This window comes from Neoarius graeffei, chromosome 7 (assembly GCF_027579695.1).
Source record: "Neoarius graeffei isolate fNeoGra1 chromosome 7, fNeoGra1.pri, whole genome shotgun sequence".
NCBI classification, from domain to species: domain Eukaryota; kingdom Metazoa; phylum Chordata; class Actinopteri; order Siluriformes; family Ariidae; genus Neoarius; species Neoarius graeffei.
Genome location: NC_083575.1, coordinates 43,468,243 through 43,584,792, shown reverse-complemented (window position 1 = coordinate 43,584,792; position 116,550 = coordinate 43,468,243). Strand labels below are relative to the sequence as shown.

At 41.0% G+C, this 116,550-nt stretch overlaps 1 protein-coding gene across 6 annotated transcripts; it reads right to left on the bottom strand.

The window, feature by feature from the left end:
- Positions 1-11,329: 11,329 nt before the first annotated feature.
- On the bottom strand, positions 11,330-108,579 carry slc4a11 (solute carrier family 4 member 11). Of its 6 annotated transcripts, XM_060925719.1 has the most exons (21): positions 71,492-71,772; positions 70,036-70,209; positions 59,259-59,309; positions 53,150-53,266; positions 51,580-51,623; positions 51,191-51,419; positions 36,694-36,775; positions 34,889-35,012; positions 34,021-34,230; positions 32,303-32,387; positions 32,080-32,205; positions 29,726-29,839; positions 26,789-26,921; positions 26,618-26,691; positions 26,265-26,475; positions 26,089-26,195; positions 25,795-25,960; positions 25,160-25,333; positions 24,870-25,065; positions 12,762-12,931; positions 11,330-12,483 (listed from the first exon to the last, which is right to left on the bottom strand). In XM_060925719.1, exons 3-21 carry the CDS (start codon positions 59,290-59,292, stop codon positions 12,417-12,419), a joined length of 2,463 nt encoding a protein of 820 aa, XP_060781702.1. In that variant the 5' UTR covers positions 59,293-59,309; positions 70,036-70,209; positions 71,492-71,772; the 3' UTR covers positions 11,330-12,416. The 6 variants fall into 6 exon arrangements, with proteins under 6 accessions (XP_060781702.1, XP_060781698.1, XP_060781699.1 ...); XM_060925715.1 differs by lacking the exons at positions 70,036-70,209; positions 71,492-71,772 and adding an exon at positions 108,372-108,579; XM_060925716.1 differs by lacking the exons at positions 70,036-70,209; positions 71,492-71,772 and adding an exon at positions 108,372-108,579 and having other exon boundaries at positions 53,171-53,266.
- Positions 108,580-116,550: the final 7,971 nt, after the last annotated feature.

Sequence of the window (116,550 nt, the reverse complement as noted above, 5' to 3'; positions counted from 1 at the left end):
TAGGAAGCTACACAGACTGGACATGTTATTCATCTAATTGTTACATCCATTATCTGTAGCCGCTTATCCTGTTCTACAGGGTCGCAGGCAAGCTGGAGCCTATCCCAGCGGACTATGGGTGAGAGGCGGGGTACACCCTGGACAAGTCACCAGATCATTGCAGGGCTGACACAGGGACAACCAACCATTCACACTCACATTCACACCTACGGTCAATTTAGAGCCAACAGTTAACCTAACCTGCATGCCTTTGGGCTGTGGGGGAAACCCACACAGACAACATGCAAACTCCACCCAGAAAGGCCCCCATTGGCCACTGGGCTTGAACCCAGAACCTTCTTGCTGCCCCTCATCTAATTATTGAGGAAAAAATTATTTAAAAAACAAACAAACCCTATTTATAGACACGTGTATTTATAGACACGTGTGTGCATGTGTGCGTGCGAATGGTTGATTTTTCTGAGGGTGTTTGTGTTTTAATCATAATGTACAGTATTCAGTACATTTTATCATGGATCCATTCAGGAAGATTACTGCAGGTATTATTATTATTTTGACCAAATAGAAAATACAGAGACAATTCATGCATAACAGGGAAGAAAAGTGTGCAACCCGACATGACAGAACAGTTCTGGTTTACACAGAGATAGAGACAGCACATGGGTCAGGGGCCATAAAAGTAACGTCATTTCCTGTTGCCCACTGATGGTATGTGAACCCTCATATATTGTTCCCAATCAGCAGTAAAATAATAATAATGTCTATTGCACAGAATGAAAAGTGAAATGAAACTAATCATACAAATAATGGATGGAACAGAGTTACATGTAGATATTACAAATTAACTATTTAGAAACAGATTGATACCAATCCGTAGCTATACTTACAAATGACTAGGTATAATCAAATAATCTAATTATAATAAAATTAAACAAGTCCTAGATGGGGCAGCACGGTGGTGCCGTGATTAGCACTGTCGCCTCACAGCAAGAAGGTTCTGGGTTCGAGCCCAGCAGATGGAGACGGCAAAAACCCTGTTTTTGTCCGTGACGTTTATTGTTTTGTGTATGTCCTGTCGGGCAAATAACATCTACAGCCGGCATGATCTTCTCAAGATCGGACTTTGTTATGAACGATGCATAACAAGAGAGTTCCTCCACACACAAGATTCCAGTGGAGTTAGCGAGGAGCCCCGGCTCTCCATGGATTACCATCCCAGTAGGGAGGATGCGCAAGCAGCGTGGAGAGAAGAGGCAAAAGCGAGGCTGCAGGGCTGGCGGGCTAGTCAGACTACAGAGGCAGCCATTCAAACCACCGCTTCCCAGCCTATTTCTCACAAATGCCAGATCCCTCGCCAACAAAATGGATGAATTGAGGCTACAGACTGCAGCGAACAACACCGTGAAGGATTCGTGCATTCTGCTCATCACAGAGACCTGGCTTCACCAATCTATTCCAGATTCTGCCATTGAGCTAGCAGGCTACATCACACAGCACCATGACAGAACAGCAGACTCCGGTAAGAGCAGAGGAGGGGGGCTCAGTGTGTACCTGAACAACAGCTGGTGTACCAACACAGTGATTGTAGACAGTCACTGCTCTTCAGGAGTTAGAATATCTGACTGTTAAATGCAGGCCCTTTTATCTCCCAAGGGAGTTCACTGTGGTCTTGATAACGGCTGTTTACATACCACCGGATGCTAATGCTAGCTCAGCTATCAGACTTTTGCATGGAAACATCAACAAGCAGAACACGTATCCTGACGCCGTGAATATAATAGCAGGGGATTTTAATCATGCGGACTTAAAGGCAGCACTCCCGAAATTCCACCAGCATGTTAGGTGTGCTACAAGGGGAGATAACACCCTGTACAAGGTTTATTCTAACATCAAACTGGGCTACAGGGCCAGACCACTACCACACCTGGGCCAGTCCGACCACCTGTCATTGCTTTTAATCCCCGCATATGTCCCCCTCAGGAAAACTGCTCCTGCTATCACTAAGACTGCTGCCACATGGATTGCTTCGAGAGGACCAACTGGGGGGAGGGGGGGGGGGGTCTTTGAACATCAGGACCTGGAGGTGTTCACAGACAGTGTCCTATGCTACATTAAGAATTGTCTGTATAGACACTGTCACGGTGGACGAATGCATCCAGGTCTACCCCAAATCAGAAGCCCTGGATGACACAGGAGGTCCAGCAGCTGCTAAAAGAGAGGAACACTGCCTGGTGGTCTGGCAACAAAGACCTCTACAGCACAGCTCGAACCAACTTAAAAGAGGGGCATCAGAGAGGCCAAGGCAGACTACAGGAAGAGAATAGAGGACCATCTGAGCAGTAACAACAGCAGGCAGGTGTGGCAGGGAGTCCAGCATCTGACCAACTTTGGAGCTGCTGAAGGTGACCCTGCGCTGGCAGAGGAGCTGAATACCTTCTTTGCCCACTTCGAGGTCACAGCACCAGAGTCGGCACCGCTACGCCATACAGCAGCGTAAACCTCACAATTGAAGAGCATGAGGTGAGGCGCACGCGGCGGGCCGTCAACCCGAGGAAGGCGGCTGGTCCTGATGGCATCCTGGGACGCGTGCTGAAGGACTGTGCAGATCAGCTGGCTGGAATCTTCACAAAGATCTTCAGCCAGTCTCTAGCACAGTCCACTGTCCCACCCTGCCCAAGAAACCCCACATTTCTAGCCTCAACAACTATCGACCAGTGGCACTCACCCCAGTCGTGATGAAGTGCTTTGAAAAACTGGTCCGTAGTCACATCACAGCAGCCCTGCCCCGCTGCCTTGACCCCCACCAGTTTGCCTACAGAGCGAATGGATCCACGGAGGACGCCATAGCAGTCCATACTGCACTATTACACCTGGAGCAGCAGGGGAGCTATGTGTGGATGCTCTTTGTGGATTATAGCCCTGCATTCAACACCATCCTCCCTCACAAGCTAATGGTCAAACTGGGGGACCTGGGGCTTCCACACACTATCTGCATGTGGATCAATAGCTTCCTCTCTGATTGCAGACAGAGGGTTAGAGTGGGCCACTACACATCCACGGCCCTAAGCCTCAGTACCAGCTCCCCCCAGGGCTGTGTGCTGAGTCCCTTGCTCTACTCCCTCTACACACACGACTGCTCCCCTGTCCATCACAGCAACACCGTGGTGAAGTTTGCGGATGATACCACAGTGGTGGGGCTTATCCCCGGGGGGGGGGATGAGTGTGCCTACAGAGATGAGGTGGAGCGGCTGTCAATGTGGTGTAGAGCCAACAACCTGCTCCTCAACACCTCAAAGACCAAAGAACTCATCATAGACTTCAGGAGAAAGAAAACAGAGGTACCACCACTAATCATCAACGGGGACTGTGTGGAGAGGGTGGCAAACTTCCGATTCCCGGGAGTCCACATCGAGGAGAGCCTATCCTGGAGCGTGAACACCTCTGAGCTGCTGAAAAAGGCCCTGCAGAGACTCTATTTCCTGAGAATACTCAGGAGGAACATCACCACACACAGACTGCTGGTATCCTTCTACCGTGCCTCCATTGCGAGCATACTAACATACTGCATGTGTGTATGGTACACCAGCTGCACAGCGGCTCAGAGGAAAGCACTCCAGAGGGTCATCAGCACCACCCAAAAGATTGTTGGCTGCCTCTTCCCACACTGGAGGAACTACACAGTTCTCGTTGTCTCAAAAAAGCCCAGAACATTATAAAAGACACCTATCATCCCGGTCACTCCCTGTTTGAATTGCTGCCTTCAGGCAGACGGTACAGATCAACACATGCAAGGACAAATAGACTCGGACACAGTTTTTATCCAACTGCAATAACCCTCAATGCTGCTAAATAATGTGCAATACAAAACCTGACTGTGAAACAAACAGATATAATGACAAAGTATGCATGTCTGCAGATGTATGTTCATATGGTTACTGTCTGTCCGTACTGTCTTTTTTTGATGACTGGGTGTGTTCGTAATGACAGGAAGTATGCATGTCTGTAGATGTATGTTCATATGACAACTGTGTGTCTGTACTGTCTTTTTTTTTTTTGCAATGACTGGGTGTGTTGTGTTCATGTATGCTGCTAATACTGTTATATGTTTTCTATGTATTCTTTTTAACTTAAATTATATTTTAGAGACTCAATGAATGAGGCACTGACTGGAGAGCACTTTAAATTTCGTTGTACTTGTGACAATGACAAAGACCTATTCCTATAGCCCTGGATGTTAAATTGGGACACACTCACTTGTCAACCAGGTTTCTGTTAAGGCAATTATCTTGAACTGAACAGAAAATAAAGAAAAATAATCAGTAAGCTCATTAAAATGTTTAGGTAGACTCCTAATATTTAAATTGAAGAATGACAAAGAATCCTCAACACTGATGTCCTTTCCGGTAACAAGAGTATTGAGAGATTCCTTAGTGAAATATCTACAGGCAGTTTTACTGGAACCATTACTGAGGTTAATATCAGGGTCAGCATTATCAAATGATGAAAGATGTTGATTAGAAAAGGTAATAAAATCAGGTTCATCAGATAAATATGAAGCATTCAGCATTTCATCCATAGAAGTCATAAATGTAAAGAGTAAAAAATAAAGTTTAAACAAAATTAAGAACAGTTAAAAGAAGTGAATAGGCAGCAGTCATTCAGGGGGAAGTTCATTGGGAAGTTTACAGGGAGGGTGCACTATAAGCTGGTCATACTTAAAGGCAAAATTCCCTTGCTTACGTGCTTCTCTGAGCTGTGGCAACAGTTCTTTCCTTCTCTGGCAGACTCTCTCTGAGAAGTCTTCATTTATAAAGAAATTAGTTCCCTTCAATTTCTTTGGTTGTTTGAGGATTTCTTCCTTGTAGTGCAATAGCTTGACAATCACAGGTCTTGGCTGCCCATTAGCTGTGTACTTCCCCGTTTGATGAGCTCGCTCAATTTCCACCAATTTAGGATCCATCTTCAGGTGGTCTGCAAGTAGTTTCTTTGCCTTGCGTTGTGATTCATCCCATGATTCTGTAGGCACGTCAGGGATGCCATCAATCACAATATTGTTCCTCCTAGACTGATTCTCTATATAATCTGCTCTCGAAGCAAGGTTAGCAAAGGCTTCTTTGTATTCATCATGCTTGGGAGACATGAAAGTAACTGCACTGGTATTAGTAAAATTGGCCACCTTGAGGTCATCAATTTCCTTCTGGGAGTATTGAACACTACTCTTTAATTCCTGTACTTCTTTAACAAGTTCATCAACCCGTTTATTTGTTGAGTCAAGAATTAGTTGCATAAAGGTTTTGTAAGACTTTTCTTGTTGTTCTATCAGCTCTTTGAAGGAGGTTTTCTGTTGATCCATTAATTCATGGAAGACAGCAATAGATATATACTCATCTTCAGGAACAGAAGCAGCAGGACTGCCTTTTTCTTTCTTCCTATCAGGCATTATGTTCACTGGTAGGTTTACAGGAGCTGGACTGGGCCTGGAAAATGGAGCCTGGGCTGATTGATAATAGCCAAAGCTGGGCCTAGTAGCTGGAGCCTGGACAGGGCCTGAGCTTGATTGTAGTAGCCTGGGCTAGGTGGTAGCCTTGGCTCAGGCTAGTAGCCTGGGTTCAATCTGATTTCCAGTCCGAAAAACAATTTATTTTAACCAATTTAAGGTTAGGCTAATTGGTGGCTCTAAATTGACCGTAGGTGTGAATGTGAGCATGAATGGTTGTCTGTGTGTCAGCCCTGTGATGACCTGGCGACTTGTCCAGGGTGTACCCCGCCTTTCGCCCGTAGTCAGCTGGGATAGACTCCAGCTTGCCTGCGACCCTGTAGAACAGGATAAGCGGCGACAGATAATGGATGGAAGTCCTAAATTAATTACAATTTACTGCATAATAAGAAATTATTCTAATACTCCATTTATTAGAAAATATTTCCATACAAATTAATATTTCCAAAACATTAAAACTTGACAAACTTCAAGAAAACCTAAATAACATTAGGCAATATCCATTTATAACTATATCAAACAAAAGTAAGATCAATATAATTCAGGAGCATAAAAAGCCAACGTGTGTTAAAGAAAATGTGGAAAGATGTGGGATATTAGTGTGAGCACTGAGGAATAACCTATAAGTTATTGAACTCTATCAGGATCGATTCATGTGTGATGTGAATTGTGACCACCAGTAAATACTGTTAAGACATGACTGTGAGAATGAAGTGAAAATGGTAAATAACATGAGAAAATGATCCTGTTTCAACAACTGTCGTAAAGAGAAAGGAAGAACTATACGAAACAGAAAGATAGTGTGTAAGAGAAAAACTGAAATAATCTTTGTAAAAATAATTTAGTCGTAAAAGATTAGTTTAAAAAAAAAAAATCAAAGCCTGAACTTGAAAAGGGGAGAAAAAACAAACAAACAAAATAACAGTGAAGGGGAACGCTACAAAGATATGTAAGGAATGTGGGTAAAGTTGAGAAAATAAGAGGAGGTAATGAAAGGGGGGGGGAAAGTCAGGAAATACCTTTCTTGGGGCAAATTTGATCGGATACGACAGTTTACATCAGGATGCTGTTTGTTGACTACAGCTCTGCCTTCAACACAGTCATCACCCACAAATTCATCCATAAACTGTCCACACTTGGTTTGCACCCCACCCTCTGTGACTGGCTCATCGACATCCTGACTGGCAGGCCCCAGACTGTCAGGATTGGTAATAGGACTTTATCCAGCATCATCACAAACATTGGCACCCCACAGGGATGTGTCCTCAGCCCCATCCTCTACACTCCGTTCACCCATGATTGTGTTGCCTCCCACAAGGACATCATCCTCCTGAAGTTCATGGACAACACCGCAGCGATAGGATGAATCACTGGCGGTGACGAAACGGCCTACAGGAGGGAGGTGGCCAGTCTGGTGTCATGGTGTGAGGACAACAACCTCACCCTCAACACGGACAAGATGAAGATGATAGTGGACATGAGGAAGGAGAGGAGACCTCATCAGCCACTGTTCATCCGGGAGCTTGAGGTGGAGAGGGTGAGCAGCTTCAAATACCTGGGTGTTCACATCACTGAGGACCTCACATGGACAACACCACACAGCTGGTTAGGAAGGCTCAACAGCAGCTGTACTTTCTGAGGAGGCTGAGGAAGTTTGGTACGTCACCCAAGATCCTCAGCAACTTCTACAGCTGCGTGATTGAGAGCATCCTGACCAACTGCATCACTGTGTGGTATGGCAGCACTACAGCAATGGACTGCAAATGCCTGCAGAGGGTGGTGAAGACTGCTGAGAGGATCACCAAAACTCCACTGCCCTCTCTGCAGAGCACCTACCACTGCAGAGTCCACAGGAGGGCTGCCTCCATCCTCAAAGACCCCACTCACCCCCAGCACAGACTATTCACACTGCTACTCTCAGGCCGGAGATATAGAAGTCTGAAATGTAAGACTGTCAGACTCAAGAACTCTCTTTCCCACCACCATCAGACTCCTGAACAGCTGACAGGAGCCTATAACCATGGATTACCTCCCTGTAAACTGTCCTTGACAGCACATTACTGCCATTTTGCTGCTGTTCCTTGACCGTTTACGTCTGGTTACATTGTTTGCACATTCGCCCATTACTGCCCTTCTGCTGCTACATCTGATCATTACCTCATTTTTGTATTACACTACCTACAGTTAGGTCCATATATATTTGGACACTGACACAAATTTTGTTTTTTTACCTGTTTACTGAAACATATTCAAGTGATAGTTATATAATGGACATGGACATAAAGTCCAGACTTTCAGCTTTCATTTGAGGGTATCCACATTAAAATTGGATGAAGGGTTTAAGAGTTTCAGCTCCTTAACATGTGCCACCCTGTTTTTAAAGGGACCAAAAGTAATTGGACAATTGACTCAAAGGCTATTTCATGGGCAGGTGTGGGCAATTCCTTCGTTATGTCATTCTCAATTAAGCAGATAAAAGGCCTGGAGTTGATTTGAGGTGTGGTGCTCGCATTTGGAAGATTTTGCTGTGAAGAAAACATGCGGTCAAAGGAGCTCTCCATGCAGGTGAAACAAGCCATCCTTAAGCTGTGAAAACAGAAAAAACCCATCCGAGAAATTGCTACAATATTAGGAGTGGCAAAATCTACAGTTTGGTACATCCTAAGAAAGCAAGCAAGCAAGCACTGGTGAACTCATCAATGCAAAAAGACCTGGACACTCACAGAAGACAACAGTAGTGGATGATCGCAGAATAATTTCCATGGTGAAGAGAAACCCCTTCACAACAGCCAACCAAGTGAACAACACTCTCCAGGAGGTCAGTGTATCAATATCCAAATCTACCATAAAGAGAAGACTGCATGAAAGTAAATACAGAGGGTTCACTGCACGGTGCAAGCCACTCATAAGCCTCAAGAATAAAAAGGTTAGATTGGACTTTGCTAAAAAAAAAAAAAAAACTTAAAAAAAAAAAAGCCAGTACAGTTCTGGAAGAACATTCTTTGGACAGATGAAACCAAGATCAACCTCGACCAGAATGATGGAAAGAAAAAAGTATGGCGAAGGCGTGGTACAGCTCATGATCCAAAGCATACCACATCTGTAAAACACGGTGGAGGCAGTGTGATGGCTTGGGCATGCATGGCTGCCAGTGGCACTGGGTCACTAGTGTTTATTGATGTGACACAGGACAGAAGCAGCCGGATGAATTCTGAGGTATTCAGAGACATACTGTGTGCTCAAATCCAGCCAAACTGATTGGTCGGCGTTTCATAATACAGATGGACAATGACCCAAAACATAAAGCCAAAGCAACCCAGGAGTTTATTAAAGCAAAGAAGTGGAATATTCTTGAATGGCCAAGTCAGTCACCTGATCTCAACCCAATTGAGCATGCATTTCACTTGTTAAAGACTAAACTTCAGACAGAAAGGCCCACAAACAAACAGCAACTGAAAACCGCTGCAGTAAAGGCCTGGCAGAGCATTAAAAAGGAGGAAACACAGCGTCTGGTGATGTCTATGAGTTCAAGACTTCAGGCAGTCATTGCCAACAAAGGGTTTTCAACCAAGTATTAGAAATGAACATTTTATTTACAATTATTTAATTTGTCCAATTACTTTTGAGCCCCTGAAATGAAGGGATTGTGTTTAAAAAATGCTTTAGTTCCTCACATTTTTATGCAATCATTTTCTTCAACCCACTGAATTAAAGCTGAAAGTCTGAACTTCAACTGCATCTGAATTGTTTTGTTCAAAATTCATTGTGGTAATGTACAGAACCAAAATTAGAAAAATGTTGCCTCTGTCCAAATATTTATGGACCTAACTGTATTTTGCACTACATTTAACCTTTATTTTGTACTACACTGGGTATTTTTGTTGCTTTTCTTTTTGCACTATATTGCCTTACTTCTTCCGCCTATTTATTTGTTTGTAATTGGCATTCATGGTGGACAGCAAATTAAGAATTTCATTGTGCAAATGGACGTGTCCTTACTGTGCATATGACAAACACTTTGAACTTTACGCAAACCAAACACACGCAATGTGTGGGGGAATATGGCATCCAGATGGCTTCACTCGCCTGTACAGCGGGGATTGGCAAATGAGCTATCCAGATATTTCACATAGAGATCAGTGGTTGAATGCAAAAGTTTATATCCCCCTGTGCTTTCTGGGTTAAAAGTACTACTGTTTGGTTTTTTTTTTGTTCAGGTAAATAATATTCAAAGTAGTTAAACATTTAAATGTAGATGTATCCAGCAACAAAAGAAAACAATTCACTCTTATTTAACTATAACCCAACTCTTCCAATATATAAACAGTAGGGCAGCAGGACAACACGCACATTCACATGTTCATTTACACCTCGGGGCAAATGAGAGTCTCCAGTCCGTTCATTACTTTGTGTTTGACAGCTGGGAGGAAACTGAAGAACCCAGACGAAACCCATTTACACACAGAACATGCAAAATCCTATCGAAGTTGTAAGATCGAACCCAGAGCTGTGAGGATACAATGCTACCATGTTGTCCAATAATAACAATAATAATAATAATGTTTTAAAATAAGCACAACAGAAAACTAGTCTATCAATAGAACTCTTTATTTGGCAACCAGCTTGAAATGATCTAGTTCAGTGTATAGCATTAACTTTCTTAAAATCACACAGTCCTTCTGATAAACTTTTTTTTTTTAACATTTGCAGTTTACAAATTTAGCTTATCTGTTTGACAAAAGTATTCTGACAATGGATTTTGTATGCGTTATATAAAAATCTACACATTATACATTCATTACTGGTAGAAGAAAAAAAAGCTTATTTTCTGAAACCATATTAAGCCAGCACAGAACATAAACTGTCAACATATGCCATCCAATTAAGAAGATAACAAAATAAGGATGAATACTTCAATATTACAGTCAAATACTGAGAGAGCAGTCCAATGGTGTGGGGTTTTTTTAGGACTACGATGATACCGTCACAGTCTCAGAGGAGATAGAGAGAGATTTGGGAATCGTATTCAGTGAGGACTGGTATGGGATTTTACAAAACAAACTGACTAGGCTAAAACAAAACATTTGGATATTACTCTTTCATGCAGTGTTAAAGCATACAATTCTAACTCTAGTCCTCCTTCCTGCTTTGCTTTTTCTCATGTGTATGAAACACCACATCCCTGATCTCTCTTTGGTCATATGCCATTCCTAGTCATTTGTCTCTACAGATTCAAGTGTTATAATTAATAGACGACACACGTCCACTATTCACAACATTCTTTTTCTTTCATTTTTATTTTCAGCACTGTGGGGTGGAGTGCTGTCCCTGCCCTGATCCAATTCAAAAACATATCCTCTCCATAGTATATCCAAGTGCTTTGATCCTTCTCTCTCTCTCTCTCCCCCCCTCAGTATTAGAAACATTGAGAGCTTTATTTAGAAATTTCGAATAAATGTGTTTGAATTGAAAAGGAGTGCATTGCTAGAAAATCCTAAGGTGTATACAAGTCAGATTCTTCTCGAGAAAAAACAGCAAGGTGATCGAATATTTGTAAGCTATTGAACATGGATTGAAAATGGTTATATTGCTCTAACAAATCAAAAGATATAATTTCAGTCTTCTATGAAAAGCTTCATAGCTGTTCTGGTGTCCAGCACAGACAATTACATTTTGAAAAGTCTGAGTGTATGGGTGTAATATACAAAACTAGCGTTCCACTGAGAATTTCATTCTCTCTTACATGAAATACCATCTATAATTGTAAAAAAAGATTTTGGCATTTTATAAAAGCCATGCTTTATTTATTTTCATTTTATATATATATATATATATATATATATATATATATATATATATATATATATATATATATATATATATATAGTGTAAATTAGGGCCAGGATGGACTGTGCGTGAGCAAGCATGCTAGTTTGTGTTTATAAGTACATGCCTATTCGTATTTATCTTGTGTGTGCGTTCGCACACATTTCTGTGCGTTTTGACAACAAACAGTGGTGATGTTCTGTAATATGTAAAGCTTACGGTAAGAGTTTGTTATGCAGTGTGTACAGTTTGTGGGAAATAGCTCTCATTGTCTGGACCCGTTCCCCTATCCCTGAAGCATCAATACTAATGTTACATTCTGAACACATGTCACCATGCATCCTGGAAATATATCAACTCCAATAATAATCTCTCTTAGAAATATCTAAAATATTCATACATCACTGTATTGCTATGAAAACACAGTATCAAGCAGGGTGCATGTATTCTTTTGGTCTGTTTTAACTTGTTTTTAATATATGCACCACACATCAATGATATGTACCACAACACATTGGAGTGTGTATGATCAACAGTATAATTTCACGTCATGTAGGAGCTGACAGAGACCTTTCACCTAAAGGAAAGTGAAGTAATGAAGGGTCATCCGGTTTGTTTTGTATGTCTAAATTGTCAACATCAAAGAGGTATTGCTACAGATAGATCCACTTCACTCCACTCCAATTGTTCAGTGACCTTTTGTATGGTATCAGAAACACTATGAAAAGAGCTTATCAGTCACCAGTCTCTTCCTGTCAGGATAATATTCAAATGCCACTGTATGTCAGTACATTTATTTCATGGATTAGTAACTCAAGTGAGTGGTCCACATAATGAGACAGAGGTACATAAGAATTAACCAAAGAGAGAAGCTTTGGCATGAGAAAACAGTGAGAGAAGCATTGACTGACTAAAATCAAAACACAAACAGGAATATAGTCAGCCTTTCAAACTACATTCTCTCTCTTTTTTTCCTGTTACAGTGCTTCACAAGAATGTCTGCTGTACAACACTAGAATCAGTCTGTCTTTCCTCCCAGAGTTTCATATTTCAGAAATACAATTCCCAGAGTCCGTTTTCTGAAGGTGCATGTTTACATGTGCTGTGCGTCCATGATATCCAAGTATTTGGCCTCAATGATTCTGGGCAGCAGACAATTCCTAAGACGTTTACAGCACAGTTAGTAACAGCAACAGAAAAATTATTAACAGACAACAGGCACAAAAGGATTCATCAAAGGTTCTACAGATGGGTAATAGTTCTTCAAAAGGGTTCTACTACTAGCCAGTTTTCAGAGAAATAATGGTTCTACTGTTAAGGATTTCCCCACAAAATCTACTCTTATATGGTAGCTAAAACCGAGTCACTCTTTTCTGTGTGTAGCAGTTTGTTGTTTTTGTCTGTGTGTATTTGCAGTGAAACATTGAACGAGACAAACCTGATGGGTATAAGGATAAACATTAGCAGAGGGAAGATCATTTTCATGTACGGGAGTGGGTACATTCCAAACGCACAGAGGACCAGCAGCTGCAGCATCTGAAGGAAAGTGAAATAATGGATCTTCCTCTGTGGCACCTTCCGGATGTAGTGCGTTGGGGGGTAGGACGTCTGAACAGAGAAATGCACATGTGGGTGGGTGAGAGAGAGAAAGAAAAATCTGGTGTGCAGAAATGTATTTGCATTCTGAATAGGCAAACGTATAAATAAAGTGGCTTTTAATAATTTCAAAATAAACCGTCAAAGCAATGGTGAGCTGTGCTGAGTTAGAAAGCAGTAGCGGCCATGATAGAGCCCATCTCTTACTGGATTGTTTTGGGACTGTAATCAGTCCCATCAGGTAGCAGGTAGAGGGCGTTCTTACGCCTCGCTTTTATTTGCAGGCTGTACCCCATGTTTTTAAGCACGTTCATAAAATGCCTTCCTTGACTTTTATTTGCCCTCTAGTTAGTTGAAAGAGAGGCTGTTGTTCTGAATACTCCAACACAAACATGCTCATGCCATAGTTCAAATTTAATTGCCCTGTCTGTTAGTCACAAATGCTGTGCCTCATATTGCCAAACACTGGATAGGTGATAGAACAATGAAATCAATAACCCAGTAACATTTACCATAGTGCTCTTTCTTGTGTATTGGGTATTGTCAGTTCTTCTATAACGCTGGACAACTCATTTAGCCTGATAAAAACAAGCTATAGGGTTGCACCAGTGATGTCACAGGGTTCAGTGGTTCTAAAATCTTTTTTGCATCGGGGGATTCTTTCAAGGGCTTACAGAAGCATTAACAGGGCAGAAGGGAGGATGTGTGTGTGGGGGAAATAACACGATTTTCACCCACTTTTCACAGAAAATCTTATCAGATGCAGTGAGAGCAACGCGGTCTGACATGCATCAACACTTGAGTCTACCATTGCCTATTTTACATAAAAACGGTTTGCAGTAGCAGCACAAGTTAAAGCCAATCAGAGACATTTATTAGCAGCATGTTGTTGCTCAGTAACTATAGTCACATACTGTAGGCTGTATGAAGGTCACATGAACATTAAGAATGAACCCAAAGGAAACTATGCCGTCACTGAGAAAAAATGTCCAGCTATTTCTGAAAAATACACAAAGCCTTTGACCACGATACCTGGAGCACTTCCCTGTCCATTGTTTTGCTGTCTCCTTTTCTTTGAAATTTTTTAACATAAAATTGTGCACGAGTCGAGCTGAGCACTACTTGGTTATCATCGACATTTTTTTTCAGCTTGAGGGAACTACAGAGTCATAACTGACAAGTAGCTTTGTACAGTTGGCCAGTATGAGCACTTTCGTCAGACACTTGTACACAGTTTGTCTTTTGCCATCACGTTCAGAGCATACACCATACATGCTATATAAATATTCTGACTATATAATACAGTGCTATGCAGTGGGAGTGACCGTAAGATCGTAGTATTTTAAGCCTGGCTTAAGCAATGTGATGTTTACCTGGGGAATTTAAAAAAAAAAAATCCAAAAAACAAATTTGTTCAAATCCATTTCTGTTTCCATTCAAGTTAGACTAATAATTTCATTGACATTCCATGGAACAAAACGCCATTCCCTTTGGCAAGAAATACTGAAAAGCTATTGATAAACATATCCATATTATTCCTGAACATGTTTTTTTGTTGTGGTTGTCATTAATAATAATAATACAGTCATACAACAATTTGGTAACTGCAGGTGTACTTTATCCACATAGTTTATATCCTTCTGACATTTGTCCAACACTTCAGGCTAAATTTGTTTCCCTGTGTGGCAGGCTCGTATAAATTTCAGAAAACGCAAGAGTGTAAGTAATAAACAGTAAATATAAGTCGATGCAACTTTTGCAGAGCAATATCAAGTTCAACGAAGCCATATGATATAAAGCAGATTTCAAATAAATAAATCTGAAATCCAGGATTCTCTAAAAGCTATTTCCTATACAGCTTTACCTGTCAATTATTTCTTTTAAGAGTATGCTTACACTTTCCCCATTAAACCAGACCAAATACTTAAATGTAATTAGTAAACAATTCCATTTCTGATTTATTATTACAAACATAAAAGCATTAATTGAGACGCAAAGCTGCATCATCACTGCTGATATGAATTAATACAGACTGCATTTGAGTTCTCTTACAACAATTTAAAAACCTAATTAGCATTTGAGTTTGTTCATCACCTGCACCTCGTCTCTCCATATGGCATATTCTCAGAATTCACTCCAGCCTCACTCATGAAAATTGTGCACCATTCATAAAAAAAAAATGTAATCATCTGCATAAATGACCAACAGCTTCTGCATTCTGAATGGCTTACAACATTTATTCCTTTACTCTTTCAGTGACTGAGGTTTTTTTTTTTCTTCCTGTTGTGACTTCACTGTGCTGTTCTAAATATTTAGGTTTGGGTGATTTGCCTGCTCATCAAGATAAATTATTGCTCCAGACAATATTATACATACAATCAAACAATACATTGGGCCTCTCTCATGTGCTGTTCGCGTGAGCCTGAGGACCTTAGGGGTGAGACACATTTGATAAGTCTCTGTCGTTTGACTCTCATGTCAAACAGCTGGCTAAATTGTGTTTTGTTTCCATCTGCGTAATTAGTAAACTTAGATCTATGGTATCATTCAGAACTGGAGATGCTGGCACATGCTTTTATCTCTTCACGCATTGATTATTGTAATGCACTTTTTTCCTCCCTTAATAAATCTGTCCTATCATGCTTACTGTCAATTCAGAATGCTGCTGCTAGGTTGCTTACAAGACACTGTCACATCACCCCTCTGCTCAACTCCCTTCACTGGCTCCCCGTTTACTACAGGATACAGTTTAAGATTCTTACTATTACACAGGGCTTTGAACCGGTTCAAGGAACGAAAACGAAAACCGGGAACTTTTTCTGTTTCACATGGAACAGAAATGAAACCAGAAACTTTATTATTTTTTATGTTCCGGAACAGAAACGCTTATTAAAAATAATGGTAACCGGTTAATACCGGTTTTTATTTCGTTCCTCAAAGTTTCCGTAGCCTACAAATAAAAAAGCCATTCTCCTCCTGCGCAAGTTTCTATGACCCGCTGGGGTTCACTTCCTGTGTGACGTTCGCTGACTGAATGGAGAGAGCGGGAAGGTGGACTACTATCACGTCTCCACGTGATAATAAGTGAGTAAGTGCATTACTGAGTGTCTGAGCAAAGAAGAGCCTGAACGTTGCAACCTCCCTATTGGCTGTTTGTAAAAATGTATCAGTTGTTGCCCTTCCCACGGGAATCATCGCGGGCTCGAGAGACGAGACCTGACGAGTTAGTTCGTTGGTAGCAGAACAAAATGTCTGGACACAAATCGGGTTTTCAGAAAAGGAAAGAAAATAAACGGAGGGTCGAAAATACAAAAAAGGAGGCAGAAGATGCAAAACGAGTTTTAAGGTAGGACAAATGGTTACTTTTTAAGGCAGCCCGCCGTGGCTACAGGCTTTCAGTTGTGTCATTGAATGGTTACTTTTCTGAGGCAGCCCGCTGTGGCTGCCTGCAGGCTTATTTATTATAGCCCATTTAGTTAAAATAGTTTATATAAAATGTTTATAGTTATAGTTATGTGATTGGGGGGGGGGTGGGGGGGGGGGGGGGTGGGGGTTTGCGCGATGTTGCACCCGGGTCCAGATTAGGGCAGAACCGGCCCTGGCTACATTTCAGGTGTAGTTTGTTTTATGTATGTATGTACTTGCATAGATGTGTACTTGGTCTTCCAATATGGCGCCTAACAAAATCTCGCGGCGCGGTGACGTCATGCGGTAGCCCTCTATAGGGCCTGACTAGCCTTTGGTAACACACTAAATGAATTATCTTTCATTTTTGGCACTTTTTCTGTTTGTGTAGATGGGAAGACATACTGAGAATCCAAATCGCCAACATTTGAAATAATAATTGTTTTGAATTATTTCTTGTCTTATTTAATGAAGGTTGTAATAGAATTAGCCTACATTTGGCTTAAGCTGGATGAGACAGAGACATAACTTTATAGCCATTTGTTAAACAGCTGACAGGGAATGTAATTAACCGTTCCGGGAACGAAATTTTTTTGTTCTAACCGGTTCGGGAATGTCTATTTAAATGGTGGAACCCAAAACCGGAAACGTTAAAATTCCGTTTCTGTTCGGAACGAACCAATAGGAAAAAAATTCTGGTTCAAAGCCCTGCTATTACATACTGTATAGGGCACTTCATGGCCAAGCCCCTGCTTATTTGGCAGACTTAAATAATTTCCATACACCTGCACGTTCCCTTAGATCTAACAACAAAAACCTCTTGTCTGTTCCACGCACTCGTTTAAAGACCTGTGGTGACCGAGCTTTTGAGGTTGTCGCTCCTAAATTGTGGAATGCCCTGCCCACCCATCTGAGATTCGCTGACTCTGTGGACTGTTTTAAAAGGCAGCTGAAGACTCACTTGTTTAAACCAGCATTTGGGTAAACTCCCGGCTGATTCCTTATTGTTCCTTACGCACTTGTTGTAGTTGTGTTTATTTTACTGTGAATGTGTGTGTTATTTCTATTTTATTTGCTTTTGTAAAAGCACTTTGTGACTTTTGTCTGTGAAAGTGCTATATAAATTTTACTCAAGATAAATGTTGTCGTCTTTTCTGGCTCGTGGGATTTTATAGTTAAAAAAAAAAAAAAAAGCTATACATTATTGGCTTTAAAAATCAACCCAAAAATGGGTTACTTAATTTTTTTTAATTGTTTAATCAGACAAAATTACAGCTTGCTACCGAAAAACTGCTCAGTGAGGAGTCCTCCACCACCTCAAAGGAGATCACATCTTCACTTATAACCTAATTGCTTCTGATCAAATGTGGAACCCTCCCAGAAGTTCCCTGAATGAATCAACCAGTTTTCACACCTGGCTTTCATAAATTTCATATCTTTGTTTAATTGCCAAAGTGAGTGTGTGAAAGGTGCTTTTAATGAAAGTGGTGTGTTTGGCGAGTTTGTATGGTTTATACAAGATGGTAAGATTATGAAATTAGCATAATGGATATGTTTTAGACCAAACAGTATTAAGAGTATTGTTCATTATTAAGGCAAATATATAGTCTTAGTGAGAATACTGATTGTGCAAGGTCAAATGGTGAAATAAATGGTCAAATAAATAAATTTCTGCATATTATCATGGAATGGTACTGGTTGGCACTGGACTGTCTACTTGTGCTAGCAGTCGTTTTTGCACGGTCTTTGTTTGCATTTTATGCAGGTTATTGTCTGCAATGTTTGCACTCGCTGCACTCCTGCACCTTAGGTTGTTGTATGTAGATTTGTTACCCTGTGATGTTTAATGTAGCCAGAGGTGGACAGTAACAAAGTACATTTACTTCAGTACACTGAGTATCTATACTTGAATTTTTTTTTTTTGGAAACTTATTACTTTAACTTCACTACATTTGAAAGACAAATATCGTACTTTTTACTCCACTACATTTCTATCAAAGTCCTCGTGACTCATTACTATGATGTGGCTTTGGAAGTGGATGTTTTTTAAAAATGTGATTGGTTTTTTCACAGGCGACACTGAGACAACCCATCAGTAAATCACTAGGGTCACGTCATGTCCATAGACTAAAATCAAGTTCAATGATTTCGCTGCAGTATTATTTAAACACAATCAGTTGATGGCAGAATGAAGGAGGCGGTTCTTCTGGGGAATGCATGCACCCATGGTTATACCTAGAACATATGTTCCAGTTTTCTGAAAGGAATAAAGGAGTCATTTCATTTTAAATGTTTGCTTTGTTTGCCTAAAACTTAGCACATCACAGCCTACAAAAACTTACCGTCCAACCTGCGGGAGCAGATTGAGGTTTGTAAACATTTTATTCCAAGAGCAAGCTTGCAATGAAGTTGTCTGTGCTTTTAGAGCTAGCGATAACATTGCAATAGCTATGCAGTCTAGTTAGTCAAATTACTTTCTATGGATTTTCCCGCCAAGTTGCTACAGCCTTGTCCACGGCTAATAACACACAGCTTGTTAACTTGGACACGGTTAGTTAACATGTAAAAATAGAGTTATGCTAATATAAGGTTAACTTATCTGAAGCCCTTTCAGAAATGTTTTAGGATAATCTTGCCAAATAGAACAATGTAGAAATCTCTCTTTTCTAGTAATGTTAGCTACCTGTAGCAGTGGGGGCGTGGCCGAGCGTCGGCTTATGAATGGAGGGCAGAGTCAGGGAAGGTGAGTGGCCAAATCGCTACACCTGTCGTTAATGTGTGCGTGTCTCTTGCAGGAGAGGAGTCAGAACGACGCTTTGAGGCCTTGATGCTGGCCCAACAAGACAACCGCCAGGCGTTCCAGCACCTGCTCGCATCGGCGGGGTCCTCAACTGCCACTGCAGCGGACCCTCCCCACCTCACCCTAACAAAGATGGGTCTGCACGACGATCTGGAAGCATTCCTCACGCTCTTTGAGCAAGCGGCCGAAGCGTGGGGTTGACCGGTCAAGCAGCACGCAGCATGCCTACTTCCCCTGCCGACCGGCGAGGCGCAGCTTGCCGTGCTGCAGCTCCCCGCCAACAGCCGGCTCATGTATGCGGACTTGGAGAGCCATTCTCCAGCGAGTCGACCACTCCCTGGAACAACAGCGTCAGCACTTCTACGCGCCATGCTTGGAGGAGGTCAGCCGGCCGTTCGCATTCGGCCAACAACTCCGGGACGCCTGCCGGGCCGGAGCGTGTCGTATTGTATTCTGGTAAGTATACAAGGGGATACGCATCAGGCCTTGGTGGATTCTGGCTGTAACCAGACCTCAATCCAAGCCTGGTGCAAGGTGAGGCATTGGGGAGAGCACAAGTAGTGAAGGTATTGTGTGCGCACAGGGATGCTCACAACTACCCTTTAGTGTCCATCCACATTCCATTTCAGGGAGAAAAGTATAGTGTAAAGGTGGTGGTTAATCCTTATCTCACCCACTCACTGATATTGGGGACTGATTGGCCAGGATTTAAAAAATTAATGGAACACATAGTAAGAAGTGGGTCCTGCAGTAATGCATCTTGGGAAGATCCTGGTCTAACGTTGGTGGGAGAAGCTGTCACAGAACCGTCTATGTCAGCAGCTCACCCCTCCTCCTTCTCTCGGGGATTCCCTTGAGGATTCCCGTTAGAGCAGTCGCGAGACGAGACTCTGTGGCATGCATTTGACCAAGTGAGAGTAATCGATGGTCAAATTCCCCAGCCAAATGCAATACTGGCCTTCCCCTACTTTGCCATTATTAAGGATAGGTTATACTGAGTGACGCAGGACACTCAGACTGGCGAACAAATAACGCAGTTATTAATCCCAAAGAGCTATAGGGAACTCCTATTCCATGCAGCTCACTTTAATCCCATGGCTGGACACTTAGGGCAGGATAAAACACAAGGCAGAATAATGGCCCAGCTCTATTGGCCAGGGATTCGCGGGGATGTCCATTGGTGGTGTGCGGCGTGCCGTGAATGCCAATTAGTAAATCCCACGGCCACTCCAAAAGCGCCTTTGCGCCCTCTCCCTCTAATCAAGAGCCCTTTTGAAAGGATTGGGATGTACCTCATCGGGCCATTAGATCAGTCAGCACAGGGATATCACTTTTAGTTCTGGGTGGACTATGCAACGCGATATCCAGAAGCGGTGCCTCTCCGCAATATCTCAGCACACAGTATTGTGGAAGCGCACTTCCATATTATCTCCCGGGTCAGGATTCCAAAAGAAATCCTGACAAACCAAGGCACTACATTTATGTCACGCACACTGCGCAAAGTGTATGGGTTATTGGGAATTCAGCCTATCCGCACCAGCATCTATTACCCACAAATGGATGGCTTAGTGGAACGATTTAATCAAACACTAAAAAACTTAATTCGGAAATTTGCAAATGAGGATGCGCATAATTGGGATAAATGGCTTGAGCCCGTTATTTGCAGTTCGAGAGGTCCCACAAGCCTTTACAGGTTTCTCACCATTCGAGTTATTATATGGGCGTAAGCCGCATGGCATTTTGGATGTGCAATGTGAAAATTGGGAGGAGGGACCTTCACCTAGTAAGAATGAAATTAAATACGTTCTCGATCTGCGCGCAAAACTCCACACCCTCACTCACTTAACCCAGGAGAATTTGCGACAGGCACAAGAACGTCAAGGCCGACTGTATGACATGGGCATGCGCCTCAGAGAGAGTTCACACTGGGGAGATAAAGTGCTCATATTATTGCCCACGTCACGCTCCAGATTAAATCGCCAAGTGGCAAGGGCCCTTTGAGGTCACATGGTGAGTTGGGGACGCCGACTATGAGGTGAGGCATTGCAAATTTACCACCTCAAATCTGTTAAAAACACTGGAATGAGGAGGTCTCCGTGACGTTGGTGTCGGTAGTCCCAGAGAAGGCAGAGCTGGGGCTGGAGGTACAAAAATAAATAAATAAATAAAATTAATTAATTAAAATAAAATAATTTAAAAAAAAACCCATCTCCAGCCACTCCGGTCCCTTGTGGAGACCACCTCTCACTGGCCCAACTCACGGAGGTGGCCCAGTTGCGGAGGGAATTTTCCGACATGTTCTCACTCCTGCCTGGCCACACCCACCTCATAGAACACCACATTGAGATGCCCCCGGGGGTGGTGGTGTAAAGCCACCCTTACCACCTGCCCGAACCCCCCCCCCAAGAAAAAAGGCTCAGGATGAACCTGCTCGAAATGGGCATAAATCAAGGAGTCCCACAGTGACTGGAGCAGCCCAGTGGTCCTGGGTCCCAAGACCGATGGGTCGGTCCGGTTCTGTGTGGACTATAGAAAGGTCAATGGGGTGCCTAAATTCGACACATACCCAATGCCTTGCATTGACGAGCTGCTCAATCGATTAGGCACTGCCCATTTTTACTCGACACTGGATTTAACAAAGGGATATTGGCAGATCCCCTTAACTCTATCCTGAGAGAAAATGGCCTTTTCCACACCGTTTGGGTTACACCAATTCATCACACTTCCTTTTGGGTTATTTGGGGCTCCCGCAACATTCCAGCAGCTCATGGACAGGGTTCTCCACCCTCACACCGACTACACGGTTGCGTACCTCGACAATATCATCTGTAGCAATGATTGGCCATGGCACCTAGAACACCTTAGGGCCATCCTAAAGCCACCAAGTCATGCGGGTCTCACAGCTAACCCAAAAAAGTGTGCAATTGGATGGGTGGAAGTATGGTATCTGGGTTTCCACTTGTGTCATGGGCAGGTGTGATCCCCAAATTAACACTGCAGCGATTGCGCCCGGCCCGAGGCCCAAGACCAAAAAGGGGGCGTGAGAGTTCCTGGGGCTGGCTGGCTACTATCATAGGTTCATACCTAATTATTCCAATGTCACCAGCCCGCAGACTGATCTCACTAAAAAGGGAGCACCAGATCCGGTCCAGTGGATGGAGCAATGCCAACAGGCTTTCTCTAAGGTAAAGGCTGCACTGTGTGGGGGCCACTTTTACACTCCCCTGACTTTTCTCTCCCCTTTATTTTATAGACAAATGCATCAGACAGGGGGCTGGGGGCCGTTCTGTCCGAGGGTGAGGAATGTCCTGTGCTGTAACATTAGCCGGAAGTTGTCGATGCATGAAAGCAAGTACAGCACAATAGAGGAGTGCCTGGCTATCAAGTGGGCAGTCCTCACCCTCCGGTACTACTTACTAGGACGCCCTTTCACCCTCTGTTCAGACCACGTGCCCTTCCAGTGGCTCCACCATATGAAGGATGCCAACGTGCAGCTCACCCATTGGTATCTCACTTTCCAGCCATTCAAATTCGAGGTGGTCCACAGGCCGGGGGCGCAGACTAGTGGCGGACTTCCTGTCCCATGGGGGGGGGGGCCGCTGCAAGCCAGACAGCTCCCCTGCCTGAGTCAGGCAGTGGGTGTATGTGGCAGCAGGGGTGTGTCTGAGCGTCGGCTTGTGAATGGAGGGTGGAGTCAGGGAAGGTGAGCGGCTAAATCGCTACACCCGTCATCAATTAATGTGTGTGTCTGTGCGTCTTTTGCAGTGACTGTGCTGTATAAAAGGGAGTAGGAGAGCAGAGGAGGAGTGGGTTGGGACCAGAACACGACTGAGTTGTGTTTGTGCGCGTGTGACTGTCCCGGTCATAAAAGCGTCTTGCTGAAAAGCAAAATAAATGTGTGTGTTTAAACACTAACAACCGCCTGCCGTACTTCTGTACTCCATCCACATCAGGGCAACTTCCACATTACCCAATATGATTTTGAAGAGTTTGCTAGCATGTCAGGTGGAGCTTCACTGACTAGCTAGGTTAACATTAAACCACCATGATTCCACAGGCAGATTCATGTGCGTGAATACATACACATGCGCATACACACACACACAAGACCTGTGAGATGGACAGTATTGTACTAGGCAGTCACAACAAAAAAAATTCCAACAATTTGTTGTCAGATGATGGTCTTGTATATTTTGTTTTGCTTAAAGTAGTGTTGCTGTTGGGCAGTTATTAAGCTAGAGGTGTGGACCTGGGTTTTAAGCAGGTTGGATTGACATTTTTATTTTCTGAGCAAGCTGCATTTACAGCTATTCCACCGTCTTCCTGATTAACAAACATGTGCATTTGTGCACACACTGCCAGAGCTGGGTCAGAACACTACCAAGCTGCTTTGTGTGGATGGGGAGGAGTGTTACAATTAAAGAAAAATTAATTTAAAAAAAAAATGAAAAGCTGTGTTTCATTTTGTAACATTCTACCAGGTGTTTATTCTACAGGTTCTACAAGTTAGTCAGTAAATCCAGTTGGTTGCTTCAGAGGCATTAGGTTTTGCAAGCGTTGTGGCAATAATACAACAATGCGTTGACAGAAAATGTACTTTTAAGACTTAAGTATTTTTAAAAGCAAATACTTCAGTACTTCCATGGATGCAAACGGCACACCTTTTTCACAGCTGTCTGGGGGACTTGTGTGAATCGTGCGGATCCGATGAGGTTTTTTTTTTTTTTTTTTGGCGTTGGAGTGTCTGATTATAATTTCATCAAAGTAAATTCTGTATTAAAATTACTAAATAAGCAAATGCCATTACAGTCCATGAAACATAGGAAGTATAAGTATGAGAAGAAAACAGTAAATCAGAAAGTTGCGCACGTAAAGCCAATTACGTAACTTGCGTTGGACTGATGGAAATCCTTGCGCGTGCAGTGAAGTGCAGCCAGCAGCAGATAATGGCACGCAGCCAATTGGCTTTACATGTGCAGCTTTCTGATTTACTGTTTTCTTCTCATACTTATACTTCCTATGTTTCATGGACTGTAATGGCATTTGCTTTAGTAATTTTAATACAGAATTTAGTTGATGAAATTATATTCAGACACTCCAACGCCCCTCCCCCCAAAAAAAAACAACTCATTGGATCTGCACGATTCACACAAGTCCCCCAGACAGCCGTGAAAAAGGCGGCATCCGCCAAAAGGCGCGCCATTTGCATCCATGTACTTTAACTTAAGTAAAAATTTGACTCTGCAACTTTCACTTGTATTGGGCTAACATTTGACCAGTGGGATCTGTACTTTGACTTAAGTAATGAAGTTGCGTACTTTGTCCACCTCTGAATGTAGCACCATGGTCCTGGAGAATGTTTTGTTTTAACGGTGTACTGTACCACCTGTATATGGTTGAAAGGACAATAAATAAATAAATAAATAAATAAAGGGCCTTGACCTTGAAATACAGCTCAAATATACTACCCCCCCCAGGTGAATTAAAATTAACTGAAATTAATTAGGGAACTTCTGATGCATCAGTTACTGTTTTTATTGGGTCAGTATTGATTTAAGCGGGTGTGCCGAGTTTAATTTCAACCAAACTAAATACTGTGATCGAAATATGCTGACATGTATCATTCTAGTATATCTAAAATGCATCTTAATCTTATGATAGAAAAAGTATTATTGGATGTTATTTTTGCCATGTTGTCCATCCTTAACACACACACACACACACACACACACACACACTGCATACCTGTTCTTTGAGTAGCAGCGCCATGCGGTCACACATCTGGTTGCCGTCGATGGACGTGAGGGCAATGTAGAGGAACAGGCCATAGAGTACAGGTTTGGGGATCCACTGCAGTGGATCAGGCAGCAGGAATATACTCACACCAATCAGGATATTCGCCAACAGTGATGTTACCCTGGTCTCCTTCACACTTACAATTCTACACACACAAAAACACACACACACCAAACTTGTGATCTGGATTAGGTGTAAAGCTGAAAGGGAAGGCTATGTGCGAGAGAACCACTGCTCACGTCTCATAAAGGTGTCCTCCTTCCACACGCTCCTCCACAATGGCCAACTGCCGCACATGCAATGTGGAGTGAGGAAAAGCAGCGTGCATCCAAGGCAGACCCAGCAGCGACATCAAAATATTAATCAGGCCAGACAATGTCAGGTCCCAGTGATAGGCTGTACCTTTCAGTAACCTATAATAAACACAAACACAGACAGCACACAGAAAACCCACAAAGATTTGCACAAACACCAAAACACAGATATAACCACGGTCGGTTACCAGTGATACGACATACCCTTTAGCAACCAACAGAATACAAACATGCAAATACAAACAGACAGGCAAACAGGATATACAGTTATAAATACAAAAACAGGTACCATTAAATTAAATCCAATATAAATTGTGTTTCAATGTCAGTGCATTGTTATTTATTAAGGAATTACTTGGCATGTTATGCCCTTCAGTGACCTCCACACACTCGTGAATACAAGCAGGCATACATACAAACACACCATCTTACTGCAACCTTTCAGAGCAAAAGCCAAAACTGAATCACCACAACACAATGTGAAAGTACATTTCCTATTAGACTAACAAAATTGCTTTTGTAGAGTTGCTTGTGTTGAGCTGTTTTTATGGGTGGTGTACCTGTTCTCTGGGGCATTGGTCAGAGACACTACAATATTCTGGTCAATAAAGATGAGGAGAGCAAGAAGGAAGCCTAGCCCCATGGCAGATACCACAGTGGTTCCTGATAGCTTTTCCAAGGAGGCAAGTCGGAACAATGAACCTTCATGATAGTTAAACACAGGCACTAAACACACACACACACACACACACACACACACGGAATACATTTACAAAATTGGTCTATAAATTAAGTGATTGTAGCGTTCAATTATAAAGATAATACTTGTGTTTCTACAGAGCAACCTCACTCACAGCCAATGTCGCTGAAGATGTAGGAGCCAACGAAGGAGAATATGAGCACAGAGATGGGCAGAGCGCAGTCTGACAGAATCTCCCTAATTTTTGCATGCAGGAAGGGACTGCACACACAGATTGTGTCAAAACATCGCAGTTTTAGGTCTCACAGCATGTGCATGTTTGAGCCTTACCTTCTCTTAAACTGGTAGAGTGTGTACCCAACCCACAAGGTGCCAAGCATCAGAAGGAGGCAAAGCAGTGGCCGTTCTCGTGTGGATAAAATGGCTTCCGAGAGCGACAGTAACCCTGCCCCTGTGAAGTTCATCTCCCCTGAAGTTATTCCATGCAGGTCCTCTACGCTACGATTGGCCAATGTAGGAGGATGGTAATACCTATGGAAGACTAAGACATTTTCAAAGATAAATTAAATAAGGAATCTCATTGTTTTAATAGTCAATGACAGTCAAGTACAAGGAAATGCAAGTGCATAAAAACACATTCAAAATACATTTTGTATCTCAGACTGCAAAAGACAGAGACCTACCCTTGACAGTGCCTTTGACAGCATCTGCTACAAAAGCAAGTGAAATGAACAGAGCTATCACCTCCTCTATCGACCTGTAGACATAAATAAGAAAACATGCATCAGTCATCTAGCAGTGTGAGAGTGAGTAAGCGAGCATGTGGGTGAGTGTGTACAATATATGAGCCTGACCTCTTGAAGAGCTTAACAAGTAAACTGACGTTGAAGACTCCTCCAATGAGGAGGAACAGGCTGCTCCACAGGCCGATGCAGGCATAGAACGCACTGAAGTCCAGCTCATAATCATCACAGATCCCTCTGATTACTGTATACACAAAACATGCATTAAACATCTTATTAAATGTATGATTAAGGAGAAACAAGCAAGCATTACAGCTAAACTTTTAAAAGTCCTTCAGTATGTGTACGGTTTGTGTGCACGTGTGTTTATCTAGGAGGATATACTGTGGATTCATATGATTACATATAAAACCCTTGACTGCGTCGAGTATCGATTTAATATTTGTACCTTGCATATGTATTTCTGCACATGAACCCAAAAACAATTGTGAATAAGTCGACTGGAAATATAGCAATCAACTGTTCCAAATAAACAACCTGCAAAACCACACCAGACTAGTGTTTAAAAACTCTTAAAATCCATTTTTTAACCAATGAACACATCACAGCTCCAGAATGTAGACAAAAACTACCATAAAGAGATGTACCAGCATGACCATTACCCACAAGACGCAAACCACTGCTAACCCAAACAGGAAGGTTAATGTTGACTAAGCTTGTATGGAAAGGGGGAAATGTGATAAATAAAAAGAAAGAAAAAAAAAAACATGAACTGCCAAAGCTGGTGGCAAGGAGTCATAGATTGCAAGCAATTGAGGACCAAAAATAAATCTGTTAGGAATCAAGTCAGGATTTAGGATTTGGTTCATTTAGAAGTGAATATATAAAAAGTGCAGCGGTTCTGTTCAGCTTATCCCATTAGAGTCACATGAATTAAAGCGAGAGTGAGTGATTTTTTTTTTTTAAATGCCATGTCAGCACCTAAGGCTATTTCATGGCAAGAGCATCGCTAAAAGGTATAATTTCTTCATGACTAAATTGTTAAAACAAATTAAAAAAAAGTTACAATAATAACTGAATGAGATGCTTCAGATACATATGATAAAAATTCTAAAATATTCTATGGTGGCACCTTGTTAAAAACATCATCCAAACTACTTTGAGAATAAAATTGCTCCCTTGTGGCTTTTAGACCAGGACAACTAGGTAAAATATACTTGTCAGAGATCTCCTACAGAAATGGCATAATGGTGGTTCTTCACCCTTTAATTAAAAAAATAAAATAAAATAAAATGGGTGAGACATGAATGCCCAACACTTAGTCATGTGTGGTTCAAAATGAGAATAAAAGTGTCTTATTGATGGCAGGGTGGTCGTCGTTGTCATCAACATCATCGGATTGTGGGGGAAACCCACACAGACATGGGGAGAACATGCAAACTCCACACAGAAAGGCCCCTGTTGGCCTCTGGGCTCGAACCTAGAACCTTCTTGCTGTGAGGCAACAGTGCTAACCACTACACCACCATTCTGAATTAAAGCTAAAATGTGTTTTTGGCTTATACTCATTGTTTCATGTTTAAATCCAGTATACTGGACTAAAAGTAAAGAAATGCATATGCCTGTCCACAAAGTTATGATGTGCGCTGTATTTAAAAAGTCATAAAAATAAGCTTAAATGTTTAAAACTTTATTCCATTTTATTTATTTTTGTTCTGTTTCAAAAGTATGTGTTTTTTCATCTTTTTGGAACATTTAAAATGGAGTAACAATCTCCCCTTTCATTTCCATGAACAGAAAACAGCTTCAAGAATTATTCCACAAACAGTCAGATAATTCTCCATTAAGTTCATCAACATCAAGATCTTGAATCAACATAAACCCACAAGCAAGATTCCCTGATTGGGAGAAACAAACCACAAATTCTGCCCAAACAAACTTGATAGTTAGCCACCTGGTTTAAGAGTGAGAAATCCTTTCTATAGCATGCTGCGGTTAACAGAGCTCTAATTCTACACACAGACTCATTACTCACTCAGAGAATGAAGTAAACAACTCTCACCAAAATGAGATGAGTGCGAGTGTGAGAGTAGGAGAAGGGCAATGTGCATATGGGTTTGTGTGGATGTGTACATTATTTAGCAATATCCATACCACTGATGAAGATAGCAGTGTGTGTGTTCTCTCGCTCTGTGTCCGTGTGTATGTGGGGTGTGTGAGGAATACCCATACCACTGATGAAGATGGCGATGTGTGTGTTCTCTCTCTCTGTGTGTGTGAGAGAGAGAGAGAGAGAGAGAGAGAGAGAGAGAGAGAGAGAGAGAAGGGGGGAGCGAGCAAGCAGGCGAGCGTGTGTGGTGAGGAATATCCATACCACTGATGAAGATAGCGATGTGTGTTCTCTCTCTCCCTCCGTCCATGCGTATGGGGGTGAGGAATACCCATACCATTGGTGAAGATGGCAGTGTGTGTGTTCTCTCTCTCGGTGTGTGAGTGAGTGAGAGAGCAAGCAAGAGAGCGAGTGTGATGAGGAATACCCATACCATTGATGAAGATAGCAATGCACGTGTTCTCTCTCTGTCCATGGGGGTGTGTGTGTAGGGTGGGGAATACCCATACCACTGATGAAGATGGTGATGTATGCATTCTCCCTTTCTTGGTGTGTGTGTGTGTGTTTGAGTGAGTGAGTGAGTGAGTGAGTGAGTGAGTGAGTGAGTGAAGGGAGGGGGAAGCAAGAGTGTGTGGTGAGGAATATCACTATCATCAGTGGTATGGATATTCCTCACCACACTCTCTTGCTCCACCCCTCCCTTCGCTCACACACACATAGAAAACACACACATCACTATCTTCATCAGTGGTATGGATGTGTGTTTTCTCTCTGTGTGTGTGTCCATGCGTGTGGGGGTGGGGTGAGGAATACCCATACCACTGATGAAGATAGCGATGTGTGTGTTCTCTCTCTCTCGGTTGGTCTGTCTGTGTGTGTGTGTGTGTGTGTGTGTGTGTGTGTGTGTGTGTGTGAGAGAGAGAGAGAGAGATCCATACCACTGATGAAGATGGCGATAGGTGCAGTCGTTAGGGGAATGACCAGAGGTGAACCAGCAAACAGTGAATAGATGATTCCACCTATACTCTGCCCAATGATCGTCCTTTGAACATCTAATACACACAGATAAAAAAATAAAAACACTTGTCGTAAATGAAAAAAAAAAAACCTAAAAATGACAAAAATAGCAAAAATCAAAATAAAAACTCAAATTAAAAAATGCAAAAAAAGAAAAAAGGGTCAAGACGCGTGACAGTGAAAACTGAAAAATACTCTGATAGAAAAAAACTTACATATATGACAATGTTTCCCATCACTGATCATTTAAAAAAAAATTGAGCTACAAAATTTTACCACAATATTTTATACAAAGTCCCCCCCCCCGAGTTTGACTGGTCAGAAAGTGTTGATTAAATTTTCCATAACAGCATGGCTCTGACAGTAGTGATGACTAATTTAAATCACAGGTTTATACTACTGCACTCGGTCTAACACATGACTTTCTGTATTAACAGATTCACAGGGATGTAACATGTAGGGATGTCCCGATCAGGTTTTTTTGCCCTCCGATCCGATACCGATCATTTGATTTTGAGTATCTGCCGATACCGAGTCCCGATCCGATACTTCTTATAATCCATAAAAAATAATAAAGACGAGGAAAGAAACGGATCCAGGATGTTCCTCATTTTTTTAATTTAACACCTTATTTTAACATCCAACAACTCCGTTAGCAAACAGAGCACTTACGTGAGGTAGTTTGAACAATAAATAACATAAATTAAAAACATAACCTTAAAATACCTGGCAGGAATGTAAACAAATAAAAAAAAAACTGCCACAGTGCCAGTAATTTGCTTTTAAGAACGCATCTCACAGTGGTATACAGTAATTTCAATTAAGGAAATGAACGTTTTTCTTGATGAAAACAAGCATTTCTACCCTTTCAGGTTTGAGCCTGTTTTTGTCATCCAACACGTTTGCAACAGCACTAAAAACTCGCTGTATTGTGTCGGGTGTTTGTTTTTCAGGTGCCGTATCAGGTTTGTTGTATTAAATGCGGCCCTTTCCTGTCCACCCCTTGAAATTCCAGCTTTACATATTTCACAGTTTGCTATGGCAATGTTGTCATCAACTTTGAAATACTGCCACACCACAGACATACTTTGCTTTCCGCTTCGAACTGCTTCCGTGTTCAACTTTGCCGGCAACGGGCAGCCAATAACCAATAGCGTCTCTGCTACAAAGTGATGTCATGCCGCACGTGTTTTTGTTGCTGTGTTGAGACAAGACGTCTGGTCTCACTCTGTGCCAACGCATAGCTATTGATGTGTTAAAAATGAGAATATATTATATAGATATATATCCGATCCCTGATCGGGAGGTAATGCCCGATTCCGATCGAGTCTGAAACCACGTGATCGGGCCCGATTTCCGATCACGTGATCGGATCGGGACATCCCTAGTAATATGTATGAGGAATGCTTCACATATGACTTATAATAAACAAATTATAACCATGTTATTTAACAAAGAAAATGTGCAATTGTTGAAGTTTCTTGTAAGATGTTTTTTTTTTCTTTTACATTAATGGAAGGAGTCTCCAGTGTCAACGCTTTGTAACAGTCAAGCAGTAAAGCTATTCCTACAAGTTTTCTGGGGTGGTAACATTTTTCCTGGAATTGCATGCCCCATTACACAATTATTGAGTACAAATACTGAGGTGATTTCCTATAATCACGGGCGCTGATTGGTCAAGAAATTCAGACTATTTCTCGAGATCACCTCAAGCGACTTGCCAAAATGGTGGTCGATCACTTCATCACCGTAAGTGAGAAAGAATTACAAATTATGAAAGAAAATGCTGTTCCTAAAAGCACTAAATATGCTATGACGTTTGGTCTAAAACTATTCAAAAAGGTAAGGTGGAATTGTGATATCTATTTCAAAACAAAGTATTTTATGTAACTCGACATAGATAAAAAGACACAAGCCTGGGCACACCTTTATTACATTTGCATGATGCTGCTGAAGTTTGAAATACGATGTTTTTTTTTAAAAATAAAATCACCTGCGCATTTATACAAAAACAATTATTCGCCTCAGGCTGAGCGAATATCGGTGAATAATAACTGAGAAAGTCGAGACTATTATTCACCAATATTCACTGAGCCTGAGGTGAATAATTGTTTAGTTTAAAATAAACTACGAAAATCTATTATCAGTATTAATCTGATCATAATTTTTTTATTACATACATTTATATGGTAAGATCTGAAGCTTTCGTTAGCTACAACGCCTCCATTTTTGTGCATGCGTGTGTGTGCAAGAGATTCTTCATTCTTGTCTTCACCTATTTGTCCTCTTGTGCTTTCATCATTGAGTGAGCCAAATGCAATGGCAGGAAGCAGAACAGCAATGTAGAGGAAAATGGATGTCGTGATATACTTCACTAGTGCTTTATTGTTGCCCACTATGCCTGAAACACACCCACACACAATTATAAATACATTTTCTTGTGCACAATACACATCATATGGACTGTGCGCGCGCGCGCGCCTGTTTGAGTATTTTACCATCAGTGAAGTCCGATATATAGAAGGGCAGGCGGCGACACAAATCCTCATAGATGCCTCTGCCCACTCGGAAGAAATCTCTACACTACAGACAGGGAGACAGCACAATTACACACACACACACACACACACACACACACGAGCAAAACATTAAAAAACACACACAAAAAAAATTCTAAAAGGGAGAAGCACAGAACTAAACCCCACACAAGCATATAAATTAACACACAAGACTCTTACAGAATCACAAGCAAAACCTAAAGAAAAGCTGCATCTGTGCTAACAGAACTGTTCACACTGCCGACAGGAGAAATACAGAGTTAAAGCAAGCAAATGAGAGAAAAACATACACGCATTCAAGAAAAAAAAAAAAATTGATTACACACACATGTACACAAATACGCGCGCGCACAGGTCACACCAATCACACACCCAAACAAGCGCGAACGCACACACGGGCATCTACACTTTTGCACACTTGCGTACAGAAGCACAGTTGAATCTCACTCACACAGAGCCCCCTGCACAGCAGAGAGAGAGACACAAGGTGAGCAGAGACTGCAGACTGGAGAGAGAGAGATAGCCCGGCATTAGAAATACCCCACTACAATGTCACTAGAAGGTTAAAGCAACAGAACAGCATTAGCAGAAAACACTACAATGCAATGATGGCCAACATTTATCGGAACACTTGCTGAGATATAGTAATAGATGTTGATCAATGATGCATCTCAAATGAAAAAAGTCTCAAGAGCATCAGAAGAAAGGGGGGAAAAAAAAATCCTGTCAGATTTACAAAACTCAAATTTGAGAGGTAGCTATCAAAAATTCAGTATTATTCTGAAGGGGATTTTATACACTATATTAGCAATAAACAGGGATTTTTTAAAAAAATAATTAACACAAGACACATAAAAATGCGAATAGGAGAAAAAGAAACTTCACAATCATTGCTTTAACAGGTCAAATATCTTATTTGTGACCTGCATCAAATCTTCTTTCTAGAGGAATGTGTCTCGGTGTGGAATTATATCTCTCTCTCACACACACACACACCCTACTTGAAGCAACTCTTACATAAACCCACACAGGTTTTATATTCATTACATTCTATATGCAATGAATTCATTTATTATACCACTGCATGTCTGGCATGTGTGTATATGTACTTGTGTGTGTTTGTCAGAGAGCAACAGAGAGGGGAGGGAAGAATGATCTTTTGTGTGGCTGTTTCTTTGTGATGAATAGCCTTTAGTGTACACACACAAAATAATGATCCTCCAACTGCTTGCCGTTCTTCAGATGTGTGATCCAGTGAAAAAATAAAAACAGAACTATTTGGCCCCCTTTTCGCTTCCTTATGGAGGGCTTTTACAAGCGCGAAACCTCAGCCATGGTGGTCTGGGTGGATGTGTATGCATGTGCGTGCGCACGCACAAAATGAGCAGCAAACAAGACTAATTCTCATAAGCTGATACATGCTCTGCGGTGGACAATAACTAGCCAGTCACTCAAAAACTCAAGCATCAGCACCAGTGAAAGTGAGAGAGGACGAGCACAAGCACAATGCAAGAAGGAAAATTGGGATGTAAACAAACGCAAATACAGATGCATGTACGCATGCTCTGTGAATGAAAAATATCTGACGCAGATGATTAAAACCAAACATGTCTCAACCACAGCCATGTACACACATACCCACCAGAATCTGAACATACCTTGAGTGGCTTCTGGCTGTGTGGGTCAGTCTCTTCCTCCTCAACAGCGGTAGTGTTGCACTTGGCAGCAGTCAGGTGGTGCCTCTGAATGACCAGTGCCTCTTTAAACTCCTCTGGAGTCTTACTCTCCAGCAGCTTCTGCCTGAATGAGATGTCTGAGAACATGCTTGCAAACGTCCGGCCGAGCTCCATTGCCGTCTTAGTGCTTTTCTGAAAGAGGAGAGGAGGTCAAAGGACAGTATGTAATAGACGGGACACTTACTTTATGGCATGACTGATGTTAAATTCCCATTGTACTCATTATCTTATGCTCAGTTACAATGATTGGTTGTATGTTATAACTTAATTAACTAAGCACTGCTCAAAATGATTCAAGGCAATTATTTGACATTGTTTTAATAATTCCTGTAATTTAAGCTTTCTGACCGAGTGACTAATCCTTTTGGTTTCTGTGAGCATACGAACAGGAGAAATGTGTGGTCTAATTCTTCTGGATTACATCGAAGCATAAGAACATTTATTTTTAAAGTTACATAATGTTTGTTTTGCTCCAGTTTAATATGCACAATGTGCAGAGAGATAAATCTGTAAAAGCAAGCAATCCTGCTTTTAGTGAAATGAGTAATTGAGCACACAAATGTGCCTCTGTATGTGTTTGACAGAGGAAGAGAGTGGCATCTGCTGTGAAGAGTAGCACATAATAGGAGGGAGAGGCTAAGGTGATTACAGTGCAGTCTAAACACAAACACCCAGATTTATGGTTCAAATATAGTCCCTGAGAATAGCAGTGCTCCTAAAATGCTTTAGGGAATACAACTGTAGAAGGTCAGGGTAGTCTACATATAAAGTGTGTGTGCACACGTATTACCATCTTAAGAGGTGCAAGTATAAGGATGACGTAGCGGACCTCAGCACAGTTCTCCCCCCAGTTCTGAGGACGGTCCAACCGAGAGATGCACACATGCCGCCTTTGTAAGTTCTTCACATTGCAGCTGTTAGATGTCATACATTGTAAGAGAGAATGCTAATTTTGTGTATCTACACATACACTAACATTTCATTATATATGGAAAAAACATCAAGGTCAAATGTTAAATCTACAGGTTGTCCCTAAAGTCTCCATACATAAGGGAAATTGACACTTTTTAGTAAAACGTGCATTTACAAAACATCCTCTACACAACTGCCATTTATTTGTAAAAACACACGGCGTCATCTCTCCGTCATGATGAACTCGTGTTAACACACTGCACTTTAAATGCATTCCTTTAAACGATCCTTGTGAAGAATTTCAATATGTTCTTTTGTCAAATGCATTCTTAAAGGGTTTCTGAAATACATTTCTCTCACACACACACACGTGTCTTAGGCATCCTTTTTTTAATACAAACTTTGTTATAGATTTCTATTTTCTGACCTATATTACTGAATCATTACAAAAACATTTTAGAGTCCAAATGTTCGTTTTCCAGCACAAAATTTAATTTTTGGGGGGTAAAATAGTTGTATCTGAGCAGCATATTACATAGCAGAGCACTTTTCAGATTAAAAAAGAAAACATAATGAAGGCTACTGGGTTTTGGTGCAAAATTAAGAAGCAAGTGTGACAGTGCACAAAAGAACTGTGGCTGCTTCTGCAAGATGCTCAGTAAAACCTCCAGCTCATTTCCTTACAACACTGCAGTCATTGTACCGGAGACTACTTTTTTTTTTTTTTAAAAGCAAAGGGTCGTCTCACACCAAATACTGACTTTGCTTCATTGATGATTGCTTACTGCTGTTTATAGTATTTTTTAAAATGCTGTAACATTTCACATTTTTTTTTTAGCCATTTTTGGTCTACATTTCTTTGCATGTGCCTAAGACTTTTGCACAGTACTGTGTGTGTGTGTGTGTGTGTGTGTGTGTGTGTTTTTAAATGAATGAATTTTTTTTTTTTTTTTGGGGGGGGGGGGGGGGGGGGGGGTCATGAATAATTTTGAAACAAGTGTTAATGTCTCCCATGTATGGGGATGTTGGTGATGGCCTTTAGTTATGGAGTGGCTTTAAAGTATTATACTGTTTGTGTGCAAGTGTTTGATTTCCACTTATTTTTCAGTATTACTGTCATTTTAGTAACATTTACTTAACATAAAAGCGATTGTTTATAAAGTACAAATATACACTGAAATTCTGTCACATCAGCATTTTTGTTCGTCCTTAAAGGATATTAACATATCGTTATTATAATACAATTTATGAACTACCAGTTTCTATGGAGAGAGAGAGAGAGAGAGAGAGAGAGAGAGAGAGAGAGAGAGAGAGAGAGAACACATTGGAAGCATGCTTTTTTTCTGTTTTTGAATGAAAGTTGGCAGCCAGATGACTACAGTATGTGCACAGAGCTAGATTTATGCAAGAGGATTAAAAGTAGTGTAGAATTAATTTTATAATATTTTGCTCTGTTGACATATTTTAATCATTAATTCTTGGCAACACCACTGCCAACACCCAATGTGTTTGATTTGTTTTTAGACGCAAAAGATAAGCATTGGTTTGAACCAGTATTTCATGACATAGTAATAGCTATGGTATAGTAATGTGCTTATTAATATAGTAATACTGTATTAATAAGCACATTATAAAATATGCTTATTCAGTATGAAAGTCTTAAGAAGCTTCTAGCCAACTCACAGGATGCAGAGCCAGGACTGCTGGTACTGGATGCCCGTAGCGGTAGCTGTCACACACTGTAGCGTCTCAGAGAGCAGGTGCACTGCATGGTGGGGAAAGGTTGGGGTTAAACAAGGAGAGGGGTCTGAACTGGGACAGGTGACTGGGGCAGAGGCTTCGGAACATATACAGTACCAGTCAAAAGTTTGGAAACGCCTTCAAATTTTGTTTTTTCTTTATTTTAATTAACTAAAAGACACTTCGTGTCTTAAAGTAATGACTGACTAATTTCTCTTGACAACCCCGATTCCAAAAAAGTTGGGACAAAGTACAAATTGTAAATAAAAACGGAATGCAATAATTTACAAATCTCAAAAACTGATATTGTATTCACAATAGAACAGACAACATATCAAATGTCGAAAGTGAGACATTTTGAAATTTCATGCCAAATATTGGCTCATTTGAAATTTCATGACAAGAGGCTGGAAAAGTTAAAGGTACAAAAAAGGAACAGCTGGAGGACCAAATTGCAACTCATTAGGTCAATTGGCAATAGGTCATTAACATGACTGGGTATAAAAAGAGCATCTTGGAGTGGCAGCAGCTCTCAGAAGTAAAGATGGGAAGAGGATCACCAATCCCCCCCAATTCTGCACCGACAAATAGTGGAGCAATATCAGAAAGGAGTTCGACAGTGTAAAATTGCAGAGAGTTTGAACATGTCATCATCTACAGTGTATAATATCATCAAAAGATTCAGAGAATCTGGAAGAATCTCTGTGCGTAAGGGTCAAGGCCGGAAAACCATACTGGGTGCCCGTGATCTTCGGGCCCTTAGACGGCACTGCATCACATACAGGCATGCTTCTGTATTGGAAATCACAAAATGGGCTCAGGAATATTTCCAGAGAACATTATCTGTGAACATAATTCACCGTGCCATCCGCCGTTGCCAGCTAAAACTCTATAGTTCAAAAAAGAAGCCGTATCTAAATGTGATCCAGAAGCGCAGACGTCTTCTCTGGGCCAAGGCTCATTTAAAATGGACTGTGGCAAAGTGGAAAACTGTTCTGAGGTCATACGAATCAAAATTTGAAGTTCTTTATGGAAATCAGGGACGCCGTGTCATTCGGACTAAAGAGGAGAAGGACGACCCGAGTTATCATCAGCGCTCAGTTCAGAAGCCTGCATCTCTGATGGTATGGGGTTGCATTAGTGCGTGTGGCATGGGCAGCTTACACATCTGGAAAGGCACCATCAATGCTGAAAGGTATATCAAGGTTCTAGAGCAACATATGCTCCCATCCAGACGACGTCTCTTTCAGGGAAGACCTTGCATTTTCCAGTATGCCAATGCCAAACCACATACTGCATCAATTACAGCATCATGGCTGCGTAGAAGAAGGGTCCGGGTACTGAACTGGCCAGCCTGCAGTCCAGATCTTTCACCCATAGAAAACATTTGGCGCATCATAAAACGGGAAGATACAACAAAAAAGACCTGAGACAGTTGAGCAACTAGAATCCTACATTAGACAAGAATGGGTTAACATTCCTATCCCTAAACTTGAGCAACTTGTCTCCTCAGTCCCCAGACATTTACAGCCTGTTGTAAAGAGAAAAGGGGATGTCTCACAGTGGGAAACATGGCCTTGTCCCAACTTTGAGATGTGTTGTTGTCATGAAATTTAAAAATCACCTAATTTTTCTCTTTAAATGATACATTTTCTCAGTTTAAACATTTGATATGTCATCTATGTTCTATTCTGAATAAAATATGGAATTTTGGAACTTCCACATCATTGCATTCCGTTTTTATTTACAATTTGTACTTGGTCCCAACTTTTTTGGAATCGGGGTTGTACTTAGTTGAGTGGTTCTTGACATAATATGGATTACTACAGTTGTTGAACAGGGCTATTTACTGTATTTTTATTATTTACTCTTTACTGGTTGAGGGTGTCAAATGCATTAAGGCGGCAAGAAATTCCATTTTTGACAAGACACACCTGTTAATTGAGAAGCATTCCAGGTGACTACCTCATGAAGCTGGTTCAGATAATGCCAATAGTGTGCAAAGCTGTTATCAAGGTAAATAGTGACGACTTTGAAGAATCTAAAAAGATGAAACATGTTTAACACTTTTTTGTTTAGCATATAATTCCATATGGTCCATATATTATTTCATAGTTTTGATGAGTTCAGTATTGTTCTACAATGTAGGGAAAAAAAATAAATAAAAACATCGAATTTGAAGGAGTTTCCAAACTTTTGACTGGTACTGTACATGCGCAGATAAGGCAAAAGTTTCCAGAAGTGTATGGAAACATGTTTAATTCACATGGAATTTGGTTTTAGACCTTCTGCCCCAACCTCCCCAGCATAACCAAGGATTTCAAAAACACACGTTGAAATAAAGATGACATGCAATAACAAAAAACTATTTTATCACTACTTAATCTTTTATCACATTAAACTGGATGAAAAGGTCAAACACAGACCACTGAATGAAAGAAGCAGACTGAGAGCAGCAAGGCATTACAGGCCAGTGCACAACACCGCAGCCAAAGTGAGTGACAATGAAGACCTTTCCAAAGACAGCAGCAAATGTTTAATTCAAATTAAATCAATCTGCATGTGTGTGTGTGTGTGTGTGTGTGTGTGTGTGTGGTCTATCCTTTCTTATGAAGGTATGCACTGTCTAGCATACTAAACAAGAGGGCTAAGGGAGCACGCGTGCAAGTGTGTGCGCGCGCTCATGTCCTCTGGCAAAGGTGACAGGTGTGAGCTGTTCAGGATGGCCAGCAGGAACTGTGTGCGTGCGTGCATGTGTGTGTGCATATGTGGGCGTGTGCAAGCGCGTCTGTGTGAGCTGTTTAGTGAGCGGGATGGATTTCTCTGGCACACAGTTACACTGTCATCAATAAGACATCACACACACTCGCATCCAAGATTGATGGGTATCACCATGACAACACACTCCGTACCATCAAGAAAGGGGAAAAAGGGCCAAAGAAAAAGTGCAGGAGAAAGTAAGAAAGGTAGAATGAATAGGAGGGGAAAAGAGAAAGGATGATCAAGAGTGAGAACAACATTGGTGAAAAGAATACAGCTCTTGATATTATTTACAAATTAGTCCATAGAGAGCTCTCTCTATGGTGATCACATGCGCAGGTTCATACTGCGAAGCAACACACATAGGTACAGGTATAGATATATGTAAAACAGACACACCGAGACCTTGTCACTGATATCCAGGCTAACCATCACACACTAATATAAATGTGCACGCTTCAGATCATTCCTCTTTCAAGATATTAACCAAAGCTCTCATCTCCATAAATGAATTACATGCATATAACTCTCTCTCTCTCTCTCTCTCACACACACACACACACACACACTTGTCTTATTATCCCTGTGAGAACCTTTCATTGACCATTATTAATGCTACAGTATTCTACACCTAAATCTAACCCAAGCCTTATCCAATCAACTCCAACAGAAAGAAGTACAAAGTGTAAGAAGCAGATGGAGTGAGGGACATGTCACAATGATGGAGGCAGGTCACATCTGTTCACATGCCCTTACCCTTATCATAGAAAAGGAAATTGGGAGACCTGTCTGCATGAGAGAATCGGAGACACAGACACACTCAGAGGTCAAAGTTCACAGAAGAAAAAAGGGTAAAGATTAGACACAGAAAAAGGTGATAACCTGCAACTCTCCTCTCGCACAAATTCAAATCGATACATGTTGACACTCATGTATACCCACTCTTTCTGTAATTGAGACTGGACTGTCAGGCAGACGCTGAGGTCTGCGTCACCCCAACCCTGATATGATTTTCCTTCGTAACTCGTCATTGCACTTGTGTCTTGGTTGAATGAGATGTGATGGAGCTCACAAATTTAACTTCATTCTCATTTCACTATAATTTCATCTACTGCTGCCTGATAAGACGTTGCTGTGCGGTCTGAGTGTGCACACGCATTTCTCACACAAACACATAACATGCGTTAAAAGCCTCACAATTAGCTTCCATTCAAGGCTTTACCACAGACTATCAAACAGTATCATATTTGTGATGTTCACGTTCCACAATCCAATCACACTTCAGCTCATTTGCATGCTCTCAGACTCATGTCATTAATAAGATTCTCTCTCACATATGAGCTTTGTATCCTAGCAACAAGGGAAAGGAGAAATGGATCATCCATGTGGTTTTGAAACAAGTTCAACAACCAATAATCTATGTTTTAACACCTTAATATATATGAGTGATTCCACGCTTATGGGTACTGAAATGGGGACATGAACTTATTTTTAAAAATTCACCTAAAACCATTTATTTTTTTACCATCAGGTCACAAAACATGTAATCTTTAATGAATGATATGTTAAAAGATAACTTTAATTTTCTGAGATGTAATAAAAACATATTTATATGCCAAAGTCAAGCCTATGAGTTCCAAAATGATGTCTGTTACATTACTTCTGTTACGATTGTCCATCTCGCGTCTGTTACAAATTAATTACAATCTAGCTATATACCATGTTAATCTTATTGAAAGAATGTGTATGTTTATTCTACTACACATGTTTATTAATTATATTTGCTAAAACATCACCTTCCTACGTTTCAAAAAGTAATTCTACATTGTTAAAATTGAGAATATATGTGTCCACAACACTTCTGTTACGTTCTGACTTTGGCAATAAATGTTTTTATTACGTCTCAGAAAATTAAAGTTATCTTTTAACATATCATTCATTAAAGATTACATGTTTTGTGACCTGATGGTAAAAAAAGAAATGGTTTTAGGTGAATTTTTAAAAATAAGTTCATGTCCCCATTTCAGTACCCATGAGCGTGGAATTACTCATATTATATATATATGAGTGATTCCACGCTCATGGGTACTGAAATGGGGACATGAACTTATTTTTAAAAATTCACCTAAAACCATTTCTTTTTTTACCATCAGGTCACAAAACATGTAATCTTTAATGAATGATATGTTAAAAGATAACTTTAATTTTCTGAGACGTAATAATTAATATATATATATATATATATATATATATATATATATATATATATATATATATATATATTAATTAGTGCTGTCAAGCGATTAAAATATTTAATTGCGATTAATGTCGCGACTGTCATAGTTAACTCGCGATTAATCGCAATTTAATTGCACATTTTTGTCACATGAAAAACCATTGTAATTCTCTTGGCATAAAAAAGTGAATGGGCTTGCTCACCGTTCGAACTACGGGGGTACTCGGGGTATCCGAGATCCCCTGAAACAGACATGAGATCCCTTGAAAACATGATTTGGGAAATGTTGGGGGGGTCTCTAAAATATTGGCAAAATGATGTTTATTGACAGCAATTGTGTGTAACGGGAAGCATTTGCATATCCGAAGTGAGCGCGCGATGGAGATCCGTGCTCTGAGACAAGCGCAAGCACCCCCCAAGGGAAAAAAAGGGACCCCCCGAAAATATCGGCATAGTTCGAACACTGGTTGTACCAGTGTTTTTTTTTTTTTTATTGCAGAGCATAACACGTCTTGTCACAGCCACTGCAAAGTGGGGCTGGAGCCGCCGATGGGAAAACGAAACCTAAGCCGAGCACCGTGGCTCTTCGGGGGAGGGCAGAGGACTCTGGCTGTGCGGGGCGTGGCATCATGTCACAGAGCGTTAATCTCGCGATAAAAAAATTATCGCCGTTAAAATTGAGTCAAGTTAATGCGTTAATAACGCGACATTTTTGACAGCACTAATATAAATATTTAAAAAAAAAATATATATATATATATATATATATATATATTTTTTTTTTTTTTTTTTTTTCTTTAATATAAAGGCCTTCTAAAATAAAGGAATCAGCCATTGAGAGTGAAGTGCGAGATAAAATCTTAGGACTTGACACACTACATGATGAATTTTGCTGTAGTTTTAGGGACATTTAGGAGTGAATAAGCAAATTAATGAACATTCCCCCAAAGGAATAAAGGAGGAATAAATGATAAATGGGCACAGTCTGGAACAAAGGGCGCACACACACACACACCCTATTAACTCACTGCAGCTTATTGATACTATGTCTCATCCTAACCCTAACCTTCACATGAGTAATAAAATAAATAAATAAAATAATAATAATAGCAGCTTAAGTTTGGGGGGGGGGGGGGAACCTTCGTATGTGTCACTACAAGGTCAAAACTGTTACGTATTCTTATTATTGAGACATTTGGTCCCCATTAAAAAGATGACCACACACACCAACCCCTCCCACGCACGCACAGCTGTCGGAACCGTCAGTTTTCTGGTGGTAAAAAATTCTACAAAAAACACTCAAATTGTCTCTTTCCTCACTGTTCCTTAAATAAGAAAATACAAAAGAACAAAATACAAACATAGCAAAATACATTGGCTAATACCTCTTGACCTGTGAAGAGAAAAATCTAAATACAGCTTACATATAATGGACTATAAAACGTCAACTGCTATTTCTTCGGTGTGGCAAAATCCCATCATGTAAGCGATTTAATAACTGGTAAACTATCAGCTTGTTCTACACTCACAAAAAAAAAAGGTCTTAGCATAATATTTGAGATAAGCTGGAATGACAAAATGGCACAGTGGTAGAGTCCTTAAGCACTAGGGCTTGGTACTGAAACCTGGTGCTAATATGGTACAGATTCCTACACAACTGGTATAAACTTAAAACTGTAAGGCAGATTTAAAGCAGATACGCATACATGTACATGCATGCATTTTCACTGATAAAACGTAAAAGGCTAGTTAAATAAATCAGATGAACTGAGACAATCACATTCTGAAGCAAATTAAATCTTATACCGGTAACCTAAACACACAATACAAGTTACATGTATTAATCTAAATACAGGTAAACAACGCTTTTTTTTTTTTATCCAAATGAGAGTCGGAGCTTACCTGTGTGTTCTCACTTCTTGAAGGCCAATCTTGTGGCCGACTGTTTTGAAACAATCTGACTTTCAGTTGTTCGTTCAGTTCTCTGTTCATTCACTTCTTCCACGCAAGGGCGAGATGGCAGCAATATCCAGTTTAGAAATAAGACTGCTGCTACATTCACTCTCTCCATACTGTGTACTCCGCCATTACTGCTCGGCTCAGGCAATTACTAAAACCCGGGACGTCACCAGTTTCAGCAACAACCACGGGGAGGTCACTGCCCGAGCGATATGTTCCGTCCCAGGTTTTACCAACAACCCTTGGCTCACACTCCAGGAGGACTGGTGCAACTAAAGTCACTTTCCTTTTCTTGTTTTATTTTTCTTTAATTGGTACTGTACCCTCTTTCAATACAGGCTTATAGCCAACACTCCTCAACAGATCAGAGGTTTCGTACAAGTCTTCAGTAAAATGTGCAGAGCAAGACAGGCCACTTCATAGCCGCCCAACGTGTCCATGAATTTCTCACAAAACGCGCCCAAATCTTTGCAGTTTGAACATTCTTGGACCATGAATGCAACGTAAATCCACCTTCTGTTGTGTTGCTGCACCAGCCAAAAAAATGTATCTACATGGCATGGCGATAAATTAGCTCAAAATGGAGGATCGGAGTTACAGTCAGCTCTGTGTTTTAGTATAGCAGAAATGGCGATGAGACTGATCGATTTCCTGTTGTGACGTTACAGATGTCAAGGTCATTCACTCAGCCCACTATCTATACAAATCACTTTAATCATAAAAATTACAATATTAGATTTATTGTTTACGCTTAAAACTATTCCTGTGCCATTCTTGAGGTCTGAAGGCATTTATAAACAAAAGTGAGACCATGGCTCTGCGTATATGCTTTAAGTTCTACTTAAATGCACCACGGTAAACCTGAGTTTATACAGGTCATTCCCTGCACAGTTGACATTCTCTTCTATTTCTCAAGAAATAAACGCACAAAAAGGACAAAATGTATATTTTCTTCCTCTGGAGTGGAAAAGCCCACTGAAACTAATCGTTCAGTACAAGTCACCAGCACTTTATAGCAATGGCGAAAGTAAGGAACCATCGAAAAGCGCATGACCGAGGCAACTATGTAAGCTTCTACAAAGATTATAGTTGTCTACTTCACAGGATATTGAACATATTGCAATGTTAGGATACAGTATGGACTCAGTACAGTGAGATGCAAGACTCCCTGCAAATACAGTATTACAGAAGCCTTACAGGAAATGTGCAGTAATAAGATTATATACATTTCTACACTCATGAAAAAGTTTGGTTGGTATGGAAAATTAAAAAGGAAAAAAAAAGTAATGACTAAATTTACTTTGACTTGTATTTCATTGCAGACAGCATGAACCCAAGATATTTCATGTTTTGTCTGGTCAACTTCATTTCCTTTATTAATATACATCCATTCCTGCTTTTCAGACCTGCAACACATTCCAAAAAAAAAGTTGGACGGGGGCAATTTAGGGCTAGTAACGAAGTAAAACAATTAAATAATGACGTGGTTTGAAACCGGTGATGATTGTAATCATGATTTGGTACCAAATCAATATCCAGAAAAGACCTAGTCTTTGAGGGGCAAAGGGCCGAGAATCCTCAGTTTGTCAACAAATGCATGAGGAAAATTATTGAAATGTTTAAAAACAATGTTCCTCAATGAAGGCTACGAAGGGATTTGGATATTTCACCTTCTATGGTGCATAACATCATTAAACGATTCAAGTAATCTGGAGGAATTTTGGTGCGTAAAGGGCAAGGAACACAAGCCTAATCTGAACACCAGTGATCTCCGATCCCTCAGATGGCACTACATCAAGAACCATCATTCATCTATAACCGATATAATTGGGATTACTTTGGCAAACCTGTCAAGTACTACAATACGGAGTTACATCCACAACTGCCAGTGAAAATTTTACTGTGCAAAAAGGAAGTGTTATATTAACTATACCCAGAAGCACCATTGACTTCTCTGGGCTCAGCGTCATCTGGGATGGACCATCACACACGTGTTAAATGAACCTGTATTCCAGCTATTTTTTTTTGGATGAAATATACACACTGTGTGCACCAGACCAAAAGGTGAAAAGGTACCATCTAGACTGTAACCAGCAACAAGTCCAAAAGCCAGGGTCTGTCCCAGTATGGGATTGTGTCAGTGTCCCTGGCAAAGGTAACTTACACCTCTGTGATGGCAGCATTAAAGTACATGGAGATTTTGAAGCAACATATTGTGCCTTCAAGACGACATCTTTCCCAGGGATATTTCAACAAAACAATGCAGAACCACATTCTGCACACATTACAAAGGCATGGCTGTGGAAAGAGAGGGTGCCTTAAGACATTTTTTAAGTCTTGTGAGAAGAAATGGCAACATTATAAAGTGGTAAATGCTTTACCATCCCAACTTTTTTTTTTTTTAAATGTGATGCAAGAATCAAAATTTAAATGTTGATTTTGAAAGAAAGAAAAAAACCATGAGGTAAAACAGCAAATAATGTGATGTTTTGAGTGCAATACAGGTCAAAGATTATTTACAAATCATTGTTTTCAGTTTTACTTTCAACACATCGTCCCAACTTTTTCTGATTTGAGGTTATAATAAAAAGACATCATTTTAATAAAAATCAACTGAAAGATTCTGATCAATTGAAAATATTGGCCGTATGGTGCTCCGAAATACACATTACAGACACCATAACCATCACTGCACCTCACATGCCATCACCAGTCAACATTACACTTGCCTTGATGGCAGAAGATGCCTACCATTTAGCTAGTAGCTACCTTAAACACGGTTAAAATGCTTAAATATATATTGTTCAATTTCAAGTTTAAATTTGCCTTATAAAAAAAAAAAAAAAAGCGCAGTTCTTTAAGGTCGTCAAACATATACAAGTATTCGTTCAGGCACTGGCACCATTTTAAAAGTATCAGAAAACACCCAAATGATACCTAACGCAGGGTTGGTTGATACAAATTGTTTTCATGCTTCAAAAGTCAATTAAGCTCTACAGCTGTACAGGTTAATTTGCCTTCTCCTTTAAGCATGTGCAGATTGGGTCTGAATTAAAGTTGTGCAATGATTAACAATTCTGGTCATTAGTACCAAGTAAAACAGCCAATTAATTGTATTTAAAATGTTCCCGTCTGGATGTTCTTTAACATATTTCCGTTTGGTTTTAGGTGACTTGCTTTGCTTAAGTGTCATCCTAAAAGTTAGTGGAGTGAATGCAGGACAAGGATAACTGGAGATCATGTCCTACCATGTAAGCTGGTGTCCTCTGGCAGGCTATGACAGTTACAGTGAGTGGTGATGTGTAAATGCATGGACACAAGTGAGCCACTATCACCTGACTTCTCGGTCACGGTTTGTTCAGAGTCAGGCCTGACCTCTGACCCCTGTGTAACACATTCTCGATTGAGATTTGTGGGAAGAGGATGGTTGACTTTATTGCTGTCAACATCATGCTGTACAGCCTCCAAGTCTATTTCCTCTTAATTAGGGCCCGAGCCCTATGGGCGAAGGCCCTATTGTTCTTGTAAGAGTTCACTATTATTATTCTTCCGTCTTCTTCTTCTTCTTCTTCTTCCGTCTTCTTCTTCTTCTTCTTTATTTTTCTCCGCTGTTGGGCCATTTTCGGGGCACTTGCCATGGGCGAAAACGCACGAAATTTGGCGCCAGTTCCGAGAATTGCCACCGCTACTCAGAACCAGAGGCCCAAACTTGGCCGGGGCTCAGGGCCTCTATAGCGCCCCCTAAGTCGTTGTGATTCTGGCCTCCCGCATTAAGGTGCCTGGTTGCCATGTAGTTTGTAGTAGTGGCATGCCATTTGGTACGCATATGTATCTCACTAAGCCGGACAAAAATGTAATGCCAATGCATTAGCCACGCCCGACAGGAAGTGAGGTAATTTCACTTTTGTGCGAAATGCGTGGCCACGAAGACGGCGCAACTCCTCCTAGACCGTTCATAGGAATGTCACCAAAATTGATACACATCATCTACAGACATGGCTGACAAAAGTTACTAAATACGCTTCATGTAGGATAAAGCGTTCAGAAGTTATACGTCAATCCATTTTCGATGCAAAATTTTACATGCTTAAAAATTCATAACAAATCTTCTGATTGCTCAAAACTGCTCATACTTCACACGCAAATCACTCATTGGGCTTCTGACATGTTACCCAATTTCTGTGATATTTCGCCACTGGGGGCGCTATTTTTGGGCAAAAATTCCAATCTTTCCTCAAATTTGGTCAAACTTCATGGCCACCCTCTTTCTACCTCCCATGTCATGTATACCACATTTTGGAAATTTTCGTCCATGGGGGGGCGCTGTTTTTGGCCGACGCAATTGCTCCAAAACGGGTTTTTGGTTAATAATTGCATAATGCTTTTCCTTCACACCACTACCTTGTGATAGTACGTTGCTGTTGTAGACACTTATTTTTCCAACTCATAATCGCTCATGTACAGCATAGCGCCACCTACTGACATGGGAAAAACCAAAAAATGTATTCTTCAAAAATCTATATCTCATCTTCTATTTACTCAATTGTCATCAAACTTCATACGCAAACTCTTCATAGCTCACCTGACATATACGCCAAATTTTGTGCACTTTCGCCACTGGGGGCGCTATTTTTGGGCAAAAAATCCAATCTTTCCTCAAATTTGGTCAAACTTCACGGCCACCCTCTTACTACCTCCCATGTCATGTATACCACATTTTGGGAATTTTCGTCCATGGGGGGCACTGTTTTTGGCCGACGCAATTGCTCCAGAACGGGTTTTTGGGAAATAATTCCATAATGCTTTTCCTTCACACCACTACCTTGTGATAGTACGTTGCTGTTGTAGACACTTATTTCTCCAACTCATAATCGCTCATGTACAGCATAGCGCCACCTTCTGACATGGGAAAAACCAAAAAATTTATTCTTCAAAAATCTATATCTCATCTTCTATTTACTCAATTGTCATCAGACTTCATACGCAAACTCTTCATAGCTCACCTGACATATACGCCAAATTTTGTGCACTTTCGCTATTATTATTAGGCCCCGAGCACCGTACAGTGCGAGACCCTATTGTTGCCATGTGTCCAATTCTGTGCTTTGTCGCCATTGTGGGAGTAATTTCTCTTGCCGAGGAAGCTGTGGAAGGTATTTCGCGGGGACGCATGCCCCCGCCCCCCTTGGCCGCTGGCGCGAGGGCCCGTCGAGGCCGCTTGCGGCTTTAATTATTCTTCTTCCGTCTTCTTCTTTATTTTTCTCCGCTGTTGGGCCATTTTCGGGGCGCTTGCCATGGGCGAAAACGCACGAAATTTGGCACCAGTTCCGAGAATTGCCACCGCTACTCAGACCCAAAAGCCCAAACTTGGCCAGGGCTCAGGGCCTCTATAGCGCCCCCTAAGTCGTTGTGATTTTGGTCTCCCGCATTAAGGTGCCTGGTTGCCATGTAGTTAGTAGTAGTGGCATGCCATTTGGTACGCATATGTATCTAACTAAGCCGGACAAAAATGTAATGCCAATGCATTAGCCACGCCCAACAGGAAGTGAGGTAATTTCACTTTTGTGCGAAATGCATGGCCACGAAGATGGCGCAACTCCTCCTAGACCGTTCATAGGAATGTCACCAAAATTGATACACATCATCTACAGACATGGCTGACAAAAGTTACTAAATACGTTTCACGTAGGATTAACCGTTCAGAAGTTATACGTCAATCAATTTTCGATGCAAATTTTTACATGCTTAAAAATTCATAAATCTTCTGATTGCTCAAAACTGCTCATACTTCACACGCAAATCACTCATTGGGCTTCTGACGTGTTACCCAATTTCTGTGACATTTCGCCACTGGGGGCGCTATTTTTGGGCAAAAAATACAATCTTCCCTCAAATTTGGTCAAACTTCACGGCCACCCTCTTACTACCTCCCATGTCATGTATACCACATTTTGGGAATTTTCGTCCATGGGGGGCGCTGTTTTTGGCCGACGCAATTGCTCCAAAACGGGTTTTTGGTAAATAATTCCATAATGCTTTTCCTTCACACCACTACCTTGTGATAGTGCGTTGCTGTTGTAGACACTTACTTTTCCAACTCATAATCGCTCATGTACAGCATAGCGCCACCTACTGATATGGGAAAAACCAAAAAATTTATTCTTCAAAAATCTATATCTCATCTTCTATTTACTCAATTGTCATCAAACTTCATACGCAAACTCTTCATAGCTCACCTGACATGTACGCCAAATTTTGTGCACTTTCGCCACTGGGGGTGCTGGTTACGGCAGATATGATATTGCAGCTTCTGATTTGTCAGACTTGGCAAGCAAACTCTTTACAAGACCCTTATTGGGGCGCTTGCCATGGTCGACAACGCACGAAATTTGGCTCCTTTTTCTTAGACTGCCACCGCTACTGAGAACCAGAAGCCCAGATCCAGGCGGCCCTCAGGGCCTCTATAGCGCCCCCTAACTCGTTGTTATTTTGGCCTCCCGCATTAAGGTGCCTGGTTGCCATGTAGTTTGTAGTAGTGGCATGCCATTTGGTACACATATGTATCTCACTAAGCCGGACAAAAATGAAAAGCCAATGCATTAGCCACGCCCAACAGGAAGTGAGGTAATTTCACTTTTGTGCGAAATGCATGGCCACGAAGACGGCGCAACTCCTCCTAGACCGTTCATAGGAATGTCACCAAAATTGATACACATCATCTACAGACATGGCTGACAAAAGTTTCTAAATGCGTTTCACGTAGCGTAAACCGTTCAGAAGTTATACGTCAATCAATTTTCAATGCAAAATTTTACATGCTTAAAAATTCATACCAAATCTTCTAATGGCTCAAAACTGGTCATACTTCACAAGTAAATCACTCATTGGGCTTCTGACATGGTACCCAATTTCTGTGATATTTCGCCACTGGGGGCGCTATTTTTGGGCAAAAAATCCAATCTTTCCTCAAATTTGGTCAAGCTTCACGGCCACCCTCTTCCTACCTCCCATGTCATGTATACCACATTTTGGGAATTTTCGTCCATGGGGGGCGCTGTTTCTAACCCTATTGTTGCCATGTGTCCAATTCTGTGCTTTGTCGCCATTGTGGGAGTAATGTCTCTTGCCGAAGAAGCTGTGGAAGGTATTTCGCGGGGACGCGTGCCCCCGCCCCCCTTGGCCGCTGGCGCGAGGGCCCGTCGAGGCCGCTTGCGGCTTTAATTTTTCTCCTTACATCTCTATTTCCAACTCTCTTTTTTGCCATTTTCTTTCAAAATGTTAATTTATGCTCACTGAAAAGCTACAAAACGAGGAAGCCGCTGGTCACAAAGAAGGAGGAGAGTGAATGATAGCTGTCAAGAGGGCTGTGGTTAGTGTCCCCAGTGTGTCACTCACCGTGTGCTCATGCCCTGGTGAGCTAATTTTTTTTTTTTTTAATGCTTTATTCCAAAGCTCATACATTCTTTTTCTCTTTCCCTCCCTTACCATTGACCTCCTGTGAGCCGGCATCGGTGAAGAGTGAGCTCATGATCGCCTCAAAGTTGCAGCCAGGCTCGGCCGTGTGTGGGTCCTGCGAGATGTGCCGGAGCATCGTCTTCAGCACGTCGTCTAGCGATGCCTCATCCTCATGCAGCAGAATACTTGCCCTCTCCAGAAAGCCATCCAGGTCCCTGTGAGCCCTCACTTCCTCCTCAAAATTCATCAGCTTTACATACTAGTAACACCCATGTAGACATATGCATAAACAGAACATACATGTACACAGATATGTGAAAAGATAACAGAGCCACTGATTACAGACACAGCATAAAATTGTGAGTATAACTTAACAGTTTATAAATACATGCAGATTGTGGATGAAAAAAAGGTCTTACTCTACGTGATGTATTGAGCAAGACACAGCCATGGACATCAGAATCTAGAAGTGCAGAGACCACAGAGAGTAAAATAGTGAGAATGACCATAAAACAATTTAAACTTGGCAGAAAATACATGTTCAGACATACAGAGTACATGCATGCAAGTGTATGTATATGGATGCTCATGTACACATTTGTCACTGATCACTTGTTTGTTCTGTATCGTATTCATGTTCATCCAGGAATGCAGTTTAAAACTATCAAAAGGATGGGAGCGTACTTATTATATGCCACAGACCGTTTATCACAAAGAAATCTTCCAGTGTTGCATGCTCTCTGAGCAGGAGACCTACTTACTGAGAGACATTTAGCCCGGATTACCATGGCTCACCACTTACTCTTTGCTGCCTCCACTTTCAGATTAGACAGCTGCTGCAATGGGTTTAGGATTAAAAGGGGAACTTTGAGAATAAAAGGCCTGGTTTAAAACCCGAACTTTGTTTCAGAAAGATTTTTAATGAGCATTAAATCTGTGTGTTAAATTAACAGGGTTATGTAACCTCCCTGTATAAGTAATATACACTTGAGTGATATAAACTTATACCCTGCCATCATACACACAAAAAATAAATAAATAAATCATGTACACACTTTGCCCAGTTTGGCTGCAGTATGTCAGATGAGTCAAGTGGGTTTTTAATCCAAATAAGTGCTGATGGGCATGCCCTGGGGGCGACCAAGCGTTGGCTTGGATGAGACAACCCGAGAACAATCCCTGCTTGCACTGATATAAGGATATCTAATGCTGTGCAGGACTTGCTGGAGCAGAAAAATGAATATATAATTGAAACGGAGTATATTTATTTGAACAGGGCGAGACAGAACGGTACACACCCTGTCCACTGATATTAATTAAAAAGAATCACTTTTGTTGAGTTTAAATTTTATAAAAGAAATATTAGTTTCACATGTTGACAAAGAATGCACCATGACTTAATGCCTGAGAAAATAGATGCGCAGCAAGATATCTGAAAATGCAAGACGATATTTGGCACTGCTGTAACTTCTGTCTGCTCATAGCACGCCACCAGCAGCATCACACCTGCCAGCAGCAGCGTTACTTATTTCTTAATTAGCTTGAAAAAGCATAGCTAATAATGATGTAATAACTGCAAAAACACTGCATTACAAATAATTAATTCACTATTGCTGACTAATAAATAAAACATTTATGGACATAAAAGGCCTCTCCTCTTTCCCCCCCATTTCTGGTATACTAGTCCCTGGTTGTTTTTTTTTCCTTTAATATAGGTGGGTTGAGTGATGGCAGCTGACCTGTCACCATGTGTGGGTCTAAGGGTGTCACCACCTCATCACAATGCACCTGAGAATGTTGCCTTGGCAACAACTGACCTGTTAACCTGAGCATCTCTGGAGCTAATCAACAGCTCTGGCTCGATTAGACTCACACACTTTCTCCCTCTCTCGCTCTCTCACATTTTTTATATATATATATTATATATATATATATATATATATACATATATACACACACATATACATACATACACACACACGCCTGTACCTCCTTGGTGTATCTTTTTACCGCAGATATGAAGGTCATCTCCTGATGAGATAGGAGAGTCCTGACTCTCTTCCCGATCTTCACTCCCTTCCTCCTGCTCATCTCGCTCCCTCTGCTCTGAAAACATGTACACACACAATTACACCAAGAACGCATATGTAAATACACTGCATACCCCCCCAAATTAAAGACAAGCACATTAACACTGGTCAGTTCACACAGAATGACGAGTCTCAATGAATAATATTCATATACAGCATCATGGTGACTGTCAGATTTGGTCTTCAAAATAAATTAGACTGGAAATGAAATATTGGTTATTTATCAGAAACAGTTGCCTGTAATTCCCTGTTATTTTGTTACAGACAATGCACATATCTTGTTATAGTTCTCTATATTTATACCAAGACAAAATATATGAACTGTATGTAGATGCCCTGGCAAATAAAATGGATTGTGGTTTCAAATAATAAACACTGCAGATACTGTGTTGCCTCCATCTCTGACCTGTACAGATTTATTTTTGCAGAAAAGAAAAACCTAAAATCTTTTGTTCACATTAGAAGAAATACTTATTACACAACGTTTTTGTGTGTTCACTGTTTTATATAAAAATGTATTGATTTTTCTTCTTTTTGGGTTGCTGCTTCTGCTCTGCATTTTTCTTCTGGATTTCTTACAATGAATCAGTCGTGGAAGCAATGCCAATGTCGGATTTAAGCTTTTTAAACAGATTCCAATTTCATTATTTAATTAGAAGTTGAAATGAAACTCCTTTGTTTCAAAAGTAACCCTTTGTTAATTTATATAGACTCAGCATAACCAAATGTCAGCTCCAAAACTAGGGTTGCAAAGGGGTGGAAAGTTTCTAGGAATTTTGAAGGGCCTGGGAATATTGGGAATTTTCGGGAATTTTCAATTTTGCCATTTAAGTTTTAAACGTTTTAAAACATATCACCCAGAAAAACAAATTAAAACCCATGTTAAGCCTCTCTTTCAATTATGTACCGTTTTGTGCTAATTAAGAATAGGACATATTGCTAAAGGCCAATTAATAAAAGGCTTTTAGTTTTTCAATATTAGTATTATATTCAGATTTTTCAGTGAAAAATTATTATTCTCAGTCAGGGATTCTTCATCAAATAAAGCATCTTGCCACTCTTACATTTTCTGGGAAATTCCAAGATGCTAAATATAATAACATTTAATATAATAACAGTACCCTCTTGTAAGAATTAACTGGAAATCTAACTCATTGCATAACAAGTAGTGATTTCTAAAAATCTTGCAAAAACTCAATTTGACCATTTTTATTACAAAATTTTACAAAACTTATCTACAGATTTAATCACAAAGGTATCACATCATAAAATAAGGAATATTAAAATCTAAAATTTAAAAATCTCATTACTAGTAGTCTTGAAATAAGTTTTGCTGCTTGTAAAATATATTAGTGCCACTTTTTTCTTTGAATCTGGAGCAAGGCTGTTTAATGTCATTGTTTTAATAGCACTGCATACCCTAATCATTACTTCTAATCCGATAATTTGCAAGCAAATTACTTGACAGGATATGGTTTACAAACCAGTTGCAAAATGATAAAGGAATTCAAGTTGTTGAAGTATAATTAGTCAGCAAAAAAAAAAAAAGTTACAGGAAGCGGTCTTCAAAATCACAAGTCGAGTTAAAGTTGCTTTTGAAGATAAGTTCTCACAAAGTCTAAGGTTGTTTAATTCATTATACATGTACCAGGGAAAACCCGTATTGTTTTTGTAAAACATTTGGTGGTTATTAATTTTCTCAGTTGTTTAATTAGTTACATGCTTGTTTTTGCTTGTATGTTCTTCTGAACAGAACAGAGACCTAGAGAAATATCCAAATCTGAATAAAAGGACCTTATTTTTTTGTATCAATTTTTAAGTAATGTTGGTTTTGAAAATTCCCAAAATTTTCCCCAAATTCCCGTTAATTCCCAAAATTTCCATGGAAATTTTCCACTCTGAAAATTCCCAGGAATTTTGCAACCCTACCCAAAACCAAGTTGCAAAGTTTCTTCAGAGGAGGAAAAAAAATTAGAAAAGAACAATAATTGCAAAAGATACTTTAGCAACAAATCAAATGAAAAGCTCAGTCACAACTTGATATTCCTATGAAGTGAAGTGAACACAGCATTACTAAAGTCTCCCTCTATTCTGGACATGGCTGAGCTCTGGCAGTGGATATCAGTCTCATATCTGTCCATTCATTTATTCATGTATTCATTAATCCATTTGCTCCATTATTCTCTTTGGAAAGCTGGAGAGGAGTAGAAGGCGTGCTAATCCTTTTCCATGGAAAGGGACTCTGCTTTGCACATGGAGTTTTTTTCACTGGCAATTGCTTTCTGTTACTCTTTCACTTTTTTTTTTTTTGGCCCCATCTCAGGGTTTCAAAATATCTCTGAATGATCACATTCAAAACTCTCTCATTCATGCACAAATTAACAACTTTAGAGAAATGTGTCATCAGAATGTTAATTAAAAGATGTGAGCAAATCAATCAGATGATACAAATACCGCTCTGAGATTTGATTTCAAATGTGTACAAATGGACTAGAGTAATTAACTTGTGTACAGTTGCAAAACAGACTTGCACAATATAAAATTAGTCTGCTGTTAAGGTTTATTTGTTGAAAGAAATGACCAAGTAATAATCTTCCCTTCCACAGAGCAAATAGACATGTATATACTGCACTGTCGGTGCAACAGTGACCTATGCTTGAGGATGAGTTATAGCAACACTACAAACAGCATTTAAAAAACCCTACGCATCATGAACGTGACCGTGTTTCATCACACCGTTCCTAAAAATTTAAATGAATTATTAAATTAAAATTGAGACATAAAACGGAAATTAAAATGCAGTTTTGAACAGGATTCACTACAAATATTTGATTTATAATTTTTTTTTTTTTACACCAGCACCATTGAATCCTTAAAGTTGATTGCTCAGAATGAGTTGATTAATTTTCTATAAAACAGCGCAGCTCTGACAATAGCGCCAACTGAAATTCTAATCACGGGTTTATATTAAGGCACTAATTCTAATACATTGTTTCTATACTAACACCACTGTTGACTTGTATAGTGGATGCGCCACAGAAACTTAAAACAAAAGACTATTTTGTGGACATTACAAAACACTAAATGATCTTAACACATGGACATTTAAATCAATCAATCTACAAGTCTGACTGCTTAAGAAGCTGACAAAGTGCAGCATGTGTCAGCTTATGCAAGTTCATGGTACAGCTACACTGTCAGAGGCGTTCTCATTTTCTGTGCATTTTGTGGCTATAATGAAGCACATGAATATGAGCAACTATCACTTAAACCCCACCCCACAGACCACTAGAAAATCATAATCTTGCATATAAAACAATAACAAGGGCTTAATGTGTTCAACAAAATACTTGGGGACTATTTTCTCTTGCAAGTGTTTTTTTTTTTTTGAGCGCAAGGTTTGTCCTGCTCCCTGTGAAACTACTGATTTACTTCTGTAGTCCCAGAACGGGTTTGGAAAATAAACATAGCTCAAATCAATATTTTATGTTGCCAATGATACGTGTCAACACTCTGAATGCTCTTTCAGCTGCCTTTGTTTATAACTAACCGGTACTCAAATAGCAAGGAGCCATGTGCAGCTTCCGCTCTTCTTTATCAGGAGCTGAAAACACTGATCTTTAAAAGTTACTGATAACTAGTGATTGAAACAAATTTTTCACCCTTACATGGGGGACATGGTTTTGTGCTGTAATAAGTTTATATTTACACATTTACCTCCACTGCATCATGGCTAGCTGACTTGTATGATTTCTATTTGAACTCATACACAAGAAAAGCAGCTCTGCATTCAGAATGTTCGATTAACCCTAATACACATGAAATTCTTTTATTCTGAAACAAACCCTTGCTTGAAGTGTTCTGGATCAGTTGTATATCCAGGAAATATCATTACTATAGGTTTGATGAATTTTAATGATAGACTCATCATGATGTCCTGATAAAGAAGTAAATGCATAAATGTGTTTTTAAAAAAGGAAATGACAAATGTATGCTAAATTGCAATTGCAGAGAACAATGCATATCAAGAAAGAAAAAATTATTCTATCCACATTCACTGGATATGAGCAATCGCGCGCTCTGATTGGCTACTCTACTACAAGGATATCAGCTCATATACTGTGAGTAGAGAAAAACAAAATGGCAGTGCTCGTTACTGAACCAACCAAGGACGAAATAAAAACTCAAAAACAAAACCCCCAAAATTAAGTATTTAAAAGAAACAGAAATCACTAAAAGAATAGTCATCCCCCCCCAGTATCTCCCGTTCCACACTCCAGCCAGTCGGTGGCACCAAAATATTTTAAAGAACACCCGCCCCCAAAATACAAAACCCACCCCAACAAAATATGGAATAAAAGTAGTTGATGGCAAGAATGCATTTTTTTTTCAAGAATTATTGCATTTTTCACAAACTGCTACTGTCATTTCACTAGTTCGTTTACATTCTAAGCAGGAATGATTTTGCCAGACGTTTTGTATAAAGTTTTTATTTATCAAATTTGCAAAAAATAAAATTGCTCTGTTTCTCAAAATCCAGTGAATGTGGATAGAATTTAAAAAAAAAAAAAAGTTATTCCACTCATTGTATACGGCTTATAGCCAACTTGGTGCTATGCACCTCGTCAGCTATCAGCTCACGTACAACTCGATTTCATGGAATAACTTAAATATATTTAACTGTCGGAGTTAAATAGAAAAGGAGGTGGGGGGGCACGACAGACCCCATTATGATGCAGGTTATGAGAGACCGAGTATAACTAATATTAGCCATATCCATCACACTAGAAAAATCTGTTCTACAGTACCAGTCAAAAGTTTGGACACCCCCACTCATTCATAGGCTTTTCTGTACTTGGGCTATTTTCAACACTGTAGAACAGTGAAGTCATTAAAACTATGAAAAACACATAGAACATATATGGAATTATGTAGTTTAAAAAAACCTTAATAACCAAAACGTGTTTCACATTTTAGATTCTTCAAAGTAGCCAGAATTTACCTTGACGCTTTGCACACTACTGGCATATTTAAAAAAAAAAAAAAGATACATTATCTACCATCAGATACTTTTATTCCATATTTTGTTGCTTTTTTTGTGGTTTTGTTTTTGAGTAGAGTTTTTATTTTGTCCACAGTTGGTTCAATAACACACACTGCCATTTTCTTCTTTAGGGTTTTTGGCAGTTTGGCACCAGTTTGGAACAGGAGATTTTTTATTTATTTATTTGGGGGGGGTGGGGGTGGGGGGGTGCACTATTCTTTTAGCTGTTTCTTTTAAATACTTGATAAAGTGATGTCTTACTTGATGCGCTCTGCCATTTTGTTTTTCTCTACTCACGGTATATGAACTGATTTCCTAGTAGTAGAGTAGCCAATCAGAGCACACGATTGCTCATATCCAGTGAATGTGGATAGAAGAAAAATCGATATTTTGGGCCAATATTCGTTTCCCATAAACCAGATGTTTCTAATTTGAAAATGTACAAGGATTCAATTCTTATTCACCACTTTACATTAAATGAACAATGTTTGTTAGAATATATAAATAAAGTACTTTTAAAAAACTGTGCAAAAATACTGACAACAGTAGTCATATCAAGGTGAGTGAGTGAAATTATATGACAGATTGCGCTGTGCTTTTTGCCAGCTGCGTTGTTCAATCTCGACATGTTCTTACCTTCCTTCTCACTGTGAAAGCAAATGCAGGTGCTGCTTCATTCCTGCGTTTCTCACAAGCACCAAAAAAAAGCATGTTTGATTGGATTTGTTTGACACATGGTCCACATTTCTACCAATCCAATAACACTGGGTGTGACACTGGGCCAGACTATAGAAGTGTGGGCTTTTTATTGTGGTTGCATCAGATATTTGCATACGCTTAAAAAAAAAAAAACCTCCGCCTTTGCTGGCAAGGAAACAAGTTCAAGCGGCGAGTCCAATAATCAGAAAAAATGATTATCAGCCTAGCTGATATTCGGATCAACCTCTAACACACACATACTCACCCATTTCCTGATAGAAATATCCGTTCTTGGCCATGACCGAGGAAGGAGCCTCTGTAATTCAAAAATAAAGACATAAATCACACATGCCTCTATAACAAAAATGAAACAAACATTAATATGTGATACCTAAGGAACCTTATGCAGCCCTTTTTTTTTCACATGAAATTTACAGTACTTAAAAACAAGACTTTATCCTATTATTGTTACACAAAAGTATAAATATGCATACCGTAGATGCAGTAACATCATTCTATTTCTAATTTTTTGGAAAATAACAGTTCTACAATTCTATTGTACACAAGAGTGCTGTTGCACTGAATATCAGCCTGGCTGTGATTCAACGAGTATCACGAGTAGTCACAGCTGTGCTGATATTCAGTACAGCTGCCTGATTGTGAGCGAGATATTGCTTTTATATAACAGTTTATAAACAAGAAATTCATATTGTGTATCCGTCAAGGAACACAGATGCTGGATAACACAGACTGACTTATGGCCCGCAGTATGTAGAGTTGCAGTTTCAGTGTAATGAACCATTACTAGAATGGAATTTTAAAGTCAAATAAGCAGTGTGATAACAGTAAAACCTTCCGGTCTTCATCTCATCTCATTATCTCTAGCTGCTTTATCCTTCTACAGGGTCGCAGGCAAGCTGGAGCCTATCCCAGCTGACTACGGGCGAAAGGCGGGGTCCACCCTGGACAAGTCGCCAGGTCATCACAGGGCTGACACATAGACACAGACAACCATTCACACTCACATTCACACCTACGGTCAATTTAGAGTCACCAGTTAACCTAACCTGCATGTCTTTGGACTGTGGGGGAAACCGGAGCACCCGGAGGAAACCCACACGGACACGGGGAGAACATGCAAACTCCACACAGAAAGGCCCTTGCCGGCCCCGGGGCTCGAACCCAGGACCTTCTTGCTGTGAGGCGACAGCGCTAACCACTACACCACCGTGCCGCCCCCTTCCGGTCTTATTTTACAAAATATCAGAAATCTTAGAATGCTGCTTTTCCGGTCAAATCAGTGGACGAAAACTAACCACTGTATAATTCAGAATAATGATCCACCTTACAATTATAAAGCATTCAATATTTAAAAAGCCTCAGAACTTCACAGTAAAACTATACATTTAAAAAAAAAAATTAAATTAAAAAAATTAAAAACCCACCCACCTCTGTAGCATTTAGTTAATTTTTTAAAATTGTTTTTCACAGCTTCAAAAGCCCTATTGTATTTGACCCTTATACAGCATAACTAGTATGATTTGTGGCTGGAGGCCAGACATCCTGCTGAATGCAGGGTTCCCGCTGGCACTCGTCACGCTCGTCATTGACGAACATAATCCATCAGTGACGAAGAGAAAATTACTAGCAGTCATCAGTGACAAATGTATTTTTCATCTTTATCATAAGTCATCTTTTCTAGAAATCCCTTTCTAGAAAAGCCAGAGTGTAAACAATGAGCACATGCTTGTGACCAATAAAAATCGACTATACATAACGAACAAATGAGTACCAAGCTTTTGACAAATCGCAGTGCGTTTTAAATTGGCCTGGCGTGGTGGTGTAATTATCTCTGCATGAACCAAACAATGGCACAGTCTAAGCTTATAAAGATTTTTTTGGGCGGTCTTCAAGCACTGAGGATGATTTAAGGACCAAAACAGCCACAGGGAAGGCACACTCAGAGCCCCGACCGTTCCCCGAACCCATGGGACAAGGCTGGTAATAAAGGGATCGGTTTTAAAATAAATAAATAAATAAATGCAAGCGACTGAAGGGAGCTATGTTTTGGGGGGCTGGCGTGTTGAGTTCCTGTGGCTAACATGATGAAAAACGCTGGGTCATTCTCTGTTCGGTTTGTAAGTCGACGGAAAAATCGGATTCCTTCACTGTTGGTTGTTCCAAGACTCTTCTTGACGCTGTTCAATTGTAAATCAAGTTTTCTGTTGAAGTGAAAGGGTAAGGGGAGTCCTAATATCTCTTTTGAATAATTCCATGCTAAAAATAACCTTAAGTAAGCGCAAACTAAAGAGGTTTATTTTAGCTTGATGGTGCACAGGGCACCCAAAATCAAGTCTCTCTTATTAGAGGCTGGAGTGGAGTCCAAATTTTATATGTAATGGAGAGGCCTATACAAACATTTGAATTGTGCCAGTTTGGTTGGTATAAACCTGTATTAAGTCCACTTTGATAAGTCGGTAACTAAGAAAAAAAAATAGACCAAGTGAAGAAAAGAAAAAGTGAAGAATACTTTGACTTGATTTTTCATATTTTTCAGAACCCAAGGAGAACACTGAATGACAAATTAGAAGTTTACATCACTGCATGTGAGCACCCAAACACTTCTATACACACCTTGTTATACACACCTGAAGCTGGAGGAATGCTCATGCTCACTCGTGCGCGCGCACACACACACACGTACATGCATAGAGAAACCCCACACATTTTTCCACACCTGTGCCCTACATTCATTTGGTGCTGCTTAAGGGGATGTTTAGGAGGTGAAGTCAGCCGTGACTGAGGTTTCTCTCCCTCCAGTTTCTAACTCCCTAATTGTCAGGCATGTCTTTTTCCAGCTCCTTCTGCCCCTCTCCATCTAAACAGAAACACACGTTTCCTGAAACATGCTTACCAAGCCTCAACACACACCCTGCTATAAAACTATGTATCAAAAACACTTATGGGCAAACACAAATTACCTTGTCATTTTCTAGTACAGCGGTTCTGCTGCCACTCAGTGTTAAGTGCCTCTCTCACAGGCGCAATGCCAGTGTCAGTTGGAAAGGCAAAGTCGATAAAACCATCATGTACATGGTCCAAATCCCCCAGAGGTCCAGCATGGACTTGAACCAGCAACTCCTGATGGTTAACAGCAAACCTCCATCAGGATCATGATGCCGGTGGAAGGCCACCTTTTGGCAGTGCAACCACAAATGCCTTTAAATGACAGTCTTGCAGCCACACACACGAAATTTAATAAATAAATAACTGATGTTATGGTCTCCATATGTAAATTTCGACCAAATATTGCGTTTCAACTGAGTGATATTCCAATTCAATTCAGAAGCGTTAACAGAAATCCTGCTCTTTCTCACAGAAACTGTTGTAAACATCACATCTTGTCTCGTTTCATCAGCTCTTGCCAAATATCATCCTTATTACCACTCCAAAAGACAAATACTCTTAACTGTTCCAAGTCATTAAAATACATATGCACACACACCTGACAGGACACTTGTCTATTCATCACTTCTAAAGTCACTAAAACTCCAGCACTAAAACCAAATAATCAAAAACAAACATCAGGTTCTGCCATGAAATAATTTCCCTCAGTGGCATCATCCACACACTGTTTGCCATGTCAGGGTAAAGGCATTATGACTCGTATTTGTGACACTGCAGACTGCGGCTGGGTACAGCTAATGAACAACGTCCATCAATCCATCAATGTTTTATTTCCTAAACCCATCATATATACACCATTAGGAGGAAGGATCAAAACAGAAAACAAATGATGCAAGTGCTCTTTAAAAAGACATTCAGACAGACATTCTTAAGTGAAGTCTGGAAAGGGTTTTAAGTCTGAATTAATTTGGTTGAAAGTACACCTTTAAAACAATAAAATTACAAGTCATATTATCCTAAGATCATCATGTAATCTTGAATTCAGTCTCGCATTTACAAGTGTTTGACCTGTTCAGTGAATATCCATTTCTTGCTAGATTTTGTAACCTTTATCACCCAAAAAGGCCAGAGAAAATGTAAACATAGTCCCATGAGCTGAGGATCACTTTGAGTGGCAGTTATGGTGGAGAGAAACCTGCTCATAGGTCAGACTAGAAGGTCACATCCTCACAGGAGAACGAGTGGACAACCCTGAGTCAAGGCACACATACAAATGACACATGCACATTAACTTTTTTGTACAGGTGCAAGTGCAACTTGGTTTAAAGGACACTGGTGTACTGATGATTTGGTTTGATTTTTTCATGTTCAGATCCAGCTGCTTTTTCTGGGGTCAGAAATGTGTTTAAAAACAGGTGTTAATGTGGTTGGAGTAGCGAAACGGGGGTGGGTGGGGGGGTGACAATCAAAATCTGCAGGTGCAGTGGGATTTTTCAATCGGATGCACTGAATAACTGTATCTGCAAAATATGTAGAGCTGCAATGTAGTCCAAATAATAAAAATACTGTTGATTACGTATGGCAAAACATGCTGAAAATAATGCAAATTGAGGGAGTGACGCAGCAGAACTCAACCATGCTGTGGTATGGAAAACAATCAACGGGTTTTTATGTTTGACTAGTCGACTTAACAAAACAGATGTGTCATTACATAATTCTTTAGTGAAGTTGCTGCACACAGTAGCATTGCTTTAACTCTTGCATCACGCAGTTTTGCTACACTGTGCAAAACTGATCAGGCCCAGCTCAGACTATTTAAAAAACAGGTTGACAGATTTCACTTGCAAAAGGCTTCTTGCTTAGATAACCAGAAGGCAAACTGAGCCGTCAGACTAAACACAGAAAAGAAAAAAAAGTTTGTCGTTTCACACAGAGCTCATGTAAGCACAAGTGATAGAAAAATACAGCTATGCTCTCTCCCTCACACACATACAGTTTTGAATAATTGAGAGAGGAGTGAAAAAGAGCAAAACCTAAAACTGATGGTTTCATGCTAAACAGTAAAACACATGCTACAATGCAGCATCTAGTATGCTCTCATACCTTTACAAGCAGCACACAAATGAGATTTGGTGAGCGAAACCATTATAGTATCATTACATCGAGGGGCTTGAAACGTATGTTTTAAATGTATGCTTTGAGGGCGTGGCAGAGCATCAGCTGTGAACGGTAAGGGAGTCAGGTTGAACTAGCAGGTAACGTGTGAGGAGTTACACCTGTGTCCAATTAGTGGCCGTCTATTAACGTGCGTCTCTGTGCGTCTTTCAGATAGCCAATAATGACGGCGAGCTGAGCCACGAGGCACTCTGTGCACAAGAGAGATTCATAGTCACTTAAAAGTGACAGTGTAGGAAAACATTAAAACGCACCATGAACTGTCAAGCCTGCATCTCAGTTTCTCATTACCCCAACTCAAACTTGTCACACTGGTGCCGAAACCCTAGTCTGGTTAACACCAGACCATATCACAAGTGAAATATGGTCTGGAATCCGCCTATTGAATTTCTCGTAGGGGAGGTGTGGTTTACGATTGTCAACGGCCGTTTATTGGACGTTGCGAATGTCTATCATTTGGCGTATACGTAGCCCATGGCCAATCATGGCAGTTGTACCCGGTGACGTAGTTAGAGCGACGAAGAGGCGAAGAAGAGAAGGAAAGAGAAAGAGAAGGCAAAACAAAAATAGGAAAACAATGGCACCGAACGATTACTGCCGTTTGTGCAAGACAAAGCTTGATCGAAAGTTTGGTTCGTATCGCTCGCCGCCATGTTAAATGTGATCCGTAAACAGTCCCAAATAAACTACAAGCTTCCGTTTGTCGAGTAGTACGCGTCACCGTCTTTCCACCCCTCCCCACTCTCTGATTGGCTCCCTAACTCAGGCGAGCCTTTAGACCATAGTTTCCATGCTGTCTTTTCAGATCGGAACGATTGTGCAAAGCAGCATAGGATTTCCCAGGCTACCGAAACCCGGGAGTGAGGAACAAATGCTATCATGGAGTCCTTGCCATTCAAGGAACAGAACTGCGCCCTCGCCACCGCCGGTACTACCTGTAAGACACCCCTTCACCCTCTGTTCTGATCATGCCCTGCTCCAGTGGCTCCACCACATGAAAGATGCCAACGTGCGACTCACTTGTTGGTATCTAGCTTTTCAGCCCTTCAAACTTGGTGGTCCACAGGCCAGGGGCACAGATGGTGGTAGCAGATTACCGGACAGCTCCCTGGCTTGAGTAAGGCGGTGTGTGCGCGCGCGCGCGCGTGGGGGAGGGGGGGGTCCCAATGAGGGTGTGGTCAAGCGTCAGCTGTAAACAGCAAGGAGTCAGGTCAAACCATTAGGTAAATGTGAGGAGTTACACCTGTGTCTAATTACTGGCTGTCTATTAATGATTAACGTGTCTCTGTGCATTTTTCAGATAGCCAGTAACGAGAGCGCACGCTGAGCCACCCAGAGCCATGTTTGTATGCAAGTGCATGAGATTTTTTTAGTCACTGAAAAGTTAAGGGGGTAGGAAACACCACACTGAACTGTCAAGCCTGTCTCACAGTTACTCATTGCCCCAACTCCAAGCTGTCAAAATGCTTTATTTTTTTTGTTTTGTTTCTTTTGACCATTTGTGAACTGAAAAACGTCATGTTTTGTGGGTGTGACCTTTTTTGCTGCATAATCACCATTCATACCTATACAACCAGTGTGTTTATGATTAAATTACTAAAGCACAAGATTGTTGACATGCCCCAGACACACTCAGGGTTTGAGCGGGGTCCACCCACCAGAGTCTCACAAAATCCTGCGGAAAACACGGAGGCATATTTTGTTCAAAGCTTCCATGTACGACACACAGATGAAGCTAATGTTCATGATGGATTTCGAAGGGATCATTAACAGTGAATTTGCAGAGGTTTTGCTGCACAAAGAGCTATCAGAGTAGCAGTCATATGCTTTCAAAATGCAGTGGCCTGTACGTAAACAAAGAATTTGATTCTGCTGGCCTCTTTAATTCGCTGGTTCGATTGCGTTATTTCTATAGTAACAGCTTATACACAGGGACATGCCACATAATCTAAGAAATAGATAAATGTATTTTAAATAATAGAGATTTAAAAACATGCTCTTGTTTAACAAGCTAAAATGTACAATCATTGATATGATTTTTTTAATTATAAATCAGGAGGTATTTATTTAATATTTATGGAAGGAGTCTCAGTTGTAAGTGCTTTATAAAAACAGTTAAAGTTTCCCATTTCAAAAGACAGCCAGCTTGTCTTTTGAAATGTTCCAAAACATTAAATCCAACTATGAACCTCTAAAATGCAGTTGGGGCAATGGTTTATGGCAGGGGTCACCAAACTTTTTTTCTCTGGGGGCCACATTGTCGTTCCTGATTGTGATGGGGGGCCGGGGTCGGGTCAGCTATACAACAATTGTATGACCCAGACAAATATGACCACCAGCAGGCCTCATTGTGTAGTAGAGATTACTAGCCTGGCACAGCCATCCACACTACTATATCCCCACTACTATATCAACACTTGATTCCTGGCACATATTTATCTTTACTAGTGGTTTGCAAAAGTAGTAATCAAGTCTTCACACTTTGTTTTAATTTGAAATACCACAGATATTCCATTTATTTATTTTCTAGTAAAAAACATCAAAGCTGTCAAGGTAAGAAACATCTGCCTAGTTGAGGTGATTGACACTGGCAAAGGTGAGTGGAAAATTATAAATTGTAGGTAGGCCTGTTGATATTATTAATGATATTAATAATTGTGTGCAGCACTTAATAAAAGGTCAAATAAATAGGCCTATAAAATAAATACATTTAAAAAAAAAAAAGTGAAATAATAATATGAGCAATAGATCACAGCAGTTGTGCTGTGTCCTGCACGTCATTGCTCTCATCCATGGCCAAAGCAAAAAACTTGAATTCTGACGCTTTCTCATTCAGCTGGGCATACACGTTGTCCCCCAAATCTTTGGTTCGCCTGGTCATAGTAGGTGCGGAGAGACTCACCGCGTTGAGCGCATCCTTCTTGTTGGGACACACCTCCTCGGCCACAGCAAGCATGCATACTTTAACAAAGTCCCCATCAGTAAACGGCTTTCCATGGGTAGCTAGTAGGTGAGCTACCTTATAGCTAGCTCGGACAGCAGCCTGGTTGATCTGGGTTTGGCGAAGGAATACATTCTGTTGTGCAGCCAGTCCGCATTTCATCCTCCGAATCCTGTCTTCTCTTGTTTGCCCTCGCAAACTAACATACTCTTTGTGGCGGGTTTTGTAGTGACGACGCAGATTATATTCTTTAAAAACCGACACACTTTCTTTACATACAAGACAAACTGCACGGTCCTTACACTGAACAAAAAAAATAAATCGGTGGTCCACTGTTCTTTAAAAACTCTGCACTCTGTCAACTTTTTGCTTACTGCTAGCCATTTTGCTGTCCTGAACACTGACAGTTCTCTGCGCATGCGCTGCCTGTCACTGCTTGATCGCAAGCATATGATGAAAATTCGGAAAATATGAATAGTTCATTTTATAACTAAATATCAATTTTAATTGATAAAATCAACAAAATACAAGATGCAGACATGTTATTATTCGCCAAAAAGCAATTTAAAAAAATAGGCCAGGACCACTTTTGGGGATTGCCTCATAGGGCCGGTTCAAGTGGTGGGGGGCAGAGGGGCTGGGGGGCCGGTCAAAGGGGGGTGGCGGGCCGGAGTCGGCCCGTGGGCCGGAGTTTGATGACCCCTGGTTTATGGTGTAGCGGCACTCTGGCACCCCCAGTGTGCATTAATTTCCTATGCATGGTCTGCAATGTGTTCCTTATTTTTCTAATTCCTTAGTTGTAAAATCTGTTCCTTAGTTATGTAAAATTGCTTACTGTTATTGCAACAGGGAATAACTATTAGATTAGACCTAGAGGAAAATTTAGTTACAAAAAGTTACTACGAGTTGTATGAGTAACAAAACATTACATGTTTAGACAGTCTGTGTACATTTCCTTTCAGAAACAGAAAGGAGAAAATGAAAATGGAATGGTGTTTTGATTTTCTATCATTCATTTTTAGACTTTGAAAAACAAGTCATATTTCATTTTCCTGCCCAGAAACAGCATATATAAAAATTTAAAAAGGACTTTTCTGTTTTCCAAAGGATAAAACAAAAATTAGCCTCCCCCCCCCCCCCATTTTCTGAAACCAGAAGCCTGTCCATATGCACATGTCCCATAATACAATGGCCCTTTTCCACTACCCTTTTTCAGCTCACTTCAGCCCGACACGGCTCGCGTTTCGACTACCAAAAACCAGCACGACTCAGCTCGCTTCAGCCCTGCTTAGCCCCTAAAACTCGCACCGTTTTGGAGTGGGGCTGAAGCGAGCCAAGCCGTGCCGAGTGAGTCTGGGGGCGTGAGCAGACACTCCCCTGTGCACTGATTGGTGAGGAGGAGTGTCCTCACATGCCCACACACGCCCCGCGAGCGCGCTGGGATCTGTAAACACCGCAAACCCGGAAGAAGAATAATTACAAATTACGAGAATTTCTGAAGCCTTATGCGCCTCGCCTCATCTATACGCTCTTGCCAGTATCTGTCCGCGTTGTCGGTGACAACAAGCCACAGCACCAAGACCAGCAACACTAACGACTCCATGTCCTCCATGTTTATTGTTTACTATCTGGGTCGTGAGACTACCGCTTAAAAGCTCACTGAATCAGTGACATATAGAGCATCGTGGACGAGTTCGCGGAGCGCAAGGCTCGTCGTATGCCCTTCAAATAATGCGTGCAGTAGGCTATTGATGTTTTATTATGAGCCATGTACAGTATGTCGCCTAATGTTTTTTTGTTTCTGAGTTACATGTTCGTTTGAAGGACTAATGTACAAAATAACATAGTTGCACCCCGTAGTGTTGAAATTGGTAAACACAGTGCATTCAGTGAGGTTTGCACCGCCCTCCTTTTATTTCTGACTCTTCCTGTCACCACTCTGAGCGCTCATTCGTATGCCCTTCAAATAATGCGCGCAGTAGGCTATTGATGTTTTATTATGAGCCATGTACAGTATCCTAATGTTTTTTGTTTCTGAGTTACATGTTCGTTTGAAGGACTTGATGTACTAAATAACATAGTTGCACCCGGTAGTGTTGAAATTGGTAAACACAGTGCATTCAGTGAGGTTTGCACTGCCCTCCTTTTATTTCTGACTCTTCCTGTCACCGTTGCAACCTCTGAGCGCTCATTCGTATGCCCTTCAAATAATGTGCGCAGTATAGGCTATTGATGTTTTATTATGAGCCATGTACAGTATCCTAATGTTTTTTTGTTTCTGAGTTACATGTTCGTTTGAAGGACTTGATGTACTAAATAACATAGTTGCACCCGGTAGTGTTGAAATTGGTAAACACAGTGCATTCAGTGAGGTTTGCACTGCCCTCCTTTTATTTCTGACTCTTCCTGTCACCGTTGCAACCTCTGAGCGCTCATTCGTATGCCCTTCAAATAATGTGCGCAGTATAGGCTATTGATGTTTTATTATGAGCCATGTACAGTATCCTAATGTTTTTTTGTTTCTGAGTTACATGTTCGTTTGAAGGACTTGATGTACTAAATAACATAGTTGCACCCGGTAGTGTTGAAATTGGTAAACACCGCAGTTGCGGACATTTTGTAGCCTAAAATGATGTTATGATAAGCTTTAATAAAGGGCCCGGTCATTTGCCCCGCCCCCGGCCCAGCTCTGACTTGTTCCGCCACTGTCACTGATGTCACTGTTTGCGCTGCTTAACGACATCACGTGACGTCCACCCACTTTCGCTAACTCCACCCAATGTGTCCACCCACTTCCAGCCAGCACGGTTCAGCGCGGTTGTAGTCGAAATGCAACTCCAACAGCCCCGCTCAGCTCGACTCAGCACGGCACGGCTCAGCCGCGTCTGTAGTGGAAAAGCGGCACAAGTAGCCCAGGGAGGAATTAACTGCCTGTTCACTAGTGATTACTTTGAATATACTATATAACAGGAGCTGTAACAGCTGCATTAATTAGAATAACTTTATAAGCAAGTTTCACCTGAAATATGCAACCAAGTCTTTCTGCACTCACGTCCTCCTCCCTGAGTGACACTCTTCTGTTGTTTCAGAAAATGATGTACTGCTCTATGCTTTTTCAGTTGCCAGTCCAGCCAGCCAGCCACGTGTTTGCATTATAAGAACACTGACACTTGTGCACATGGGCTGAAGACATCTTCCGGTTTCAGTAGAAGGGGGGGGGGGAACAAAAAAAAAAAAAAAAAAACACAAAACCTGTCAATTTTCTGTTTTCTTATGATTTTATTTTACATTTTACTAAGGAGAAAAATCTTTAAAAATCAGGTCCTTTTAAAAATTTGCATATACAATGGCTAAACGGGGAGAACGAAATAAAAAAAATTGCATTTTTAAAAAAAATTCATTTTTGGACTTTGAAATGAAAATCGAAGCAATTCATTTTTCATTTTCTAATTTGTGTTTCGGAAATAAAAATAGAATGACTAAAAATGTACAGGGACCTAAGACGAACCTCACTCATTTTATTATTATTATTTTTTTTTTGTAGCCATAAACATACGCTGTGTGTGGCAGTCTGGGAAAACCTGTCAAATGTCACCATGTTGGAATTTTGGCAAAACGGCCAAAAACCACATTTCAGGTTTTGATTAAAATTATTTTTTTTTATTAAAAAAAAAAATTCCATACCTTGATATCTTTTGCTTTCATGAAACTATATTTTCGCAGAATGATTTAGAAAGGTTTTATTAATGTTCAAAACGTGTGTATGTTTTCTTCAAACATTACATTCAAAAAATAAAAAATAAAAATCACAAGCCAGTATAACAAATACAGCTATAAAAACAGCTGTTGACTAAGTTTTTACAGTTATGATTTTATAGTTGTAATGTAGTAATATTAATTTATTATTGTGTTTATTACATATTAAATAAAAATCAATGGACAATCCATGCACTTGTGTCTTTCAGTGGAATTGTAATGGAATCTTCAAATGCAGTTTTCTCCCTTATTTTTATTTTTGGTGGTAATAAGACTTGAAACTTTACTTGCAATTGAGAAAAATAAAGGTCAGTCATTTTCAGAACTGTATATAGTAAGGTTAAAACATATATATCAAATAACTCATTTTTGTTCATAATGTTACCACCATGGCCACACAGATCAGTGCTATGATCCTGCATAGTATTTTTATGCTTTTTTTTTTTTTAACAAAAATAGAGGAAAACAATTGCATTCAAATCAACGAGAATCCTTAGCATTCAATGGCAAAAGGAATTCTTCACCTTTATAAAACCTGTACATTCAGCCTGACCTAGATTTGGAGAAACAGGAACACGAATAGCTCCTGTCGATCTTTCGGTGTACCAGCTATTTCTCGTTCAAAAGGAGTGGCAGCGATGAAATGCGATCTGTATGCGGTACAGGCTATGCCGTTATATGCTGCTGTTCCAACTCACCCGTAGCCCCTGCAGCCTTACCTCAGGCCTTGCGAGTACTCCGCTTACTCCACCTAAAATGACCTTTCGCTGGCAAGTGTGCTGCTGCCTAATGCTCTGTGCATCACGTATTCATCTCTCAAACTCTCGATCCAAATACTTCAGGTAATGAGTGTTATTCCGATGCCAGGCTGCAAGAAGTAGGCACAACTAGTAACTGATGGAGGAAGTGGTACTGTGGCAGCTTTCGCATTAAATCACCCGGCAGCGATAAACAAGACTGTAGCCATCACGCTTCCTAATCTGAGATTACTGTACAGCAAACGGGCTGCAAGGCTTACATCTCACTGTACTACACGAAACACAATGCACACACCAGAGCACGACTTGTATTACTGGGGATCACACGAGACAAAGGCTAAGCTCATACTCAGACATACATATGATTCACATATAGCATAGAGCTGAACACACAATTATAATTAATCATTATTTTACTGAGGATATTTATAATTCAATCAGACACAGATAAGCTACTCCTGTCTCTTTTCTGTTCCAGATTTTTCAAAGTATTGTTTAATCACATACACTGTAAACAGCACAGACACTCCATGATCAAAGCCAGATCAGGAGACAGAGACTCTGGCTGCATTGTAAATTCTACTCAAGTCAAATCCAATGCAAAAGCATTTCTTTCATAGTAAAGGAAAGTGTATCTGGATGGACAGAAAATTTTTTTTTTTGGGAGGGGTTAAATCCCTTTTGGACTAAATGGTGTACTTTGTTTTCACAGGCTCTGTGGGCAGGTATGGTAGGGATGCCTTTCGTGCTGCATTACTCACACAGGACGAGCTCTTTTCACAAACAGGAAGTGAGAACTCACGAAGCATTTCTTTTTGTGTGCACGCATGTGCGCGTGCTTCTAGATGCCAAACCGACATGCTCTTATGTCTTTGTATATGTGGTCTATTCTGATAAGCCTGATTCTTGCATATGGAACACTTTCATTAGTTCTTCAGATAGACATGAGAATGGAGTTGATGCTTGACTTCAAAAAGCTCACAGTCTTTAGATTACACACAATCATTTCAACATGAAAAACAAGAGAAACAGAAAAGGGCACAATGGGGGAGAACCCAAGAGGGACTTGGTTAAAACCAGTCCTCCCATCATTGAGCAATAGTCATATGTGTGGTTTGCATGCTTCTAAACCACAAGGCCATTTGCATATCATTTGATGCTGTTTCCTCCTGCAGGCCTAGCTGAAATGAGAAGCACCAAATGCAAAATATCTCTGCCTAATAATCTCTCGCAGCGTCTCTGACAGTACTGAACATACGAGATGAACACAGGAGGGCCAGGCGTGTGCAGAACCACACACACACACACACACACACACACACTCCCTTTGTGTTTGACAATAATAATGAAAATTTACAGCTCCAGTCTTAACATTCACAAATGAGAAACAAAAGACAAAAGAGAATGAGAAAATGACAGGGCTAAGGGCAGAATGCACAGCTGGAGTTATGTACAAGCATTTCTGCACTTAACAGTTTTCAGTCCAAGATTAGCATCCCCCCCCCCACTCATTAGAGATGTTATGCAGGTTCGATGCAGCTAAGACATCACAGCTGCTCGGAGAATAAAGGCATGCTAGACTACACAGTGTGCACAAATAACTACTGCAGCACAGTTGTTGTATAAATAACCATTAGAACTGCATTATGAACTAGTCTTCCACATGAACAAAAACAGAGGATGGATTTCATACCATAAAAACAGTGTACTACACATGTACAGAAAACTCCCCATGGTCCACAACAATCTTTTGTACAAGGGGTTTTATCTTGTTTTTTGCAATTCCCATCTACGGCCTTGATAATCCCCACCCACCAACTTAACCACACACAAACCCAACCTGCCCCCCACCCCCAACTACCAACTGGAGAGGGTGGGGCAAACATGTGCTTCCTCTGAAGCCAACTTCCACATCCTTTTTAAAACTGCTGCATCACAGGGCAGCATAACACACTGAGGAAAGGGCCATCTGCTCTCATTTGCATACCAGGGTGCACTCTTGTGGTCATCTCTTATGTACTCTCCTCTTTAGCTCACCATATAGGTTTACAATGTGGTTTAGGTCTGGGGACTGTGAGCACCATGTCAAAAACTTGATTCTGAGGTCACTGAACCATGTTTGTATGGATTTGGATGCATGCTTTAGATCAATGTCCTGGTAGAACATCCATTACAACCCAGTTGTGACATCTTGGCAGAGGCAGCCAGATTTTGATTTCTGGGCATTGTGGACTGCAAGTACATGTATCCTAACACGGTTCACAGGACCTTCATAGGCCCATATCACAGATCCTCCACCATACTTAAGGTTCTGAATGCAAAGTTGAATTCTGGGCAAAAATGTTCCATTGCTGTTGGAGTTTTGAGACGTTGTGCTGCTGCACACACCATGTATCCTGTGCATCACTGTTTTGCTGAGATAAAATGCTTCCCACGTTTTACGATTCCAGAGATCGCTGAAGCAAGTGAGCAACAATATCACATGACCACCATGAGGTGCGTTTAACCTACTTTTAACCAAAACAAGTCGGCTTGGGCAAACATAGCGGACTCTGCTCTCCCACCAGCTAAAAGATAATAGGAAAGAAAAGGAAAGCCTGCCTAGTGAGTGCAACGGCAAGAGAAAGCAAAGTTAGAGGACTTGTCATTTTTCTGGACAGATAACTCAATCATTCTAGCTAGTGCTTAGCTATCGTTGCCTTAGAATGCATGGGCTTGACTCCACGGTAGCGAGTATGGCGTTATATACCTAATGTTTTGATCTTACAGAGAAAGAAGCAATAAACAGAAAAGATATATTCGTCTTTTGTTTCTATTTGCGAATGTCAACCACAAATTACAGACCTATGACTCAATACTCTCCAAGATCGATGCAGAGTCATGATGTTTTCTGTGCATCACCATCTTGGTGTGACACAGTTCCATACTTATGCTAATTGGTTAAAGCTCCTCACATTTGGCCATTTCCACAGGGCCATACTGTTTACCTGAAGAGGTAGGATATTCGGTCCCAAAACGGAGGAAAGCGACCCTCAGCACATCAAAATGATTACATCTCGGCCGCATGATATTGTTCTTGCGGGACAAAGGAAAATGCCATATACACACACAAAAAAAAAAATTATATATTTCAGATGACTTTGCAGACAGCATCTTTAACAGTATGGATTAGGTTCTTTTCTGTAAAAACATCCTTTATTTTACAACCCCAATTCCAAAAAAGTTGGGACAGTACAAATTGTAAATAAAAACGGAATGCAATGATGTGGAAGTTTCAAAATTCCATATTTTATTCAGAATAGAACATAGATGACATATCAAATGTTTAAAGGAACAGTCCACCATACTTCCATAATGAAATATGCTCTTATCTGAATTGAGACGAGCTGCTCCATACCTCTCCGAGCTTTGCGCGACCTCCCAGTCAGTCAGACGCAGTCAGACGCGCTGTCACTCCTGTTAGCAATGTAGCTAGGCTCAGTATGGCCAATGGTATTTTTTGGGGCTGTAGTTAGATGCGACCAAACTCTTCCACGTTTTTCCTGTTTACATAGGTTTATATGACCAGTGACATGAAACAAGTTCAGTTACACAAATTGAAACGTAGCGATTTTCTATGCTATGGAAAGTCTGCACTATAATGACAGGCGTACTAACACCTTCTGCGCGCTTCGGCAGCGCATTGATACGGAGCTCAGATATCAATGCACTGCCGAAGCGCGCAGAAGGTGTTAGTACGCCTGTCATTATAGTGCGGATTTTCCATAGCATAGAAAATCGCTACGTTTCAATTTGTGTAACTGAACTTGTTTCATGTCACTGGTCATATAAACCTATGTAAACAGGAAAAACGTGGAAGAGTTTGGTCGCATCTAACTACAGCCCCAAAAAATACCATTGGCCATACTGAGCCTAGCTACATTGCTAACAGGAGTGACAGCGCGTCTGACTGCGTCTGACTGACTGGGAGGTCACGCAAAGCTCGGAGAGGTATGGAGCAGCTCGTCTCAATTCAGATAAGAGCATATTTCATTATGGAAGTACGGTGGACTGTTCCTTTAAACTGAGAAAATGTATCATTTAAAGAGAAAAATTAGGTGATTTTAAATTTCATGACAACACCACATCTCAAAAAAAAGTTGGGACAAGGCCATGTTTACCACTGTGAGACATCCCCTTTTCTCTTTACAACAGTCTGTAAACGTCTGGGGACTGAGGAGACAAGTTGCTCAAGTTTAGGGATAGGAATGTTAACCCATTCTTGTCTAATGTAGGATTCTAGTTGCTCAACTGTCTTGGGTCTTTTTTGTCGTATCTTCTGTTTTATGATGCGCCAAATGTTTTCTATGGGTGAAAGATCTGGACTGTAGGCTGGCCAGTTCAGTACCCGGACCCTTCTTCTACGCAGCCATGATGCTGAAATTGATGCAGTATGTGGTTTGGCATGGTCATGTTGGAAAATGCAAGGTCTCCCCTGAAAGAGACATTGTCTGGACGGGAGCATGTGTTGCTCTAGAACAGGGGTGTCAAACCTGATCCATAAAAGGCCGTGTGGCTGCAGGTTTTCATTCCAGCCATGCAGCAGCACCCTGATTTGGCTCATTCAATCAACTGACACACACACCCTTTAATCAAGGGTGGGTGTGGCTGCAAGTATTTGACTGTGTGAAGACAGTTCAGTTGATTGAATGAGCCAAGTCAGGTGTGCTGCTGCATGGCTGGAATGAAAACCTGCAGCCACAAGGCCCTTTATGGATCAGGTTTGACACCCCTGCTCTAGAACCTGGATATACCTTTCAGCATTGATTGTGTCTTTCCAGATGTGTAAGCTGCCCATGCCACACGCACTAATGCAACCCCATACCATCAGAGATGCAGGCTTCTGAACTGAGCGCCGATAACAACCTGGGTCATCCTTCTCCTCTTTAGTCCGAATGACACGGCGTCCCTTATTTCCATAAAGAACTTCAAACTTTGATCCGTCTGACCACAGAACAGTTTTCCACTTTGCCACAGTCCATTTTAAATGAGCCTTGGCCCAGAGAAGACGTCTGCGCTTCTGGATCATGTTTAGATACAGGTTATTCTTTGAACTATAGAGTTTTAGCTGGCAACGGCAGATGGCACGGTGAATTGTGTTCACAGATCATGTTCTCTGGAAATATTCCTGAGCCCATTTTGTGATTTCCAATACAGAAACACGCCTGTATGTGATGCAGTGCCGTCTAAGGGCCCGAAGATCACGGGCACCCAGTATGGTTTTCCGGCCTTGACCCTTACTCACAGAGATTCTTCCAGATTCTCTGAATCTTTTGATGATATTATGCACTGTAGATGATGATATGTTCAAATTCTTTGCAATTTTACACTGTTGAACTCCTTTCTGATATTGCTCCACTATTTGTCGGTGCAGAATTAGGGGGATTGGTGACCCTCTTCCCATCTTTACTTCTGAGAGCTGCTGCCACTTCAAGATGCTCTTTTTATACCCAGTCATGTTAATGACCTATTGCCAATTGACCTAATGAGTTGCAATTTGGTCCTCCAGCTGTTCCTTTTTTGTACCTTTAACTTTTCCAGCCTCTTATTGCCCCTGTCCCAAGTTTTTTTTAGATGTGTTGCTGTCATGAAATTTCAAATGAGCCAATATTTGGCATGAAATTTCAAAATGTCTCACTTTCGACATTTGATATGTTGTCTATGTTCTATTGTGAATACAATATCAGTTTTTGAGATTTGTAAATTATTGCATTCCGTTTTTATTTACAATTTGTACTTTGTCCCAACTTTTTTGGAATCGGGGTTGTATACACCAAAGCCCATGTTGAATGCGTGTTGCCTAGAAGTTCTATTTTTCGTCTCATCTGATCATAGAATCCAGTTCCAGTCTAAGGAACTTCAATTTGTGGTTAGGTGAAAGAGGTCTTTCTTCTGGAACACCATCCAAACAGTTTGTTGACATGGAGGTAGCGTCTAATTGTACATTTGGGAGATTTGATGAAGCCAAAAATGTTACCATCTTCTACAAATTGCCCCCTTGCAGCAGTTTTTGCCTCATTAACTACCCTCTTTTTTGCTTCTTTTTGTGTGTGTGGGGGGGGGGGGGGCGCTCAAAAAAAAAACAAACCACTACTTGCATCCTCTTCCAGGCAGGTTCATTATGGCTCTTGATGTGTTCAACTTAATTAAGAGTGACTATGATCATTTCAGGCATGCAGCTATTTTTATACTCATTTATAAAGGTCAGCACACTCATGTATGTATTATCCCATATAAGCTTCTCCATGTTGAATGAAGGAACTTTTTCTAAGTTAATTAACCACAAAGTCTAACTCTTAGAACCTGACTGATGCCAACTGCGTCCAAATTCACATCCCTTCTTCTCGGTTGAACTGCTCAGAGTAAGAAACGGCACGACTTAACCTTTCCAATGATGCTAGTTGTTTGTCTATGCGACTAAGGATTAGCGAGAAAAAAATATTTTGAATTTACATCAAATTTAATCATAGTTACAATCTGCATACAGCTCCGTGTCCACCTCCACACCAAATACCCTTGTTTGAATTATTCATGAACTCTTCACTGCATATATATGAAACATATCACAAGAAAGAGCGGAACCAGAGCTTTCTAATGATGCTAGTCACATTTGTACAGACCAAAGTAAATCATATTATGAATATTGGTCAAAGTTCTGCAAAGTAATACCTACTAATTTCTTTTCACACTCCAGTTTCTCGGTTGAGTAAGTCGAAGTCCCAATTGCTTCACAACATCCCACATATAATAAACAGCAGAGCTACCCTTTCTGATAGCATGTGTCGTTTCTCTGCATGATAAAACATTGCTGAGTAATCCGGTTTTGAAACCACAGCAAATAAACTAATGATCTTTTTTCCATTAGCATACATGTCAACCTATACGGAATGTCTGTATTTTATACGGATTTGATTCAGTAAACGTAGTATACGGGCGTATAAATAAAAGTTATACAGATTCTTTAAAAAAACGTCAATATTTATTTAGAGCTATAATAAATTCCCACGATGATAAACGTACTGTACAGCACAGCCAGCCAGTAAAGAGTCTTATGAAATCGCGCGTTATCTTGTGGTAGCGAGACTTTGTTCCACTTTTGATCATGCGCACACCGCATTGCGAGAATCCCGCCAACCGTGAAGTTATAGACATATAAACATAGACACCACCTTCTGCGTAGGATCATACGTCATCCATATTGGATGTGGCAAAGTAGAGATTCTTCAACCGTCTCCGGTATAGCGTCTAGACAGTAGCCGAGAATAAAGATGCCTCATTCATGTGCTGCATTTAACTGTACCAACAGGTTTACCGTCCAAACGAGATCACATGGGATTACCTTTCACAGGTGAGACTGGAAAAATACTTTGTATTCATTCTGAAGGTTTATTGTTATTAATATTGAATAAAAAGTAACTAGGATACGTCATTGTTAATTATCATTCAAATTTTAGGTAAATTATTTTAATTTGCATCTTATACGGATTTTATAAGGGAAATACGGATTTTGGAGGTTGGTTATACAGGTTTGATTGACCAAAGGTTGACATGTATGCATTAGCACATATTTTTGCAAATTGCTAAGGTCACAGAGTATCCCACCATCATGGTTCTTATATTGCCAGATTCCATACATGTGTATCTCCCCTACATAACTAAGCAGAAATTTCTACTGCCAGTATTTTTCCTTGATATAAAAAGGTGAATATAATAATAAATGTGTAAGTAGTATCATAAAGATGATCTGGATAGCCTAGACTGTCCTTGGGGGGGACCCAACAACAATGGCTAGCCCTTATAATAACCAAGATAAGAATTTAAAAGTAAAGGCAATTAAATTACCCTGAAAATAGTTTAGGGTTAAAATTTTTAACCTTTTTACCAATCTTTACCAAGGGTGCCAATAATTCTGGAGGTAACTGTAACTATTTGACTTGCTAGCTATTATTTTGGCCATACAATCCTTGAATCTTGGTTGGGTGGTTAAAGGTCCCATGGCATGAAATTTTCACTTTCTGAGGTTTAACGTTAAAATGAGTTCCTCTGACCTTCTTAAGTCACCCCAGTGGCTAGAAATTTCATAATGTGTAAACCAAACTATGCCCAACATTTGAGAATGGCGCGTCAAAATGGCGCATTGATAGGCTCTTCCCTTTACTACGTCAGCAAGGGAGATGATCCCCATGCCCCCCCTCTGGATTCCCACCCACTGTATGGATTGCCCGCCCAGTTGTAGTGAGGAGACCATAGAGGACACAACAACATGGCATCACCTAAGCGAGCGAAACATGGAAATTGCGCTGTACATGGATGTGACAACACAGAAAAGAGTCTGTTTTTACTGCCGACGGGAGAGCCCCTGAAGACGCAGTGGCTTAATTTTATTTACTTCAATAATACGCCGTCGAGTCTACCTAAGACGGTGCATGTTTGTCGGAAGCATTTTCCTGAGGAATGTTTCCACAACTTGGGACAGTACAGGGCAGGTTTTGCACATCAACCGTCACTGAAGCCTGGGTCTGTACCAAGCATCCCTGCGCATCAGCAACAAACACCGAACAAGTAAGTGTATAACTGTTAAGTCGTTTTGCCGTGTTTTAAAATCGGTGTGTTTGCAATGGCTACATTAGCTCTGCAGCTAACCGCTTCCTGCAGTTAGCCAGGTACTCTGCGCTACCTCTGTTATAATAGCCAATCAAAATAGTTTTTACAAAGACACCCACATTCTTTTTTTTAAGTCACTCGTTCATTTTATTTGTTTAGGGGTGTTCACACGACAACTTTTACTCCGGTGTAGCACCGGGGCTGCCCCGGTAGAGCGTTCACACGGTACAAAGTTATACCGGTGTAGCCCCTGAAAGCTGCTTAAACCGGTGCAAATCTAACCCTGCTCGGGAGGTGGTTTAAGAAATTTACTCCGGAGTAAATGCTAGTTTGCGGGGCAGCACCGATATAAAATGGGACGTCTGAACGCTACAGGGGTAGACTCGCTACGCGTGAGGAGAGCTGATTACATACGGGCATTGCATAATTTGCATCCTGGTATTTTGCGCTTCCAAAATGGCGAATATCAACAACAACAGAACTGCGTGTCTTCCAGTGTTGCCAGATTGGGTAGTTTTAAGTGCTTTTTGGCAGATTTGAACATATTTTGGGATGGAAAACATCAGCAATATCTGGCAACACTGGTGTCTTCATCCACGTTGTTTTCCCGGCGCTTGGTGATGCCATGACAACTGGGAAAAGGAAGTACATTTTCACGCATGCGCATATTTAATTTCCGCATTATTACTATCGCAAATGATAGTAATAATGATAGGAAATGATAGTAATAAAGGGAAATGATATCAAAACTTTATTACTATCAAAGGAAATGATAGTAATAAAGTTTTTGCTACTATTGCACGGTCACAGAAACTGCCGTGTGACCGCAAGTGGGGCTGCACCGGTGCTAACACGCTTCCCTCTAGTAAGCAGGGTTGTGACGTGTGAACGCTGCGCAGAATTTACACTGGTGTAAGATATATCGCTACAAAATACATCGGTGCAGCATCGATGCAAATATGTGCCGTGTGAACACCCTATTTGTTTAGTAAAAACCCAAACATTTGTTGAATTTATTTTATTTCCTCGCATCGCACCTTAATGACATCAGCGCGCGGTATTTTTTCCTGATTCTGGGCCGAGGTGTCGTGAGTGGCAGAGCAACTCCATCGCTGCGATCCATTGAAAGTCAGCCCTAGATCCAATCTTTTGTCAGGAGCCGAGGTCGCGCAGGCGGCCCTCCAGCGGCACCGGCCGCCCGTGGAGGCAGCGGTTCTCCCAGGGGCGAGTTGGGGGGAGGAAACGGCAAAGTCCCCACTCCTCCATGGTAAAACTGCTCAGTTTTACCATGGGCCTCAGGCTGAAAAAAACCCGACAAAGTCCCAGTTTTACCATGGGCTCAAGTTGTACCATTTTTTTTTTTTTTTTTTTTTTTAAGACAGGGCGGACGGACCACGGCATTCGCCCACCTGGCCGTGCCCGACGAGGAGCGCTCTCGGCCGGCTTGGGAGGCAGACGGCAGCCCCTCCCCCCCCGTGGCATGCCCCCACCCTCTACCCTTCCCCGCCTCCATGCTTCTCATTAGCAAAACGACGCACTGGTAAAAGGGCTGAAATGGGGCTTTCTTCCAGGAGGCTATATCTACGTTCCGAGGGTTCATTTCGACAAAGGCTGCGGATATAACATCCGGAAGCCTCCACGATCCCGTTTAAAGCATCAACAAACCACCATGCCATGGGTCCTTTAAGTGTTCTAGTTTTCCAAAGCTCTTTTACTTTAAGCCTTTTCTGGAAGAGAAACGCTCTATTACAGTGTCAGACAGATTCATTAAAGCTCATAGGCAACAGTTTTCAATTTATGCACATTTGAAACTTTATATGTTAAAAAAACCCTCTGTAACTTTCTTCTGAGTTGAGATCAGGTGACTGACTTGGCCATTCAAGAATATTCCACTTCTTTGCTTTAATAAACTCCTGGGTTGCTTTGGCTTTATGTTCTAGGTCATTGTCCATCTGTATTATGAAACGCCGACCAATCAGTTTGGCTGCATTTGGCTGGATTTGAGCACACAGTACGTCTCTGAATACCTCAGAATTCATCCGGCTGCTTCTGTCCTGTGTCACATCAATAAACACTAGTGACCCAGTGCCACTAGCAGCCATGCACGCCCAAGCCATCACACTGCCTCTGCCGTGTTTTACAGATGATGTGGTATGCTTTGGATCATGAGCTGTACCACGCCTTCGCCATACTTCTTTCCATCATTCTGGTAGAGGTTGATCTTGGTTTCATCTGTCCAAAGAATGTTCTTCCAAAACTGTGCTGGCTTGTTTAGATGTTTTTTAGCAAAGTCCAATCTAGCCTTTTTATTCTTGAGGCTTATGAGTGGCTTGCACCGTGCAGTGAACCCTCTGTATTTACATTCATGCAGTCTTCTCTTTATGGTAGATTTGGATATTGATACACCGACCTCCTGGAGAGTGTTGTTCACTTGGTTGGCTGTTGTGAAGGGGTTTCTCTTCACCATGGAAATTATTCTGTGATCATCCACCACTGTTGACTTCTGTTGGTGTCCAAGTCTTTTTGCATTGATGAGTTCACCAGTGCTTTCTTTCTTTCTCAGGATGTACCAAACTGTAGATTTGCCACTCCTAATATTGTATCAATTTCTCGGATGGGTTTTTTCTGTTTTCACAGCTTAAGGATGGCTTGTTTCACCTGCATGGAGAGCTCCTTTGACCACATGTTTTCTTCTCAGCAAAATCTTCCAAATGCAAGCACCACACCTCAAATCAACTCCAGGCCTTTTATCTGCTTAATTGGGAATGACATAACGAAGGAATTGCCCACACCTGCCCATGAAATAGCCTTTGAGTCAACTGTCCAATTACTTTTGGCCCCTTTAAAAACAGGGTGGCACATGTTAAGGAGCTGAAACTCCTAAACCCTTGATCCAATTTTAATGTGGATACCCTCAAATGAAAGCTAAAAGTCTGGACTTTATGTCCATGTCCATTATATAACTATAACTTGAATATGTTTCAGTAAACAGATTAAAAAAAAATTTTTTTTTAAAGTGTGTCAGTGTCCAAATATATATGGACCTAACTGTATATCCACTAGGGAGGGCGGTTTAATTATTCTTCAAAAGGGCTCTTATTTAGTACTACGATGAAAGTAAGAATTTATCATAACTACCAGGATAAATCGTTTGGGCGCGAGTCTTGTTGAGGTCCGGGGTCACCGCGATCAGAGTCGGCCGAGTCGCTGTCCGATTCCGAGGCTGCACGGTCAAGCCAGTGAGCTACATTCACCGATTGCTTCGCAACGGCCATAGGTTCATAGATCTATGGTTTCACCTCTCGATATTTAATTTGGAGAGTTCCTACTTCAAAATCGCTCTCGCTTTCAGACATTTTACACAACCTCTCATGACCAAAGTCCATACACGTGTGCTCGGTTCGCAAGTAAACACAGAACTGCTCCCAGTCTGTTTGCCTTGAATGACGTCACGATGACGGTCCCCTGGAGGTAAAAGTGCGCATAAGTGAGATGTAAACAAACCTTCGGAACTTAAACAAACCAGTATATTTTAACCATTTTATTCAATTTTAGGGTACAAAGACACCAGGAAGATTTAATTTGCTTTTTGGGTCATTCTTCTAGAAAATAAAGTTGATATTCTACATTCCACCTCTGACCCTTGCCTATGACCTTAAAGGTCAAACAAACCAAAAAGCCATTTAGGGTACCAGAGGGAACCATTTTCTAAGCGAGCTTATGCCTGAATTGTCATACTGTAGGGCTTTTCAAGAAGTCTGGATTTAAGGATGTGCTGCATATATGCAGTGATTTGCCAATGATGTACATAATTCACTTCTAGAAAACACTGAAAATCTGCTTAGAACTCTTGTCTGGTTTTCTAAATAAAGAAACAAAATAGAAAAATAATCACTTGGATACGGGATCAGGTTCCCTAACTACTTTAGATTAGATTATTATCTATTAAAAAAAAAAAGTTACTGTAGTCATGCTCATCTTTTGTGTTTCATCATGTATCCATCCATCCATCATCTGTAGCCGCTTTATCCTGTTCTACAGGGTCGCAGGCAAGCTGGAGCCTATCCCAGTTGACTATGGGTGAGAGGTGGGGTACATCCTGGACAAGTCACCAGGTTATCGCAGGGCTGACACAGACAAAAACAACCAACCATTCACACTCTCGGTCAATTTAGAGCCACCAATTAACCTAACCTGCATGTCTTTGGACTGGGGGGGAAACCGGAGCACCCGGAGGAAACCCACACAGAGCCCTCGCCGGCCACGGGGCTTGAACCCAGGACCTTCTTGCTGTGAGGCGACAGTGCTAACCACTACACCACCGTGCCACCCATCATATTATAATGGTTGAAAATATTTTAGTCATTGACAGAGTTTGCAACGTGGCACATAGTGTGGTATTTATTGGAAGGAGGAGGAGAAGTGGGGAAAAATAAATAAATAAACAAAAAAAAAACCACACCCACTCACACAATTTCTAAAAGAGAAGATGAAAACTGCCATGATTTTTCATTTTATTTTGTCAAGTTGAGATGGAACAACACCTTACCTGTCGTGTTTACTTCCTAACATTCTGCTTAAAAGTGCCATTCCACCATTGGATGTATTCTTTGGCATAAAATACAATATATTTTGACAACATATATAAATGGTATCACTAGACAGAGAAATCTTTTAGCTTCAAAATTATATATCTAACATAATGACAACGACAAGTATATTAATTTTGCGACCAAAGTCACCTACCCTTTTAATTTCCGCGCGTGATGTCATCAGCAGGTTCCCCTTCTTGTGTACCACGTGACGTGGCACATATTATCAGCAATGGCAGATAGAACGCGATAAAAATAATACCAATAAATCTAGCTAATACCAATAAATCTAGCTAACTGAAAGATTAACTCAATTTTTCGCAATTTTTTTGGCCCCCATATACGAGGAGAAATGACTCTCTCACTTTGGGGGTTTCCTGGTCTAAAAATAGACCGACACGTGGTACACAAGAAGGGGAACCTGCCGGTGACATCACGTTTCACTACCGCACGGAAATTAAAAGGGTAGGTGACTTTGGTCGCAAAATTAATATACTTGTCGTCAAAAAATTATGTTTGATGTATAATTTTGAAGCTAAAAGATTTCTCTGTCTAGTCATGTTGTCATAAAATATATTGTATTTTATGCCAAAGAATACATCCAATGGTGGAATGGCACTTTAACTGTTCTTGTGACATGCTAAACTGTAATCAAAAGCAAGAACTGACATTCGAACATAACATGAAATTACATTTCTAATGTTCTGCACAGCAGTTTCGAGAATATTTTATTGCTACTTTAGAGCTTCACAACACAATTTTGCTGTCTCATATATCCAGTGGGAATCCTGTGGGAGGCGATTTCTGCACTGTTAATTTTATCATTTTTAACTTAAGCACTGATAACATGCTATAAAATATATATTTTAAAACCAGGCTTTAAAAAAAAAAAAAAAAAAAAAAAAGATTCTTTTAAACTAGGGTTTTTGCTTTAACATTATTCTATCTACGACTGCTTGACTTTCGGACACCTGGCTTGACCTTTATAAAGATCTAAAAACACTTCAAAATCTCACTTCCTCTCAATGGTGGAACATGTTTATTTCTACCCATAACTCGAGCTGGGGACCAAAATCAGAACCCAAAATGTGCCGACTGAAGCGATTTGGCTCTACCAAGTCTGACTGGCTTCTTGATGCACAGTACGCATGAAAAACAGTTATTGGTTTCAGAGTAAACCGTGGTAAAGTTCCTGATGGTTAGTATTATTGTTTCAAATTTTAATTATCATTAAAACCAGTTGATTACCACAGTTTGAAAAGCTCATATTAAAGTCTGTGTAAAGCAAATTCAGAGAAAAATACTAGCTGTTAGAAAACAACTGAAAACCGTGAAAAGATTGAACTATATAGTACTGAATTGTGGAGTTGGACGATTAAAAAAAAAAAAGTGTTTCATCCTTTGTGTTTTTGTGCTGTGTCATTAAATGCAAGTTGAAAATGGATTTGTTCATGCATTGGTGGACTAACAAAAGGGAAGCTTTTTTTTTTAATATCTAATGTATGAAAGATTTTCAACAGGCGCTGCCAATTTTCAGCTCAAGTTCAGCTGCAATATGGGTGTGTTCAGCTCATGCTGTGTTGCTAAATGCTAGTTGAAAATGGATTCCTTCATGGATTGGTGGTGAATGGTGAACTTCAACAGAAAAGAATTAAAATAAAATATTGTTTTATGGCTGTGCGCGCGACAGGACAAATTTTTGAGCCGTTCATCTCGTGCTCAGAGTCATGTGCACCTCTAGCTGTTACATGGACCTAAAAATAGACTTAGCTAGCTTGACTGAAAAACAAATTCTATCTACTGAGGAAAGATAAAAAAAAAAAAAAAAAAATTTAGCTCGTTAATTTTTGCTGGCTTTGTACAGTACCGGTCAAAAGTCTGCACACACACACACACACACACCTACTCCTTCATAGGTTTTTCTGTATTTTGACTATTTTCTACATTGTATTAGGTATATAAGGTGAAAATTCAAATTCAATCCAAATTGCTTGAAACTGGTCTCACTGAATTCAGAATTAAATGCTAAACATCATACGTTTTACAGAATTAAAACATGTTTATGTTCTTGATATTACAAATCAATTTTTTTTTTTTTTTTTGGGGGGGGGGGGGGGGGGGGGGGGGGGGCACTTAATTTTTTTTTTTGAAAACTGCCGTAATATTATGTATTAGATTAACATGGTCCGAAATAGGCCTCATTAACAAATAAGATCAAAAAAGTTCTCTTAACTTATTTTTCAAGATATTTACATGAAAGGTGGCAGGCACACAGATGGTTGTATAGTGAATACAAAGTTTGAAAAATTAGTAAAAACCAAGGACGCAAATTAGTATTATGCTAATTAGGTTAAAACATTAAATTGGTACTCTCTTCTTCAAAGTTTCACCAAATGGCTTTATTTGTGCAATATAAAGCTGATCTTAACTCTCATTTATACATCACAAAGAAGGAGAAATCAATGGGCTTTTGGGAAACCCACCCCTACTCTTAACAAGAAATTTCTTTGGAAAGCAGAGATGAGCTTTTTAATGATAGTATTCACAATAGAAAATATTCAAGAGTTAAGCAATGAGATTTGGAAACTTAGATGAGCGTCTGCATGGACAATTTTCACAGCACAGATGGTGAGCATCCGATATGCCTAATTGTAGAACAATACTGAAGACATTAAACCTATGAAATAATATATGGAACATAGATGAAATGTGGTAAACAAAAAAGCATTAGTGTTTCATATTTTAGATTCTTCAAAGTAGCCACTGTTTACCTTGATGCTTTACACACTATTGGCATTATCTTAAGCAGCTTCACAAGGTAGTCACCTGGAATGCTTTTCAATTAACAGGGGTGCCTCGTCAAAAGTTAATTAGTGCAGTTTCTTGCCTTCTTAATGTTTGAGATCAAACAGTAAATAGTGCTATTCCACATTACTGTAGTAATCCATATGTCAAGAACCGCTCAACTAAGTAAAGAGAAATGACATCCATTATTACTTTAAGACATGAAGTGTCTTAATTAATAAAGAAAAAACACTGAATTAGAAGCTGTGTCCAAACTTGAGTGATCCTGTATGTCGGAGACAGGCTGGCACAGAGCCACATGGCGCGCTTCCTGCACACAGTAATGGGGGTGGGGGTGAGCTTCACTTCCTTTTTGTAGTTGTAAATATTGGTCTCATGTCACTGCTTTCTACCATTTCAGAGGCTACTGCATGTTTACATCATAGTTAAAAATCAACCCTAACCAGACTTACAATGCCCTCACTTTAACTTGACCTTAACCACCCCAAACCTTCATGAGTGAAAGGTCAATTAGCTCAATAGTTGCTGAGATAAACCAAAGTCCTTACAGGCAGGTCTTGCCACTCAGCAGCCATTTTACTAACGCTCCTTATCATCTATCACACCTATCAATGTGCGTTTGGTACAGTAGCTGGCAACAGTAGAACGGCAATGGTAATAGTTCAGTATCAATACAATAAACAAACAAGTGTTGCCAGTCAAAACAAACCTCACCTGGTAGCACTTATGATGAATATTAAGGAAGATATCGCATTTAAAAAAAAAAAGTACGTGGTTACTGCTTATAAATAAAATTGTTTTCTGATATCATGTCCATTCAGTAAATATAGCACGCATATATTTTTTTTACTCTGAGGCAGTCGCCACAAAAATTAAGTGTAATCCAAAAATGAACAATCACAGAAGTAAAATATACCAAGTATCTGTACTTTATATTATTCTGCTCTTACCTCTTACAGTTTTCAAAACTGAAACCTCCGAACCGAGGCTGACAAACCGAGGCTGTTTCTGCTTATTCCCTCTGTAATAAGCATAAACATGTCTGAAAGCGATTTCTTTAGTCTAGTCAATTTATTTCAAATGGTGAACCGAATTGTATATGCTCACCGGCCATTTTAATCAGAACACATGTATGCGCATGTGCAACGCGTGATTGCTACATTCTCACAGCACAATGACATCGTGACTAGCACCTCTATATGAGGCAGTAGCCACAACAAAAACGATTTTGACCTTTTTGGTGACCTTGACCAGATGACCCTCGAAATGTTGGAGGTTCTATTTGAGACCAATGCCCATCGATCCTGAAAGTTTCATGAAGATTGGTCCAGCCGTTTTCCCGTAATATCGTTAACTAAAAAACAAAGAAACCCCACCGAAAACAATACCTCACCCCCTGGTGGACTCAGTCCTGAGCAAGGTAAGTAAGTAAATAAATAAAAGTGCACAAAATGATGAAATTAATAAACATGAAAAGTTGTATTGTTTAAACACTGCATCCAGTGACTGAAAACATTGACTTCCTGCTTCTGTCTGGAAATAGAAAGAAGGATTTATAGGTAGGATAATTTTAAACATCTGACAAAAGTTATTTCTATAGCCTCGTTATTCTTTCATTCATGAATTCATTGAGGAGTAGGCTGCCAAATTGGCTAAGATGACAAATGGTAGCCGTCGCTCCATCCTCACAGCGACTGCCTGCTAGCTAGTCCCATGTAATGTCAGGTCAGCTAAACTTACATTGCAAGCAGGTGAGTCTGTTGGCTAGATTCAGGATGGGAAATACTGTGAATAAGCTAACTATGGACAAAGTTCGGTACCTATCATTTAGACAATCTTATTTTCAATTTGTTTTTGATCATCATGTACACCTTCCATTCCTGGAAGTCTTTGTACAAATGGAGATGTATGCACATCAAATGCTTCATCAGGTTAGATGCATTGCCTCCTCCTGCCACACATGACTTGAGGCACTGTTTGGTCACACGTGTGACCAAAAATCTGATGAGTGTAACTAATTTTTTTTCCCCTTGGTCGCACTAGTGCGCCTAAACATTTCAGTTTTGTTTGCACGTCTGTAGCACCAAGTCTTTCCTCAAACTCATGCTAAAGGAAGAATGACATGAGGGTCAGAACCAATCTAAGGCAAAGGGTGGGTCTCTGCCTCTGATTGGCTCCGATCCTGAGACTCCTGTATGCTGCTGTGCATGTTTGAAATTGCGACTGGCAGGCTACTCATCCTGGAGTGACAAACGAAACACATGCCAAGCGAGTGAAAACTCAAGATGAGAAAAAAAATGGTTTTTCATTAAGAAAAATGCTGTGCTGCCCATTACACATACACCTGACATATGCCCAGCTCTGGAAGTTCCAGCCTAGACCTTACACCATCGGCAGAGGTAACCATCCATCTCCCCTGTCCCTGGTAAGATGCCAAACAGTAACCCAGACTCTGAGCCAGAGACCACTGAACATTAAAAAGGTCAAAATATATGCATTATATGCATTTGGGAAAGACTGGCTAACCCAGTTTCCGTGGCTCAGTTACGATAAAATGGCTAATGTGATGCACTGCGTTTACTGCAAAGAATGCGGTCAAAGCATGACCAGTAACGGTGCTTTTGTTGTCAGAGCATCAACATTCCAAATTGAAACATTTGTTGTTTTTAAATAAAATAATTTTAAAATCCCCAAGATACTTAGAGACAGGATGAGAAGCTTGGTCATTCAGGAGAGACTAGGAGCAGAACCGCTGCTCTTCCACATCAAAAGGAGTCAGTTGAGGTGGTTTGGGCACCTTGTTAGGATGCCCCCTGGACGCCTCCCAAGGGAGGTTTTCTGGGCATGCCTCACTGGGAGGAGACCCTGGGGCAGACCCAGGACACGCTGGAGAGATTACATCTCTCGGCTGGCCTGGAAACGCCTCAGTATTCCCCCGGAAGAGCTGGTGGAGGTGGCCGGGGAGAGGGAAGTTTGGGCTGCTCTGCTTAGGCTGCTACCCCCACAACCTGGATCCGGATAAGCGGTAGAAGATGGATGGAATTTAAAAATCCAAGGTGTCATTGCCGACACCTTGGAAAAGCAGACATCTGTTCAAATCACGAATTCTATGTACAGGTCATTTATGATTGATGGAGACACAGACATTCCCACGAAGGAGTGAGAGATCATCTATGGCCGTATCTTGCACAAAGGAAAGCCAGTCAACATATTAATTGGCCACATCGAGGTGGAGCATGCCAATGCACAAGGTAAGTGCAGTCAGCTCTATTTCAAGCAGAAACAAGACATGCAACAAGTTAAAATAGAATATGAATAAAATTAAATGATTCATGATTGCAGGTGATTAGGGTAATGGTATTGAGTTCCAAACATGAAACCTCTGTTCAAGGCACTGAGCTGAGAATTTTTATTTTGAATTTGAGTTCAAACACTGTCAAGCACTTTAAGTTTATTTTTAAAGTAATCAAGTTTCTGCAAAGTTTGTGTTGTGTTTAAAAAAAAAAAAAATCTGTACTTTTCTGTTTACAGTCATTTACTTAACTATCAATGTGTATGGGAAATGAGAGAGGCAACCTTTAAAATGCATTACTGTGGCGCTAAAGGTGCTGTGAAAGATTTTGGTGTACTAAATGAAAACATTAGGTGCACCAGTGCAAAAGAGTTAGTCTGGAGCCCCGTGTGTGGAGTTTGTATGTTCTCTCCGTGTCTGTCTGGGTTTCCTCCGGGTGCTCCGGGTTCCCCCCCACAGTCCAAAAACATACAGTTAGGTGAACTGGTGACTCTAAATTGACCGTAGGTGTGAATGTGAGTGAGAATGGTTGTTTGTCTATGTGTCAGCCCTGTGATGATCTGACGACTTGTCCAAGGTGTACCCTGCCTCTCATTCATAGTCAGCCAAGATAGGCTCCAGCTTGCCCATGACCCTGCACAAGATAAGGGGTTACGGATAATGGATGGACGGGACATTCATCAGGAACTGGAACAACCCTACAGTCCAGCAGCTTCAGCTAATATTTGCATCAACCATCAGAGTTGGAAAGAATGTGAGCTCAGTGATTTTGACCGTGGCATGATTGTTGGTACCAAATGAGCTGGTTTGAGGTTTTCTATAACTGCTGATCTCCTGTGATTTTCACACACAGCAATCTCTAGAGTTTACTCAATCATGCAGTAAAGAAAAAACATCCTGTGAGCAGCAGTTCTGCAGACAGAAATGCCTTGACAGAGGTCAACTGAGAATGGCAAGACTGGTTTGAGCTGACAGAGGATTCCATTTCTGTCAAACGAGAACAGAAAGCTGAGGTTGCACTGGACACAGGCTCCCCAAAACTGGACAGTTGAAGACTGATAAATCATAGTCTGGTGTGATGAATCTCAATTTCTGCTGACACACACAGATGGTTGGGTCACAATTTGGCACCAACAGCATGAATGGACCCAACCTGCCTCGTACCAACAGTCCAGGCTGGTGGAGGTGGCGTAATGGTGTGAGGAATGTTTTCTTGGCACACTTTGGGCCTGTGAATGCCAACACATCATTGTTTGAATGCCACAGTCTGCGTATTGTTACTGATCATGTGCATCCCTTCCTGGCCACAGTTTACCATCTTCTAATGGTCATGTCCATGATAATGCATCATGTCAAAGCAAAAGTCATCTCAAACCAGTTTCAACAACATGACAATGAGTTCAGTTGTCTTCAGTGGCCTTCCAAGTCACAGGATCAGAATTTTTTTAAGAACACCTTTGGGATGTGACAGATTAGTAGTACATCAGTGCACCTGAAAAATCTGTAGGAATTGTATGATACAATCAGATCAACATGGACCAGAATCTCAAAGAAATGTTTCCAACTTTTTGTGGAATCCATGCTGCAAAAAAATTAAGGTGGTTTTGAAAGCAAATGAAGGACCTACCCAGTATTAGTAGAGGGTCCCAAATAAAGGGCTTCAGTCAGTGTGATGGTCAGGTGTCCACAAATGTTTGGCCTTATAGGATATAAACCAGTGAGAATGCATTCCTCACTAAAGTTAGTGCCATTTTGAAATTATTTCTCCAATTTTGTCATCTAACTAATGATATGAATCTGACAATCATTTGACTCTGTCTACATTTCAATTCAGGTTTTTGTTTTTAAAATGTACATACTTTTGAATTTGGAGACTATATATCCTCATCTCATTATCTCTAGCCGCTTTATCCTGTTCTACAGGGTCGCAGACAAGCTGGAGCCTATCCCAGCTGACTACGGGCGAAAGGCGGGGTACACCCTGGACAAGTCGCCAGGTCATCACAGGGCTGACACATAGACACAGACAACCATTCACACTCACACCTACGGTCAATTTAGAGTCACCAGTTAACCTAACCTGCATGTCTTTGGACTGTGGGGGAAACCGGAGCACCCGGAGGAAACCCACGCGGACACGGGGAGAACATGCAAACTCCACACAGAAAGGCCCTCGCTGGCCACGGGGCTCGAACCCAGGACCTTCTTGCTGTGAGGCGACAGCGCTAACCACTACACCACCGTGCCACCCGAGATTATATATATTATTTATTTTATACATACATACATACATACATACAGTACCAGTATACTCTCAGTAATGAGTGTGTCCAAACTTTTGACTGGTACTGTAAATGAACACACTGTGGATAGTTATGCTTCAGGCAGGACAAAACTGCACAGTACAGTCTTGGTCTAATGACTATACAGATTACTTCATAGAAGTATTGTATTGCAACATAAAATAATCAGATTACACAACAGCTTAAAACAAATCAAATAAGTGGTCTCTGCAGAGCCATTTTCCCCTGGCTATTAGGCATTAAGCTCTGTCTAAAAATAAATAAATAAAAATGATCCCTTTTCTAACACATGGACATTGTCCTCCAGAATAGGAAGAGCAGAAGCAAAAAGAGTGCTCAATATCGCCTTCAGTAAAAGCATGCATGCACCAACCATGTGCATGGCTTTTATGAAAAATGCCTTTTATAGAAAATATTTCTGGCGGGGATGTTGCAGCTCATGGGTAGCGGAACATATGGATGTAATGTAGAGAGATGCGTCACCAGTGCTGTTGCACCATTAGAGCTTCTCCAACGTCTGCGTACGGTCCTGCGGAGATGCGCCAGTCTCTGACTGTGAGCATAAAGATCAAGAGACAACGAGAGCTTGGGAGTAGAGCATGATGTTTCAGTTCCCATCTAACTGCCTGTAGCAAAAGACCTGAGCACATGCAGCACCTCTTTACTACACAACAGAGTGCCGAGAGCAACAGAGAGACTCAAGAGAAAGGTGTTCCCCACTGCATTTGCAGCAGTGGGGGGGGATGCTAAATCTGCCTGGAGGTTTTTTGGCACCCATCCTCACCAACTCTGAATTCTTCATAAGAAAGGGGATTCCTTCTGAGGACCAGTAATGACACTCAAAACACACATGCAGGTTGTTATGGCAGTAACAGGAGACTCTAATGGGGAACCGAGATCTCTAGAACGTTCCCTTCAACAGACCTTTTCAAACAAAAATCCTCAAGTGTCAATTTTGCCATTATTTCAAAGAACAGAAAATACATATGTAAATATGATGTGGTGTTGATCCTATACTGCAACAACAGATAGGCAATATATAAAACTGCAACTTACACCATAGCTGCTTGGACAATTACTGCTCGACATTCTTTGGTAGTTTGTAAAGCAGCCTGCTCGGGAGGTTAAAAATGTGGTTTACATCGTCTACTTACAAGTTTCACAAAGTAACACACACACACACACACACACACACACACACACACAATTCAAACCAGGCCCTGTTTCTCCCTGAACTGTAATAGCTATGTAGGATTGGACTGAACGGACATTCCAGAGGATGGTAAAGCTTTTCTCAGCCACGGCCTAGACTTCGTAATAAGGTGAAATACGGGTGTAATAATCCCAGCTGTTTACATGACGGATGATATGCAAATTGGCTGGCTCATCCTGATATTGCTTCAAAGTGGATCCCCACGCTCTTCCACTGTGCTCCATCAGTCTGACAGCAACACTGTCACTGGATGACCTTGAGCATGATCCACATGTGCCTGAACTGCTCACTGACACAACAGACATACGAGTGTCTCTTCCATGTCATAATCCCTGCTCGTCTTTCATGGCTATTCACTTTCTGAAAATGTTCATCAGAAAATGCAGCAGCATTTATAAATAAACAAACAAATGGCTGCAGCTAGAAAACAAATCTGATAATTACACCGCATAGTTCTCTCTGAGCAAAAGCAAGAATGCTTCGTTAAGCTGTATAATATTCTCACAAGCAGGACAGACACAGTACAGTCCAAGACTCAATCCAGTCACTGCAGTCCTAACGTGTTTTAACACAACAGCCGTCTTTAATCAAACAGCACCAGGAAAACACAGGAACACAGCACTTCAGCGCACCAGTGTGGACACTGTCGTCTTGCGTCTCAAGGGAATACACATCTCCCTTCCCCTTCACACTCTGTCATTTAATCTCTCTATCTTTCTGTCTCATTCTTGGCTCGTGCTGCTCTGGTTTCATCTGCACTCTGCTGGGGGATTCCTGCTAATTGCTTGCACATTCCCGTCTTCCTCTATTAAAGCCAGGTCACCATTCCCCTTCCCATTCACGGTATTGCCACGAGACAGAACAACAGAAACGGACACACACACACCCCTTTGGAGCAGTACGAGCTCTCGGATAGAATATTGGTATACGTTCTGAAACAGATTTGTAAATACTGTACAACAGGCACGAGGGAGGGAAACAGGGGAACTGTAAATGAATACATATGATCTAATTAAAGCTAATAAAGGGCTGGTGTCAGTTTACATGATAATGTGTGCGAGTTTGATAATGATCCTATGTACATATACACATGTGCTTGTATATAAATGTAGATACACAGTGTGTATATATGCAGTGTGTGTACTCAGTGTGAGGTTTCTCCTCACGCATGCACATGCGCAGCTTCACAATCAAAGGTCGGAATTTTGCAACACTGGCATCCTCCGACATCTTGAAGCAATCTCAACTTTGCTGGGGGTGAGTGTGTGTGTGTGTGTGTGTGTGTGTGTGTGTGTGTGTGTGTGTGTGTGTGTGTTATACGCTTAAGTGTGTATTTTTGCATGTATATCTGCATGTACGTGTGTGAAGGAAGTTTATGACATGCAGTATCAGGGATGGGGTAGAAAATGTTGGCCCAAAAAAAAAAAAAGAAACCCTGACAAGCAGCACATTTGGGATGATTACTGCATGCTACAGTATATTTGTTCCATTACAAAGAGACAATGGCATGTTTATCTGCTTTATCTATTATGACAGCGAAGATGCTATTACAAACAACACTGTTCCTTCTCTATTTGAGTGCTTTAACATGGGGGGGGGAGCACATTAACACTTTTGTATAAAACAGTCATGGAAATACAATCAGAGCATTGCAGTGAAGCACAAGAAATTAACAAATGCAGAGAAATGAAGCCTTGCGTGATCCAAATGTTTGTCATGGCAGTTCCTCTACTCACGGACACTGAAGTTTTTCAATAAGGGCATGTCTTCATTGGCAATTTATAGCACACCATAAAAACTGTTTCCACTGAAGAGTGCCTGACTAATTCTCTCTGTAATGCGTCAATTACATTTTTGGACAAATATAGGGTCACAAATTGTGTTACAAAAATTACCTACTTGGTTGATTCCCAATTCACTAACACACACACACACACACACACACAGATGACGCTCCCCAGAAAGACGAGAGCTATTTACACTGCACCATCTGCGACTACAAACGAGATTTATAAGTTTAATGAGAAAAATGGTAAATAAAAGAATCCAGAGACAGACCTTTCCAATGTGTGTAATGAGAGACGAACAGGCCATCACGTTGCTCATTAGAGAAAGGCAGTCATAAAGGCAGGGGACATTCCTCATTACATGAGCCTTCACGCATGCTAAAACATTAATCTTGTTAATCCCATTCTCCTCCACCATACTGCTGCTCCAAAACTCACTTCCATCATGCACCGGGCTGCCTGTTCTCTCACATAGTCAAGGACAAAATCAAATTTGATTTCTAATAGCTAGGCCTTCAAACCTACTGTGTGCGCAACGTGTGTGTGTGTGGGGGGGGGGGTGAAAGGAGTGAAAAGGGATCATACATGCAAAAAAGTCATTTTCGAGCAAAAACCAATGTACTGACAGGCCATCAAACGAATTAGTCGATTTTGCAGAAGGAAAAAACATGTAATTTGCCTCATCTGAAAACACGCCATATGAGCAAATCAGCACTGTTTTTCAATCACAAGTTTACTCTGCTTATCATCAACACGGAATAAAATGGATGGAAACATTAGCCACGCTCTCCCTCACTGTTGAACCTGAGGACAAAATATGCAAAGTAGTGCGTGCGTGTCTGTGTGCACACGCGGAGATAGTTGTGTATATATTTTGAGAAAAAGTGAGTGTGTGTACACCATGTTCCCATTCTTATGATCTTGAAGACAGATGACTGTGTTGCGAAGAAAAGGTGAAAGTAGGATGCGTGTCTACTAAAACAGGAGTGTGTGCTAGTCTGTGTGTGTGTGTGTGTTTTGCAGCATCACACCTCCGAAAAAGCTCTAGCGTCCCACAGCATCATCCTGCTCTACAGGTATTTCATGTCAGCTGTATCACTCCTCTTTCAACACCTCACTCCACTGTTTATGTGCACATTCATGCAAAATAGTGAGAATGTATGCGCATTTAGTTTTGTATATGCGGTTCAGTGAAACTGTCTGATATTGGTCTTTTTTTCGTTGTTTGTTCGACAAAGATTAATGACATAAAAGGCATTTACAGTACATTCCAGAAGACCAGTCTGTCTGCATTCCAGTGTAACGTACCCCCCCAAAAAAACAGCACCAGATCTTGGAGGGGGGGAATAATTAATAAATAAATAAATAAATAAATAAATAAATACTCTGCAGACCTGCAGGATTCAGCCAGAAGAAAACTTAAAGCAACACATGCTCACACTTATAAAAACACACATGCTTAAATACAGCTTGTCTGCAGCACATTCTCCCCCCCCCCACACACACACACACAATCTTGGGGTTTAGGGACCCCTTGGATGTACTGTCGTGACAGTGCAGAAACACGCGCGTGTGTGCATGCGGGCATGTGTTTGACTGCATGTGGGGTTCTTACCGGACGGCACAAAATGAAGAACTTTGTTTGGTTCCATGATTGCTTTCTCAACCCATCATTTTCCCATAGTCCAGTCACTAATGAGGGGAAGATCACCTATGCTCTGATCTCCTCCTCTCTCTCCTCCTTTCTCCCTCTCTACCTCTCTCTCCCTCTCTCGCTCCCTCTCAGACAAATTCAGTGAGTCAGCCTCGCGTTGCCTCGACACAGCTGTGACTCTGGGTCCTAAAGCCTGCCCCCAGTTTCTATCTACCTGATGCCTGCAGTCATAAGTCATAACTATATTGAGCTATATTGTGATGGTACATATTGGTGTGTGTGTGTGTGTGGGGGGGGGCTTGCCATGAAGTCCGATTATGAGCATCAGTGTAATGTGTGTGTGAAATGAAGGGTTTGGGTAGCTGTCAATCAGCAACCACAGACTAGGGACTGTGAAGTGCTTGGCTTTTTAGAAAACATCTGGAGTAACCACACTGCAATATTTCTGTATGTTCATTTGAATTACATTAAACCGCATGATAGTTAATGTATCAGATCCTATTTATCTAATTAGATTTTGGACATGAGTTCCACAGAGTGCAGCCGCAGTTCAGCTATACTTGATAGACAGGGCTAAATTTTCTGGCTGGATATCAGGATCTTGAAGCCTTGATTTTTGAACACTTTAGAACATTGCAGTATTAACTCATGATTATTTGGCTGAAGTCTGAAAATTCATCTTTAACATTGCTGAATCATTAAGGCCAATTTATGCTGACAACGCAGTCCTCGCAGATGGCGTCTGCGTAGCCCCCCCCCCTTCGCAGACGCTCTACGCGCACCTCCCAAAAATTGTGACCACCGCAGAAGCCTCGCAGACAGCGTCACAGACAAGAGGGCTCTGATTGATCCACTCTACATCCGCTGTACACGCACTTCCGCTTCCCTACTTTCCCGGTTCGTTTTGTTTTCACGACCGCCATTTTTAAAAACACGAGTGAAGATGGAGCAGCACGAAGAGCGGTTGATCAAGGAAGTGAGGAAGTACGTACATCTATACAACTCCAGTTCTAGTCATTATAAGTAACCGGAGGATAAACACTCCACTAACCACACCCACCAACTACTCCTAGCGATTTCGCGAATTCGCGCCCCCTTGCGTTGTGGCGGTGAATAACATCGCGCACACCTATTACTCCCCTCTCAACGATAAATTACAACTGTCTGCGAAAAACTATCTGCGAAAGCCTTGTCGCAAGAGCATGCAGAGGCCCTTAGTAACTGTTTTTACTCAACAGCAGGACAGGACGTGCAGAGTCTGGTTTTTAATTTCTACCCAAACTAAAAGCTGAATTATACTTCTGCATAGAATCTATGGCGTAGATATGGCGTCAACATTCACAGAGTGAAGGCCCAAAAGACTAAATGGCCTAAAGATGTGTGCAATGATGTGAGATCCATGAAGACACTTTACCAGGGTGTAATGGAAGAAATCAGGTGTCCTGCACAGAGCCCTGACCTCAACCCCACTGAATATCTTTGTGATTGATTGGAATGCCAACATGCACCAGGCCTCCTCACCCAACATCAGTGGCTGACGTCACTAATGCTCTAGTGGCTGAATGTGTAAAATCCTCACAGCCACACTCAAATCTAGTGGAAAACCTTCCCAGAAAAGTGGAGGTTATAGAACAGCAAATCGGGACACAATTTGGAATGGGATGTTCAAAAAGCACAGAAGAGTATGACTGATCAGGTGTCCACAAACTTTTGGCCATGTGGACCATCAGTTTCATGACAGCAGTCACAGCTGTGGTTCGTGAATAATTATATTGCAGTTTTTACCTGCAACACACGAGCTGTAGCCTCTCTGCAAAGCAACACCAAACCAAACTCTTCTAGAAACACTCACAGTCATGTGTAAAATGATCACCATGAGTGAACACTCATCACACTCACTCACTTCCATGTGTATGCGTCTAAAAACACTTTTGCAGCCAATAGGTCTGCGCTATAGAAAGATCCTTTGATGTCAACAAAGGATGGGTAGAGTAGAGAACAATTCTACTGTTAAGGCCAGTTTGTACTTCTGTATTGAATCTACACTGTCGGGTATGGCGATGTACTCTACACCGTATCCCACGCTGTATCCTGAAGTGCACCTCTCCAGAAATGTGACTACACGTTGCGGTGATGCAGATCACAACAACTGTGATTGGTCAGTCTGCTTGGTAGCGTCGCGTTTCCGGTTGTTCTTTCTTCTCGGCAAAAATCGGAAATGTACCACCACAATATTGTGTTAATATACAAAGTGCGAGGACCCATAGCTGGAGATTATAACAGCCGGTTAATCCTGCGGATTTAAACACTATGGCCTTATTTTTGTGCCTCATTCCTGAGCACACAGTGGGATTGCAGCTTCAAGCTGCTGGGTACAGAGGCGTTAAAACACTTCTGAAATGCTTTCTGTGAGAAATCACTTGGTTTAAAATCACGAGATTTCTTCCCCCCATAACATTCTGCTTTTCTTCCATGTGTAAAATGAGTAAATTCTGGTGTCTTTCATGGGACAGTGCCTCCTAGAGGAGACAAGCACCTTACATGCAAGTATAAATGCAGCAAAGGGAAACTGTAATGCTACAGCACACAAAGACGTGCTATACAATTGTGTGCTTCCAACTTCGTAGCTACAGTTTGCTGAAGGTCCACATGTGGATGTAATGGTCAGGTGTCCGCATACTTTTGGCCATAGTGTATATTAGATCCTGTAGCCAGATAAGAAGCTTCTCTGCTATTCTCAAAAAAACTCCACCCAGACAAACACTATCACCCAGTTAAGTCTACAACCGTAGATGTGTAACGTCATGCCTGTCTTCCTGTTCATCCACAAGCATCTATTAGTCTCACTTTGAGCCAGCATTGATCAACTACGATTAAACAAACAATCTCACCTGGTTGGAACACTGGAATCTGAAACTCCTCTAAAAGGAAAACAAGTCATAGAATTAAACTACATGTCCCAAATGTATTGATGTAAAGGTCTCGTGAGCAAATTTTGCCAACTTTCAAACATGTTCCAACACACACACATAATATAACCAAACAGAGATGTCCTTTAGGAGGACTGCAGTAGTATCGAGATCTGTACATGTTATTCAGTCAAAGCTCAGTTAGGATTCAATAAGGTTTATGGCACATGAATGGTCAAGTACGATTACAGGATACCAGAGGTGCTTGGAGAGAAAACTCACCCTCAACTTTGACCTTGCTATTGTCTGTGATTAGGACACAGTTGTCTAAAGGAACTGTCTGTGCTATAAGAAGTGCACCATGTTCTCAGAGAGGTTTAGCATGAGGCACTGCCCCCTAGTGATGCATCCCCCCCCCCAAAAAAAGGCAGAAAAATTCACGTTGAACAGTCCTCAGTTATGTATCTCACTTATAAAACTCAACCCAATGTACTATTCCCCTAGTTTCCTTTAATAATGTGTCACTTATTTTATTGCACCACTGTAATGTTTTTCTTCTAACCTCACATCCTACATGTGTTAGGCAGTGATAGACCATTCGCCAGCTTAAAATGGAATGTTTATCTTTCTATTCATCCATGAGATTTATAAGTAATGAATGCTAACAGTAGTTTTGGACAAAAAAAAAAAAAAGCTCAAAAAGTGATCATTGCACATATTCCTGTTCATTTTTAATCTCACTCTTTTTCCAATTGAAAAACACATTCACTTAAACACGCAATATATATTTTTTTGTGATCTCTCTCCCTCACACACACACACACACACACACACACACACACACACCTGCAGGAAGAGGCAACAGAGTTAGTGAACAACAGAGGGTGGACCTTCCTTCCCCTGGATCCTCACCTCCAACTTATGTCAGTGTGTCTGTATGTGCGTAAGGCTTTGTAGTTTGTGAGTGTTAACACGAGCCTGCAGTGGAAGACAACTGAAAGACTGGCAACCTTAATTGAATCTAACACGAGTCGTGGCAACTGGCAAACTCTGATATTTGCAATTCAAATTTCAAGTAGAATAATTTACTGATTACTTGCCAACTGCAAACAAAAAGTTCAGCTTATTTCTGATGCACGATACAGAGATCTTCCCAAAGCACTGTAACCTAAACTATCAGGCAGGACACATTATGAAATGTAAAAACTCCAAGGCCAGGACAAAACGTGAGAGCAAATAATAACTCAGACCCTCTTGTTGTGTCTATAAGCATCTTTCAGGAGAGGTCCCCCCCGCAGTAATTCAACTCTGAGGAATACAATCAGAAATTGTACAAAACAGATTTTCAATTTTCCTTTTCATAATTTATGATTGTTTATGTGAGGAGTAATTTACACTTTACTGCCCCTGTACTACCTCCACTTCATGCTGGACTGTATAACGCCACCCTGACAAAGGCTATTGTGTTATTCCAATTATACCACAACTATTGCCAACTATTACATTTCATTTATTAATAAACACCACATCCGTTTTTAACTGTTTCTATTTACATTTAATGATAGACGTTCCTTTTATTGCATAAATTATAGCAGTTACAATCGTTCCCTCACCAGCAGTTCCATTTCTCTCTCTTGAAGCGGATTAAAAAAAAAAAAAAATGCAGAATGTCATGCTACTGAGAAACCAGAAATCCTCTGTCCTGAAAACACTCGCATGCTGTGAAACTACTGGCTGTGCACTTACAAAGTACTGACCTCTCAGACTTATCCTCATAGAAAACCAACAAACAATGATATACTTTTAAAGAAAAGATGCCATACGATTTTTATATTATTTCCTGAGATGTTTTGTAAAGTTTGAGTGTTTTTATTGATAAAACGCCTTGGTTCTTTTTTTTCCATGCCGTTTTAGCACGATAGGAAAACCCTATAGGAGAAGACAGACTAATTTTGCAGCTGTGCCTTTAAATATCAAATATGTAAATAGCTTCACTCTGATTGGCTAGCATCTTTAAACAAGCACTCCATTTGTCACACCCACAGAATTAATGGTGCACCTTTTTTGAAGGACACTTTAGTGAGGCATTCCTCCTGGTTAACCAGCACAGCTGAGTTGGGCTTTTTTTTTAATTCAGCTGCTCCCAGTCAACTGCATGCAATCAGTCAGAAAACACTGGTATCTGTATGCACAACAGTGGGTTAATAACAACTGACAAAGAGCAACACAGTGTGGACTCTGAAAGTGCCATTCCACCATTGGATGTATTCTTTGGCATAAAATACAATATATTTTATGACAACATGACTAGACAGAGAAATCTTTTAGCTTCAAAATGATATATCAAACAATTTTTTGACAACGACAAGTATATTAATTTTGCGACCAAAGTCACCTACCCTTTTAATTTCCGCGCGGTAGTGAAACGTGATGTCATCGGCAGGTTCCCCTTCTTGTGTACCACGTGTCAGTCTATTTTTAGACCAGGAAACCCCCAAAGTGAGAGAGTCATTTCTCCTCGTATATGGGGGCCAAAAAAATTGCGAAAAATTGAGTTAATCTTTCAGTTAGCTAGATTTATTGGTATTAGCTAGATTTATTGGTATTATTTTTATCGCGTTCTATCCGCCATTGCTGATAATATGTGCCATGTCACACGTCACGTGGTACACAAGAAGGGGAACCTGCCGATGACATCACGCGCGGAAATTAAAAGGGCAGGTGACTTTGGTCGCAAAATTAATATACTTGTCGTCAAAAAATTGTGTTTGATATATCATTTTGAAGCTAAAAGATTTCTCTATCTAGTGATACCATTTATACATGTTGTCAAAATATATTGTATTTTATGCCAAAGAATACATCCAATGGTGGAATGGCACTTTAAGAAAAATACCTGGTTCAGCTTCTCAAACTGTTTGAAAGAATCTGTTCACTAAAATGAATCGAACTTCCCACCACTACACAACTGTTTTTCTACAGTTTTCATGTTGCTGTCTTCATGATGACATTTGGATGCTTGCAAACAAACAAATATTCCCAAAACTATATACATATATAGCTTGTGCGCCCCATCACATCCCTAACATTGGGTAAGCTTCCTTGCCAAGCTAACCTGAACTAGCAACAGCTAACTGCCTGATTGATTTTTTTTTTTTTAAATGTTTTATTTACAAACTTGCAAACTGACAGTCGACCCCAACAGTTTTCACAGCTCCATCTTTCAAGATCAGCTTTGTAGCTGTGAGTGTGCAGTTGCCAACAGAGCAGTTCCCGTTCTTAACTTTCTTTGACGTAATGCTAGTGGGTCCGAGACTTCTCATCTCATCTCATTATCTGTAGCCGTTTTATCCTGTTCTACAGGGTCACAGGCAAGCTGGAGCCTATCCCAGCTGACTACGGGCGAAAGGCGGGGTACACCCTGGACAAGTCGCCAGGTCATCACAGGGTTGACACATAGACACAGGCAACCATTCACACTCACACCTACGGTCAATTTAGAGTCACCAGTTAACCTAACCTGCATGTCTTTGGACTGTGGGGGAAACCGGAGCACCCGGAGGAAACCCACGCGGACACGGGGAGAACATGCAAACTCCACACAGAAAGGCCCTCGCCGGCCACGGGGCTCGAACCCGGACCTTCTTGCTGTGAGGCGATAGCGCTAACCACTACACCACCGTGCCGCCTAGGGTCCGAGACTTATGATGCAAAAATGTTGCACCTTCATAAAGGTATATCTCTCAAGCCGTGGATGGAGATAATCATCTGGAGGGCTGGTATAATTCTAATGAACTTTTGACATAAGGGGAGCCAAATCTGAACAGCTTGCTAAATCACATTTTCTGGCCTCGGCAGCCTAAAAGAAACTGGCCAAGTTATCTTATTTCAGAGTTTGTGGGTTGGTAGGCACTCCAGAGACCCAAATACATGTGTGCACAAGCACTGAAAAAGTGAGTTTTTCATAACATGTCTGCTTTAATCTGTTTATTGTGAGCTGGTGATTATGTGGAACGTCTACCATTTTTCCAAGTCCCTCTGAATGAGCTGTTACTAAAGAAATGATAATGTATTAGAATTAGCACATTAATATAAACCTATTAGGTTATGTTACCATTACTGTCAGAACCACACTGTTATAGAAAATGAACCTTCTGGTTTGAGAATTCAATCGTGCTCTGGTAGATCATTGTAAAATCCCTCTATGAAGGGTTCCTTATTGAACACACAGAGGATGCTGACTTTTCCCCGTTAGTGAGACGTGACTCAGGTTTAGACTTCAGGTGATTAATCTAGTGATAGCTGTTCATCCTGCACTCTGGCATTCATTCATTGCTCTTAAAACATCTTGGCCAGCCTTGAGCTCCTTGCTTACACAGAAAGGTGAAAGAGACAGGGCTCCCGCTGGCACTCGTCACTGACAAATATAATCCATCAGTGACAGAGAAAATTACTGGCAGTCATCACAGTGACGAACATATTTATCATCATAAGTCATCAATCCCTGCGTTTGCCGAAATCCAACCGCAGGGAAGCCAGAGTGTAAACAATGAGCACGTGCTTGTGACCAATAAAAATTGACCACACAATGACTAAATGGGCAGCAAACTTTTGACTAATCGTGATGCAAATAAATCAGCCTGGTGTGGTGGAGTAATTATCTCCGTATGAACCAAACAACAGAGCAGTCTAAAGCTGACAAGCACTGAAGATGATTTAAGGGCCGAAACAGCCACGGGGAAGAGCCCCTACCATCCCATCGCACAGTGTCAGTAATACAGAGGCCAGATAGATAGATAGACAGACAGACAGACAGATCCGCCAAAGTGCCATGAGCCGGCAAGCGACTGAAGTGCTCCATGTTTTGGGCGGCATGGCGTGTTGAGTCCCCGTGCGAACGTTTGATGCAAAATCACGGGGTCATTCTATATTCAGTTCATAAATCGACAGAAAAATCGGATTCCTTCACTGTTGGTGCCAAGACTCTTCTTGACTCTGTTCAATCGGAAATCAAGTTGTGTTGAAGTAAAGGCTAAAGGGAGTCTTAGGGTGTATTCAGACCAGGATAGTTCGACAGTTCACTTGCTTTGGTCCGAACCAAATGTTTTTTTTTTTTTTTTTCATTTTGGTGCGGTTCGCTTTCACACTGTACATTTTAGTAAGCGGACCAAAATCGGTCAACAAAGCCACGCGCCCTGAGGTCGTTCAGCTATTGGTCAGAGACTACATGCGCACAAAGCGTTAAGTTCAAAAGTAGTCATGGAGGCTTTCCGTGCTGTTATTCTTTTTAATGTCATCAAAGCTATATGTTTTTTTCCAGTTTTTACTGTTTTCACAATTGTGCGATTACTATGCTGTTGTACAAGTAATTTATCGACGATGACAAAGGGCAAGGCGGCTACGGAGGATAGCGCTAATGAGCGCACATCATGTTGTGACCGTTCTGGCTCTTCACGCAATAGATGAATTTCTTTTTTGCGTCGCTAGTACCGCCACTTTTTGAAAGAATGTCCCTGAGTTTAATGTAGGTCTGACGGAGTTTCTTCACTTTTAGCCGACATTGTTCTGGGGAGCGCGTGAACCCCTTCTCCTTCATTTTCTCACTGAATACAGCAAACACGTCGGCATTTTTGTGTGTTCTCTCCAAAAGCTCAGATATGTGGACATCTACCCATATATCCACAAGGGTACGCGTTTCTTCCTTGGCCCACGTTTGCCCCCTACTCATTTTTTGTACTCTGTAGTCTAGCCTACCACTGGTCTGAATGACTGAACGACTGTTGTAAGGTTCCCTTGACAACCGAAACAGTGTTTGCACTTTGCGGTGGAGTGTCAAGACTCTGTTTCCCATAATGCTCGACAAACGACGGAAGCTCCCGAGGTACAAAAAAGCAAAACTGTCAGATTAGGTCCGGTCTGCTTTCACACCTCCAAAAGATCCGCACCAGGGTTCCTTTGGTCCGGACCGTGTCCGACCTTGCAGCTCGGTCTCGGTCCGCTTGTTTGGTCCGGACCAGAGTTCGGTGGTTTGTATTCAGACCAACCCAAAAGGTCTGGACCAAGGGAAATTTGGTTCGTTTGATCCGGACCAAACGACGTAGGTGTGAATACGCCATTAATGCAGCCCTCGAAAAAAAATCTCCCAGCCTTACTTACCCAATGGGCAAGCAGCACCCAAAACATACTTGCCCGAAAAACAATTCCACTTGCCCAGAGCTTTATTTTATTTTGGAGAGGCCAGAATGCAGTTGATTTTTTTTTAAATAGGTGAAGCAGCATAATTATCATAAATCCACAAAACCATAACACCAATATATGCAGACACATTCAGAAAGAAGGAAATTCTAGTAGCAGAGGAGTTAATAATTTGGGGTATATTAAGCTGTGGACTGTTTTGAATGAACATAATAATAATAATAATAATAATAATTATTATTATTATTATTATTATTATTATTATAATATTCATAAATAATTGTGGAGTAATACGGAGGCCAGATAGATAGATAGAGCCGCCAAAGTGCCGTCAGCCGGCAAGCGACTGAAGTGCTCCATGTTTTGGGCGGCATGGCGGAGTCGTTCTGTATTCGGTTCGTTAATCGACGGAAAAATCGGATTGCTTCACTGTTGGTGCCAAGACTCTTCTTGACTCCGTTCAATCGGAAATCAAGTTTTGTGTTGAAGAAAAGGCTAAAGGGAGTCTTAATGCCCCTTTTGAATAATTCCACGGTAAAATAAGCTTAAGTAAGCGCAAGAGGTTTATTTTAGCTTGGTGGTGCACAGGCTGCCCAAAATAAAAGTCCTTCTTATTAGACGCTGGAGTGAAGCCCAAAATTATATGTAATGGAGAGGCCTAGTTGTAGCTGTACAAGTATTTGAATTGTGCCAGTTTGGTTGATATAAACCTGTATTAAGTCCACTGTGATAAGCTGGTAACTAAGAAAAAATACAAACGAAGTGAAGGAAAAAATAAAAAGTGAAAAATATTTCTTTAACTTGATTTTTCAAGGGAAAAAAGTGGAGAATATTTTTCTGACCCCAAGGGAAACGCTGAAGAGATGCTCAATATTTAATCTGATTCAGGCTGTGATTCACAAACCAGGACTGGGAAACGAGCTCATACTGTTTCCAGCATTTACTTAAAATCTAATTCTTTTGCACTGTGTGTGATGCTGATCGGTTGTGTGTAAAGGCCTCATGGAGTTATCGGAATTCAATAATAAGTAATGCAGGTTGATCCTGGGGAATGACACCTCCCAGCTTCAAAACCTGTTTTAATATATAGTGAAAGGCATTATTTTAAAAAAAAAAAAAAATCAAACAGCAATATATTTCGCTCATTCATTTATAGTTTGACATTTGCAGCTTTTAACTGGTATCTACAATGTTGACTTCACTTCACGCCTGTTGTGTTCGTGTATAAAAAAGTGTTAAATGTATTGAGTCACTTTTTAGCATTTCACTATGTTGTACTCTGTATCCGACATGAAGAGTGAACTAGAGCAGCCTGTGCTCTGGGAATCAGGATGCTGCTGTTAGACTCCGTGCACTTTGTGAGAGGACGATGTTGATGTTTAAAACTCGAGATTACGGTCATTTTCACAGGTTCTTCATCTCACAAGTTTATCATCGAAGTTTCTTACCTTCCACGAATCTGTTAACGGTCACCGCCTCCTCCCTCAGATCTACTCCGTCACAGTCAGTTTTCATCTTCTCTTCAGTTTTTGGAAATAGTTCTGGGAATTTTATTTTTTTTTATTTATTTTTGCTTTCTTTCCGATTTTTCCTCAAAACAGCCCCTTGACTAAATGTAAGTGCCTTCAGCGCCTCCTCACGTCATCCCTCCCTCTCTGTGCGCGCACAGTGAGAACGCGCGCGCAAGTGTCCCGCAGGTGTTCGTGACAGCACGCTCCGCCCCCAGAACGCAAGACGACCAAAGGGCTGCGTCTTAAACCACACAGGAAAATGAAGTGTACAGGCAACAGTAAACTGACCAGGGTGAAAGGTCATTTTTAGTCGGTTAGTACGCGATTGTGGATGTAGCTCAAGACCGGTGACTTAAACCAATCAGTGGCCCACCAGCTCTAGGCGAAGTGCACTCAATCTCAGTGTTGCTAATGGGAAACACACACAGTCTTAATTGAGAAAGCAGAACTTTAGTTACATAGTGCAGGGTTGTTTAACCGACCAAAGGCCCAAAAAAGTTTTGTTTGTTTTTATTTTTTTAAGTGATATACACTGCGTGGCCAAAAAAAAGTGCCCTTTGGATTTAATAAAATAGAATAGAAGCTTTATTGTCCCCTTAGGGGAAAATTGTCCTCAATGAGTGAGCATGTTTTTTCTTGGCTTGTCTTTACCATAAAAACACAAACACTTTGCACACAACACTTAACATATAAAACCAATGTTATCACAGGGATTTAGTGCACTTGATCTGTGACAAAAACAGCTGATCAAATTTTCCAGGAATCCCCATACAGTTTAAAAAAAATTACCTCTTCAAGTGTTTTATTTAAAAAAGTAATTGCTTGAAGTATGTATGATTGCGGGCGGCACGGTGGTGTAGTGGTTAGCGCTGTCGCCTCACAGCAAGAAGGTCCTGGGTTCAAGCCCCGTGGCCGGCAAGGGCCTTTCTGTGCAGAGTTTGCATGTTCTCCCCGTGTCCGCATGGGTTTCCTCTGGGTGCTCCGGTTTCCCCCACAGTCCAAAGACATGCAGGTTAGGTGAACTGGTGACTCTAAATTGACCGTTGGTGTGAGTGTGAATGGTTGTCTGTGTCTATGTGTCAGCCCTGTGATGACCTGGCGACTTGTCCAGGGTGTACCCCGCCTTTCGCCCGTAGTCAGCTGGGATAGGCTCCAGCTTGCCTGCGACCCTGTAGAAGGATAAAGCGGCTAGAGATAATGAGATGAGATGTATGATTGCCTAGTTCTATTTTTTTGAAAGGGCAGGGTAGCGGTACCGGCTCTGTGAAGGCAACAATTCGAAGGCAATAGATAGTGGATGCCTGGTGGGGTCTGCTGAAATTTTTTCAGCCTTGTCGAGGGACCTAGATCTGTATGTGTTCTAAACTGTTTAGGTTAATGGCTAGCAGTTTACTTGCAGTGGTCACTTTTCTCTTCACTGTATGTTTTTGGGCTACTGTTGCATTTCCAAACCAGCAAATTAAGCAGAATGTTAAAACACTTTCAATAAAGGCAGTATAGAACATCTTGAGCATTGTACGTTCAACATCGAATACAATCAACTTCTTAAGAAAATAAAGCCTTTGTTGCCCTTTTTTCTGAATGTGTTCTGTCCACTGATCCCACTTCAGTTTGTTGTCCAAAACTATCCCCAGGTATTTATATTCAGTAACAGACTGTATAGGTTGTCCTCTGATGGTTGTCTGATGGGGTGTACTGACTCTCCTAAAGTCAATTGTCATCTCTTTTGTCTTTGACGTATTTAACAAGAGATGAGACTATATAACACCAATTTATAAATTTGTCTAGAACAGGGCCATGACCCAGCTCATCATCCTGGAGGAGGCTGACCAATGCTGTGTCGTCGGCAAACTTAATTAAATGCCTACCAGGGTGGGAACTGGTACAGTTGTTAGTATAAAGAATAAACAACAAAGGAGGATAAGACACAGCCTTGGGGGGAGCCAACATTGGAGATGATTTTATCAGAAAAGAAGGGGCCCACCTTTACACGTTGGATTCTCTGTCTTAGAAAGTCAAACAACCATAGAATCAGACCTCCATCCAGTCCTCTGCCAATCTATGAGCCAGGATAGTGGGTTGAATTGTGTTAAATGCCGACTAAAAATCTCATCTCATCTCATTATCTGTAGCCGCTTTATCCTGTTTTACAGGGTCGCAGGCAAGCTGGAGCCTATCCCAGCTGACTATGGGCGAAAGGCGGGGTACACCCTGGACAAGTCGCCAGGTCATCACAGGGCTGACACATAGACACAGACAACCATTCACACTCACATTCACACCTACGGTCAATTTAGAGTCACCAGTTAACCTAACCTGCATGTCTTTGGACCGTGGGGGAAACCGGAGCACCCGGAGGAAACCCACGCGGACACCGGGAGAACATGCAAACTCCGCACAGGGCCCTCGCCGGCCACGGGGCTTGAACCCGGACCTTCTTGCTGTGAGGCGACAGTGCTAACCACTACACCACCGTGCCGCCCCGACAAAAAAAAAATAAATAAATTTTAACGTGAGTTTTGGATAAACAAGATGTAGCAGGGTTACAATGGCATCATCGACCCCCCTGCTGGGCTGATATGCGAATTGCAGGAGGTCTAGTAATGTATGTGTTTTTATTGTGATGTGTTTTTTAACTATCCTTTCAAAACATTTCATTACCAACGATGTTAATGCTATGGGACAGTAATGATTATGTTCAGTCGGGGAGGGAATCTTAGGAATAAGAATGATAGTTGATGTTTTCCACAGGAGCAGCACACTATGCTGATCCAGAGAGGCCTGAAAAATATAAGTGAAAACAGGGGACAGTTGTTCTGCACAGTATTTCAGCATCTTACCACTGATGTTATCTGGGCCAGGGCTCTTGCATATGTTAGTTGTTCTGAACAGTGAATGGACCTCTGTCTGCTTAACAGTAATATTATGACGTGCTGGCAGCTCTAACTGGTTTTGTTCAATTTAAATAAGCAAAAACTTCAGAGCCTTTGATTGGATAATTATTACAGTGATTAATATGTTTTAGGTGGCGACAATTCTATTAACCCTCACTGATGCATTTCTTAAACATGTCAGAAGATGAATCCTATAGTCATGGAAAAGATGTTACTGTGTTACAGAAGAGTCAAATTATCAGCCTGCATCAAGCAAAGAAAACAACTAAGGAGATTGCTGATATTACTGGAATTTGGTTAAGAACTGACCAACACATTATTAAAACCTGAAAGAATAATGGTGAACCATTAACTTTGCAGAAGAAATGTGTTCATCTCATCTCATCTCATTATCTCTAGCTGCTTTATCCTTCTACAGGGTCGCAGGCAAGCTGGAGCCTATCCCAGCTGACTACGGGCAAAAGGCGGGGTACACCCTGGACAAGTCGCCAGGTCATCACAGGGCTGACACATAGACACAGACAACCATTCACACCTACGGTCAATTTAGAGTCACCAGTTAACCTAACCTGCATGTCTTTGGACTGTGGGGGAAACCGGAGCACCCGGAGGAAACCCACGCGGACACGGGGAGAACATGCAAACTCCACACAGAAAGGCCCTCGCCGGCCCCGGGGCTCGAACCCAGGACCTTCTTGCTGTGAGGCGACAGCGCTAACCACTACACCACCGTGCCGCCCCGAAATGTGTTCAGAAAAAGAAAAAAAATCCTGACAGAGTGTGATTGAACCATATGGACAGTAGAATTCACAGCTATGTTTAACTGTGAAAGTAAGAGCATTTACACACAAACGATGCACCAAGAACTCAGAGGAATCTGACTAAACACCTGTGTGGCCATAAGAAAATTACTTGTTAATGAAGCTAATCAGAAGAAAAGGCTTCACTTTACTTGGGAGCATAAAGTCTGGACTCTGGAGCAATGGAAAACAGTCATGTGCTTTGATAAGTCCAGATTTACTCTATTCCTGCATGATGGGTGCATCAGGGTAAGAAGGGAAGTGCATGAAGCGATGCACCCATCATGCATAGTGGCCCCTGTACAAGCCTCTGGAGGCAGTGTTATGGGCACATTGGTGTAATGGTTAGCACTGTTGCCTCACAGCAAGAAGGTTCTGGGTTCGAGCCCAGTGGCCGATGGGGGTCTTTCTGTGTGGAGTTTGGATGTTCTCTCCGTGTCTGTGTGGGTTTCCTCCAGGTGCTCTGGTTTCCCCCACAGTTCAAAGACATGCAGTAAGGTTAACATGGGGCGGCCTTGGGCTGAAGTGCCCTTGAGCAAGGCACCTAACCCCCAACTGCTCCCCGAGCACTGTAGTGTAGCTGCCCACTGCGCTGGGTATGTGTGTGTGCTCATTGCTCACTTGTGTGTGTGTGTGCATGCGTGTGTTGACTGTTTCAGATGGGTTAAAAGCAGATGATGAATTTCACTGTGCTTGAGTGTGCAAGGCTTCAATTTCAATTGATCAGGTCGAGGTTCAGCAATGTTATGTGGCAATTAAATGATGTCAGCTGAACCTGAATGTACTGAATTACCAGGTTATCAAATCAATGGACTTTTTCTTCCCTGATGGCACGACCATAAAATTAAGCCTCAAATTGTGAAAGAGTGGTTCAGTGAGCATGAGGAACCATTTTCACACATGAATTGGCCACCACAGAGTCCTGACCTTAACCCCCTTTAAAGTCTTTGGGACGTGCTGGAGAAGACTTTACAGAGTGGTTTGACTCTCCTATCATCACGACAAGATCTCATCTCATCTCATCTCATCTCATTATCTCTAGCCGCTTTATCCTGTTCTACAGGGTCGCAGGCAAGCTGGAACCTATCCCAGCTGACTACGGGCGAAAGGCGGGGTACACCCTGGATAAGTCGCCAGGATCACGACAAGATCTCAGCAAGAAATTAATGCAGCTCTGGGTGGAAATAAATGTTGTGATGTTGCATAAGGTTGTTGAAACAATGCCATGGCAAATGCACACCGTAATCAAAGCAAAAAGTGGTACAACGAAATATTAGCATGTGGAACATTTGTTGTGGCTGGGCAGTATAGTCCTTTTTGTGTTCTTTTGTCCAGATATAACATATATCGTGGGAATATATGGAGAACACAAAAACATGAAAAATAATTATTGAAGTTATATGATATAAGCATATCACAGAGGACAATGAATTTATTTAGCTGCTGTCAGGTCCATTCTTTAAATCTTCAGACCCCTATTTGTTGCCAGATGATGCCAGATACTAATTCACATATTACTTGTATTACCATGGTCATTTTGAGATGAAAATATGTTATGTCCACCAGGATCAGACTACATGATATTTTTGTCTTTCATGACTGTTACCATGTCAGATTAGGCAATCATAGAGCCATAAATTCTTGCCATGTCTTGGTCTAGAGACTGGCACTACTACAAATTTGACTCCCAGCCAATCATCAGTCACATCCTGACATGTCGTCAGGGAGGTGAGTCAAGGAATTGTCAATCATGACTACAGAAGTGTGTGAAGCTGGTGGTCTTGTGTTCAGAAAAAAAAAATTACATGCTACTGTAGCTGCTATTTCTTGCCAACATTTTTAAAAAATTTTTATCATGGTACTCCCTTGAGGAAACATAAAAAAAGTGTGTTGCCACAGCTCAATGAGCTTTTCATCCGTTTCATTGTTCCACCTAGCTGCAACAGCAGCATCCTTCTTTCTCTTCATCATGTTTGTGTATGTAAAACAGAGAAGTTTCTGTCATTCTATTGGTTAACATCAAGGAAGAAGAAAAAGAAGATGCCTTTATTTCTCACAGGTACACAAGTACAGCAAAATTCCTCCTCTGCATTTAACCCATCTGAAGCAGTGAACACACACATGCGAGCAATGAACGAACAAACACACACACACAGAGCAGTGGGCAGTTATGCTACAGCGCCCAGGGAGCATTTGGGGGTTAGGTGCTTTGCTCAAGGGGCATTTCAGCCATGAGGGAGGGGAAAGTGCTGTTCATTCATTTTCACTTTTGAACTTCCTTCACATTTTTCCTTCTGGTCCTGGGAATTGAACTACAATCCTTTGGGCCCAAGGCTGCTTCTCAAACCTTCTGGCCATGGCTGCCCCCTCAGGTGAGAAAATAAAAAAAAATTCTGACATGCTAGACTTTTCATTGGGGTGTTGTGGAGCAACAAAATCATTTCAAAATTGGGCTGAATTCATGTAGTCTGATCCTGGCATTAAATGAAGATTTTCTGATGACATTTACAATGGAACAGAATAGAGCACCACAAATAAACTATTTATGTACTTAAAATAGACTCAAAGAAACTATTTATGCATGTACAAAAATACTATAGCTTCTATAAAGAACACAAAAAAACCATAGTGGTAGTGAGCAGTTGGGAAATGGACATGAAGAAAACTGATTTAAAAGCAATAATTCATTTTTATTACTTGGAAATATCGTTACGAAGAAACTTTGAATGAAGATGAAGAACAAAAAAAGTGCATGGGGGAAAAACAATGATTAGCGACCAGAGGGAATCAGTGGTGATCACTGTTTGCTGGGAGCATTGCCTTGGGCTCAATCAGTTACACACTGGTGATAAGTCAGCTGACATACTCCAATAACCAGCTGCGATGTGAATGGGAGAACCGTATAGAATGCAGGACAAGTCTTGTGAAAAAAAATCTTGAAGTTGGCAACACTGTGCCCGGTGTAGACAAACATTGTCAAAAAAGAAATATTACAAGAATCTTCAAATTGTCTTTATAAGATGAAAAACATTTTTAATGCAAAGGGGATACTGTTAAATATCAGTTTGACATTGCTCCTTCACGACAAAGAATCTTAATGATATAAACTGGTAAACTGTGTGGATTACTGGCCACATGTACATAAAGATCAGATATTGTCATCATATCATATTGGCGAGCTAGTAAGATGAAGCACTGATTTTGCATGAAATGTTAGATTACTGCAGCACATATAACTGCAGGGATATAATAGCTAATGAGCTAGTGCTCAGCACTTGTCTCTGGATAGCAGGTCACAGATCTCCTGGTTTCATAACATTAAATAATGAATCAGCATCCAGTATTTTTGCTCAGGTTTGAAACAGCACACAGTTACAAAAGACTGATTTCAAAGCAGATGTGTGCTTGTATTGAAATGTAATGCTTCTCCCTTCATTGCACATTATATTAGCTAGCTAATTCCCCAGTGTAAGCAAATGTGATTCAATTAGTGATGTGTTGTTCGTGAATAAGTTGACTCGTTGGGCTAGTTCTTTTAGGTGAACATGAATCAATTCTCATGTCGAAAGAGATGCAAAATCCTTCTGCTGAAAATTCATCAGTATTCTATGTTCCAGATTCTCTAATGCTTTTAATCACACACAGTGTAACCATGACCACAGTGCATCAAGTGAACTTTAATAACATTGAAGTTGTTTGGCACAGTATAACAATATAGAGCCAGGTCTAATGAGACTTCTAAGACTTCTGTGTTTGACTCTCATCTCTTTGTGACTGAGGCTGCATGAGTCCAACTACCTTGATGATTGTTATGGCAATAAGCAGCACAATAATATGTTGAGGAATGAACAAAAAGGCTATTTTTAGAGATCCCATTTTAGTTCAACATCCTGCATAGGTTTGCAAGGAAGGGATTCCAGCAAAAGGGGGAGATCCCAAATGTGGTGGATGGCGGTACAGTACCTTGCTCTTTTAAGAAAGTCAGTAATAAGCTGTTGTGGGACACATACACCTTTTAGATAGGAACTTGTTCCTGCCATACAGTCCCAAAAGAAAATGTAGTATTTTAGGAATTGGGCAATGAACCAGATCCAGCAGATGCAACAGGATACAATTAAGAGCATACAATGTATGTATTCTAGGGGTCTTTTTCTTTACAAGTGGTTCCTGGACTGCTGCACAGCAGTTCTCAGACAGTGATTCAATCCAAGGGGCCTGCTCCATAGACACAGGTGACTTGGACAAGAGTGCCAAAGCAGGGGAAGAGGTCCCAGGGTATTCCAGCTACTAATAAAAGCAGTAGTGGAAGCCAAGGTCTTGTGAGCCAGGTCAGGGTCATAAACAGGGCTTATGCAATGTGGGAAGAATTGGTGGTAAAGGAGGAAATGCATATAATAATGTACATACAGTTGTATGCAAACT

Excerpts from the sequence above, each read along its gene's own strand:
- slc4a11 (XM_060925715.1), bottom strand. The coding sequence starts at position 108,438 with ATGAAAACTGACTGTGACGGAGTAGATCTGAGGGAGGAGGCGGTGACC. Across the intron at positions 59,310-108,371 it reads CGTTAACAGATTCGTGGAAG|AGGCTCCTTCCTCGGTCATG; the intron begins GTAAGAAACTTC and ends TTTGAATTACAG. Across the intron at positions 26,692-26,788 it reads CTTGTTAAGCTCTTCAAGAG|GTCGATAGAGGAGGTGATAG; the intron begins GTCAGGCTCATA and ends TTATGTCTACAG.